Source organism: Empidonax traillii, unplaced genomic scaffold (genome assembly GCF_003031625.1).
Source record: "Empidonax traillii isolate 1590-97213 ecotype Southwest subspecies unplaced genomic scaffold, ASM303162v1 scaffold959:size240107, whole genome shotgun sequence".
Taxonomy (NCBI): Eukaryota; Metazoa; Chordata; class Aves; order Passeriformes; family Tyrannidae; genus Empidonax; species Empidonax traillii.
In genome coordinates this window covers 47,885-190,534 of record NW_020956152.1, presented here as the reverse complement: position 1 = coordinate 190,534, position 142,650 = coordinate 47,885, and the positions used below count along the sequence as shown (strand labels likewise).

Sequence of the window (142,650 nt, the reverse complement as noted above, 5' to 3'; positions counted from 1 at the left end):
GGCCCATATGGTGCTATAGTTTAGATTGGGGATCAAAACAGTGTTGATAACAAACCAGTGTTTTAGCTATTGCTCAGCAGTGCTTGCACAGGGTCAAGTCAAGATAGTATTTTTTGCCTGAAAAGTCTAAAAAACTTGGGCATGGAGGGCTGGCAAGTATTCAATTCTCCATCAGTAATAAACAAGAAAATTCTCCAGTACTTTTGATTACCCTATATCCTATAAGCATTTGATTGGTTAGGTTTGGGTGTTCCTGATTAAAATTTCAAAGAAGAGAAAATAGTAATGTAAGTCTTATAAATATATGCTTTCTAAAAGTAATCTTTTTGGTAGAGTTGTGCATCAAGAAAAGGAAAGAGAAAACTCCAAGAGAAACAAAACGGTGAAAACAGGGAAGGCCAAACAACCTATTAAAAAGCTCAGTTTTAATAAATACAGGTGTTCACTATATTTAATATGTTTTAAGCATCCTTTCATTTGTTTTAAACGTCCCTTTCAACATGTATCCTTAAACTGTTTCAGAGGCACGAAGGAAATAGAAAGAACACAGCAGAGCAGTGCCATGCCGACTTTTAATTTAGTCTCCTCACTCTTAAGATTGTTTACAAGAATAATAAAATTCCCATTTCTTGGCAAAGGGCAGCATTCTACTGGCTGCTTGATCTCAAGTTTTCATCATTTTTGTTTCCTTTGAACTACTTTCCTTAGTATTCTGAAATGAACTCCTGGAAAATTATGAAACAATGCAGATTTATATCTGGCCAAGTAGGCTGTTTTTCCATGTGCTGGATTACTAGCCACTAACAGTAGCAGGAGAACACAGGGAACAAAATGTATTCACCAGGTTATTTGCTAACCAAATTAAGAACTCTTTTACCTTCACATCTGTACCTAAAGGGAGGTTATAAGAAAGCTGGAGAAAGACTTTTCACAAGGGCATGTAGTGATAGGACAAGGAGGAACGGCCTTAGGCAGAAGGAAGGCAAGTTTAGATATTAGACAGAAATTCTTCACTGTGAAGGTGGTGAGACACTGGAACAGGTTGCTCAGAGAAGCTGTGGGTGCCCCTTCCTTGGAAGTGTTCAAGGCCAGTGGGGCTTTCATCAGCCTGGTCTAGTGGAAGGTGTCCCTGCCCATGGCGGGAGCATTGGAACTAGGTGATCTTTAAGGTCCCTTCCAACACAAACCTTTCAATGATTCAATGATTATGGGACAAAGATTTGTTCATTCCCTAGCTATCATTCACCGATTGCATCAACAAAATAATCAGAGCTTATCCAGTAAGTCATAAAACTCCAGACTGTGCACCTACCAGCACTAACAGACTCACCTACTTTATAGGCATTACATGCATCTGTACGCACATGATACTGTGTCACCTGAGGTCCTTGTATAGACTAACGACTTCAGTATTTCTTTCAATGCAACATCTCTTAGCTCAGGGGAAAACGATTTAAATTTACATCACGAACCACAAAAATAACAGGGAGACTTGATTTGTCATGCAGTTTTAAAACACTATTCACTTCCAGACACAGCAACAGAAAAACTCCCGATGCCCAGAAGGGCACACACAGGTATTTGTACAGCTAGAAAGACAGCTCCATTCAGGAAACAAAATTATCCTTTCACACATAACTGCTGTAGGATGATTTCTGTTAAAATCTAAGGGGAAGGGTTTTCCTTCTTGAGAGATGAAAACTAAACTAAACTTTTCTGTATTGTTTAGCACAAGGGTCCTCAAGTAAAATTCCTCACCTACATTATTCTGAATCTAGAAGTGAATGGACTTAATAGTTCACTGCTGTAATTAAGGTTTTATGTTTTTAGCTACAAGTGCTGTTGCTTTCAGCAAAGAGCAAGACAGCTGAAAAAATCTCAGTGTGCCTAAATAAAGGAGATTTTTTTACTTTTTTCCAGTCATATCAGCCAGTCTAATCAAATATCTTTCTAATCACTGCTTCATGACAGCCTTGATAGTTATGAATGTAATAGTTGTTAAGAGTAGGCATCATGAGGCTTTGGTGTCCCTTGTTTCCTGTCCTTTCTCCCAGCGTACAAACATAGGATCTGCCTTGGTTTCTCCTGCTTATTCTCTTTTTTCTTGCTCAATGTATCCATTCCACACAGAGAAACCATGACAAAAACAAAAATGTCACCTCAACACATTCACCCTCACATACTAATTTCTTTACTCTCTTCAAATAGGAATGACTTAGAAAGAAAAGTTTTTCTGGAACATATTCCATCTGTTCTGCTTATACTGCCAATAGTGATTATGAGAGTGATTTCTATCAACAGTCTGTAACTTAAATAATGTCTGAAACGATACAATATCCTATTGCCTCTAATTTTATTTGATTTTCATAAGGACTTCTTATATTAACTTATTTCTCCTTAATATCACTTATTTAATGTCACTTGCACAGTTATTGAGAAAAAGGAAAAAGAAGTGAGTGTCATACATAATTTACAATTTCTTTTGATTAATCGTCTTCTGTTGGCAGAATTGTTCATCTTTCATGTAAAAAACTTGGGAACTTTGGGTAGTTCTACTGGACTAACACCATATAAAAGCTACTGATCAATTATTCATACACAGATTAAAGTAAATTAAAACTGTAGTCTTCAAACATCGGGAAGAGAATAAATGATCAAGAATTACTAATATAGAAACTTTCAAAGAAGTTATAAAAGTCAAATTCTCAGCTACAAGCCTACTGTTATCTTTTTGGTTCAAAAATCAAAGGAAAACTTCTTTTTTTAATATATGATCATTCATTCTTTCACAATTTCAATTAGTTCTGCCAAAGATTTCAGAGAATCTCGTTCTCACCAAAGGAGACCATTTCAAGGGATCAATTACAGAAGCAGTTCACAGGATTGATACAGTTTTATGCTGACCTCAAGCCCCGTGCAGTCCTCTCATGACTAAAAAGGCAATGTGGAGCTAAACACTTTCCAGCTCATGATGTCTAGAAGCTGTAACATTTATGTCTTCAGTTCTATCACCAACAGGGGGGAAAAAAAAAGGGAAATAATTAATCTAGGATTGTGGAGAAACATAGACCTGTAATGAGAGTTCCAAAGAGTTGTCAAAGAGTCGAGTTATGCCTTTCTCAAGAAGTTTTGGCGTTCATTTGGTAAGGCCAAGGATATCATATCATTCAGAAAATAAAGATAATGTACAGCCAGTCTCTCGCCTGACACCTTGTTTTGCAAGAGTTGCTGATCTGTTATGATCCCAGGAAAAAAGCACTTGGACTCTCTAAGGCATCATTTAAAATTCTACTTATTAGGGATAACACTATAATGAGGGAAAATAAAGGTAATTTTATGTCCTGTTATCTGATGAGAACTCTGAATGGTGCAGCATCGAATGAGCCCTCTGATGCACATCATGCAGACAACATCCATAGCATTTTGGTAATTTGAGCTATTATAGGGTTTTATACAAGAAAACAACTCTATTCATCATTTCTACTATCAAAGAGAGAGTATATTCACATGAGAACTTCTTGGTGTGCTTTTAGATAAAGGCAAGGACACACAGGCGGCATAATCACTGGTACTCGGTGGTAGTTGCCTGCAGGCTCTTCTTGCACAGGTAGCAAGGCTGAGGCTGTCCAGAGGCGGCACAGCACCAGCCTGAAGGCAAAGCTGGATATGCACAGCTCAGCCCTGAGCCTACTCAGGTTGGCTATTTTGTGCGTCACTGAGTCCTCAATGTAATACGGCCTTCTGGACAGGATCACTACACACATCCTTCAGCCTGTTTCCCCTAGAACATTTGTGTGGCTGATGCTGTATTTTTTACAGAGAGACAAGGCAAGGCCTTTACCTTTCTCCCCAAAAGTTTAATATAACCATCCTGAAAACTCCCTCTCTCATAGCTGCTGTCCTACTGCAGAGAGGGCACAGGTCTCCTTATGGAGCTCACTTGCAACTACCAAAAATTCTGCTTCCACCATCCCTTCTTCTTTTCTGTAACTGCGTACCATTAAATACATCATGCAGAAAATAGCATTAAGTCAATTTAATTGCACAAGCACACAGCTAATTTTTTCCCTGAATACTTGTTCAGTTGCACTCAATGCTTACACTTCCTTTTTACCATTTTTTAACCTTTCTCAAACAAACGTGCTCTTTTTTTTTACCAGTCAGTTCTACTTGCATTTACTTCTGTTCTTCTCAGCTATATAGAAACAGGGGTTTTCATGCATGCACACTTCACAGGCTCACAGCCCCCCATCTGAATACCAATCCTTCTTCCTTTCTCTATGCAAGACAAAATAGAGAGAGGGAATATGAAATTGTATGAATATGTGTATATATATCTCTCTGTCTATGCTTTGGTGTGTATTTATCCACAAGCACACACATATAACACACAGGCACTTGGCTGGGTGCTGGAGCAGAAGAGGATACAAGCAAGCTCAGTGGGACACAAACCCACATCCCCGCAGGAAGTGAAAGAAACAGTTGTTTCTCCATCTGCAAGCTGCAACATGTAGGATCTTTATTACTGCTTCTCTCAGGGCTGAACAGAGATCAAATCCAAAAACAAAATATACCTTCTAACAGCATAATTGAACTCTGAAAATAAGGAAGATTAAGATCCTGCACCCAGAACTCCCTGTACCCGACTCTCAGAGAAGATGAATTTGGTATTCACTCCTTTCTCTACTAATATTCATACTGTGGTGCATCGGAAGTAGATGTAGAGAATAAACACTGCTCCCCTTTGTGCAGAGCACATATAAACAACTGGGCCCACACTGCAGCTTGTTCTACACTGGGCAGGTAATACAGTCGTTGTGTCTACTGTAGCATTTGCAGACAGGAGTCTGGCACACAGGTTAAACTGGCCACTACACAAGGCAGCCAGATCTTTGTCAGTGCACAGACAGGAGTTGTTGGAAATGCTAAGGTTAGGAACCTCTGGTAGGAATCTAAAGAAATGTTTCCATACCTGTTCTCACTGAAGGCAACCTAATGTGTGACAAATGAGGGGTGGCATCTTCTACAATGGGAAAGAAAAGTGAGGGGGTCACACAAAAATACCTGCTATGGCTGTGAAATGCCTAAAGGACTTTGTCTTAAATCTTTAGTTCCATTAGTTCACTAGATAAGTGATAATCTTAGCATCAACTTCTCTTAGGAAAGAAAAATTTCATTCCAATAATACTCAGAATTAAAATAATCCAATCACAAAGATATGCTGAATTTTTATTGTATACCAAGTACATCCTTTTCATCATCACCACATTGCACAGCCAATGTACTATTGTCACAAGCACAGGTGATTTAATCACTAATTAGTAAATGCTACAATCAGAAACAGCACAGCAAGTCTTTGGGTATAAATGAGAAGTTTTAATCAGATTTACATAGTTCAGTAGTTCCAGTTACTGCAACAATCTTTGAATTCATGTTTTTTTTAATAGGATGAGACAATCTGACTGTGTCAAAAAAAGCTGTTGCCCAAGGACAAAACTGTACCTATAGTAGACACTTAACAGATGCCTAATTCTATCTCAAGCCTTGAAACAGCTCTTGGGTTTGTTGTGATAATTTGCTAACACTAAATTTCACAGTTTTAAATTCACTATATTCATTTGGGGGTTATTTCGTTATGGCCACCACACCTTTAGTAGTATCAGGATTACTTTCTAAATCCAGTTTACTTCCACTTTTCAATAATTATACAGAACTTATAGCTGTGAAACCAGAAACCAAGTATAACAACAGATTCCAAAGTCGGAAGACAAAGTTCACCTAAAATAATGAAATATAATAATTTTGCAGACTTGACTCCAGATTTTTTTTAATACTGTTAGTGAACGATGCTGGGGACCAATCTCCTTATTCTAATTGTTTGGGTGGTGTTTGCAGAAAGCTGCAGCAAAATTTTTCTGCATTACTCTTGCTGTGTACTGCCCTCTCGTGGATTCGTTGGAAAAGAAATCCAAAAAGGAATCAAATAGAACATACATACCCCAGGAGAGTGTTTCCACAAGCCGTGTAAAGTGAGTCCACAGGAATTCACACACAGGCATATACATAAGCATTTACAGATCTGATCTGTAATTAATCAGGGACAGATATATTAACAACCCTTTGCATTCAAATTACAGCTCTTCATGTCTTCAGGGAATAACTATTGACATTTTTTACATCTGAATATCTCATAGATTTGAAATTGATAATTTTAGCTACAAAACTTTCTCTTTGTATCCATTATAATTGAAAAAACACTGTAATTAATGAAAGCCTTAAGCTACTTTAGAATCAAGGCAAGTATTTCAAAATAAAACCATAGTCTACAGCATTTTTAATAGGCATTTACAAGTAATGTAAATAATTTAAAACTCATGTAAATTTATGATATACCTATTTTTAGGCCAAGACTGGTAAAACATCAAAATTTTGACTACCAGAAGGAACATTTTATGCAAGCTGCAGACAAGAGAGACACTTCAATACAGCTGGCACATTGAGCAAGACAGATATCCAAGTATTCTCAAAAAAATCCTTTGAGCATCAACACTGTTGTTTGCTCCATGTGAAAATATGAGTTTCTCTGCAGTTCAGCTGCTCCCGAAATTCACAAATTCTTGGATTTTTTTTTTTTTTTAAATCTTTAAAGCTGGGTAAATAGTTTATCTCTGAATATAGTATAGTTTGCTGTATTTTTAAAAGGCAAAATTGGACTTACGCCAAGGCCTGCCACAGGAAGGATGCTTTGGTCTGTACAGTGTATATCTAAAAGTCTGCATCAATAACCTCATATGGACCTCGGTCCAAAAAAACCCTCATTTCCTTCCACCTCCTTCCCCAGTTATTGATTTGAAAGTAATTTTAAGAGTTATAAGTAAAAAAGATCAGAAACTCTCTATAAGCATGGTTTACTAAAGTGTGGTGAACTGCCACTGATCAGGGAACATAATACATGTATTGTTTCCATCGTATTTTAAATTGAGACTTCAGAACAGAGTAAATTATTCTTTATTTCTTTCCTATCAAAGAAGTGTGCATCTCACAATGCTTTCACAAAAAGCAGATGGACATTGGAAAGGATCTGGATATATCGTCTAGGATTTTAATCCATGTAGTCACCTCTGTTATCACTCGAATCAAGGGATCTTGGCCAATAACTTTGAAGGGAAACAGAAGTATTGGAGATGAACATTTACAGTGCATGACTGCCTCCAGACATAATGAGGAATAACACAGTTCAGAGCTCAGTGCTGTAGTGAAACTAAAGATTCAGCCCACAATCTGAATTCATTGCCAATATCTAGGGGCAGATCAAGGATATAGATTTCCCCATGCCAGCAACATATCTTTCCTACAGTGCTGGAGAATTCTTCACCAGAGCCCTTCTGCTACTCAGCTGAGTCTGTGCTCATTTCTTCTGACTCCCAGGCACCAGAATATGCAGTGCTTTTCCATTGCTTCATTCAGAATTTAGCTTTTGTGGCATCGCCCATTTTTAAATACACATTGGGGAGCAGATGGATAGGATGACAAATTTTGCATGTCCGTGCAATGTAATTCTATCCAGAGCAAGCTGTCAGATTTTAGTATTTCTAATTTACAAGAGTGTTTTTATACATTTTATCAGCATCAGATAGTGGAGCTTACTTTCAGAAGCAGCTAGAAGTAAATAGCTATAGATTTCAGAATGGATAGAAGAGACTGCACTTCAGGGAATTTCAAATTCAATAGAAGTCTGTTTGAGCTTTCGGTTCTTTTATCTGGGCATCTTTTAGAGCCAACTAGGAAGGCTACAGAATGAGCACAGGGAAGTTTTCTCTCTCTGTTCATCCAATCAAATTGAGTAGGTCAGCTTTAGAATGGAAAGTGTTCTTCTATTTCCCTTTGAGACTCTTACTCGTGCATTGATGTGATGTTCTGGTTTGTGCCTGTTTTCTACTATTCTGTTAACACAAGAGGTCCCAGGCTCAAGAATACTGGTGGTTTTGTTTGATCTCTCTAGCAGTAGGGAAATCAGAGCAAGAGCAAGATTCAGCAGAAGAAAGGGTCCTTAAAGAGCCTGAGAGACTTGTGGATTCCAGTGATTTCCATGGCAGTAGCAGAAAACAAGATCGGCCTTATTCAATTTCCTTTTGTAGTGCTTTGCGTAATTCCTATGGTAGATGGCACTAGCAGCACCTATTATCAAGTTTACCACTTTTCACCTAAAATGCTGAGTTTAGTTGTTTATAGCTCTGCCAAGTAGTTTGTCCTTAGAATTTGTTTCCGGGCCACGTATCGTGTCAGCTTGAAATCTGAGGAGGGACAAGAGAAGGAAAGAAACAGATTTCAATAAAAGTAATTCAGCTCTGTAGTCAGAATTGGTTGAGACTGAGTTAGCCTGTGTTAAAAAAAAATAAATATAATCTAGGTTTGTTAAAAGTTCTAGCAATTTTTTCTTTCAAGTAGGGATTTGAATTTCAGGTGGGCAAGGACAGAAAAGGGGGAGTGCCAGCCACTGTATCGAAAATGTGGCTTTTTCATCCTTTTGAAAAATCCACAAAAATTTTTGTAAGTTCTAAGTTCATGAAGAGCTGCAGTATGATGATTCTGATGAGGCTGAGACCCTGCAGTATATTTTCCTATTCTGTCTGTATGTACACAAACGTGTTTTAACCCCTTTTAGGCAAAAGCATTTTTGGAATGGCAGTGGCTGGCTGCTGAGTGCTGTGTTTGGTCTCAGTTCAGGTGCATGCAGAGAGGCTGAGATGCCTATTGCCTGTGTGCTTTCAAGAGTACCCATCCTGGAATCATTTTCTGCAGATGGGAACACACACACACAGCTGGAATAGCATCCACATAAACTCTCAGTGAAGGCTTGAAGGAGGTATCTGAGAATGGGAGGAAACCCAGAGGCAAGGGGAACTGCAAAAAGAATATGAGAGTATGGGGTGACATATCTGTAGGCAAGAAAAGAAACTTGAATTCTGAGACCCAAAGGGGTCTGAAAGTGGGATTTGAACAAGCACAGGTGCTAGGTAGAGCAGTACATACCCAAATCTCAGAGAATTCAGACAGCTGCCACTCAGCATTAGAGGGACAGAAAATACTGTTTAGTCATCAAATTGTTTGCTGTTCTAGTAGAACATTGAATAAATAATAGTCTTTTAACCCTGTCTTGATACATGGACAATGTAATCTTCATCCTTTCTGCAGCAGTATCCTGTCACTGATTAGCTAACACCTTCTTCAGAGTCAGGAAACTTTTCCTCTGAAGGAAAGCAAGGTGCACCCACCTCAAGCCTGTAGGCAAACATCAGAAGATAGCACATTAAGAACAAAACCAGAATCTGCCATACTGTTTGAGATGTGTGAGCTTTCAAAGAACAAGTTAGTAACTTCTGGTAAATTTAACATGGCATCAAGATGAGGTGTCATGGTTGGAAGCAGTAACTCTTTTCATTTCAGTCACACAGCTGAAAAACTTCAGCCCCTCTTTCCAAGTACATGCTACTTATCAGTGCTGCTCACACCAATTTTAAGAAATTTCTCCTGTTTGGAAGCTGCTTTTCAAAGACTATAGTCACTGGCACTAGTGAACTAATACTTAATTTTTGACAAGAAAATTAGGAATATCTTCAGGGGAGGTGAAATTAGTCACAGTAATCACATAAATCTAACACCTTCTTTATTTCATTAAAAATGTATATAATTTTAAGTCCTGATGGCATATAAAAATTAACAGATGTCCCCTTTTTAAAGAGCTCTTAATCCTTGGTTGTAAACATAAGCAAGCCCTATCAGTTTGTCTGGCAGTACTGCTCAGAGCAATGAGATCAGCAGAGTTACAAGGAAACATTAAGTCCTACTGAGGTGAAAATATGGCATAGTAAAAATAACTGCACAAGTGCTGGCAAATCAGCACCTATAAATTATAATCTGAGAAGTGAGGAGTATTTAAAGTGGGTATTTGACAAAAGTGATGGAAGAGTGATTAGAATGGCTTATGATGTTCCCAGGAGTTTTGAGAAAAGCAGTCTGTGACAAAAATTTTGAGAGGCTTTGTACAGATGAGAGCTCCAAGCAATTTGGAAAGTGACAACCGAAATGCAGGAAAGAGTGACTAAGCTATTTTCTAGGAAGAGAAACAAAGAAAATGCCTAAGAGAAATGAGATCTACAGATTTAGTGAGGCCCTCTGCGTTGCTGATCCTCTGTTTTTTGTAACAGACTCTCTAACAGACTCATCTCTGCTCCACAATGCTAATTGGAAAGTTCTTTAGCAGCATTGTTAAATCAGCAGATCATACTGATGGTTTTTGGAAGTCAGTATGTCATATAAGTAAACTTCTGACAGGTTCACAGAATCACAGGATGGCCAAGGTTGGGAGGACCTCTGGAGGGCATCACATCCAATGCTCCCTGCTCAAGCAGGGTCACTTAGAGCCCAGGACCATGTCCAGGCAGCTTTTGAATATGTCCAAGGATAGGGACCCGCAACCTCCCTGGGCAACTTGTGCCAGTGCTTGGCCCCCTGTCATGGTTTTGATGCTTCTTAGAAACTAAACAGGATTTTTTCCCTTCTCCTCGCCCACTGTGTGAAGGGGATGTTGAATGGGCAGATTGACTGTGGCTTAGGCAATTGAGTAACACAAAAGAAATGGTTGATAGAACCACATTCCTAGCTGATGGCCCTCAGAATCTTGTCTCTGGGGATGGGTAAGAAGTTCTTTTTTTACTTTTTTTCCTCTCATCTCCTGGGAAATGGGAAGGAGGAGTTCAGGTGGCTGCTAGAGCTGGAACAAGGTTAGAGTAGCAGCTCAGAGGTGGCCTTGTTCTCAGTCTGGCTGCCAGCAGAGAATTCTGCTTGGATTTTCATCGGAGAGGAACTGTTTTGGGAGGTTTTTCGCCTCCTCCATTCCCTTTTTTCTTTCTTGGCAGCAGTTCTTGTGCACATCAAAAGGAGAGCAAAAATTATACCGCATGATTCAGCCAACAAGACAGAGTGAGTTCCTGTAGGGAAGGACCTTTTTTTTTTTCTCTCCCTCCTCTTTCTCCCCTTTCCCAGTGAGAGGGGAGGGAAGACCTCCATTTTTGGTTTCTCCAGCACACCAGGGAGGGTGTCCCCCCATGCGGCAACAACCAGTGATCCAACAGCGCCCCCTTCTGAGCAGCACAAAGCACTGCAGGCTCTGCATCTCCAGTGATCCAACAGCGCCCCCTGCTGACTGTGGTTAGAATTGCACTAAAGGGCACAAACTGAACTGGTTTTTTGTTTGTTTATTTGTTTGTTTTGAAGGGGATTATTTTTGGGTATAGGAGTATTGTTTCTGCCAATACACATATATCTTTTAATAAAAGGCTGTTATTCTTCCTTTTTTCCACAATCTTTTTTCCTCAATTGGAGCCTCTTAATTTCTGATTTACAATTGCTTAGAAGGAGGAGTTTAGGTCTTCCTCATAACTCATCCTCAGCAAAACACTTGTGTCTCATTTAAACTGAGACACACCCCGAGAGTGAAAAAGTGTTTCACAGGCTTCAGAGGGAACATTCAGTGCTTCAGTTTGTGCCCATTACCTCTGGTCCTGTTACTGGGCCCAACTGAACTCTGGGTTCTGCACTCATTACGCCCTCCCTTCAGGTATTTTAATACATTGTTGAGTTTTCCCCTGAGCCTGCTCTTCTCCAGGCTAAATGTTCTCAGCTTTCTCAACCTCTCCTCAAAGGAGATGCTGCATTCCCTTCATCATCTTTGCAGTCTTTTGCTGTACTCTCTCCGATACATCCATGTCTGTATTTCTCTGGAGTCCAGAACTGGAACCAGACCCCACCAGTCACAGGTCAGCTCCTCCATTATCTATTGTCCCAAGAGAGCCCCATATCTCCCTGACTGCTGCTATAGTTTTGTTGGGAAGCAGCTTTCATCTGCATCTTTTTTTCAGCCACATGTTATTCATCCAAACCTAATTCAGTAATGCTGGTCTGCACCCCACAAGGGCTAATGCAAATGACAGCTACCCCATATGAATATCACAAAATCACAGAGACGAGACTATGAGACAGCTAATACTTTTTCATTTATGAATCTTGGCAAAATTATGGTGGGGAACAGCAAAGAACAATGTAAAATTGTAATGTTTTAGTTATGTTTCAGTTGAGAGAGAGAAAAATGTAATAGCTACTATTTATGTTCTTTTAACATTTGGAACAGGGTGCACAAGTAAAACCTGAGATGGAGAAATTCAAATTAAAAACCAGCCCAGTGTACATTTTACACATATTCTATGGGGATTTAGGTCCTATACAACCAGAGATATCAGTGATTCAGCACGCAGTGTGAAAAAAAAGAGGACTTTTTGCCCAAAATAAATATTTCTTACAAGGGTCACTGCAGTTTAATACATACCCCAGCATTTATTGTATACTCCAGGCACTTAGTGATTTGGTTGCACCGCCAGAAGCCTCCCTTGTGACAATTCACCTTGTTCCCAGATGGTTATGAAACACGATCATTGACACTCTGTCAGAAATCTGTTAGATTTTTTTTTCCTCTGTCTTCATCTTTAGTCAAGTTAGAGCTACCGAAAAGTGTGTGAATGACAGCCCTGGTGACTGTATTCTTTTGTAAAATCACAAAAAGGTTCAGCTTGAGCAGAACTGGCACCAGCCTCTGAGGAATATCTTAGCAAGTTCCATCAGCCCTGGCCCCCAGTGACCTCTTCCAGCAGTGAGTTTTGTTTAAATCCAGTTTAAGCAGAGGCTTCTGTAGTGGCCAAGGCTTGCAATGCTGGCAGCTCTGTTGATGTGGCCAACTGAACCAAGATCGCAACCGCATTCCACATAGTTCTCCAAACAGTTGGAGAGCTGTTGGTAATTGTTGGTCACTATCTGCCCAGACTGGAATGTGTTTTTAACTGATTTTTATATCCATAGAGACTGTTATTTGCATCTATATTAGTATCTTTTTAGACAGCTCAGGGAACTATTCCTAGCAAGATATCAGTAGGCAAATTATTCCTGAAAGTAATTAAAACTCTGCAAACGGCAGGAAGAAGTCCAAAGGGATTGCTGAAAACCTAAAATTATCCTGTGAAGATTATTGTCTCCAAGTTCCCTCGTTTTCCAGTAGTGAAAGAGAAGTTTTCTTGGGCACAGTTCAACCAATGTCAGTCATCCTGCATCTCCTTCTAGAGGAGTCCCAGTGGAAGCCTAGGGTTATTAGTTTTGTAAGGCTTAAGTTTATAGGATGTAAAAGACCCTTTTGTGAAGCACTTTATGTAGTGAGAACAACAACAGGAGCTTTGTGGTTGTCTTTATTTGGTTTTTTACATTATTTTTGACTGCTCAAAAATAATTCTACAGATCCATAAAATTTTAATTCTTAATGAATAACAATGTCAATTTTCTTATAGGAGAAATTTGTAAGGAAAGCTGATACTTTTTATTGGTTGTACCTGATGGTATGATGTCTTTGTTACTTCCTCTGTGTTTTTGTTATTTCCCCAAGCCTACCTGACAACAGCTGCCTTATCAACCTGACAGCCCAACACATCTGCAGAGAAACACAAGAGTTAGCAAAAAAGATAACACCTATTTTTACATGATTACCATATTAAAAAAAAATTATAAGGTCAGATGTCTAGTTCTGTGCATATGAGCTATGTAACTAGATAAATTTAAGTCTTGGGTGGGGAATAAAGGAAAGGAGGAAGGAGAAGCATTGCCTGTATGTGCTCACTAATCTCACAGCCATACTGTGGGCACTGCTGGGAATCCCCTGTTGCACAGACCCACACCCAGCTATCTTTGCTTTGTAGGAACGAATCTTACTTGTTTATGCTATTCCACTCTGTCACTTAGTCACAATAAACCTCCTATTAAGTTGCACAGCTTATTACATTACAATATTTTTACTCAAATAGTATAACAAAATGCTACCAGTACAACTAACATTCTTAGACTTACTCTTATTCGTGATTATAGCATGGAAACTCTCATATATTTTGAGAAGGAAAATAATTTAGAAATTAGCAGTTTGAGATCATGCATGTAAAATACCTTTATGGTCTATAAAAAGCTTGCTAATAAAAAGCTGTACACTACTAAAATGAAATATTTTCATTAAATATCTCAGTGGCCATTTCACAGTTAGATGCCTACTTTAGTCATAGAGTTGTAATTGTGGTAAATACCTGAGATACATTCCTCAAACCTTACAATATTTTTTTTAATATTATGAAACTTTATTTTTCTGGTGGAAGTCCTTATAGGTAAAAAAATTAAAGCAGCTTATAGAACACAAAATGGATATACTGATTTTGAAACACAAGCACTTCTCATGGATAAGTGACAAAGCTGGATGGAAATACTTACAATAATGTGGTTAATCATTAATGAAAAGATAGTAGACCAGATCCTGATCCCACATGTATTATCCACAGGAGTTGAATATACAAGCCTGACTGCCATGCTAGCACACTGTGATGCTCCAAACAACATACACTCATCCTAAGGCACCTTAAATGCTTCCCATGGAGAAACTTGATGTGATGGAGAATCAAAATAGTTCTTACTGTGAAGTAAGCAGTAAAATATATGTAGGTATGCATCATGTGTTAGTTCTCCATGGAACATAAGAATTTTTAGATGTGATCTAACTGATTTTATGATAATGGCAGAGGTATTTATAAGCACAGTTACATTCAGGGGATGGTCTCAAAATATTTCCAATATGCACAGAGTTTTTTATTTTTCTCATATATATCAGAGTTAAGATATACTGCAGCTGTTGAACATCTGGAATGACAGTCCATTATACATTACAGAGTGAGAAACAAGTTTAGTTGGTTCCTTTAATTTAAGGTTTTATTTAAGAGGTGATTTTAGCTTTCATATAAAGTTTGGGTTATAATTCATTGCAAGCAACCTAATAGATTTTTTTTCTGTTATTTTAATCACCTCAAGTTCATTGAAAGCCTTCTTTAAAATCAAATTAATAATCCTGTCTGGTAATATTCCATGCAGTCCATCTAAGCTTCCTAGACAACTGGCTAGCTACAGGGGAACAGAAATTTGTAATGCCATTGCAGTGTTCTTTACAGACATAACAATGTAAAGCAAATGTCACACCTTTGATAACTTTTTCTCATTTGAGTTCCCCCTTGTTTTATTCAGGCAATAAGTGTATTCCTAGGGTCTTTTCATTGCTTAATTTTTTCTTTCTGACATCCTTTCAGCATGTGATAAATCTGCCTGTTTGCTAGCTTGTTCTCTTTATCGGATCCTTTGAACTGATTAGGCAGCTTAGCAAACTGATTTTTCATCATGTTCAAAGATGAAACCTATTCCATCACTTTCCATCAAAGAAGATAAGATTACAAAGGTGCCAGCACATTAGTGACTCCTGAAGAATCTCTACCATTTCCACTTTCTCTGCAAACTCTTAACTTCAGTGGTAGTGCCATTTCTTCTGAAAAAAAAACCCAAACAAAATAAAAAACCAATTATACGGATTAAAGTGGTGCTGAGAAACACTGCAGTGTTTAAAACAACTGGTAGGTCCTGTTCAAATATCACTGATATTTCTTAGATTAGAATTTCAAGGCCCACAGTTCCTGTAGGAGTCCTACTCAAGTAACCCAAATAGCCTGTTTAGGTCACTGTGAGTTTTAGTTTAAGTAAACAAGTTAGGCAGAACATGCAAATAGTATTGGCCTGTCTGCTGCTAGACTGAGGGAATGTACCAAGGGAGAACTTATCTGACTTCCATTTTCAATGGACTTTGTGATTTTGAAGTTGAACACGTGTTTACTCATTTGCAGCTCAGTTCAAAGAATAGTTATGTGACAAGAAGAGAATAAAGAACGGTTAAAAAAGTCACAGGTTAGAAATACCACTCGGCAGTGATCTTGGTTTTCCTACAGTGCTGCTCCCAGGCAGTCTTCAGACAGTCTTGAGAAATGAAATGAGATGAACATGAAACATGTTGTTCAACTGCACTCTGGAAAAGACTCTGTTGCTTAGTCTAGACACAAACCTCTTGTTTCTTCTTGTTAAGGGGAAAGAAATAATTTGTGGGTAATCTTTGCCTATTATACTTGCCTTACATCACAAGTCTTGGGAAAGATTCATGGCTCTATTAATTCTTTAATTTCTTTCCCACAAAGCTTTCTTAACACAAGAGCACACTGATACCTGACTCATCAGAAAATTCTTACTAACTGCTAAAATGTAGTCTTAATATAGATATATGTTAGTTTGTATGTATGTGAAGTTCAAAAGAAGATAAATTTTAAATTGTATGGTATTTGCCACATATCATGAGTTAGAGGAGCTCATCAGTGCAATAATATTGTGCTTATGGGAGTCTGTCAAAACTTTCTGGGAGTTTGTCTCACCAACTATGCCCTGTCACCTTGCACCAAAATTAAAATATGTCATTCAGGTCAATGTTATATCATCTTTTGACCTTTTACTCTCTGACCTCAAATAAGAGTGAAACAGTGGCAGCAAACTTGAAAGGACTGTCAATCCAAAGCCTGGCAAGTGCACAAGGAATGAGCATCCTGGACTGTTAATAGCCATGTAGCCAGTAGATTGAGGGAGGTGATTATTCCCCTTGGCACTTGCTATATTACATCTGGAGTACTGCGTCCAGTTTTAGGGCTCTGATGCAGAAAATATTATAGTTAAACCAAAGCACATCCAGCCACCACAATGCTGAGGGGCTGGAGCACTCCTGTGAGAAGAGGCTGAGAAATCTGTATCTTCAGGAAAGTTCATCACAGACTAATACAGCTGCAAAGGAACCACTCGCTGCAAAGAGGAAGAAAGAAAAAAGGAAGTAGTCATAGATTATTAGAAGACCTGAAAACTAATCAACAAGTAGAGTGAAGGAACAGACTGAGGGATGGGAAAGTCTCACAGTATTCACTTCTCATTGAAAGGAGCATTGGCCATACCGAAATGCCTCAAGAAATTCCTACCTGCCTCCCTTCCTTTTTGGCAGTCCAGTCTTCAAGTGAGGGAGATTGTCTGCTAGGAGCTGATGTGTAAGCCTTCCAAAACCTTTACCCAGGCTGCTGCAACAATGCAGTCTCAAGACACCACAAAGTCAGTGAAGAAGTTAGCAAAATATGTTTTACTGAGCACTGGTTAATATATTTCATATTATCCCCAAAAATATACAAAAAATATGCAGGCTTACTTGATTGACCCTATAGAGTTTTCTTAAACTTTGCTTTGCTGAAACACAAACACCTTGTTTCAACACCAAACAAATCACAAAGACTGAAAACATGGGTTTAGTGCATACATCGGAATCAAAAAATATAGAAAATATCTTTTGTTATATATACAAATATATAAATACACACACATATTTTTGTCATTCTAGTGTGCTAAACATGACAAAAATTAACTCCAGGATATTTTATAGCTTTTGCAATCTATAGTTTAAACTTGCCAGAGCTCAGGTCAGCTGTAGGAAGTGCAAGTGTATTATTTCTGACACTAGATGGCAGGAGATTGAAGTAAATTATTTCAGTGGGTCAGAATACCCTTCTTGGTAAATGAGTTTAAAAAACAAATGCCTGACAATTTGTAAATCTGGTGATAAAATCAAATCCAGAGAGAGAGTGAAGATTCTGAAATAAAGCAGAACAGAAATTTATGTTTCTAAAGCTAAAATGTTTCTCGAAGAATTACTTCAAATACAAGTGTAATCTCAGTAAGTAGATGGAGTTCACAATGGGATAAAAAATTGGTGGAACTGATTCTACAGATTTCTAACTACAGTGAAGTTCTTCCAAACGTGATTAGAAGCTGGTTGTGTACTTAGAAACCAAATTACATGTAAGAAAATCATGAAGCCTCAAACCTCAGAGTCCATGTTTGTTAGAGATCAGATAAAACCCAATGGAAGAGATTATTCCACACCAGGTAAAGGCTTCTTGTATCTTTTACTTCAGTGCTACTTGGCAAAGCTAAAGAGAATAAACTGGACTGGGGGACTGAGGTTCTGATTGTTACTTTAAATAGATTCATACACACCCTTTGCTCCCTTCTAAAAGTTTATTTGTCAAGTCTTAAACTTCCATTAGTTTTCCACAGGAGTTTTTGGTATTATCAGTGCAAATGGGCCTCTTAATGCAATTTCTACAAGTATCTCTTGTGATTTATCCTACAGCATCATGTTGTCTGAGAGAGACAGAGGTACTACAATAGCCTTCCTAAGGAGCTGATTGATTATTTGAGCTATGGGGATCCACTCACCCCTTACAGCAGCTCTTTTTTAGTGCTGGACTTGCAAATAGGCAGTGCCTCCTCCAGCTCTTCAAGTCCTTGAGTCTGATGTGCTGCAGGAAAACTGGCAAGTGAGGAATATCAGCTATGCCTTATGAGTAGGGTGTCTTTTCATAGGTTTATTTAAAAAAAAAAAAATTTTTTTTACAGGATTGGTTTTGTTAACTTTCATGATTTTCTGGAGGTGTTGCTGTCACCTACAAGCAAACCTCAGGACAAGCAGGAGAGGTGAACATACACATACGTTTAGTATGAAAGAAATTATAAAGAAGGGAATATGGCATTTTTACTGAGATGTTTCAGGGGTCAAATTAAGTAGTTCCTGATCAACTGCCAAAAGAAGATCCTGAAACTTTGTCTTCAATACTTATATCACAAGTGATCTGCGCTAACTGAAAAGACAGAGTTTGTCTCTACAGGTACATGGAGCTACTCTGCAAAAAAACAGCTCAGTGAGCTGTGGTCACATATTGTCCTTACGATTCATTGAATTTTGAATGTCATTGAATGCTGGGATGTATACAAGACTCCACAAGACAGCCTCACTTTTAGATTCATTAAGTGATTTGTCAGTCTTTTTCTATATCAGAAGTGTGTTTTAGAGCAGTTCCTAGCTACATCCATCACACAGGGCTGTAGTTAATATAATACAGAGCCAGTAAGACTAGCTGGCACTTTTCACTGTTCCTTAAGTGCTCTTTGAAAATAGTGAGTATCATTATACCTCTTTTTAAACAGGGAAACTTAAGCTGAGGGAGATGATACAATTTGTGCAGGATCATCATCAGGATAGCACCAAGGTAAGCCCAGAAGTTAAAACCCTCAGTTTTTTGCACTGGTTCAATTAAGTTTGTGTAAATGCTTTCTAGCAGGGATTTTTACATTTACTTCCAAATGTAAGTGAAAGTCCTAGACCAGACTTAATACATATATCTATGGAGCCTTGCTTTGATGTTTCCTGTTAATTACAATTTCCTAATAATGACCACTTCCTTTGTTTACCTATTAGTTAGTTTCTTAAACTGTGGATTTGCACTTTATTGATATTGCACACAGATATTCTTGGTGCTATTCAGAACATTGACCAATACGAAATCATGTATTCTACTTCTAAAAAGTTGGAATACGTTGCAACTATATGGCAATCAACCCGGTTCCCAGAGGGGCAGCTTATACTTTGTGAAAAATGTCAAGTACACTTGATTTAAATCTTTTGGCGTATCTTTTTTCACCATTCATACTGACTAGCATTACTTCTACTTCAATCCTCAGATTTTATTTCTAATTGCACTCTGCATAAACCACTCTTCTTCTGTCTTCCCTAGGACTTGTGTCAGACCAACAGCCTTACCTGCATCAGCCACTCTACCTTTGTAATACATGATATGGAACAGTATTTCAATTTTCCAGGAAGTTTTTTGAAATCCATGATTTATCTAAAATCATGAAAGTTCACAATACTGCCTCTATGGCCATAGTGATTATAATTTTCTTTATTCCTTCTTAGATATGGTTCGTGTTCCTCCTTGACTACTGCTGAAATGATTCCTGATTCTCCTGTGGTATGAGATTATAGTGTTGATTCTTGCTTCTTTCCAAATACAGAACAGATTTTATTATTGAATCCTTCTGATAATTCTGCATTATTGTTAACAATTTACCCATCAGGCAGTGCCTCTTTGCCACAGCTAGGATTTACACTGTACTCAATGTATTTAAACCCTTTTGTTCTTAGCCTTGCCAGTCATGAATTTCTTCCTGATGGTTTTAGATGCTCTTATAACTCAGAATTTATGAAGTTTAGAATATGTATATCTACTGCTATATATTTCTCAGTTTTTTCTTGTTACATATTGCTTTTTTCCCTTTTAATTGCAGAATCTATTTCACTACTGAACCAGGATGAACTTTTAGACAGTGCTGTCCTATTTCCTGGGAAATCGAAATCACTGAACTGTGTCTTCAGGCCATAAAATAAATTCTTCTCAAAGGTCATTAAATTCAGTATAGTTTTTATTTCCTTTTATTAGAGAGGTGTTTGGGAAATACCAAGTATTTTTCAGTTAGCCTTTAACAAATCCCAATCAGTGCTCTTCCTGGGCTTTATTAATGTGTTGATCTACAAGTATTCAAGACCCTGTGATTCTTTCTTAATCAGCTTTCAAACAGGTAATGGTGTGTCTATCGTGAAAGACCTTATTGTTCCATGCTTTTTACTCTCTCCACCCTCACTACATGGGTTAAAAGTAGTTTCTCTACAATATAGTAACTGGTCTTTTTGAGGTGTTACTGAGGAAGACTATTATGACATTGATCATCTGTATTTCTGGCAGATAACTTAGAATACTGACAGAATGTGCAACTGCCACCAAACCACCTAATGGCATTCTGAACACCAAAGATGTGTGGAATGGAAGGAAACATCATGGCACTTCTCTTGCTCTGGCGGGTAAGAATATATTCCATCTCTGGGATGTTACAACCTTCAGATAGCCGTGTGGCAACTTCCTTGTAAGTATTGACCTTTCTAGCTGTTAGAAAAAGCTCTAGATTATCAGTCTGAATCCTTGGATTTAATCCAGGAGAACTGTTTCTGAGCTAAGAGATTTTTTGCCATGGAAACTGTTTCCATGGTGCCTGGATACTCTAATTGTGATGATCAGATATATCAACCAATTTGACAAAGTTTCACCAGAGCACATACAGACTTATTTTATATTTTCTTGGAAACAACAATATTCTCAGATTTTCAGACACTTGTTTATACCCAGTGATAGCTGCGTCACAAAAAGCAGAATGGTATTCCACCAGAAAACTTCCATATTAATGAAGAATTACTAAGATAAACTATCCTAGACAGTTCATATCTATCTTCACAAGTAAGACTTATGCTAATAGAGGGCACCAAACTGTAATTCATTTTCAGGGTAAAGGTCCCAAAGCTCTTATTTAGTGTCTTAGAATAAGAAGAGTTTTCACTCTATAGAGCCTGGATTCAAAAAGTTCATTGCTTGTCTGGCATGTCAGGAGCATGTTGAGGGCAGGAAGGTAGGACACTAACTGGGCTGGATAAACAAACAAACAAACTCTTGAAGTTTAGCAAGATCGTTGAACTGATGATTGAGTAATTGAACAGATAATGACTAGGAATTGAGTTTTTTTACCTGGAGAACTTTATCTGCTATATTTAAGCTTCACATATATGCGGGTTAAATGTTATGAGTAAGGTATTATCTCACTTCTACAGTCACATCTGCATGATGAGATGTGAAACACTTTTAACACTGTGTTAAGAAACAGCAGAGAAAGTCGTCACTTACACAGTTAACAAATTGATATCCAGTGACTAACTACTCAGGGAAGTGAAAGATAGTTTAAGAGGCTCCTAAGGGGTAAAGTTATCTTCTACTCTGCTTGGCTGCTGCTGTTCTATGTTTTCATGTGCTTGCTTCTGTGGACAGTAACATAGAAGCTAAAAAAAAATGAAGTGAAAAAAAATTGCACTACTGTCATGTGAAATCACAGTGTTTAAGAGAGCAATGACTGATGAAGACTACATGCAACCCAGCTTATCAGCTACTAGGTACGTTTTCCAATGAAGGGAAAGAGATACTGCATTCAGATCATGTACTATAAGGTCTAGCTCAGATGCCTCATTCAGATAACTCCCTGTTTTTGCTGTTGATGGCAAAACCAAAAAGCTAAATTGTAATCTGAAATGTTCTTTAACTATATCTCATGTATCTCCTGCACTGTAACAGTGTGGGAAACAGGATTACCAACACAGATGTCAGGTGAAAACAACACTTGGTCTACCCTGGACGAAACCATTAAGGAACATCTTCAGCAATTTTTTCTTTCCTTAAACAAACTAGTTTCTACACTTTCTCTTAGTACAGAGTTAAAAACAGTACTACAGGTTGTCTTTAGAATTTTTGAACTAAAAGAATAAGTTTAGAGGATCACATTTAAAAGGAAGAGTCCTGCAACAGAAGACGGCAACACATGACTTTTCGGTGCAAATATCTGGATCCCACAACTTCCAGCAGATGACAAAATGATGACATTCTCATTATGAACTTCTTTTCTGAACCAAAATTTTGTAAAGTCAACTCTTGTTAAGTCAGTGGAGTATTGGCCAAAATAACCCAATGGCTGTAAATTCATGTAGAGTGTTAATCAGAAATATAGGGGGTTGAGTTCAGATTGCTTTTTGACATTGTATTTCCATATTTACGGCTACAATGCAACTTCTGGTACTCACAAGCTCCTGCCACCCTGCCTCCTCTGGTTTTCTATCTGCTTGTTAGGCCTGACATGGGCCCTGGGCTGCAGGCAGGGCAGGGGCAGGCAGGGACAGCGGTGCCCTCAGAATCCTGGCAGTGCTCTATATCCCAACTGAAACAATTCCCTCTCATAGCCAAGCTCACATGCATACATTTTTTTTTTTTGAGTTGCTGACAGACAGGTGGTATGATCTCTCTGTAGTGCTGCCTGCTTGTAAGACAAAAGGAGATTTGCACTAAATATGATTTTACAGTTCCTCTTGTTTTCCTCCTCTGACATATTTCACCAGATCTAGACTTTATTCCTTGGCTTTTTAATGTTTCAGAATGACAGAATCCTGTAATACCAGCATTTTTCACCATTCATATTTTGCAGTCTTTTCCACGTTCAAGTTGCATAAAGCTCTGAAGTACCTACTACCTAATTATATACAGTTTCAACCTATTGAGGCATCCAAATTTGAAGGAGGACAATCAAAATATCATTCCAGGCACAGATGGTAAAATGACCTGATAATTATCAGGCAATGTTCAGGGTGAGAAAGAGAGGAGGAGGAAAGACACTTTTCATGCCAGTGCAGCTGACAGATAAATTAACAACTCACTAGTTTCTGCTTCAGCTACCTCCAGCACGCTATTCTACATAATGTTCCCTTTCCCCCTAGAAGATATAATGATAGTTCTTTGCAGAATGTCTGAAGCCAGGAGTTGTCTGGGGAGTCACATGGCACATTATTGTATTGAACTTACTCCTTCAAGAGCACCTTTTCCTTCTCAATATTTTCACTTGTGCATATATGGTAAATGCCAGTCTATATAAATAAAAACTGGGGACCTGCCATCTTTTGTGGGCAGTAGCTGTTATAGAGCAGTGCTAGTTTGGAAGATTTCTCACAGTGTTTCAAAATAAATATTGTTATGATTTTTCTTTCTTCTCACCATTGTAAAAAGTAATTACTGGGTATCCAGTGATTTCAAATAATGTGTATATTAAAACTAGATACTGAACATACAGTGGATTTGGCAGTGGTCAGTTAATGGTTGGACCCCATGATCTTAGAGGTCTTTTCCAACCCTAACGTTTCTATGATTCTATGACTTAATTCTTTCACTGGGAATATGAAACTCCTCTTGGAGCAAAAGAAGTGAAACTGTATCTAAGCCTGAGAATGCTCAAAAAAGTTTGAGACTGTGGAAAATAATATGTTTGCCTTTTAGATTAGAAATACAATCTAATACAAATTCACTAATGCCATATGTTCAAGTGGTCCAAATACTAGACTTACAGTTGCCAAAGGCTTGCTCTTACCCTTGGGACAAATTATCCAGCCTCCACATATTTTAGCATCCCCACCTGCAAAACAGCTCCAAAATACTGCTTAAATTAAGTTAGAGGAATCTCTTGCCTAATAAAAGGCTGTATCTTCACTCAAATAAAAATCCTGTAAGTTCACATACAGGGAATTGTTTTTGATATTGTTTCTCTATTAGTGCTAGGATAGGTAGAGAGATCTGAGACAAAATCTACATACAGTCACACAGCAATTTATTTATCACGGAATCACAGAACGTGTCAAGTTGGAAGGGACCCACAAGGATCTTCAAGTCCAACTCCTGCCTCTGCACAAGACCACCCCAAGAATACACCATGTGCCTGAGAGTATCATCCGAATTCCTCTTCAGCTCTGTCAGGCTTGGTGCTGTGACCACTTCCCTGGGTAGTCCCTGGGTAGTTCCAGCACCCAACCACCCTCTGACTGTAGAACCTCTTTCTCATATCTATCTGAATCTTCCCTGACACATCTTCAGGACATTTCCTCAGGTCCTGTCACTGGTCACCACAGAGAAGAGATCAGTATTGCCTCTCCTCTTCCTCTCACCAGGAGGTTGTATTCAGTTATATACACATCTCTCACTTGTCACGAGCAAGGCCTTTTTTAAGAACTCTTGGTCAAAAGTTTAAAACACAGTTGCCAGATTTGTCTTAAGGTTGAATTTGAAGACAGAACAAGCTTTTCTTCACAATGTTGCCTGATGCAGGTCCTTCAAAGATTTTTTTTTTTCCTATGCACAGTTTTAAGAAGGAATTCCATACATGTAAAGAAAGCTATGAACAAAAGTATAGCAGTCTTTCCAAGACTAAAACTATGCTAAGGAAGAATTTGTCAGGTTTGTAATACTCTTCTCTGATGTGATTTATGAGTATGATTTCTAGAGGCTCCTATGGGGGCTTGATCAATTGATGTTTTGTCAGTTAATGCATCTATTTTCCTTTAGCAGTTTCTAAAACATATCCATATTTAATTGTCTCTTGATTCTACAAAACATAAAAGAATATTTAGGCTGTATTCCCATCCTCCTGCAGAATAATAGAATAGCAGAAGACAGAAATTCCATAGGTGTAAGAGTTCCATTATTTCCATTAATTGAACCATTTTATAACAGTTCAGTGCCATTGACAAAATCCAAATAAAATTACTCAGTAACAGTAATGCACCATCCCCAAGTAAGTTGAAGACAGAATGTCAAGATTCTCAATTGCAAAACTCATCCTTTCTGAAGACACAGTTCATTGTAGTAAGCTAATTACATCTGAATACCCTTCAAGGCAATGCTCAGCACTGGCTCATTTTAACCAAACTAGATGACCATTTATTCTTTCCAGTTCTACTACATCCTAGGCCACAGCAAGGGCATCTTCCAAAGTACTGGTTGTCAGCAGACCCAGGAAGAAGGACCACAGATAGCAGGCAGAGCAGGAGGTTGAAGGAACTTAAAAGAGATCATAGTGGGGATGTGGAAGGATGCATAGAAAAGGTAGCAAACATACGTAGAGAAGCACAGACACCCTCCATGTCCTGCCTCGGCAGCAGCCTGGTACTCCAAGTTTAGACTAGCTCAGGTACCAATAGCAGCCTATCACAGATAGATAGTGTGAAGCCCAGCACAACCTGAATAACCAACCCCTAGGGGTGGGAAGTCCTTAGTTTATCAGCTCTTTGTTGCCACAGTAACACTCCTGACTACAGAGGGTGGTTAGTTACAGCTAACTGGCCGTGGCACTCATGCGTGAATTATATCGCTTTCATGTTATTTTAGACCCCAAACCTAATCTAGCACAGAATCAACAGGGCCACTTTCACTGTCCTTCATCTGTCAAGGTCTCTGTGTGAGTTAAAAGAAATGGAGACCAGATCTTGAAAAGGACATTGCACTCAATCGATTTCAATCTTTTTTAATGAGTTATAGCAGTGCAAATCCCAGCATGAACACACTTAGTCTAATTTATTATTAATGGGTATGATTTAAACTAGAACAGCGTAAACTTTGTTTAAATTCCTGTTTCTGAATCATTATGAATCTAACAAATGTACAGCAAGGATTTTTTATTTGAGCCAATGCAACCTTCTCATGAAGGTGAGATTTGGCACAGCTCAGAGTATAAAACATGTTTATAAGAGGCTATTGCCCTTTTTCTCTTTTCTCAATAAATGGCATATTCTCAAGTCCAGGTACCAAATGTAGGTTGCCTGCCCTCTCATTTTACATGAGGCCTTTCTTGTTTCCATGTCATGTAGAATTGCCTCTGTTTTGGCAATTGCCTGCATTCCTTGTAAAGTGATAAATCCCCTATCTTGAGGAGGCAAACCATAGGCAGCATTTTGCTGTTTCATCCTGGAGCTTCCCTGGCTCAGCATGTCCTGGACAGTCGCTCTGCTCTTGTAGGAGCACTCCTGAAAGCAGGACAAGCCAGCCAAAGGCAGCATCCCCATCCTGCACCTCCAAGGTGAAAATTTAAGGCCAAATCTTGCTTATATTAACCATTTTGATAGCGATTGTGGCAGGGCTTGGTAGCAGCAAATTTGCTGATGTTTAATTGCTTTGGTCCATAGCAGGGTTTTCCAGCTGACGTAAGAACCAAATCACCACTTCCCTTAAGTGGGAACAGATTTGCTGCCCCACAAACAGTAGTGGAGATCCTGCCAACACAGAAAGAAAAATTGGAGCCAAGAGCCAGGGGAGGGCACAGGAGGGACAAGGCTGCCCTTCCTGCCAGGAGCGGAATTGCAATGGAAGAGCAGAGAGTGCAAATCAAGCTGCTACAACTACAGAAGGGGTAGGACCTGATCTCTTCTCTCTGGGGACCAGTAACCCAAGGGAACAACATGAAGCTGTGTCAGGGGAGGTTTAGGGTGGATGTTAGGGAAAGGTTCTTCTCCCTGAGGATGGTGAGGCGCTGTGACAGACTCCCCAGGGCAGTGGTCACAGTCCCAAGCCTGACAGAGCCCAAGAAGTGTTTGGACAAGGCTTTCAGGCACATGGTGGGATTGTTGGAGTACACTGTGCAGGACCAGCAGTTGGACTTAATGATCCTTGTGGGTCCCTTCCAACTCAGGACACTCTATGATCTTATTCTATATCTCAGTTTGCTCTCTCCTGTTCCCTCACAGGCTCTCATCACCTCCAAGCTGTACATCAGAACTCTTGGTGCTGGCAATTCCTCCTTTCAGTTCAAAGAAATGAAGGAAAAGAAACTCTGGTTTTCTTTGTCTCAAATCCTTTGCTTCGCTGGGTGCAAGTTTTATGGCCCCATCTTGTCAGGAAAGTAGACTTACCACATGTGTAACTTCCAGGCTCGACTACAGTCTTTTAATCCTTTCCTAGCTGCCAGCATGTCAGAGTTCCAGCCCTCCCTCCAGTCTGCCCTGTCACCTAGTACAATTTAAACTGGTGGATCAAAGAGAGACCGATGGATCTGTATAACCCTCATTATCCCTACCCCGTTAAAGTCTTTTTTGGTGCTTTGGAGGTATTTCTCTCTCCAGCTTCTCCATAGCTCTAAAAGTGTGCTTTTAAATTATTTTAAAAATTTATTTTAAACTGGCAGAAGTAATACATGTTAAGAAAGGTAGCGATACCTTTTTTTGTGTATTTATTCCCCATTGTGTTACTTTCCTTCACTATTTGGTTCTGAATTCCCTTTCTTTCTCACACCTTCTTGCATTTTACTTGCAGGGAATGTTGCAGAAAAGGAGGATTTAAGACTGAAAACTAGAGCCACAGAAGCCCATAATTACAGTCTCCCTAATTTAAATGGAGCCAAGTTTTCCTCTTGAAAGCAAAATTTTTAGAATAATAGCCAAACTATTCTGCAGACAGAAGCCAAAGTAAAACTGTTACTAACTCCAATAGAGCCAGGTTTTTATTCCAAAAGCATATATCTTAAGATAATAGAAAAACTTACATTTTTCAAACATTTAAATAATTTGGTGTATTATCGGATACACTTCAGGTGTAGCAAGGATACAACGTAAGAAAAGTAAATGTATGAAAAAAAGCAGTGGGGTGTGCTTCAAAAGTCAGTTACTTGACTTCATGACAGCAGACTTTCCCTTTGAAGTCACCTCTGAACTAGAATAGAACGTCTATTAAATAGGTGTTTGTAAAGCTAAAGCTACATTTATTACAAGACCGAAGACTCACTGAAAAGGTTTGGGGAGTTGTCTGTAGTAAATGGGAAGTGTTTTCCACAAGAGATATAAGCACACAAATTCCCCTCTACATATCTCACCAGAAATTAATTGGAGATTTTAAACAGGGTGTGTTGTGGGGGACGGGAAGCTCAAGGGAGAGAACACCAGTAACCAAACAGAAGGGAATAATCCTGCCCTGGACAAAGTCTTTTCCACCTCTAGACTCTATGACACAACTGGTGTCAGATGTGGTGCCAATATGAAAAAGAGACAAAGGAAAATGCTTGTTTGCCTTACAGCCAGAGAATATGAAGTGTGTGTGGTTTAATACAGTCCTTTTTTAAAAGGCTCCCTGTGTCTCCGAAACATTAACAGGGATTTACAGTAGTTCTCACACATGTTCAAATGTCAGCCAGTTTTATTTGTCTACAGCCCACTCATTCATTTTGCTTTCAGAGAGGCTGAGAACCAGTTGAGTTTGAAACACTTTTTGCTTCTTTTTAGAAAATTCAGGTATCAGAAAAGTATCAAAGGGGCCATCAATTTATTCCATATCGGCATCATATTTTTACCCACATTTTCTTTAACATGTCCTCCATGTGTTTTCTATAAACTACAATTATTTGCAGCAAAATTCTTCCCATTTTTATTGTTATTCCCAGTGCTCCATTGACTTGTTCTTTTGTGGATCTTTCACCCTCACCAGCGTGGAAAGGGGGCTGTAAACCCACAATTTTAAAAAGATGCTGTGATTTTATTTCGTCCTATTGTATCAGCCTCTCTTCCCTTCCCACTACCCAGATCCAAGATTTTTGGCCACACTGGTAACATGGAATCCCACTTTCTCCTCGCTTCGTGGCTCCCAATAGACTCTCCACCGCTTTTTGTTTTGTGGAAGTGTATCTCTGCCCTCTCATCAGCCTGAGCTCTTTTGCCCAGCCGGGGAAATCTCGCCGATAATCCCCCGATGCCACTGACCGCGCGTTAAGCGGCCCTTGGCCGGCTGCCTCGCCGCAGCACCTGCAGCCCGAGCCCTCCCCGCCGCGCCCCTCGTCCCTCCAGCGCCGAGGGAGCCGCCGTGCCCGCGGGGGGCTGCTCACCGCCGCCCGGCCCCTGCCAGCCCCCGGCTCCCCGCGGGGCAGGGTGGCGGCGGGGCCGCGCACCCCCCGCACCCCCAGCCCTCCCAGCCGGGCCCCTCCCCGCCCAGTCCCGTCCCCGTCCCGTCCCCGTGCCCAGGCGCGGCGGGGCTGCGGGCGACGCCCGTCCTCCCACGACTTTTCCCCCTCGCCGCCGGCGACCAGCAACATCTCCGAGAGCTCCGCTCCTCCGGCCCCGGCCCGGGCTTTGTGTGCGCGGCAGCAGCCGCCACCTGGGGCGGGCGCGGCGGCGGCGGCGGCGGTGGCCGTGCCTGTACCCGTGCCTGTACCCGTGCCTGTACCCGTGCCTGTACCCGTGCCTGTACCCCTGCCCGCGGTGGCGGTGCCGGCGCGGCCCCGCACGATGTCGCTCCGCGGGCTCCTGCCCCTTTGTCTGCTCTGCCTCCAGGCTGCGCTGCCGCTCCGCGGCCACCGCGGCCGCTACGCCGGGTAAGTCGCTCAGCCCGCTCCGCCCGCGGGGCAGCACCGCTTCTGGCCACGCACCCTCCGCGCCGCCCGCCAGAAGCGACCGGTGTGTCTGCGAGTTCGGGAGCCCCTTCCCGCTGCCGACCTGGCCGTGTGCTTTGCTGGCACTTGTAGCGTGTAGCTCTTGCTAGAGATCCTAGAGTGTCTGCTGGCAATAGGAAGGATGCTAACTAGGGGGAAAGGGAAAATGTTTTGGTGTCCTCGTGGAAAAAGAAATTGTGCTTATACGTTGCGGGGGGGGGGGGGGGGGGGAGAGTGGAAAAAGTTTTAGAGGCTCCACCGTGCTCTGCAGTGAATGAAGGTTTATATTTTCCTTCGGGGGACAATTTTACTGGAACTTGAATTTTTTTTTAAAAAAAGTTGAACAATGTACAGGCATATTATGGAATGCATAAAAAGCTCAAGCACTAAGGGAACTCGATTTACTGTAAGCAAGTGAAGACTGAGACTTTTAGATGTATTTCAAACTAGACTTTTTTCCGTATTTTGTTTTGATTTGAAGTCAAATTTTGTGTTAGAAAGGCAAAGTTTGAACTAAGCAGTAGTAAAAAGGTGAATTGTGGTATCATTGCTAGACTTTGCCTCCAAAGTGTATGGTTTTTGACCGGTTTAAAGACTTTGTTTTTAGAAAGTATTTAACATAAGAAGTTTACCATTAAAATGAAAATGCAGTCAAATTTAGGAGCATTAGAAGCCAGTGGCATCTGTTCACGTAGGGTATAAAATTCTTTCCAACTGACCAGTAAATTCCTCAGAATAAGCCTACTTCTCTGTGGTAGTAGGATGATGTATTATTCTTCTTGTTTTATTAGCCAAGCCAGGCATAGAAATTCCCCTACTAAAATGAAGTTTAAAAAAAACAAACATGCCCTAAGCTTCAAGGATTTGGTAATGTGATATGAAGTCATTCACCCCTAGGTCACTGTTAGTGATAGAAAGTAGTTAAAAAATTGACAACTGTGTTGCCATCTCTCTTCAGTTCCTCAGTTTCCAGTATCTGCCTGCACTGGGAAATCAAACAGGCCACCATGGTCGGGAGCCCTCCTGACAGTGCTGGAAAGGAGCAGGACAGAAAACTAAGCTGTTCTTTAAAGCCAGGGTGCTGCTCTAAGTTTTTTGCAGCAGCACTTCTCTCTCTGTGTGGATCCCGTAGCACTTGGCTGGGCTCATATAAATTTTTTTTAAATTCCAGGTTGTATTCAATTCATTTCCAGGTGGCATTGAGATGAGTAACACATTGTCAGTGCTGGTACTTAACTTTTTCTGAATGATAATTATATGAATTATCTACTAATTTATGGATGAGATGTCAAAACACACATTTTAATATCCTTTAGGTTTGGGCGAAATTGCCAACGATAATCAAGTTTGTTCAAATAGTAAAAGAGGCATGAAGATTCGGATATTGTACCTGTGCTCGTCTATGTGACTCACTGATTTTGTTTAAAGTTTTAGAAATTATTTTCTTGTTTAAGCGTTTCATGTTCCTGAGTTTGAATTCTCCCTTGTTGATTTCTGTTTTAAAGCTTCCACATAGACTCTAGTTAAAAAAAAAGAGGTTTCTCATCAGCTTCCAGAATTTGGGCAAGCATAACAAAAATCACCACTCCAAAAAAAAAGAAAAAAAAAAAAGGCTAGAGTTCATTATAAAAATCTCTTGGTCAACAGGCAATTGTACTAGGGGGGCAAAATACATTTACAAGTCTCGCTGAAAATGTGGGCAATATTTGAAACGGAAACCAGAATGTGTACTACATCTGTAGCACAAACTGGAAAAACAAGATAATATTTTTCCCACTCTACTAATATTTTCCATTTTCCGTTCTACTATCCTGGCATTATTCATGTCAATAAAAGATGATGGAAAATTAGTTAGAAATGGGATGAAGGTTTCTTCAGAATTATGAATATATCTTGTCCATCTGTCATCAACCCAGTGTCCTGAGCAGGGTCTTCTAATTTCTTCTGTGTGTGCCAGTGATTAGAAACAGTTGAGCAAGGATTGCCATTACTACTGAACCTGGCCGTCACTTAGGGGAAAAAAATGTTGGTAGGGTTTTTTTTGAGAAAGCCAGTGGGGAGGTGAATAGTTTTGTAATGTTCACCATTAAAAAGGGTGTCCCAACAAACTGACTTCATTGTGTGCTAAGAAATAGCTGTGAATCCTAATAATTTCTATCATGCCAGAAGCCGTACCATATAGGGGAAAGGCATAAAAAGGCAAAGGGATGAGAGAAAGAAAGAACAACCAAAAGAAAAAGCAATGGAAAGCATTTCTCATAAACTCAAGCCAGCACTATGAGGCACAGTGCAATTGTAGCTCTTTAGCTGAGTACTCAGGCTTTAATTAATTGGTATTGCACATATGTCTCCAAACTGTGTTCAGAGCAGGCCAGGTATGCCATATGGACATATCTTTATGTGTTCCAGATACCTTTGGGAAGTCAGCAAATAGTTGGGGAGCCTCAACAAAGATGAAGCAGCTCTCATGCCTGCTGAGGTCTTGCAAAGACTGGGGGACATACAGTTGTATTTGCCCTCTTCTGCCTCACAAAGCACGCAGTTCAACCTGCCTCTGTGCTCTTGTGCCTGAAGGAACTTAAGAGGAGCTGTCTAAAAGACACTGCTAATCAGCTACTCAACAGCAAGCTGAAAACTATACTCATACACACATTTTTTTCTTCTTGCATTTGCATGCTCTGTTCAAAGGTTCCAGGCAGATGGGCAAGAGGAAGACACACACGTCAAGGTTTGGACAGAGTAGATGAGGTATATTCAAGAGGATTTTTCAGGAGGCCTTTACCAGAAGTTCAAATAGAGGAAACAGGGATAACCAAATGTATGGGAACAGTTTAAGTGCCTGAAATAACCGAGAAAGCGAGGACTCTTTGGTCTCCAGTAGAAACAATTTAAGGCCTGACAGGTGTCTACAAACTTTGATTAACATGGACCTAATGGATAGACATCAGTTGTTCACTGTTTTTTCCAGTTACAAGAAGCAGGAGACATAAAAGGAATCTAGTAGGAACCAGGTTGAGACCTGTGGAAATCCTTGCTGAAGGATTTGAAATGTTTACAAGGACTCAAGGGGGCTTGACAGATCCATAAAAGGACAAGTTGCTGGATAAGATACTGAAATACATTTAGCCCAGATCACTGCTTTGGTATGTTGGGAGAGTAGTTTTGCCTCACCCTTTTGCTTCATTATTACTCTTCCTTTGGTTCTTGTCTGTTTACAGTTTGTTTACAGAGTAAGGTCCTGCTGCAGCAGATGTAGTTTGGGGATTTTTTTTTACCAAATGCAGCAATCTTCCTACTCTTAGGAATCCTATGAAGAAGGAGATGGCTTCCTATTAGCAGGTTAAGATTCTTTGCAAGTCACCGCTTTGACCTTTTTACTTCAGCTCATCTACCTCCACCTGTACACGGTGGTTTGGCATGTTCCTTCCAATTTCTCCTGCACTTTTTGTCCTTCCAAAGCCTTTTCAGAAGTGTGCCTCATCTCACCTCTTCTCTCACCTGCAAATAACCAAGAGCAGGCAAAGGCTGAAAAAACTTGGCCAGTCCTTCACTAAGGTTTTTGATGCAGGATTTGGAGTCTTTTTAAATATTGGATCATGATGATAACTCCCCCTAAATGTTATGCTTTTGTGGGTTGCAGTACTGCAGATAATTATCATTTCTCTTGGTCAGATGAAGGCTATACTACATGCTTACATTATTGTGTAACAACTACATAAAATAATCTGGTAGTGATATAGATAGCAAGGAAACAGTAAAGAAATGTTCTGTAATCCAAGATATAATGTGCTGTAGCTACTTTGACATTACATCCTGAAAACTGCATAAACCATCTGTTCATGTAGATAAGGACAGATATCAAATCTGAGAGCATTCAGCAAATTTCAGGTATTTTAATGCCCATTAATACCCCTACATACCATAACTGATCCCACAATACCTTACACACAATGGCTGGCAATTGTTCTGTCTCATGGAAAAAACACATAGGAGTGTGACGAAAATGAGTTGAGGGAATTGAGAAGTGGAAAGGAACTCCTCTTATGATATTCCCTCTCAGATTTTTTCCAAATGTTTTAATCAGGGACTAAAAGCTCTGCTGTGTAAAAAAAGTTCTTTTTCCCTGCTTCTCAGCTCTCCTTCCCCACCCCCAAGTCAAAGCAAAATGTCATGCACAAACTAGCAAAAAAGCATTTGGAATTACCACCACCAGAATGAGACGGAAGGCAATCATATTCATTCAGACGAAAACCACACTTAGTGCATCCATGAATGGTGTCAAGGAGCTTCTCAAATGTGAAAAGCTGTGAGCTCTCTAGCACAAGCGGTATTAAGCATCCTTTTATTTAAATAACCAATAATTCTATAATCAAAGCACCACTGCTTCCTAAAAGAGCACAGATCAGTGAAATCCACAACAGCTCTGGGACCCCTATACCTGTTCTTGAACCAGCACTGTAGCTCTACTTCTGTGCTTTCTCATCACCTGATATTCCCCCTGCACAGTAACGTTTATGTTCTACAGGAAAAAAAAATACTGCCAAGTTTTGATTCTTTTTCTCCTCTATGCCAAGCATGATAAATTTACCTTTTAAAGCTTGTCTGCCCTCTCGTTATAAATGAGAAATATGAAGTGCTCTTTCTTTCCTTCTTTTATTGTTTTTTTGGGGGAGTTTTTTGTGTTGTTTTTGGGGGGTTTTTTTTGAGGGGGCAGGGTTTTTTTTGTTTGGTTGGTTTTTGGTTTTGGGGGGTTTTTGTTTGGTTGTTTTTTGTTTGGTTGGGGTTTTTTTGTTGTTTTGGTAATAATTGGAACAACGGTGCACATCCACATTACCCAGGTGAAGCGCATGCCAGGCAAGGAGGCTCCTAATTTATTATGGCTGTGTCTAAACTGACCTGCACCTTCGTGTTACCATGTGAGCCTGGTTCCTGTACTTGTTCAAATTGGGACTCCATTGACTGGTGTTGTGGTTTCTGGCCTCTGGAGGTGGAAGAGATGGGCAAAAAATCACTGGGAGTAAAGGAAGACGTAAAAAATCAGGGCATGGGCAAAGCTTGCATCCATACTTAGGAGCCCTGAACCTTTCCTAGGTTTCCTACATTATGTGCAACCTATGGTCTGCCAGTAAAAATGATTCTTTTGGAAGTGTAAAACCAGTTCCAGTAAACACTTACTCTTTCCTCATTTTTAAAAGTATATATGTTACAAATGGGAATGTAGTGTAGTGTGAAAGAAAATTCATTTTCAGGCTTGATTTTGAATCCAACAGTTATGTTCTGCAAAAAACAGGATACGTCTAAAATGTACTTAGAAAAAGATACTTCTAAAAATAAAGAACTCACATATGAAATCTGTCTAGACCCTCAGTCTAAAGCATCCACTTTGAATAAACCAGTTTCACTGTCTCATGAAAATAATCAGGCGAAGAAATACAGCTTTTCTCAGAGCTTCTGGTACTAGTTGCAGGGAACTCCAAAGCTCCTATTTCTATACTATATTCACTTCCAGATGCTGCTGCTGTGGATTCACTCTCCCAGAGTCACTTCTAGACTTCTTAAAGTGAAGTTCTCAACTATGAATGTTTTGTACAGGACTTAACAAGCACTTAACAGGGGACAGACACTGTATAAATTGCACACATACTGATTTTTTTTATTTTATTTTAAAAAACAGAATCTAAAATATGTGAGCAATTCACGCAAAAGACAGTGGAACCTACTTGTAGGTTCCTTCCAGAAGGAAAATCACGGTTCTGGAAGGAGCCAATTTGAAAAAAGGAGGGTAAAAATCTGCTTTTCTTGAATACATTGCTAACAATTTGTAAGGAACCCTTAGTTTCATACACTGCTTACAGCTGTATCACACAGTGCACAGGATAGTAATAAACAGGATGCCACGTCTCATCGCCTGAAACTCTAGTATCTATAAAATGTCATCTCTGTGTCTGAAATGGCCTTACATGGTCAAAATGCTATAGGAAACATGTACTGCTCTATCCAGTTAAAGGTGAGTGGCCACCATTAATCATTTCTCACTATCTCCAGAAGGTAAACTCTGTCAACTCTCTTTTGCAGAACTGCCCTTCACTTACATTTTCTCAATTTTACTTCTGAATACATAACAGAAAATGTACTCCCTCTTCTGCAGTAGAAAGTAGTATTTAAGAGGGCATTGTGGGCATAATATTCAGGCAAAATTCAATAAATAAACAGTTCTATTGGTCATATATTGGGCATCTCTTCAGTTCCATAAGCAAAACCTGCTCTGTGAGCATGCATATAGCAGTAAAAACTGAAAACACCAGTGTGGATCAACAGTCAGTATTTTTAATGCTCAGGAAATATGATTTGTTTTGCTCTCAGGCTGTAGATAAAGATAATTTTTTTCTGTTATTTGACCTCTACACAAAAATAAAATTAAAAAATCCCATTAAAATAAACAGTATCGTTACTGTCCCTTGCCCACCTACCTTACCTGTTTATGTTATTGGTATTACGTTTCATGCAGAAAACAACGTTCACTGAAAACTGTACTCTCTGTTCTGTTTGCAAAAATAAGCAGGTTTAGTTGCAAAATTAGAACCAATAATTACATTTATACATTAGACCCTCTCTGAAAACCCTGCTGCAGGCAAAACTCCTTGCAGAACTCAACAGGATTTTTGCAGGTCTCAAATTTGCAGGAACAAATCCACAGTCAGCAAACTTCTGGACACAATTAAACCCAATCCCAATTCTGACTTAAAGGCTTTGGTCACAGGACTGAACACAGAATACAAAGTTGTGGTTCTGGTTTGATGTCGGTGTTACAGCAAAACATGCATGAATTTCAAGGGGGCTACTAGTTTGCACCTCAGTATATCAGATTAGAATCGGACCTTAAACTGATAGTAAGAAAAGCCTCTGTGAAGAAAACTCTAAAACTGCATTTTGTGCAAGGCATCTGAGGGTAGGTGAGCCAGAGTACTCAGACATGAATGGGAATAACATATTCCATTTTTTCTAATATTCTGCACCTTGAACTTGCAAATGAGAAGGAAGGGATGGGGACTGGAATCCAGCAATGGACAGGCAGCACAAACCCTTTCTTTCTCATTGTGTCTGCTCTGTGCAGGCTGAATGCTCTGGAGTACAAGGTTCTGCTGACCCTTTTCTTCCTCTGGGGAACAATGGGACTTAAAGTTTATGTTTATTTAAAGAGAAGCCACACCATAAATTTACCAGACAAAGCAATACAAAGAAAAGCATTTGCTAAGGGGGAGATGTTCTAGATTGCTTCAATACAGCCATGGATAAAACAGATGTATCTTACCAAATCAAAACAGTTCTTCTTTTCTTTATATTCTGCAGCTCAGTTAAGGCCACTATACAGGGGAGACTACCAAAGCTGGGCTTTGAAAGTCAGTTCATAGGGGGTTTATTACAGTAAAGTTATTCTAAGAAAAACTTATTGTTTCTTACATCATACTGTATTTCAAATATCTTCAGAAGAAAAACAATACAGTTAGCAGCACCTCATGGTTGACTCAGAAAATAAAAAGAAGCTCTTTTTAATTTATATTAAAAATAAATTCTGGGTGTTCACAGACCAGAAAGCCAGGCATATCCTGGGCCGCATCAAGTGTGGCCAGCAGGTCTAGGGGGGTGATTCTACCTATCTACTCTGCTCTTGTGAGACCCCACCTGGAGTGCTCCAGTACATCCGTCTCAGGGTCCCCAGCACAGGAAAGACATAGACCTGCTGGAGTGACTATGTGAAGGGCCACAAAAATGGTCAGAGGGCTGGAATATCTCTTCTCTTTTGAAAGGCTGTGAGAGTTGCGATTGTTCAGCCTGAAGAAGACTGAAGTGAGACCTCATTGCTGCCTTTCAACACATTAAGGGGGCTTTTAAGACAAATGAGGACAAACTTTTTAGCAGGGCCTGTAACAATTGGATAAGAGGTAATGGTTTTATACTAAAAGAGGGGATATTTAGACTAGATGTATGAAATAAACCTTTTACGATGTAGTGAAATATTGGAACAGCTCTTGTTGGCCAGGGCTGTGTTCAACCTGACCTTAAAGGTTTCCAGGTCAAGTGGTTAAGGCGCGGCGCTGTCAATGCCGAGACCCGGGTTCGATTCCCGGTCAGGACACTCCCCGGGCAGATGGAGCTCGCTAGCCCTGTAAGGCAATCCATCTACGTCCTGAGGACCTCGCTGCCACCGTCCAAGCGTGCTTGGCCCCGGCAGATGAACCTCAGGATTAAAGGGTGGGCTCAGTTCCACACACACTGTGTCTCACCTAAAAAATCCAGTGCTCAGGCTGGAAGGTGTAAAGACCTTCCCCGGTTCTTTGTTCACGAAGACTGGCCATTATTAAAGGTTTCCAGGGATGGATCACCTACCACATCTCTGGGCAACCTAAACTAGTGAAAGATGTCCCTGCAGAGGGGTTGGACTAGATGGCCTTTAAAGGTCCCTTCCAACCCAAACTATTCTAAATTACTTTAGCAGGCTTGATGGAAAATTGGTGCACTCTTTGATTTACTTCACCTTACTCCTAGCAAGGTTACCACCAGATGCTACTCTAAGGCTGCAGTGCACTCACACAGCCAAACCCCACTAACCCCACTAATAGCCACCTGCTGCCAGGGCAGTCGGTCGTGCTCCTGCTGTTCCAAATGTGCACCCTCTGCTCGGTGAGTGGCACTCCTACACCTACAGCAAGCTAATTGCAGGAGCAAGAGAGCAAAAAAACCACTTCTTCCTCTTCCCCCCCCCCCTCCCACCCCCGGACAAACTGACAGCTTGTCAGGCTGTGATCTGGCTGCTGCAGAGCTTCTGGGGTGTTTCTGTTGGCACAGGGAAGGGGCAGGACTGGCTGTTTTTTTGGTACCTGCCTGTGTACCTCAAGCCTGTCAGTCTCCCTGTGCAGATATGAACTGGAGACAGCTGCCTGAAACCAGTTAATTTCAGGTGTGTATTCCAAGGAGCACACCGTGCATTTATCTTGGCAGAATTTGGCTTCTTGATCAGTCCCAGCTCCCAGATTCCCCTCCAGACCTATGTCTGAGGAACAATCACTAATGAATGTTTCAGGCTCACAGAGGGAATAATAGCATGCAGGCTATTTTCATTTTCAAATAAGCACCTTCCTGAAAGTGCAAAACCAAAGAAGAATTTAACTGTGGTACTAGCCATCATCCCCTGTGTTTTTTTTTGAAGCAAAGGGATTTCACCATTCCTAATGTCTGAAGAAGCTATAAGTCCTTCTTTATATAACAATCAAGACTGATGTGATAGTGTGTAAAGAAAAATAACATCTTCAATAAATTTGTTAAATAGGTTGGTGTTAGGCAAATAATATCTATGCATGTCAAGGAAACAGTGAAGACATTTAATTGTGTGTTTTATTAAGAGCTCTGCCTTTTTCATCTTGATGCAGTTTCAACAGGGAAATAAACCTTGGGCTCACTTGAACTGTATAACAGAGGCAGCCAAGAACATGCTCTGCCCAAAATTTATACCAAATAACAAGAGTCACCATGTAAGCACGGTGCCAAGTCTGGGCTGCTAAGTCAAGTGTCTCGGCAGAATGAGCTCTTGTCCTTGCCGGCAGTACACAGTGTAAACACACCCGGTGGCACAAAGACAGCACAGCATGTCCTTATCCTACTTGGTTATCAACAGGCTGGATCCCTGATCCATCTGGCTATGGCAGTGACAATGCTAAAAAATGTATATGGAGATCATTAATAGAACATAAAGTCTGAGTAATTTGCTTTCTTTGTGAAAAATTAAATAGTTTCACCTGCAGTTTGTTCAGTTGAGGTTCTTTTGTTTTGCTTTTAGCCAGAGCAGCTTACTTTTGATATAGTCAAACATAATCATGTTTTGATATAGCCAGAAAAAAGGCTTCAGAGGAAATCAAAGCATTTGAGTATAAAGGGTAAAAGCTTTTATATTCACTATCCAGCAGCTTTTAAATAATTTCTCATGTATTTTGGGGGGCCTAGCCTAGAATGTTAACTGCAGTGTAATATGTAATTATGCAGGTTTTGATCCCTACTGCAAAAATTGTCCCTGTTCAACACTAAGTTGTCCTGAGAGAGAGTGGCTCTCCCTCCAAAGTGTCTGCAAGGAGTGAGAAACTCAGGAACTAAAGGCTTCTCTGCTCAGACCACATCTTGTGAGGAACCCTGTCTGCTTGGCATAGGCTGTCCAGTTTCTGAGCACATTTGGTGTATCATATCTCTCAGAGGCCCCAGACAAAGGAACATTAACTGGTCATAGAATCATAGAACCATAGAATTAAGTTGGAAAAGACCCTTAAGATCATTGATTCCAACTGTTAACTGAACACTGCAAAGTCCACCACTAAACCATGTTCCTAAGCACCACACCTACGTGTCTTTTAAACACCTCCAGGGATGGTGACTCATCCAGTTCCCTGAGCAGCCTATTCCAGTGCTTGACCTTTCAGTGAAGAAATTTTTCCTTCATCCTCTCTCAGACAGATACATGACAAAGACACTGATCTAGTCTTGTCAGACAGGTCTGGGCCAACATGGAGACAGAAATGTGGATATTTCAAGCTCAAATAGGGTGAGGGAGGACTCAGGGGCTTCAGCCTTTCCTCCTGTCTACAGCATATGTTTGTCACATGAAATAGTTATATCTCTCAAGGCCTTGCATCTAGCTTCACCTGCAAAAAATCTATATCAAATTAGGAAATAGATGTCCAGAAGCAAGTTAGCAGGTGTCACAGACCCGGGGGCTACAGAACCATCAATGCACCCCCATTAGCATCTGCTCCCTCTATGTATGCTTAGTCCTTAGCTAGTGGCTGGTGTGCAACCCACCAGTGTGTTATTTTTCCTACGTCCATCCCTCTTTCCTTGGACCTATCATCTCTTCTCCATAGTATAACTGATGGTTTTTTGACTATATGGTGAGTGATGGACAAAGAGGCACCCCAGAAGACTGATTGTCAGCACAGGCTGCCCCTGCTGACCAAGATGAAGAACAATATGTAACCATTAGCATGTATCACCCATAAACAAATGGGAACACAATTAAAAACCATAGAAAGATTAAATAGCTTAAGCCTCTGGGAGATCACGGAAAAGTGAAGTCAAGTCAGTTTCCTACGAGACAAGCAGTCACTGTAAACTAGCGCTCAAGATGAGTTAAACCTTATGTCTGTTTTTTATGATGGGCAACCTCTCCGAATCCTATAAAAGCCCCATGGAGCAATGGTGGGTGAAGGGCTCCATGGAGCAGGAAAACATAACCTTTTGCTTCTGCTGAATGAAACTGCAAGTGTGAGGGGAAAACCCACAGATTTTACCTTGTCAGATGAGATCAGTCCTACTAATTTGCAGACAGCGAGACATTTCCATGAAACAGTTTGGGGTGCAGAATTGTAGAGAACGAGGCATCCGCACTGTGCTCTGTGAAATCTGATCTTTCTACATTGTTTGTCTTTAATCCAGTGACCATTATCTCTGTTGAAAAAAATACATGTAAGCTTTTATGTATAGCAGCTACACTGGGGGTGGTCTTTGAATTAGAAGGCATGTGGTTGCAGAGCCTGAAGCAAGTCACGCTACTGTAGCCTGCACTGTTATACTGGGAAAAAAGAGGCAAAAAAACCCAAAAAGCATTCTTCTGGATGCTTGAAGAAGACAGGACTCTGAGAACTAGGAGGTCTGAGGAAAGAGGTTTCTAATATTCAGGTGTATTTACTGTGAAGTGGCATTAGCTGAGGGAAGAGATGTACATTTTAAACATTTAAATGTTTAATTCTACAAGTAATGGATCTACCTGATTTCAGTTATCTTGTTGGAGCTAATGAAATACAGTATTAATAGAGTAGCTAATAGCTGACCAATAAAAATGTAAAATAATAATTCTGTTAAAATATAAAATAAATAAAACAACAAAAAAAATATTTTATGCAGGGATCTAACTGGGAGGACCAGTTTCAGAGCAGGCAATGGAAAAAGTAATTCTTAGGGTGTATTTAGCAACCCAAGTCCCTCTGCTCCTCTGGAAAACATTACTTTTTGCTTGAGGAAAAAATAAGACAAACTTCAAGCAAACAAATGAGGAATTTTTAAATTAGTTGTTGTATAAAGAACTTTGCTTCTTACAAGAATGAATAAATAAATGGGTGAATTTGAGGGGAGTTTTTTTAAGTTATAAAATTGCATACAGAGTATTTATTTTTAAACTAGATGGCTATAAAACTCCAGATGTTGTACAGTGAAGTAATCTCAGAACAAAACTGGAATCTGATGTCTGTGAGGAACATGCAGATGCTCGCTTTTAGCAGTGACGTCTTGCTCATAAAACAAGGACAACCAAACACCCTTCACCGCATTCAAGACTTGTGTCCCCACTGCTTGTAGGGTTTTGTTGTTTGAAGGTTAATTATTACTCATGGGAAACAAGGAAGAGAGGGTTTTAAATTACAGTTTATGAAGAAAGAAGTAAGAGTTGTCTTATGGCGGGGATTATCTGAAGCAAATGTTGCCTCTTGGTGTGGCAGCAAAAGTCAAAGAGGCCTTTGCTGTTTTGGCAACACGTCATCCTCATATATGGCTTAGGTCGCTCCCCTCTATTTTACAAAAGCAAAAATGGAAGTACAACAAAAAGATATATTTTTCGTTTCATATGGAAAAAACAAAATTCTGATATAAAAGCAAAGTATCACCTCATACCTTGTGCTGCTTCTTGCATAATATAAGTTTTTTGGCAGCTTGTTCTTAGCCATGGAGCATGCCAACTCCATTTTCCATGAAACTTTATGTAATGATGGCTGATCACAAAAAGAGTATAATGAGAAAGAAGATGCAGAAATATGGAGCCAACAATTTAATGGTTTTGTAAAGCTCTAAATTTGTGTGATATTAATTCACACGGCATGTCAAGTGTAGCTCAGAGTGAACGTATTTTGCCCATCCCAGCTTTATAGACTGAAATAATTGCAAATGGAAGTTAATTCACCTTATTATTTTTCCAGTATACAATGTAATAAAGAAAATTTAAATTGTAAGTGTATAAAAACAGAGAATGTATTTTCATCTGGTTTTTTAAAAATAATGTAACATCAAAAATAAACACAACTCTGTATTTGGCTTTTGATTATAGCATTTAGTGGACATGTCCTGTTGTTGCTAATTTCCAGAAAAAAATCTTCCTTTTATAATTTTGGTAAATCCCATTCCTTCAGGCATATCGAAGCAGCTGTCCTCTTCTAGGACAAAATGTAATGCAAGGCTGAGGTTCAATATTGTTCACAGGTTTCAAAATTTGTGCACTCGAGACAGCATAAGATAATACAAACATTATGTATTTCTTCATCTGAAATTTCATCTCCCTTTTCTAGGTCATTTCGATCAAATTGAGTTACATCCTACTTACCCGCCAAAAGCTCAGCACAATTAAATAGACCAACCAAATCTTTACCTTCCCTAGTACAGCATTTTTCCTTTAGATGGGGAGCAAGTACATTGGAGGCTCTGTCTCATAAAATCACTGGGTGCTACGGCAGCAGAAGCAGATTTCTAGCAAAAATGCTGCCTGGGGGACATTTCTTAGCAAGCAACAGCTCCCTGGTGGAAATAGCATTTGGCATCAAAAGTTGTTTCACAGAAGGCCTGCGTACACAGTTTCTCAGTTGTCTTTTTCAAAGGACCTTTCCTTTTGCTGGCTCTGCAGGTGCTGAGCTGAGATTACAGCCTGCTGTGTAAAATCCTGCCCCTTTTCCTCATACCTGCCTCTCCGTTCTCACACCCTTTCTACTTCGTTGTCCTCATGTCTCATCGTAAACAGCCTGCAGAGCTGTTCTGGGTAGGGACTGAGGCATTTTATTACCTGCTGGATCAGCAGATAATTTCTTTGTTGTTGTGTGACTGCATTTTAATCAGGTAAGAGCAGTTTCAGCTCTAAAATGGGTCTTTTGGACAGTTTTGCCCTACACAGGTGAAAATAAGCTTAAATTTTTTTTATTATTATTAATGTTTTCATTCTAGGGGATTTGTTTTCAGTTGGGCAGAGGGCAAGAAATGCTGATGAGATGATTTGTTTAAGGAGTTAGCAGTTCTCTTCAGCATTTCAATAATTTTTGTGAATTACTGTAGCAGGAAAAAAAAATCACACTTGGGAAATTTCTGTGAAGTATCAACAGAAAAAGCTCCATTTCATAACATGTTGAGTTCATATGAGCAAGGCTGAGAAATATCTTATACCTGAGTACAAAGCCCTACTGACACCCTCTGAACTTGGTATCTTGCTCTCCTATTCTCCTGGATCCCTCTGGATTTTCCTGGTTTATTTGCTTGGTTTTGGTAGTTCTTGGGGTGTGAGAGTTAGAGATAGGGATCAATAAAGAGGGGAGTAAGCAGGCGGCCATAAACAATAGCTCTAAGATATTATCTATGCTGTTTGTTTCAATCCAATGTAGCTCACATCCTGGATGAAGTGGTAGCAATGTCCTTTTTCACTAAAAATTACAACTATTTTTCATGCATTCACACAAATATGTACATCAACATTTCTGAAATGGGGAAGTCGTCCATAACCCTTGAAACCTGGTAAGTCAAAGCAACACACAGAAAGGTAACTGTCTTTCACACAGAAAGCATGAGCAGCATGATGTCATTCAGTTAGGTAGACTAAACATTCTGTCTTTTCTAGATAAAAACTATAAAACCTTTAGAAACATTTACTGTATCAGGTATCCAATGAAAATTACAGTAATAAATCTGAGATGTATAAGAAACCATATTCCCAGGACAATTACAGAACGCCCTAGGCATTTACTGTCTGCCTGCTCTTAGGCAGAACATGTTTATACCATGTTTCATAAATCCAACTTCTGCAGCATGGAGTGGTTTATTCTAAGAGCACAGCAGTGAATTGTCTAAACAAAATGAATGACATTAAACCTCAAATGGCAAGTTTGGTATTTTGGTGACAAAGGCGCAATACTTTGAGGAGATCTCTGCATTTGTGGTTTGTCTTAGTTTAGCAAACTATATTCCAGATTGATGTTTGACAAATAATCAGTGTGGTAATGCTTTTTAACAATCAAGTAATAAACAAATGTAATGTCATGTCTCAAGAAATCAGCTGTAAGTTGTTTTAACAGTGCATAAAACATCTGTTTATTACCACAGATGCCACATGGCTCCAGCTGGCACTAATGGGATTTGCCGTGTGTTGTCAGTGTACTGCGTCTTTCCAAGTAGCCCCTTCACCATCTTCAGTGGCTTCTCCCAGTAGAAGAGCCAAAATCATTATGTCACATTCAGCATGACTAGTCCAAGCCATAACTCAGTTGTAACCACACCTCGAACTTTGAAAACACAGAGTTGCTGCTTTTCCAGTTGGGAGTTTTGGGAAGGCAGCCAAGGTACTGCAGGGAGGTTTTGATAGAATTGCAACAATAAAATCAGAATTCAGCCAAAAAATGAATGCTCCTTAATTTGAGGGAAAAGTGATTACCGGGCAAATAGGACAGATTTTCCCAAGTTCCAGTTCAGAGCGTTAAGCCTTTTTTTTACGTGCGTGGAAGTAAAAACTAATAACAGCTATGGCTTTTTGGTTTAGCAGAGTTCCTAAAAAGTAGATTATGTTTCTTTTTTGGGTAACATAAGGAACTCCCAAACCATAGTGCATTATTTCTCTGTTTGAAGAATATTTTCAAGTCAGACTTTTACTTCAAGCTTACAGCTTTGTTGTTCCTTTAGATAAAATGAATAACACTGCCACATGATTTTCTGAATTTTTACTTATCTGTTGAATTGCTGGGGAAGAACACAGACATTGATTCAGAAACCTGAATAATAAAACAAGCTGTTTTCTCCAAAAGTTAATCAATTCTCCAAAGTGAATGGAACTGTAATTCATGTTGTGACTAGAATTTCCCACCCTCAACCCACATTAAATACCTCGCATGAAAATACCTCACATTAAATTGGGAATGATTTATGGTGTCCTTTTGGCATATCAATCACAGGACCCATAAGCAAAGAGTCAGTAAAGGCAAGAGAATCTTCCAGGCATGAGACATCTTGTTCTTTGGCAGCCTAAACAGATTTTATATTGCCAGTTTTAAACTGGGCTTTGAGTTTGCCATATGCTTTAACTAACAATGGGCTGTCTGGACTGCCATGTGTTCCTGGTTGTGGTAGCTTTAACATTTAATATTTAGGTTTATTCCCCGCCCTTCTCTCTCTTCAGAGGATCCCCACACAGGCAAACCTTCACACTCAGCCCTAGTATTTAGGGCTTACAGCCTTGCTCTTCTAAGCCTCTAAGTGTGTATTTCTAATTGGGACTGGGACAAATTTACAGTACTACAAGAATTATGATCCCTCATCATCCAAAGTTTTACACTTGTAGACAGTCAAAGGAAACAATTAAAAGATTTTCCATCTGCGCAAAACCATTAATGCACCCATCGACTGGTTGGAAACTTCTCAGTCACTTTCTTTACTAAACTGAGTCTGACACCTAGTTTGGTGTCTGGCTCTGTTATCAGAAATCTTTTACTAGAGGAAGTCAGCTGTGAACTGTGTTTTTTCAGTTATGAAAATGTGTCTAGAATTAACTGGTTATGTCATCTGAAACAGAGACAGCACATACTCCCATTTGTGTATATCTTGATTTAAGGTGTTCTGCAAAGAAGCACCATACTGCTTTTAGAAGTAGATGGGAGCTGCTGTTAGGCAGAAAAAGAATCTTGATTATCTCCTGGATGTTAAGCTCTAATAAAACATAAAATTGCTTAAAATCAGTAGTCTCCAAGTTACATGAGATAGAAAACAGAGGAACTGAAATAGTTCATTCTTAGTCAGTGTAGGTTACAGCATCCTAGCACTCTTACCCCTACATCTGACACTGTCTGTATCTGACATACCTGCTCTGCTGAATAGTCTAGGCTTTTTGTACCATCAGGCCTTCTGGAGCAGTTATAGTCATGCTGATGTTAATAATATTTTTTTTTTCCTCTGCTCAGATCAGGCAGTCAAAAATATCTGAAATATCATGGAAAATGAGTCTCCACTGCAAACCTCTATACTCAAACTCAGCAGATATATAGCCTAATGCTTTTGTTCTCTTGTACTCAATATTTCTTAGACTTCTCTTAGAGTCTGTACAAACTATTTGAATACTCTAAGTCAACAATGACCAGGAAAGCAGAGAAGCATCAGACCAGAGGATCACAGTTTTCACTCCTCTCTGGATCCGTGTGCTTTTTATCAGAGGTGCCACTGACTTCTCCCGCACCCCAGACAATTATTATGTTACTCTAAGTGACAGTCAAGTGTTTTCATGCAAATGCCTTCTAACCAACCTTTCCCCTCACTGCCTACACCTTCTTCAATGACACCCTTGTTCTTGTGATAATGGTGCCCCCACTTCTCTTCCAATTTAGTGCTCAATAGGAATTGATACAGCCATCAGACCTCAGACCAGCAATGGGGCACAGAACAGTCTTTTGTGATCTGATATAGAAAAACATTGTAATGTGGTATTACTAAGTACGCTATTAAACTAATTTGAAAATCAATAAAATAGTTTCACTTAGGACACTGATATCAAAGAGAGCGTAAATAAAAGGGCTTCTGTTTCTTCCCTTGTTTTCACTGGGGATAGGAACAGGACAAGGGAATTCAGCAGCTATGCTGCTCTTTAGAGGATTCCCAGAGTCAAGTTTTAGGTGTTACTCATAAAGTATGAGCATTAAGGAGACTTACAGCATCAGGAATCTCTTCACTTGCACGTCCAAAGTGACAGCAAATGGCAAGCTAGCAGCCACCCTGCTCTGCTCTCTAAACTAGCCATGGGGTCTGCTGTATTTCTGTATTATATAATGGCCAGTCTTCGCGAACGAAGAACCGGGGAAGGTCTTTCCACCTTCCAGCCTGCGCATTGGATTTTTTAGGTGAGACACAGTGTGCGCGGAACTGAGCCCACCCTTTAATCCTGAGGTTCATCTGCCAGGGCCAAGCGAGCTTGGACGGTGGCAGCGAGGTCCTCAGGACGTAGATGGATTGCCTTACAGGGCTAACGAGCTCCATCTGCCCTGGGGAGTGGCCCTGACCAGGAATCGAACCCGGGCCTTAGCGGTGACAGCGCTGCGTCCTTAACCTCTAGACCACCAGGGGCTCCCATTTCTGTATTACACTGTATTTATCTGGTCATGTGTGATAACTTGGTCATTTACAAGAGCAGCAACACAGTACTGGGATGCCACTTACTGCTGCAGCAATGTGTACTGAGCTCTAGCAAATTACCAGGCTTCCTGTGAGCAAATAGCACCCAAAAGACTCATCCACCTGGGTAATTAAGTTCACTTTATCTACAGAACTGATAGCCTCTTTCTCTTTGGCAGTTGACCTTCAGAATAAATGTGAAATGCAAACCTCAGAGCATATAAAGAGCCCTTAAAATCTACCAATTCACTTAGTAAAATCCATCACTACGGATGGCTTAGACAAAATACTTCCTAATTTAAGGCTGAAATTTATATGTTACTCAAAAATAATAATATGAATACCGAAAAGAGAAAAGAAGCTAAAAACATCAGAATTAGTATTTAGTCTTTTACAGCACTTAATTTTAAAAGTTGGACTAATGGCATGAGATTCTAAAATGTGTGAGAACAGGGAATTTATGGGTTTGCAAAAGACCTTTAGAAAGCTATGTACATGCATAACCAGATCATTAAATTATTTTATGGAGAAATTTTGAAGAAGAGTGTGTTGGTTTCACTGGCACTTGCTTAAAACTGTAACATTTCATGTAAGAATCTAGTGTGGTGCTGAGAAAGCTAATTTTACACATTTAAGTATGCACTGACTTTGATAGCATTCAAAAAAAAAAAAAGCAGCAGAGGTATTTAAAATACATTTTAATAAAAATTTTCTGGAAACTAAATAAATTACCTTCCTTATTATTATTTCTCTGGAAATAAATAAATTTCCTGAGTAGTTGTTGACAAATTAGGGTTTACCTCAGTTACTACAAAAGTCTCAGGCTGAAATTTCTCTCACCAAAAGCCTTATGTGTTAATGATATGGATTTGAGTGGGGAAAAAATAACCATCCCTTCAGGTTATGCCTATGCTAGCAGTTAGTGCTGTGTAGACAGACAGACAATCTGGTTGGGTTTTGCTTTGGACTGTTTGACTGAAAGCTGGCTTGAGGTTGGGGCACATTACATGTACTCCAAGAGCATCTCTCAGTTTGTGCTCAGGTCAGTTCATGCACCCTCAGACTGGTCCTGTCTGTCACGAAGAAGCCAGAGGCTGTGTCATAGTGCAAACCACATGTTTGTAAGAAGGAACACTCAGGGTTGCATCAGAAGTGCATTTCTGATTTGAATTAAAATGTTTATGTAGCATCTGTCCCTCTCCCAGCACCTAAAGAATAAGATGTCTGAAACACTGCAGTTGTTAAATGGTGTGCCTTCTGCAAAGGTTTTTTCCTAATCTCCATCGTTTATCATTGATAAAGATACTGAGATCTCTGAGGTGTCTTGGAGGGGAATATGAAACTGTTGCATTTGTGATCACTTGTTTTTGTAATTTGTGGGTGTAATAGGGGGTAGCTTCCATCCAGAGTGATCCACAATTCCTTTCTCTGTACATTTTTAAAAGCTTTACTCAGCCATTGGCTCCTTTTTCACAAGAATACTTTCACATTGTAATTAGATTTGTATTGCCTAAAAATGAAGTAATTGGCTGCTCTATACTGGGAATGTATTTAAACTAGCAAAATTTTTTCTCTCCTTTGCTTTGTGGCCCAGAAAATATAACTATAGAAACAAATGTAGTTACTATAAAGCATTCCCATATACAGTCTGTATGCTGGGACCTCTGTGCTAAAGGTTGTCATGCCCGTAAATATGCAGATCACTTCAAATCACTGTCCTCAGAGATTAGAAATCAGCTGACTGACTAACTACTGAAGCAGTTCAGGATCATTGATACCATTTCTTTTGTTAGCTGAGGACTGAAGTGACTCATATTTAGTGATCATTATTTGTCCTTCAGTAAAAAATTTTATTGGGGGAAACAAAACCTTTACCTGTGTGACCTGAGACACCCATCTGAGTGGACTTAGGGGAATTGTCCCATCAGCCTTGGCTTGGGTGGCAAGACTTCTGTGTCTGGGAAGGGCCATGTAGTCCACTTGAACGCACGGTTGTGACTGCGCTGTGGTGCCCACCTGGCACCGTCTTGCTGGGTGCTTCTGCCTTCTCAGCTCCTGCTGTGAGACAGCTGTGCCTCACCAGGAACCAGCCCCACGTATGTTAGCTATGCATGCACCATACCCAGCATAAATATAGCAAAGCATGAACACTCAGTATCCATTTCTTCCTTCAATTCACTTGCAAAGGTGTCTTTTCAATCTTTCCTTTACGGAAACCAAGGCAATTCTCCAATAACAGAAGTGCTTTCATGTTTGAAGTTAGGAGTCATATTACCATGAGTGGGCTCAAGAAGTGTAGGGCAAGTCCCAGCAGTCCTGGAGAGGTTTTTGAGGCTGAGTTAAAGATTTAAGAGAAGACACCAACTTGTCTGCCCTTGGCAGCTTCCCTTGTAGTAAACTGAGCACAGCTGTCACAGCTTCTTGCTTGAGGGCAGAGAGGGAAAACTCCCCTTACACACCACACAGTGTTAATCTCCGCATTACTTCAGGTTTTTGGTTTACTGAAAAAAAGTGAGCAGATTCTGTAAGGGCAATTCAGTGTACTTCAACATCTCGCTGCTGTTCCTCACGCAGGTGATGAAGTACAACCAAGAATTCATTTGGCTGTCCCCTTCCGCAGGCACATCCAGCTGACTGGGCAAGGAGAATGGCCCAAAATAGAGATGCTTTGATAAAGATAACCACCTTTTGACCCATACTAACCTTCAGAGAATCTCAAACCAAGTTGACGTTGTGTATGCCTTCCAGAAGCGTACCAAGAGGTTTTTAAGGAAATTTAAGCGCTTGAGGCACAAAGGAAAGGGAAACAGAAGCATCTTGCTCTAGGTATCATGGCAGAAATAGTTGCTGGAGGTAGAAAACTGGCTCTGGTCAGGGCAAGTGGGATTACTGGGAATATCTGAGGCTCCTGCAATATGGCCCTTCAGCCAGCAGTGCTGGACAGTTTGCTACATCTGTAATGTGGTAGTTGTTCATCTAATACTCATTTGTACTATGGGTTCCTTAATGTTCAAGACTGTAGTCCTCGAGCTAAAATGCTACCTTAGAGCATTCTGTTTACAAAAACAAACAAAAAAATCACTGCTTTTCTCCTTTTTCTTTCACACTTTTCAGTGGCTCCTTGTTACTGTGCTGCAACTGCCTTAATGCAGCTTCTACTTGACATCACTTTAGTGTGGATATTTTAATCTGCTGCTTCCTTGCATTGTTCATTTTTACTGTTCAATTCCCCAATTGAGTAGTATGAAAAAGTTTGGAAATCTACTACTAAAAAATATTTAATTATTGCTTATTTTATATTTATATTGGCTATAATTACAGTATTAATAGGACTTAATAACATCAACTTTGCTACTCCTGTAAAAAAATTATTTAAAAGCAGATGATCTAGTTCCAACCCCAACCATCACAGTCAAGCTGTGTTTCAGGTGTAGACTCTTATTCCAAAGTGCTTCAGCTCAGTAAGCCTTCTGGTGTAATGGAGAGAACTTTGGTGTTGGTAGCTTTGTTGGGTATTACATCTAACTCACACTACAGTGAGGATATTTTTAAACAGAAAAAGAAGAAAAAGGAAAGCCACCAGGACTGAAAATGTTGCAGAGGTGGTTGTACTGCAGAAAGACTTGTTTGCCCATGCCAGGTAGGTATATTTTAAACGAATACCAATAATTTATTACCTTGTGGATTTCAGGGCAATAGACATCCTGCAACAAACATTTTGCCCCAACATCTGCAGATCACAGATGTCAGCAGATAGGAAAATTCACAAGCAGGTTCCCAGTTTATGCAAGCAGGCATAACTCCATTCACTTGAATAAAACAGTGTGTATTAACACCAGCAAAAAAGAAAAGAACACCAACTGCTTTTGAAAGACATTTTAAGAAAGCGGTTATTACTTAAATATGCAACATAAATCTTTGTCCTTGTGGTCATAAACACAGATTGCCATGAAGTTAAATATCCTCAGAGCAGAGTTATAATATATGGACTACATTTATTCCTTGGTGAAGTATTTTAACTCACTTTAGTTACATAAATAACCTCACCGAGACCTGTTAATTTATTCATTGCCTGTTAATCCTTGTTTGTCACCCTTATTTTAAAAATATATATTTATCTTCTGCTAATGAGGAAGAGGCATAAAAGTCATTCTCAGCTGGCTCGAGGAAGCATGTCAGAATGTGCACTAGGTTAGTGTACAAAGCTCAAAATAAAGTGCTCCAAGCAGTCATATCCCTGGAATCAGAGAACAGCAATTTTGTGAAGAAAAAAGGGATGAAAAAAGCAATAAAACAGATAGTCATAAAGTAATGCTACCAGACAAATATAATATAATATAAAATAGCTTAACTAAATTGTACTCTAAACTGTACTGGACCTCCAGAAGGTGATTCATATCTTTATCAGTCTGAATAGTCTTGAGATGTCCATCTCTCACTGTAGACTCTACCGAGTCAGGTGGAATGGATCTGGGCCTTTAACACAGGTGTTACAACCACCTGCAAGAAGACAGCTATCAAGAGGTGTTTTGCCAACATACCTGCCTAAGGTCATTCTTTTTACAAAGCACTGCTCCCTCTCAGCAGTTCAGAATTGCGGCTGGTCTATTAACAAAGTTGTGTTCATAGAAAGGTCAACATTTTCTTACCTGCCTACAAACATTATCTCCCATCTGTCTTCGTGATGCAACAAAATCAATCTGTCTATTCACAGCACCATGATAGAAGGTGTGGCAGGGTTACAACAGGAAAGTTCAGGGGAAACCTGTGCACTGGGCCTCATCTTCACTTGTATTGAAATTGCGACAAGCTCAATAGGTCCAGTTAAACTAACCATTATTATCTTAACCCCAAACAGACTCTACACTTTATTGCTTAGGGAAATCTTACTATGGCATCCTCTAAGGTCAGGCTATAAGCAAACCAAGAGGCACAAAAGTTTCTGCAGAACTCCAAGTTGTTCCACACAAACAAGTATTAACACAATCAAGATGTAAATATCTCCAGTATTCCCTTAAGTCAGAAGTGATTTTGTAGAGAACTGACACAGCTTTAATCTAGTAGCTGAGAAAAATTATTTCTCAAGCAGCTTATAAAAATGGCAAAATATAATTGCCTTAATGGTTGGTGCAGCTGCCTTACAGGAGCTGTCTTCATAGAATAAATAATTTCATTTCCACTAAAATATTTATATCCCTCCCCAAGCCTTCAGTTTGATTTTGTGTTTCTAATAGCAGTCTGCATTTGGTGTGCTTTTGTTTTCTTCAGCACTATAGGTACATTTTTCAGTGAAAGGATAGGAGGTCAGTTGTATATGATACTCGGGACTGGTTTGAGGAACAAGAAGAAAAGAATTTGTTTGAGAAAATCCAGATCAAAGGAGAGTCAGGATATGCATATCAAGAGCAAGTTCAAAGATACAGATCCATCAAATCATGCATAGCTATCTTGTTTATGCATGGCTGTGTTATACACTTCCTTCCCATCCACTACTTGCTGTTAAGTGAGACTGCAAACTTGCCATCTAGTATAAACATGTTTAAACAGAGCATCATGACATCTCTTTTTATCAAGACACAGAGTTGAGTATGTGTAAGAAGTGTGATGTATGTATTAGAACATCATTAGGGATTAAGACAATGTTATGTGCCTTCACAATGCCTCTCTCATAAGAAAAGACTAAGAAATGCACTGCCCTGAGAAGCAGCTGCAGTCACATCATGATAAGAGAGCTCTCTTGGGTCACCTTTCATTTTTTAGGCAGCCTGGCCTAAATTCTTTCCCACCACATTCTCTACATTATTGATCAGTTTTGTGTGTTGGTTTGGGGATTTTTTTTAAGCTTTCACTATTGACACTGAAAAATAAAACAGTGTGTATCCAGCTGAATGCACAGTGAAATGTATGGCAGCCTATCTTAACAAGTAATTGGCCTGCACAAATGTCAGTCCTGCCGATAGCAGTGTTGCTTGGGTAATCTGCCCCTGAGAAACCTTGTACCAGGTTGGAACCTAAATTTATTACTATAAAAGTGCAGAAGGATAAAATGGAGTGTCCTGATGGCATAGACAAATGCAAAGGCATTGAAAGTCTTGCACAGCCTTTATAAAGTGAGTTCCACGTCCGGCAAAGTGAATCTGGTTGGCTTTCACACCCCAACTCCTAAATACAGCTGACCTCAGGCTTTCCACTGGTGCATCTGAAAGTCCCTTGCTGATACATAAATTACTTTATTTTTTAAATAATAAATAGATTAAAAAAACCCCACCAACAAAACCCCCATTCTCTCCCTTCCCTAAAAAGTAATGTAACAAAATCCAGTATGTTGGAGACAATCGAAGCAAAGGCACTTCTATGTGGCTATTGTGCTGATTTTCAGAGCCTATAAAATAAGTAAGGAAGATATTTATGATGATCACGTTAAACACACTTTTTGGCTGTTGTTTTTTTAATCTACTGTTATATTCAAATGCCTCCTGATGTTCAGATCCTGCAAGCAATTAGGGGCACTGTTAATTTTACTGACGTATGTGGTGACATGTATATTTACATGCAGGTCCTAGGGTTGGTTCCCCATATATTTTCTGTGTTTATTCTTATCTATCTTATTTATGCTTTTGACAAAATATTGATAGAAGTGCTGCAAGCAGTCATCTGAAGAGCTGCTGCCCTGTGAGCAGAGAATATGATAGGGAGGGCCACACACCCGAGCTGGCAGCATGGGATCTCCAGAGGGGCTTTGGGCAGATTATCGAGTAACTCATATGGTATGAGAAACTAACGAATGTAAACCCTGTGTTTCTAAAAAAATGCTTGGAAAAAAGTTACAGAGCTTGAAAACAGCTTAAATGCCTGTATAAGCAAAAAGACTACGTGCATTCATAAAGCTACATGGAGCAGCTGGATAAGTGTTTCTCTCTTCGTATGCTAAAATTGTCCCACCATGGAAGGCTTTTAAACCTTTTCTATAAATTAATCACCGTGGAAAAGTGGTCCTTAAGACAGAACATTCTGTGAATCATAAAGTTGCTCTTCGTAGTACTACAGCTAGTTCCAAAGGGTTGTTTTGAACTCCAATATTAAAAAATAAATCTGGCTTTTATATGAAAATTAAAAAATGTAAACATTTAAAATCTGTAACAGTTAGTAAAATAACACCTCCTATTGCAGGCACATGCATACATAATTTGCTTATACTTAACGGGAAATTGGATTGGTTTTGGTAAGGAAAGATGGGTCAGTAAATACATTGCAATTTGAAGGATACTTGCTGCAGAATTGCAGCTGCACTTTTCAGCGCACGATTCTTTAAAGCAAAATGAAAACATTTTCCTGAAAATTGCTTCTTTATCCTGCTTCATGTTTGGTTTTCACGTTCACTGAAAATTTAATTGAACATTTTCATTTTCAGATTTAATTTTTTTTAAAGCTGATTTAAAGAGAACCTGTTGCATAATGCAACATCCAGAAACACCACTGAGTTTTTCAAAACATTTTACTGCACGAAACCTGACGGCGTTGAATGAAAAGTGCATTTGTGTAAACTGATTACCCAACAATGTAGGTTGCTTCCAGGGTGTACACAGACTCTCATCAGTGACATGCGCCTTGCATCTTTTTGCAGGGAAATGATGGTTGAATGCAGTGCATTGCAGGGATTCTGCTTGAGGCCGAGATACATCCAGGTAGTGTGTTAAACTGGGGAATACTCCCAGGTATAACTGTGAGTTTTGCAGGCAGCTCGACTTACTGCTAGGTTTGTCTCACTGGTCCCTTTATTCAAGGCAGTTGGTAGAAAGCAAAAATGACACAATGTACCAGCAATCATTGGAGACCAACTGTCTGGCATTTTCAATTCAAAGACTCTACCTTACATCTCTGCTTTATGTATATTTAATTTGCTCCTGTCTTGCAGTATCATTTTCAGCTCATGGGAAGATATTCTGCAGTACAGACTGAAGAGAAATTTGCAAATACCGTTTGACTTCAGTCTAGGTGTGCAAGGTGTCTCTTTGCTGAGGGACTCTCCTCATCCTCAGGCAGAGACACTCTACCTGTACACAGAGTGTTGCATCTCAGGTCAACACTGTCACCTTGTTCATGTCCTTTTGGAGAAAATAAGAGGGCTCTCTGTGAGACTCTCAGTCATCTGCTGTGGTAGGATTTAGCAGTTAATGTCACATGTAATTGTTTCCAGGCTTAACACTTGCAGACTTCCAGTTTCTTCTTCAAAATAGCATCTCAAGCTGATGAACAATTCACCACCCAGGTCTCTATTACCTTTATCTGAAACACAGGAATAGCTGATTGTGCTGTAATAAACAAAAAAGTCTGCTGCTTTTTTCTTGCTTAACCTAGCAATACTCTCGGAAATCAATGGAATTACACCAGACTACTGCAGTAACACCGACAAAAAGAGAAATAGACCCGGGATTCAGACATTGGAGTGGGCTGCCCAGGGAGGTGGTGGATTCACCATCCCTGGGAGTTTTTAAGATGAGACTGAATGTGACACTTAGTGCCATGGTCTAGTAACCACGGCAATGTTGGACCAAGGGTTGGACTTGATGATCTCAGAGGTCTTTTGCAACCTGGTTGATTCTATGAATCTCCCTATGATTTTCCCTACTATATTCAAGAAATTTGGTGTATTCCCCAGCTTTGAAATCTATGGATCCTGTCCTGCAAAACTCTGGAGAGACATGTCCTGTCTGTCCTTTATTTGAACATTAATATTAAAGGTGTACTTTCTCTGAATTAAAATATAAAATCACTGTGTGGAAGCAAACTAGGTAATAAGTCATGATAAAATAGTTTGGGGAAGCTTAACATGCTACAGACATCTCCTTGCAGCAGTATTTCACATCATAACATTTTTTTACTCCATAAATATTTTCATCTTTCTTGCTGTAACTTGCATAAATGAATAAATGCATAGAAAACACTAATGATAAGTCCTAAATTAAATACAGGCTCATCATCTTGACATTTACTATTTAAAATATGTATGAGACAATTCTTCTGATCTCTTTTTTTTATACACTTACAGACACATGCTCACAAGTTACTTGTGTTTCAGGGCCAAGTACAATAATAAATACAGGCTTCCTCCTCCTAAGGCTTAAAGCCTTTGTACATTCATGAGAGCTTGAGGATCAGGGCCTTAAGATGAGCTAAAGGGATCGCCTGTCAGGAATAATCTAATATTTTCAGACTTGGTCTCATTCAGCAACAGGAATTGCTCCCTGCTTTGAACCCTCATTCTCTACGCCTTGAATTAACATTGCCTACAAAACCCCAAAACAAACAAATGAACAAAAAGACTTTTTAGTTCCAGTTGTTTTCTGAAGTTATTTATTCCAGAAGCGTTCTAGAAATGTGTTAAAAAAAACTTGATGGACTTAATGACTGAATTAAAAGAACGAGGGTGAAATGCAACAGTTCAAATTTGAGATCGTACATTTGAGATCATTCATTCAATAATTTCTCCCTATTACTGCAAATCCTTGGGTTGGATCAAGAAGAAAAAAAATAGCAATGTAATATTCAGTCACAGGATGACTGTGAGCTCCAGTGTGTTAGGATCATAATATGGAGTTTGTAGAAGACTTTTCAAAGGAGTAACAAAGTTTACACAGTGCTTTTGGTCCATATTCAAAAGCAAAAACACATGAACAAATGCAGAGAAGAGCTACAAAGACATCTGATTGAAATGATCTCCAGACATCCCATCAACCAAAATTATTCTCTTACTCTATGAAATTATTTCTACAAAGATGGAAATAATTTTGGATTGAATGCATTGCAAACAATGAGAGGAACAGTGTACTATTAGAAAAGATCTGATGATAATAAGATCTTCCTCTTTGCTGTTAGAGGAAACTATATAATAAATTTGGCAAGTTATTTTCTGGTCTGCCTATAGAGATTAAATTATGGGCAGGGGGAAGGGAGGGAAGAAAAATAAATACAAATTTGAGTGAAGGGCTTGTCTTAAGAAAATGAAAGTTAAAATGTCTTCTTTTCTGTTTTTTAAAGATTGAAGGATTGTCTGGTCCTTGAGAAGAAGTCATTAAGGCAGATAAATTGTATACCCTATTCAGTGGTGGTCACAGTGTTGTAAATGTGCAGGTATTTGCTGTGGCAAGCACAGGTTAAATAAAGGTCATGGTCAAGTAAAAACCACAGCTCATAAAAAGTGAAGTCCACATAGTTTCTGTTCTATAATTTAAATGTTTTCTACAAACTTCAAATATTCTAAAGGAAGGGTTTAGACCTTACACTAGTGTGTAGTAAGCTCTTTATTAGTTTAAAAAAATAGGTTTTTTACTTACTTCTAGGTTATATAGTAAATCAATTTTACCGTGTTTTGTTCATGGTAAAATATTAAGGTTTAGGATGCAGTGGTGATAATTTAAGCAATGTATTCAGAATACAGCCAGTTTAAAATTTTCATTAAAGACTGTAGAAAACTGCTTTCATCGAAAACATAGTAGTTCATATTTCCAGGTTTGTAGCTTGACTGAACAACTGCAAGATGAGGTTTAGTTCCAATGTTTGAGCATATTTTACAACTTCATAGCTGTCTCCAAAGCAAGAGAGCATGGACATCTCATATTTGGACTCTGCTGTTCATGATTTTACAAATGCGAATTCATTGTGTGTGAAAAAGCATGAAAGGATAGAAGTGCTGTACCTACTAATTTTTCACTGGACCTTGAAAAGTAAGGATCCTCTGCACACCTTCTTTGCATACAGACAAGACTTTGCCAAATTAACCATGTTATCATGTATAGAAAAAGTTGAAGATGTGGAAAATACTAAATTTTGGGGTTAAAAAAGCTTTTTTTCTTTCAGCACTGTTGAAGTCTATGGAGTAAATGCACAATGCTTCAAGACTTTAAATAAGAGTTGCAGAATTTTGTTCTTCTGTGGAGGCTGTATTTAGTGCTTTCCATCTATGGTCCCTTCCTTGCTCCCATTACCAAAGACATCGGGAGGCTTAAAAGTCATGAGTTTATTTATTCTCCCAATATCCCCACAAGTTTAAGGGATGATGTCATATCCCTGTTTATTGGGGCAGGGAGCTGAACCGTGTGTACACCATCAGCTAAACACAGCTCTAAGGCCCAGCTGGTCCATCATGCTTTACAGGCAGGTGTGTGCTCAGCCTCAGAGTCAGGCTGAATGCCAGGCTTTGGCAGCTACCCGTGCTTTAAGCACACCTACCAGGACAGAGCCCAGACTCTTTCACGGGCCATTGAAACAGATGGGGAAGAGAGGGACCAGACAAACCAATGCACCAGCAAATATCTCTAACCAAATACACAGTGTGCGGTTTTTACACGTGAATGGCAGCCAACAATGTGGATATAAAGCATATGGAGCTCAGTACAGGAAACCTTCTGCCAAGCCTGCACTTAAACTCGTTGGTAGATGGTCTGTGATTGTTTGTTCAAGGTCTTAAAGGAAGCTGGAGCACAAGAAGTCTTATGTGGGCCTCTAACACTGAACCATTCCCCCGCTCAGCTTTCTACTCTTGTTATCTAAATTCTGTAACAAAGCTCTTTCAAACGTGGCATTCCTTCTTTGATTTCACTGAGGTCAAGAGCAGATCTGCTGCCCAGAGTCCTGAGATACTTAATTTGGAAATAGTTGCTGCAGTTGCCTGAGAACATGCATGCAGCTTAGAATGAACTGAAGTGGCTTTAAAGTTCAGAAAAGCGTATGAGCTTCTGTGTGGAGTTTCAGCATGATGGGAGCTGCAAGCACGTGCAGCTTGTGGCCTAAACTAGATGTGGCCTAGCAAGGATGTGGACTAGACTCTGGCCTGAGGTTAAGCTAAGTGATCAGGATGTGGATAAACTATGGGATATGACATGAGAAATTACTGGATATGACAATGTGAGAAGCTGACAAGGAATTCAGATAGCACTGTGAAGGACAACTGAATCTTGCAGGAGGTAAAGGAGGGGGTATTTGAGAAATGGTTGAATTCCACAGGTAGTTGAAAAGGGAATACTGAGGACATTTTGTGGGCAACAATATCTAGGCAACCCTGTCAGTAATACCATATGAACTTGAGATTACCTAGAAATACCCATTCTGGGTACAGATGCGACAAAGCTGAGACCAATTGAGGAAAAGTAATTAGGGCTGAGTTGTTTATTTGAGAGATGGAGGAACCAAGGTGCAAGTGTGGGGAACAAGAAAAGGGGTAAGGTATTTGGAGCAAATGTAATCAGGTCTGTTCAGGGACACTGGCTGAGGAGTGATTGTTTGCTACTTCCTAATCAGGACATTAAACCAAGCTTGTCTGGCCACACCATACAAGTTCAACATGCCTCTGCAATCTAGATGAAGAGGGAGGATAGGGGGAAGCTTTATTGTTTGGGTGGAGGAGCACCCAGATAGACAGATGAACATCCTGGTACTGTCAGGCCCATGCCAAGCCTGACAACATCACCGTCTACTCATTTCTTCCTTACAAAGCACAGACCAGCTCACTGGAGAAATACATGAGCCATGGGAATAAAGAAGTAGATGGGCCTATAGCAGGAGCTCCTTTAAATAATTAGTTACCAGAATGATGATGATTCTTTCTGTAAAAGTAGCAGTGCTTCATATAATATGTCATTGGAAGGATTGTGTCCAAGCTAAAGGATCATCAGCTGCTTCATGTAAACATGTAATTACAATACGTTTCTTAGTTAGGGAATTTGAACAAGTATGCATGATGTTTCACTTAAGCAGATTACTGCAGCCTCTCCCTGGGTATTGAGTTAGCTCAGTATCTCCTTGTCATCCATTTTCCTAATTTGGTCTGTTTGTTTGTCTTAAGTGTGTATTGGTCTTGCTCTTTATTTTCTTTTTTTTTTTTTTTGCCCTGAATCACTGCCTCCTTACTCTCTTTTATTTGCACACAAAGGATGACACTTTGTGAGGCAATGACATTACCATACACGGCTGGGATTTTTTTTCTGAGACAGAAGCATGCACTGAAGCAAGTGATTCCCACTTGCTGTGTTTAAGCTAGATGGCCCTATAGCCAAAGCTTCTGAGAAACTGGAGGCCAACTTTGCTTGGAAAAGCATTATTCCTTAGTTGGAATGAAAACTGGAATATTTGCAGACATTCGCCTTTCTGTATCATCTGTTTCTGGGAAGAAGCTGTTTAAAGGAAGAGTGCTAGTAATGCAGCATTGCTTAAGTCCATAAGGTTTCCTACTCGGGTAAAGAAACTCTTTTGCACCTGAGAAAATCTATGAAAATCAGATATCCCATGCCTGGGAATTAGCAGGCAACTTGCATAAAAGTTCAGCTTTCCAAGAAATCATCTGTGCTATACTGATAAATATAATGCAGTAACATATTTTGCCTCCTCAGCATTTCTGCCTAAATTACCCAAGCATATCTTTTTCATTAGAAATTATAGATTGGCTAGCTCTTCCTAATACTGGGAATGGCATCAGTTTTCCAGCCTTAATAACTAAAAGGCAGAAAATATAAGCATTGCTATCTAGACAATACAAATGGTGTTCTCTTCTGGTTGGATCAGCATCTGCTGTAATACAGAAAACCATAATGAAGGGCTCAGGAAGTTCTGTAAAGTTCTCTTTCCAGATGTCCCCATCAGGTCTTTGGAAGAAGCCCAGCCATATTTAAGTAACTTGATTTTGTAACAGGACTGAGTCCCTGTTAAAACTCTTCATCCCAGTAATGAAGAGAGGGAAAAACATTAACATTTTAATATTTTGACTAGCAGAATTTAGTGGAGAAAAAGTAATGAAGCTATTGATCTTTCATTGCAAGTGATATCTTATGGCATATTGGGAGCTGACAAGAGGCTCTCATACTGTAGCCCTTTTCAGATGTGTTGTTCAGCCTTACTGAACCACTTAAGTGCAGCAACTAAGGCATCTTGTTCTCAAGAACTATAATCCCTCCTCTACCATTAGGAGTGAATGCCTATAAGTGGGGATTTATTTTCTTTACTAGTTTTTCTATAGGTATTTGATTTATAGCATATCATTCCTTAAACTGTGTTTAAAATACTTGTAAAGCCTTTGTAAACATAATTTTATTGAATTCCATGGGAGAGCAGAGATCTGATTAAGGTTCCCATTAGTCAGGAAAATAAAACAATAAGAAGGATTTTCCTGAAGGAAATGAGGAATTTACATAAATGCAGTTCATGCCATGTGACTTAGCAGGGAAGTTTCATGAGAGCTACTAATTCCGTCAGTAAAGAAGTTATAGATGTGCTGCAGAATGATTTCATTGAATCCATCTGGTCTGTTCATAGATGAGTAAAACTGTGAAGTAAATGGAAAAGAAGTAAAGGAAAAAGCCAAAGGAATAAACCAATGAGTTTTAGTCCCCATTGGCACCGGGGAGTATCACCCTTCCTAAAGCCATGTAACATATTCTGTGTTTCAAAAGCAGCTGTGTCATTTTTCATGCTGTTCCTGAAAATATAAGAGGGTAATGAAGGGGAAAAAAATGACATTGCATGTCAGTGCTGGTCAACAGCTGGTCACCCATATTGCTCAGACATAAGGCTGTCCCTGGGGACACCAGCCGTCTGGCTTCTACTCTTTGCTCACTACTCTCAGTTAGTCAGTTCATTTACTAAAGCTTGTGTTTTGCTCTTGGCAAAGGCTTCAACTGTGTTTACACAAAATTCTAAAGATCTCACTAAATCCTAGCTTTAAATTCTATTAGCCTAGTTGCTAGGAGTAGATTGAAAGTTTGTCATGGTGGATGTAAATTTCTATATTAATTTCTACAAAATATATCCCATCTTGCTGTTTGTTTAGAAATTTTTAAAAACAGCCTTTAAAAAAAAAAAAAAGATTTAGAGACATTATGGTTAGGAAAATAACCTTAGCTGCATAAATCAGCAGATTGCTGACATATGTCTGCAGGCAACACAACTTTCCCTAGATGTATATGTGCTCAATTGCTTCTTTTTCCTCAACATCTCAACATGAAGGATGGCGGGGGACCTCACCAGGGGGTAGTCCTTATTGTTTGGGGTACAGCTGCCATGTATCAGCCACATTAGTCCATGATCTGGTAGATTTTGTTGTTGGCTTTTAAATAGTTCTTGCATTTCTACCCTAAGTTCAATGGGTATTGCACAGAGTTTAAGATAATTATTTTATTTCTTTAATGTAAAATGTAACTAGGAAGGCTGTAAGGCCAAAAAATAACCCTAGGACTATGTTCTTTGATTGATAGATATCAGTAGTAAAATCAGATTTGATACCTGCTTTTTTGAAGAATGTGCAATGCTTATCCACTGTTGAGCCAGCCTACAGAAGTGGATGTTAGCAGAGAGTTCTCAGGAATTCGGTTTACTCCTGCAACTTGCCTGCACAGAAATTGGAAGTGCCTTGTAATGGTTTAACCATCTTTTAATAAAATACTAACACTCCCAGGTATGCTAAACTGCTTGCTTGAGCTCTTTAGCAGCAGACCCAGACACATCTTGAGGCATTTCCCAACAATGTGTCAAGTGATCAGCGTGTCACAACACCAGTATTTTCCTCTTTTTTCAGGCAGGTTTTTCATCACATTGGAAATGATAGAGTTGCTGAGCTAATCCAAGACAGTTTAGAGTGATGTGTACCTAAGTGATATCCATTCCTTTGAAATTCCATTACAGCTGCATAACACATGCTTAGCTACTCATTTCATTAAAATCTGGTTTTTATATGTTGATTGCACCAATCCTTCCAGAAATGTTCAATGAATCTTTATTAGTTACTTTGACTTCACATGTCCTGGGCAATCATTATTTCTTTTTGCTCATTTCCTTCTTAACAGCAATTTAATACTCTGGAAGAAGTGAGTAATGGGAAAGAATATTACTGTTGTATGTATGATAAATTAAAAGCATCTATTTTCCTTGGAAAGATGTAGCAGTTATAGTATTCTAAAAGGCTTATGCCTTTGTGTGTAAGTTCCTATACAGGAGGTTAAACTTGTCTCAGAAGCACAGTAATATCCCCTGAATTTTTATAGCTGCCAAATTATAATAAGAGTGCTTTCAGAAATCTTTCTTAGGCATAAACCATTTGTCAGGTAAGGTCAACAGCAGCCAAGGAGAATGGACTGAGGTCTACATCCCTGGGTACATCAGTGTTATTGCAACAATAACCTGGAGTCTAACTGGTCCAAAAACTTCAAGGCCATGAAGGAGATGGGAGGCTTGGGACTTGTCTGCAGGGAAAACTCAGAAGGGATGAGAACCAAAACTGGAGAGCTGAGACAAAAAGGAGGATCAGAAGCTAACAAAGGGGAGCAGATGTTGGCTGTAGAGAAAAGACTAAAGATGAATGGGGTTGAGGAGAAATGATTTCCAGATAGTGCAGAAACTGCAGTACACCAAAGACAAGACCTGGTACCTGCTTGCTGAGAACAGCAGCATCTTGGGACCCTCCCTAATACAGTGAGGCCAGCAGCAGTAAACTCACCAGTGGTCTTTCTAGTTGGCCAGATATCTTCTCAGCAGACTCAGAAGCTTCAGTGAAATAGGAGAGCTCATGTTTAAGGGACCATGTCTCAATGTCGAGGGAAACTCTACTGTATAAAATTCCCAGATAATGCAGAAGCTGTACATAATTTATTTTAAAGGTATTCTGGCTAGTGGATAGAACTGTAGAAATAAAGATATGCATGACCTCCGAGGTCTCTTGAAAGAGGATTATCAAAAGTACAAATTAAAATCTTCAAAATGTAGGAAAGTTCCAGAATTAGTGTTGGCCAGGTCAGCCTTCTTGTGTATGGCTGATGTCTTAGTTACAGGATCAACTGCTATATTTTCTGTGGTCTCCAGCCTCCCATAGTTCATGGCATAGATGATGGTCATTGAATGGTCATTCACTTTCCTGTTTCCTCTTTGCCAAAGATCATAGAACCACTGAATGGTTTGGGTGGGAAGTGGCCTTAAAAGTCATCTATTTCCAGTGCCCCTGCCACAGGCAGGAACACCCTCCACTAGAACAGGTTGCTCAGAGCCTCATCCAACCTGGCCTCAAACACTTCCAGGAATAGGGCATCCTCAGATGCTCTGGGCAACCAGTTCTAGTGCTCCTCACAGTAAAGAATTTCCTCCTAATATCTTATCTAAACCTACCCTATTTCAGTTTCTGCTAAAGAAACTGAACAAAACCAGCTGCTATTACCTGGAATCTTCTAAGCATGTATGAGCAGCTATTTACTTCACAAAATTTGTGCAAGCTTTAATGGATAAAGCAAAAGGCATGCTGCGATATGAAGATCGACTCTTTTCTAAAATTGTCCCCTCTTCAATGCATAAGAACACTGGACTTTTCACAGCCCATTAAAGATTTACACGTGAAAAAGCAATGTATCTTACCTAATCTCTTCCTCAGAAACAGATTAATTGCTTTGAAAAAAAAAAAATAGTAGTTTTGATCTGAGGCAGATACTCAGTATGGAAGATGTCAGCTTAAATGGTTTAGCCTAGAAGGAAGGAACAAAGCATTTACATAGAAATGGAGGGTCAAGCTGACACTTATCTATGAAGAGCAAATCATGTCTATGGAAGTGCATAATCCAAGGTGCCAAGTTTAGAAGCAGAGTTCCAATTCACCTGACATTTTGCAGATGCTGAAAAAGAGCACAATTATTGTAGCTATCTGATCCTATTTACCATCACACTGTGCTGCTGCTAAGAGCCTTAAAGTATCAATTCCATGTTCTGTTATTGGCAGTGATAAAGTCATACGAGTTGTTCCTGAGAGCGAGAGGGAAACGCAGATCCTGAGGGCTGCATTCAACAGGCTTAAGGTGAGTGTGATTATTTTCATCCTCTTTTTCTGATCTTCTTGAAGACTGAGTCTTCAACTGACTTGCCTTTCACTTGGCACTTCAAGTTGTTTTATAATCTGGAAAGCAGCCTTTGCCCATTAAATTCCTAATTTCCCAATAAAATAGCATAAGAATTAGATTCATCATGCCTGACAATTTAAACAAGAAACACTTATTGCCCTAAAGTAATATATAATATAGGAGCCACACTCCAAATTTGCTTTCTTCTCTCTTCCATTTCTTTCTAGCATACATAGTTGCATGCTTCATTATCTGCCTGATGGTGTTATTTAAAACACTGAGTTAATTCAAGTTGTGAACACACACAGGAATATGGAAGAGGAAGTGGCTTCAATTTGGGAATCTCTCTGGCAGAATAATTTTCTATAGGCAGTGGAGAGAGTGTCTACAAGACTCACTAACAAACCAAAATCTTTCTTCCCTGGCCTTTTCCTGCAGATACAAATGTAAAGTAATGGTCCCACTGTAGCAGTGCAGCATAGGAGCACTCTGCAGCATGCTGCTTTGCTGGCACAGCTAGAGAAGGCAGAGGCAGTCCTTCCACAGCAGCATGGCTCACTATCTTAGAGAATGGGGGAGCACCTGCAAGCCAGGTCTGTGGCCCCTAAGGCAATGTGGAAAGGACTGCACCATGCACATGCGCTGCCCCCAGGCACGGGGAAAAGGGCTGAGCCTTGTTAATAGTTGCCAAAACACAGCCTAACCAGAGCAGAACAAGGGAAGTAACAACTTGATCACTATGTTGAGTTTGTTCCAGGAGTTGCACGTGTCCCAGGCTCTGTCTCTTCCCCTGTGTTAGCTCATGCTTTGCTTGACCCCAGCAGGCAACAGCTGGCTTCTCCCTGTACCTGTGAAGATAAAGGAGTTTGATGGGCAACCTTATAGGCACCACAGGCACAAGTAAAGTCATTTGGCACAGAAACTCAAGCCTTCTTTTGCGTCTGGCTGGCATAGACAAAGGAACATATTGGTAACTTTGTCGGTCCTGTGACGTACAGTTTTGGGTCACAGCAGAACACCAGTTGTACCAAAGTGTTTGGAGCATGTGCAAAACCTTTGGGCTGCTCACTGCCTTCAGTTCCAGCAAACTGTTAGGCAGTCTGTGGTGTATCTCTGTCTCTGTTGCTGAAATCTCACGTAAATGGTTATGTTCTCAATGAGGAAAAAAAGAAGGTGCACATAATTTCCTAGTCCAGTAGCTAACATCTGGGATACACATAAATCAAATCTCTGTCCACATACCAAATAAACCAAAATGAAGATGTTATAAGAGCTCTTACACCCTCCTGAAAAGCATTCCGTCTTTCAGTTATGACAAAGCTTTCTTGCTACCTTTTTTTTAAGAGGGAGGGTAGAGCTACCTTAGGTATCTCAGCCCAGGAGAAGGTTTACTGCTGCAAATACTCCTGCAGTCAAGACACTGACACCTTACTAGCTGTAAGTAGGAAAACTGAGGCTGTCTTCTTCACATCTGCATTTCTTAACACTATGTTCAATTCGTTCCCCACTCAAGATGCTATCTTTTGTAAATCCCATTCTCAAGACCCCAAACTGTGCACATGTTGCGTGAAAACTTTCAATGTTCAGCAGAGGTAGTGTCGTGATACCTTGTATTACTGCACTTGGCACTGTAATGTCCACCTTTTCTAAAGAATATTGTCTTATATTTGTTTCTACACTTATTAAGGGCCTGACCCTTACCTGTAAATGTTATTGTAACACCCCAAAAAGGATAATTGTTTTACTCCCAATTAGGAAAAAAAAAATCTAACCATAAACCCAAGAAATACATGTGGAAGCTGGTTTTTGCAGTAATTTCTTCCCCCTAAATGCCGGAACATAAAGAGGGAGCACATGTGTTTTTTCCTTTTTCCTCATATTGCAAACCCTGCGAAGCAAAAGGGTTACTCACCTTCCTGCAACTGTTTCTCATTACAGAGCTCCCTTAGGCTCCCAGAAAGAGATTCCTTCACCCAATTCCATCAAAGTGGGAGCAGTAGGAACTTGAATAAATAATTACATGCTATAACTCCGACGGCAGGATAGTAAAATTTTGGCAAACTGCATTGGAATCTGACTAGTTAATTAGAAAGTGATTGATTCTGTTGAGGCACTAAGATGAGGAGGTAGAAGGGAAGACTCAGTAAAAGAGAGAACATAGTGACACCTGGTTGCATAAACATAGGCTGAGTTTGGCTGCATGTCAGATCTTAGGGCTCTTCCATCTGCAGCTGCTTCACTGCCCATCTGCATGGAGTCAGACAGAAAGGGACACCTGAGTGGCTAACAAGTAATGGATATGTTTAATAGGACTTATCATCTTCCCCCCCCAAAAAAAAAATCTCAGGTTATTCCTTCATGAAGTGGATCAACAATGACATTCCTCAGAGGTGCCAAGTCCTTACAATAGTAGCAGAAGTCCATAGTGGCTGCAAGTCATCAGCTCCTCAGAAGAACCATGTATTTAGAGTTGTGCAATTTTTAACTCTCCAAGTCAAGTCTCCTCTGTCCTTCTCCTGCCCCTAGACTTCCAGAGCTGAAAATTCAAAAGTAAGACAGTAAGACTACGAGTCTTTAAACACAATGCTAATTATGTGCTCAGGAGAAAATAGAAGATAGTGCACCAAAAAAAAGCCCAATAGTGCAAAATAAGCTACAAGCAAAACTCAGATAGAGTCCTGTTGCTGTCTTAGCACAGTACGCCTGACAGACAATAGGGATATGAACAGGAGTGTCATCAGAGATATATAAATTGCTATAATTGCAAGGACTGCCCCTCAGATCTTTTCATTTTTGAGCCAGAAAATCAGCATTGGTTTAAGGCACATCTCCTTTGAATCCATTCTGGTTTGAGCAAGTAAATTAATATCAACCTATTATATTACTCACATGTTCTACTCCTCAAGGGAAAAATAAAGATGGAACCAGGATCCTTTCAAGACATGGGATCCTTCTGTTGTGTTACTCAGTGTTGAGCAAATTTCAGTTTTCAGTCTGAGTTGTGATATAGCCTGATAGCATTCTCCATTGACAGTATTATAAGAACAAGAAAAGTCAGTGAAAATAAAAGAAACATTACTTTTGTTCATGAAATGAGAAGGGCACCTGCACTTGGGTTTCAATTCAGGCCTGTTTCTCTACTCAGGCAAGTTTGTCTACTAGGGCTGAGGTATATTTCAAAAGTACCAAAAGTTACACTCTCTAGTGAAGTCAGAATTAGTCCTCATTAGCCAACCCAAAAAAACCTTAGGAATTTGGGGAGCCCAGTTCACCCCCAGAGTGAACCATGCACAACTTAAATATTCAGAATAAATTCCCAGGATGGTGCAAACACTGAGTAGATTCTGTACAGATGGATTGTATTCTTGTTGCAGGATTTCCTTGTATACAACAAAACATCTGTTCTGATGAGGGAAAGGGCTTTCCAGGTTTTGTCCTCACTGTGTCTGGCGGAGGGAGCTTTACTATGATGTTCTGTGTTCATTTCAGCCATTTTCTTCTGCCTTTAAATTTACATTTGCAAGGCAGAGTGACTTAGCCTTTCCCTTTGGCCTACCTTTCATAATCCAAAGAATTAAATGGAAATCTCCTCTCCCCTCAGTTCAAATGAGCATATCCTTCTGAAGGGCTTTATCACAAAGAAGTTTGAGAAAATTATCCTGGTCATCCTATTACAAAGCAATGAATTTTGGTGTCAGGCAGAAAATAAAGCAAATGTAAAGATACCCTTTCTTATTGCCCGCTGATTTGGACAAAGGGAAACCAATCATGAGGAAAATAAACAGGCACTGGAAAGAACAACAGTGTATCTTTTCCCTCGTTTTATCTGCCAGTTTATTAATGACTGCCCTTACTAATGATTTTTCCTAAGTAGATTTTGTCATTTACAGTCTGCTCTAGCTGTTTGCTTTCGGAAAGAAACACCAAACCAGTGGGGAAAGAAGTGGTGAGAGGTCTGCCTTTTGCCACACTGAAGCCAATGCTGTAGAGGTCAGCAAGCTGCAAGGTCCGTCCCTTTTGGGAAGGGTATCCAACCTAAAGGGAATGCTTTCCTGAATGTGCATTTACAGAAACTTACACTGAGACATCCTTGAAGGATCACCTTCTGTATGTCTTGATGTATAAGAAGTATCTTAGAATATGCCCACAGTGATCAGCTTTGGCAGCAGTGGCAGTCTAGATAGAGTATAAGCAAGAAAATTCATCTAAGAGGTTGAGTGACTACTCAGGGGTGTTTTATTTCTGAGGAAACCTCTTCATCTCAAACAAGACTGCTCTTCTACCAATACTTAAGCTGCAAGGTTAACTCACACACTTTTACATGAGGTGTAATCCCTCGGGACTTTTTAAACTTAGCATCTGGAGCTCCTTAGGAGGGATATTTGCCCCTTCTTTTTTTCAAGGAAAGAAAAAAGAATCCATATAATTCTTAGTGCAGTATACCCCTGAAATCTGCTTGAAGTGTACAGGCTCTGCTACAGTATGAATGCCATTGCCTGTACTGAGGGAATAATGGATAATGAATGTTTCATTCCACACATTTAACTTTTTTTTTTTATGAATTGCCCAAAGGCAAATCACATTAGTCATAATCACTTGCTGAGTAATTTCCACAAATTAGTTTTAGTCTGTAGCTCCATTGCCTACAGTGCTTTGTTATTAATCATTATTATAAATTGATTCCTTCATTGGCTGGTTCTGTTAACTTTTAGGTGACTGAATATTGGTTTTTTTCCCTGGTGGGGTAAACATAGCATGTAGACTTTTACTACCAGTAAAAATAGCCAGCTCTACAGATTAAAATTTGTCAGCTGTTAGTTCTGTGAAATAACTTGAACTTGCATGTGTTCAACCAATAAACTCATCCACAGTAAAGAAGCTATAAAGAAGCCTAAATACGCTGAGTCTGATCAGCTGTATCCCAGCCCCAAAGCAGCAGGAGGTGGCTCTGGCCCTGATCCCTCATGTCTCAGCCAGGCCAAGCAGAGTCCCCTGCACTGCCACCACCAGCCTCACACTCTAGGACCACAGTGCCACCACCTCTCCAGAGCAAGTTCTCAGAAAGCTCCTGTGCATCATGCACTGCTTGTATGCAACTCTTCCTTAGGGCAACATGTGGCTGATGTTGTAAAAAATGTGGCAGGTGGGGAACAGAGTCACATTCTCTTTCAAGGCAGGAGATGGCAGTTTCTACTTTTCACTGACAGAGGTAGTAGCAGCTGGGAGATGCCATCAGTAGGCATACATACTCTTGTCTCCAGCATGTTCCTACATCATTCCTTTCCGTTTCTCTGGGGAGGAAAAACGAGACCCTGGTTCCTGCTTCCCACCAGCAGCATCACCCCACATCCTTGAACACCTTTAGTACAGTCCCTGTGCCAAAGGCTGCTGAGGTAAATATGATGGTGAGTATGACAGGGATAAATGACTGTGGAGCTCCTCCACTGACATTCATGTAAGATGATGAGTATATTGCATAGCAGTCTTGAGGAACATTTTTGTATTATTGTAATGAATTAAATGCAGCAAATTCTTTTGTAATTCACTTGCAAACTCATGGATTTATTTATTTTTCTAGCTATAGAGCACTGCCCCAATTTTTTGATTGGCTGCTGCTGTAATGCCATCACAGGCATCAATCTCAAATTGTAGATTTTCTCTTGCAGTCCTTTGCTCTCATAAATACTTTATCTTTTTATGGATATGCGAGAAATCTTTGATCCTGACCAGAAATATCTTTTTGTTTAAGACCAGAAATATCTTTTTGCAGGTTCACAGTTCCACACTAATAATTTTCAAATTATTACAGTAATCAACAAATGAAAGAGAAATATTTGGGATGGTAATACCACAGTGACCTGAGTATTCCTACCTGCTCTCTGTCTCCCAGGACTCCTTTTGTCCATCTGTTGTCACTCTGCCTTGTACGCCTCTCCAATGACTGGCTATTTCCCCCTGCTCTTTCTTGTTTAGAAGACAATTTGAGGAGCCTGTTGCTGATTTATGCACCCTTTCATGGGTTTAATTCTGTTGGACCTGACTGACAGAAACAAATGTCACATTCCCAAGCGCTTTGCAAAAAACAGCAATTTACTTGAGTCCTCAGACCCAGCAGATTCTGATTATCTGCCCTGGAATTTTCCTTTGTAAGCATTATTTTTGAAGCAGCACTTCATTTGAGCCTTGACTGATAACTTCTACTCCATCCATGATCTACAAGCACTTTTTATCACTTAACGCCTGACTGGGATCGGGACTGTTTGTATAGGTAGCAAAGAACCTACTGCTCTGTGAACATTCCTGGCATAATAGAGTTAGACCACTCATTCTTCAGTAGTTTTAACAAAAGAAATTCCTGAGCACAGCCAGGCACTTCTTCAGCTCTGGGAGGAGCCAGCCTAGCAGGCCTTGAAGCCTTGTTTGTTTTCTAGTCCTTACAGCAGCTGCTTATCCATTGTAATCCCTGAATTGATCCTGTCATTGCAGTTCAGAGAATCAGAAAAAATGTCTCATGGGGGAAAAGGATCACTTGGCTATAAATCTGATAGCTTACACCTCCATAGGAAAATGCTTAAAAAGAATTCAGAGGACAAAAGCCCATCTGAAAATGCAGAAAGAAAGCCTGTCCACCCAAGTGGAGCTAATCTTACTTTGCAGAAGGAAAGAACTAGTTCAGTGGCCGAGGATGTGCATTTTACTTTGCACATATACCAAATACACCTATATAGAAAGGTGCTTTAGTTTTCAGTCCAGATTTTACCCTAATTCATAGTTAGGGTTCCAGTCAGATATGAATAGACTATTTCAGATACAGAAAGAACATCAAGTGACAGCAAAAAATATTCATCAGTATATCAGAATGTATGTTTGGAAACCACTTGCCAGGCTCAGAAGGAAAATGTTGTTCCAGAAAAACTTCAGTAGGAAGGTGCAAGATAGAACAGAGCCCAGGTAGTGAGTGTATTGTTCTCACAAGATATAGAAAACATGGGCTTTCTGAGATGGGAGGAATCTGCTTCCTCTGAGGAAGCCTGAGCCCACGCTCAGCAAAGTCATCAGCACAGCCTTGGTGGGAGCAGGATCAAACCCAGGGCTTACTATTCCACATTCTTCTTGAGCTCTGTCAGACTTGGTGCTGTGACCACTTCCCTGGGGACCCTGCACCAGTGCCCAATTACCCTCTGGGTGAGGAAACTTTTTCTAATATCCAACCTAAACCTCCCCTGACACAGCTTCAGGTCATTCCCTCAGGTCCTGTCACTGGTCACCACAGAGAAGAGATCAGTGTCTGCCCCTCCTCTTCCCCTCACAAGGAAGCTGTAGACTGCGATGAGGTCTCCCCTGAGTCTCCTCTTCTCCAGGCTGAACAGACCGAGTGACCTCAGCCAGTCCTCATATGGCTTCCCCTCAGAGCCCCTCACCATCTTCATTGCCTTCCTTTGGATGATCTCTAATAGCTTACCGTCTTTCTTATATTGCAGTGCCCAAAACTGCACACAATATTCAAGGTGAGGCTGCCCCAGTGCAGAGCAAAGCAGGGCAATCATCTCCCTTGACCATCTGGTGATGCTTTGCCTCATGCCTCCCTGATGCCTGATGCCAGGGCACTGCTGACTCATATTCAGCTTGCCCTCGACCAGGACCCCCAGGTCCCTTTCCATGGCACTTCTTTCCACCATCTCATCCAGTCTGTACGAATGAACGTCCAGTGTTGTCCCATCCCAGCTGCAGAATCTGGCACTTTCCCTTGTTGAATTCCATATGGCTGGGGACTTCCCAGTCCTCTAATCTGTTGAGGTTTCTCTGCAGGGCCCTCCTGCCTTCAAGGGAGTCAACAGTTCCTCCCAGTTTTGTATCATCTTCAGACTTGCTGAGTATCCCTTCCAGTCCCGCATCCAAGTCACTTATAAAGATGTTGAAGAGCACAGGGCCTAAGATGGAGCCCTATGGAATCTCATTAGTGACAAGTCACCAGTCTGATGTTACCCCATTCACTATTATCCTTCTATTTCTCATGCAGTGCCGAAACAATTACAAAATGAACGAAGCTATAAATAGTTTATTAAGAAACAAGATGTGGATTTGGCTGCATGTTTTTTAAGGAGTCTGTTAAACACTCTTTCCCATCTTTCAAATACACTTAACCCAGTGGCATCTGTACTTGTAAGAATGGACATTCAGTTACCTTATAACTGAATATGGTTTTTATCTCAGTCAGTCTCTTGAGGAATAGCCTACAGGTTCTTTTCAGTGTACAGCCCTGTGTAAAATTATACCAGTGTAAGTAGAGGGCAAGACCATTATTTTGTTATAGTTCCACAAAGATCTACAAAACTCAGAACTTCAAGCTGTTCACTGTTCGTGTTCTGTCCCTGCCAGTGTTATGTTTGCTGCAATTCCATGAATCAGTCCTGATTTATTGGCACAATTACCCTTACCAGACTCACTGAAGAGCAAATAAATATGGAAAAGTTAGAGCCAGTTAAATGTCTACTGTGCTCAGTCAGAAACCTAAATTACTTTGCAGTAGGACTGCCTTTTAAGTCCTTTTAGAAAGCACAGGGAGTCCCACACTGAATTGCCTCTGGACCACTTTGCAGCACATAAAGGGCAGCTGAAGGAGATTTGCAATCAGGACTATCAATTAAGTTCCTTAATTGGCAGGAGCAAGTGAGGATGAAATCAGTCCTGATCCTGAAAACATTTTTAAGGTTGAAGGCATTGGAGAGAAGCAGTTCTGCTCTTTCCATGTGAACTACAGCACAGCTATAATTACCCACCAATGTCAAAGTGAACAGGAGTCATTCTTCCTTGCTACATACAACTCAGTAAAAGTAAAAACTGGAATTTCTAGGTAATAAAGCATAGCAAAATTACCGTTTTCATGGGGTATAACACAGATAAATCATACGAACAATTTTCTCCAGATATTAAATATAAGTTATGGCAAAGTTATTCTAGTTATTTTCATGACAAGCATCAGTCATCTCTTTTGATTGATACACAATTGCAGACCTGGTGAGAGCACTAAGCATCTTCCTTTCAGGATAAATGGATGAAGAAATTAAACATCTGCTTATGAAAGGGTAGTGAGGGACAACTGGAGGCTACTGCCCAAGAAAATGCCTTTAATTACAAAGGCTGGACTAAGCCCCGTGGTCTAAAGAAGCTGGGGATTTATTTCAGTGACTTGAATAAAAAAAAAAAAAAAGACTGTGGGATTTAGGCAGCCATGAGAGGGTTTATGGGGAAAAGCAGGGAGACTCTTTTCTTCTTAGACTCTCTTTACACAGGCATGGAATAAGCAGGAGGAAAACCTGAACTAGTGAAGAAAAACCTCCCTGTTCTGGTTTCTGTCTTGGCAGGGCAACAGAGTTTTCTGTACACCATTTGTAACATGCAGCATTATACCAACAAAGTGTTTGTATTCTTGGAAAATTATTTGCATAATTTTAAACTTTGGAATAAAATTCTGAATTCTATTAGTTCAGCACCCAAATCTGTTTAAAATATTTGTCCCTTTGCCTTGTGCTGACTTTTCAACACTGTACTGGCCAAAACTTAGAGACATGACTAATGAGAGAGTCGCTGTACCTTGGAAGGTGTCCAGGTAAAATGTGATGCATTTATATTTTTGAACTGTCTTTAACACCTTGGTTTAAAGAGAAACTGTCTAAAAAGAAACTTGGCTTTCCTAAGCCCAAGTTGAACCACAGGGTCTTCAATGGGACGAGTGAGGTTGAAAAAAGAATGGGGAAGATAAAAAGGAATACTTACTTATGTAGTCACAATTAATAATCTCTTATACTTTCTTGGTTTAATAAAGCAATAATATGCTTAAATCCCTTGAGAAAAGAGAGCAAACTGTAGTCTTTTATATTCCATTTCTTCTCATAGAAAGCTAGTGAAGATGCTCGTGCCTCCAGTGAGATTCTTGGAAAGAGCATTCACTGGGTGCCAGTGCACTGCTGTTCCTGAGAACAGCTACCCATAGTCACACTTGCACTTGTATGCAGTGGCAGGTGCTGAGTAATTGGTCTCCTGGTCCCAACTCTGGACATGCTGAAAAATCTTGAATGGGCTCTGCTTATTATTTAAGGCATAAAACATCCCAAGACCTTTTAAAGGCAACCTGCTTCCTGAAAGACAGGATAAGACGTGTAAAGGAGATGAGAGTATTTAGGTTTGCAGACATGGTCTTAAGCATATAGCTTTTCCCCTAGCCTCAAGATACCAGATGGATTTTGAGGGTCAAATTTTTTGCTGTATGTTCAGGGAGTTTTGTAGGATTTCTGCATGTCTTTGTTTTGTAGCTGGAGAATCTTTCTCCTTCCTAGCAAATCCTACCACCCACACAGCAAACAGATATCTTTTGGCACTGACTGGTACACCATTCATAATACTGTATAACAGCTAATGTATAATATATGGGGAAATCAACACCACATCACAGATAGTAAAGAGGATAGGATAGCAGTTAGTATCACTACCACTCACTAGCCAGCAGAGCCCAGAGTGGAAATCCAAGGCATAATTGTGAGCAGAATGATGCTCAAAGAAGAGGAATGACTCCTATGAGACCCTCGGTATCCATGGGAGATGCAATGATGAAGTCTCCTGAAGATGACAGTGAGTAAAGGATAGCTGGACTTGCTCAGTCCAAGCATGTCTGCCCTGAAATCCATCTTCTGTTTGTTAGTTTTCATGCGCTATCTCTATGTCACACCAAGGACAAGCTGAAGGCTGCAATATAAATAAGATGTCTGTTGGAGAAATGTATTTCTTGTTATATGCTTTATAAGGCAAAATTAAGTCAGCAATTGAAGTACTCTAAACAGGACAGGTAACATCTCCCAGAGGAGCACTGAATGCTTCGTTTACATTGCAAAGAACGAAAAGTGGGAATCAAATGAAGCCAAATAGGGAAATGAGATGGAGTGGAATCATTTGCATTCTAAATATGGGATTTTTCTGTCTCACTTCCAGGACACTGCCAGGAGTGAAATACTTCATTTTCACCAAAAGAGAATACTGGTGTGCAGTATGCCACTGATTTCATGAAGATTGCTTCTGCTTCTCATATTCACTTGTAGCCAGTAATGTGAGGAATAATTAGAATGCCTCATAAATTAAAAAGCTTGGTGATGTTATAACTAAAAGTGTGACTATTGGTTGGTTTATCCCCTCCACAACGATGGAGAATTTCTCTAAAATAAATCCTGAGTAACTGCCAAGAACAAAGATGAGTTTCAGGTGTATCTGAAGTATGAATTTTTTTTTTTCATTTTTCTATTGCAGTTTTATGTGCTTGGGTACTGCCTTTTGGTTGCTGTTAGCTTGTGCTGTTAGCTCAAGCTGATTGATACACTGTTGCTCCAAGAGAAACAAATTTACCCTTTCTGATGTGCATTTCTAGGGATAAATCTTAAAAGTCTAATACACATTTCTAATTACCATGTGGGAAATTAACCGTGTTGAATTTCACTGGGTGCCTCTAATGTATCAAAATATGAAAGATCGATAAACTAACAAACATAAGGTGTTAGCACAGTGAGAAGATATTTATTTATAAGCAGCATTTAGCACCATTTAATTCATGAGTTTGGTTTCTACTGACCATCTGTCATAGCTGCTGTCAGCCTCACAAGCCCTGTGAACTTTGCCAGTCCTGGTGTTAGACTTGAAAAGATGCTGCGCCCACCCACCACTATCACTTGGATCCGTGGACCATATTGTGGCAGCGTGAAACAAAGAGTGGTTTTGTCAAGGAAATAGAAGAGGCTGCTCCTGTGTTTCAGTTTGGCTGCTTCCAAAGTATTTAACTGGATTTAATTGGATTAACTGGACTGAGGTCATTATTGCTGTATGCGTTACCATCAGGTTCAGTGTCAGACGACCCCTTGGTAATCAGAATATTCTTAATCACAGCCACTTGAGAAATGGTGAGAACTAAACCCTTTTTTCAAGATTGTACTCCCCTCACAAATGAGGTTATAGCAAGACCAGGTGAAATGCATTTGATATTTCAAAAATAGCTTGTATAGCATAGAAGTAGTCAGGAGCTTTTAAAATGCAGATTATAAAAACCTTCTTAGAAACCTGGAAAGCAGTGGACACTCACGAGCTGTATTAATGACTTCCATCAGTTCAGCCTGGCACAGCTGAATGCAATAAACTTCAGAAGACTTTTATCAAATATTATTTTAAAATTCTCTTTAAGACGTGTGGACGTGGTAGTCCATTCCTTGTATTCAGCTCACAAACATATATTTTTTAAGCCTGTGGATCCTGACATGCTTGTTTGTCACGCTGATACAGAGACAGTTGCTGAAACTCCCATTTATAGTCTCCTGGGACTATCCAACAGCTCTGGGAAGAGATTTGTTAACTTTTGTTCTCGCCGCTGTCCTCACACTGCCTGAGAAGGAACTGTTTTCACCTCTGTTGCAGAGTATGTGCATCTACACTATTTTACTACAGGGTACAGAATACCGATTTTCAAAACCCTGTTTGCAAACTTTCTTGCTTTTTCGAAAATTCATGCATGCCTTAGGCTAGAATTTCCGAGTGTATTTCAGATTTGGAAACAAAAGGAAGTAAAAATGGACAAGAAACATCCTTCAGATGTGGGCAGATAGAGGTAGTACACCAATAGTAGCGGTATCGTTCAGTAGCTATCATTTTTTATAAGATTGTAATGATTTGATTATCTTAATGCTGTTACTTTGACTTCTCATGTAAAATTTGAGTATTCATGGTATTGGTGCCCTGTTACTGACCTCTGATCTGCTTATTATCAAGAATGAAGCTTGGGTACGCCTTGTAAACAACAGTGGCATCTGCTATGCCTTCTATATGTCTTTAGCATTCTTTTACTGTCCCAGTGAACACAGAAAATGCTTAATAAAATAAAAGAGACTCATGGACTCCATAGGACATAGGGAATGTATAGTAGTCTGAGGAAGTGCACGAAGCTGGAAGTAGCTTTTATTCCAAACTATTTGAGGAGGCACATTCTGGAAACTGTTTTCTCTTCCCATTGGCAAATCTCCCATGAGAGTTGTGGTAAACTGGACGCAATCATTCCTAAAAATCTGCTCCATTAGTATAGATGTCAAGCTGGACCAGCCAGTGCAGGTTTATTGTCTGTATCATGCCTACGGTGTTTGCCTACATACCTTCAAGCGTGCCATCTCCTGGATTTCCCCACCTACACTGAATGCGTATGAATTACAGGTTGGTTCCTGCACTACAGGTGGACTTGTGGCAGCCCAGCAGCCCCTTCCACATCGTCGAGGGCACGGTCACTGACGTGCGAGTACCGCGGAACACGACCCGAAGCCTGCTGCCCTACCTCCAGCAAGCAAACATCCACTACACGTAAGCCCGTGCTTCGCTTTCTGTGCCTTGCTCCAGAGATCTGGCCTTTGGGGCAGGTCTGCCTCTACCATGCCAAGTGCGCTTGGGAATACATTCCACACCACAGCAATTAGACTGGCAGACAACTAGGCACTGCCAAGAAAACAACCGTTTTAGTGGGAGAACAGAAAATCTCCCACAGGCAGGCAGCTTTAATTAAATGTCCTCCTTTGGAGTCAAGCTGAAGTGTTTTCAATGTATGTGAAATCACATCTGTTAAGAGAGGGATGGTAATTACTAATTCTACAGCCTGCTTTGCCTCTCTCTGTACTTAGCAGGAGCAAGGTTTATTTACGAGTGTGCTGCAAACACAGAGGCAAGCCTTCTTCATCAACTGTACGAGAACACACTAGTTCTATTACTCTCCAATCCTAGTGGCCCAACACAAGTCATATGGCATAAATACATACACGCTAAGGATCACGTATTGTTTATAGTGTTCCTTAAAAAAATTCAAGACAGTTTTGAAGTGTACTTATCCTTTCATATTAATCATTATGATATACTGGACAAGAGTAATGATCCTGTCATCAAAGAATTTTCAGTGAGATGCCTAAGCATCTGAATGATCAAGTGATGAGTTATTTGAATTCTCAAATATTTACTGAATAAAGAGCTACATGAGAGTATTTTTGTTTATTTCTCAGTGAGAAAAGGATGGTGCAAATCATACTGTATATGTATGTATGTATGTATGTAGTACTGATCAGAATTCCATTTCTATTATAACAATGGTCTCTTATAAATTTGTTGTTCTAAAAACACAGAAACAAATACAGGAAAATTAATTGCACAACCTCAATAGCTGAAGTTCGGAGTGACTTTCATGTGTCTTCAACACCCCTTCAGTTTTGTTTATGTTTAAAAGTGAGATGGGGATTTCTGTAATTGTTTTCCTGTGCTTATAAAAAAAAGTCCCCTAATTAGAGTGCCCCAACAGTTGTATTCACGTCTGCTGCTGTTCCTGGTCACAGTAATCACCTTTAATGAAACGACAGAAGGCCATTTTATATGTGTTATAAACACTCTCTGTACTTGAAGACCTCTACTTGGGTTGCAGAGCAGAGTGTGCAAGGGAAAGAAGTGACAGGGCAAAGGGTCTCTTCAGCTTACCTGAAACAAGATGGTACAAACACTATGACAATACTGCATTAATCTTCCACAGGGAAAAATCTCCCCTCTGACTTTTGGTGCACAAGTTGTGTGCACTTGGAAGGAAGCTGGGCAGCATTTTGTCAGATCCAGATTTTTCCTTTGCTCTCCCTCTTCATCCCCCTGCTGCCCATCTCAGATGGTCCCAGCCATCAGAAGCAAAACCCTTCAAAGTCTCTACAAGCATGTGCTATTCCCGATAAACCTCCTGAGATCTGTAACTCCACAAGAGCCAGGAGGATTTGCCGTGAAACCAACAACAGCCACAGTCAGGGAGAGCAGGGTGACCAGGCACAGCCACTGAGCTGAAGTGCTGCTCCACAGGCAAGACTTTGTACAGCTCCTTTTCACGTGGTTGGTTTTCATAATGTTTTTTTTTATTATATAATTTCTACACACTCTGCAAAGGAGTTAAAATCGCTACATCCCTTTTGGAACTGAAAAATCTGAGGTAAACACCAGCTAAAATTCCAGCCTGATGCTTGCTTAAATTATGACAAATTTCTAAAGTTAGGAAGCATTAAGCATTCCTAATAATGAACTAGGTGACCAGTACTTGTCTGTAAAACAGGCTTGTCTGACTCAAGGCTTGACTTCTTGACAAGATGATCATGAAAACAAGCCAGACATCAGATAAATTCACTCTGCACCAAATTGCTTTGGTTGTAAGTTTTCTGTTAAAGAAGCCACTTAGGTTGCCCTAAAACCTGAGAGACTTAAAAGCCTTTCTGTTATTTGCACACAAAATACACAGTCACTTAAGAGTAAAGAAATATTATCAAATCTCATGTAGAGTACAGATGCATAAACAATCAGGAGTTATGAAATTAAATGCATTATTGTAAAAGTGAACAAACAGAGCTTGATTCTGGTAGGTGCTAACACTAATCAGAATTCTACAAAGCAGTCAAGTATTTTTTTTAAATATTAAATGTCTTAAAAACTTGAATAAAAGCGCTCCTTTAATCTAATTACAGGCATTACAGTACTGGTCTTATAGTATATATAGTACTTTGCAAGTCAAGATCATAATTCTTTAGTTTGCTTAATGAATATTGCTGATGTAGAACAATGTAATTCCAAATTATACAACTACTTCACTAATGCATTTGAAGACAAGAATAACCTTTACTTTGATACTACATTTAGATAGAGCTATTGTGTTTGCGGTACCTGCTGCACACTTGAGTTAGGAGCAGAGTAAGTGCCATTTATTTCCATCTTTTTCCTATCATTGCGGCTGATGCCTATGAAAATTTAAAAAGTTGAATGCCACTATCATTTTACAGGAATGATGAATTAGTGTTATGGTGATTACACACTGCAATGCTTTAGGAGAAGTTGGCATACAAGAATGGACTCAGTTTTACAGTCATGTTGTTACTGATGTTGGTGACAATATTCCCAGATCCTGCTACTGCCTCATGGAATGGACAGATGCTCCAACTTCTTTATAATTATTTTTAGATGTTTGCTATATTTCTATGTTTGTCTCATTATTTATTTTTGCCATAAACCAGGAAATATTTCCACTTACACAACTCTTTCTGCATTTTACTCTTAATGCAAAGAACCTATCACATTTTATGGAAGTATATTTAATTTCCATTTGGTATAGTTTCATGGTTTTCCTGAGTTATTTTAACACAACTGGCAAACAACTGTTGCAGCATCGATAATGTGAACAACAAAGCACACTTTAGAATTTTTCTTTGCTGTTTTTTGTGTTTTAGACAGAATGATAATGCTGCCATGTTCTTCTTTTTGTTTTGCCTCTACAGCTTGTAACTATATTTAATGTTCCATGCCAGTAAAATAGTATGTGAATGTCTTTCTAGGCCTAAAAAGATTTTTAAGTGGTTTGAAATCAGTTTTTGAAGATCCATGATCACGTAATATAACTGGATTACAACAGAAGACAGCAAATGCTGCTCCATAAACAAATGAAAGTGGTTGCTTCTTCACATTGGCTACATTATTTACATCATCCTGTTTTAGGTGTTAGCAAGCTCATTGTGTTTTTGAAGGCACTGTTACATTTTAAAGCAGCTGGACTATTTATTTGGTAGCTTATATTCAAACGAGCCTGAAGCACTCTATTGTCAAAGTATAATCGATGAAGTAAAGTCAGGATGGTTTAACTCCTGCTATATTTCTTCTAAATGTGATTGTTGTTCTGATTTAGCTTGTGTGTTCTACTACATTTTCAGTATTACTGCTCTCTTTTTTGCTTAGGATTCTCATATCAGACCTACAGAAAGCAGTAGAAAACCAAACTGGACCAAGGTCGTATAGGAATCGAAGGTCCCTCTCTGGGTATAACTATGAAGTGTATCACTCCTTGGAAGAAGTACGTGAAAATTCATATTGTTCCTCTTATCTACTACATTCTCTCTACAAGTTCTGGTTACCTGATCATCTTCAGAAGTGTTCTAAGTGTTTCTTCTTCGAAAATAGGTACCTTCTTGAAAATATGTATGTTTTAGTATATGTATTCAAGGCTTATCTTTACATGTAACTATCTTTGACAGCTTATGACTTCTTTTTTTTAGGAAGGTCTTTTACTCCAGTGGAATAAGAGATTTCAGTGAGTGATAAGTCACACTTAGTCTTTTAAGTGATGTGAACAAATACTTAAGTATTTGCACAAGAGGCACAAATACTTAAAAATACATAGATACAAATTCATGTTAAATTACCCCAGATGGTGGTTGGGTAAATAATTTCTGTTGATTTCTGTCTGCTCACAGACACAGTTTCAGTCTGCACCAAAGCAAAGTCACTAGACTGGGCATGGAGAGTGCTGCACCTCAGGAAGGTCTGGTGCCTCTGAAACAAATATTGCAGGTACCATTGAATCCTGCAAGTCAATCTGTTTGCCATTCTGTGTTCTGGCAGGCAGAATCAGGGAACTTCTTTCTTTGTTCCATTAGTATTTAGTGAGAATGGTGCACTAGCCCCATCCCCAGATTTTTGATGGACAGCTAATGCATTCCAGTAATATCCAACACTCAAATGAGAAAAAAAATACCATGTGATTGAAGGCTGCATCCAGACTCTGGCAATAGAGCTATGAGAGCCAAATAATAGTTAGTGTCCAAAAAAACAAATAAACAAACTAACAGGCAAAGCCAACAAACAAAAAAGACAAAAATAAAAACTACAGGAAAATCCAAAAACATACAGAGGACTGAGAGCTGAGATTAATAAATGTATTACAGTTGCTTCCCATGAAATGCAGAGATTGAAGCAACGATTCATTTCTGTATTTGCAGATCCAGGACTGGATGCATCATCTGAATAGAACTCATTCAGATCTTGTTCACATGTTCTCTGTTGGAAAATCCTATGAAGGGAGACCACTGTATGTACTCAAGGTAAAGATTAAATAGTCATTAATCAGACTAAAGTCTGGAATCAGGGACAGACACTTTGTTATTTGTGTTAAAGCCTATACACCAGAGATGCAGCTTAACAGCATTTCCTAAGGATAAGTTGCTAAGATCTAAGTGCCTCTCTGAATGTCATCTTCAATGAAGAAAGAAAAAAAAAGATGGAAAACTAAAAGCCAAATCCTATTTATTTGGACTGGATATACATGAAGATAGATTACAGGACAAGTTCAATTAGCAGGATTTGGATTTAAGGGGATTGGAAAGCTTTGTGTTTATAGACAACTAGGAGAGCAGTTATGCTGGAGAGGGACCCCAGAGGACTCTGGAGCCTTTTTCAGCCTGTGCCACATACACTTCCCCTTTAGCTGCTGACAAAATTTAAGGGCTGTGTGCTTCCAACTCACATGATTAGGACCACAAATTAGAGTGTGTCAGCAAGACACAAAAAAATTTTAGTTTCAATGTATTTCCTTTTCCTCTGCTGTTGAAGAGTTCTGAAAATTTCATTCTTCATCAGGCTATTCCTGTAGTGTTATTATTCCTCACCCTACTCCATGTGATTTTTAAGGATATCATTCCTCATAAAAGAGGAATTGAGAGATCTCACTTCTCCTTTCTTTTTTTTTTCCCCATAGATCAGCCTCATTGTCTTGGCATACATGCCTAACATTATCTTGGCCATACCTTTGAAAACAATAAATTTATGTTCATTTATATGAGTAAATTCAAAATGGTTTAGTGTTTCTCATATTCTGTTATTTTCTCATTATTGTGTTTCACTGATGTTTTGAGATCTATTGATATTTTGTGAATATTCACACTTCAAGTTAGGTAAAAGATCACGGCCCTACAAGAAAGCTGTTTGGATAGACTGTGGGATTCATGCAAGAGAGTGGATTGGCCCTGCCTTTTGCCAGTGGTTCGTGAAAGAAGTAAGTGTTTAAAGATTTGCAGTCATAAAGTCCCTTTGGTTCAATAAACTTTGCATTTTTCCTATGAAAGATCTAACATATTAATAATAAGAAAAAGAACTAGCTCTGTTATTCCTCTTCTTTTATTATTTGTAGAATACTTAAGTGCTTAATAAACAAAGCGGACAGCAACAGCCAGACCCAGCTAGGCACAGGGCAAAAATATGCCAGACACAAATTGGCAGAGATACGAAGCAGGATTTTATTCCAAGACCTAAAAGTGTGAAGATTGTGATTCTGGTAATACTCCAGGTAAATCAGTGCCAGTGTGCACTGCTTCAGATCAGTTCAGAAGTATCTTTGCTTTAACAACTTAGTTTAAGAAAGACATTTCTCTTTTGTGTAATTCCACAGGAATAGGAAGATAAAATCACAGAATCATTAAATAGAATCATGGAATTTTTTAGGTTTGAAAAGACCTATAAGATCATCAAGTCCAACTCTTAACCTAACACTGCAGAGTCCACCACTAAACCATCTTTCTAAGTGCCACATCTACACGTCTTTTAAATACCTCCAAGGATGGTAAATTAACCACTGCCCTGGGCAGCCTGTTCCAATGTTTGACAACCCCTTCAGTGAAGAAACTTTTCCCAGCATCCAATCAAAACCTTCCCTGGCTCAACCTGAGGCCATTTCCTCTTGTCCTATAACTTGTTACTTGGGAGAAGAAATCGAACCCCACCTCACTACAACCTCCTCTCAGGTAGTTGAAGAGAGCAATAAGGCCTCCCCAAGCCGCCTTCTCTCCAGACTGAACAACCCCAGCTCGCTCAGCCACTTCTCCCAAGACTTGTGCTCCAGCCCCTTCACCTGCTCTGTTGCCCTTCTCTGGACACACTCCAGCACCTCAGTGTCCTTCTTGTAGTGAGGGGCCCAGAACTGAACACAGGATTTGAGGTGCAGCTTCACTAGTGCCGAGTATAGAGGGACAATCACTGCCCTGGTCCTGCTGGCCACACTATTCCTGATACAGGCCATGATGCCATTGGCCTTCTTGGCCACCTGGGCACTCTGCTGGCTCATGTTCAGTTGGCTGTTGACCAGCATCCCCAGGTTCTTTTCTCAATGGGCATCGTTCCAGCCACTCTTCCCCAAGCCTGCATGGGGTTGTTATGACCCAAGTGCTGCATCTGGCACTTGGCCTTGTTGAACAGTTGGCCTCAACCTGTCGAGAATTCATCCACCATGTTTCCATGATGGCAACTATCATAGTTTTCCTGCTGTGCAATGGCTTCCAGCCCCTGTTGTTTGTTGTCCACCCTGTGTGCATCATTGGTGTAGATGTACTTCAGCTGGGCTACTGATCCTGCCACTTTTTGCAGGGGAGAAGCCCTAATTCCTACATAACCGTTCTCAGGCACTTCTGTGCTTTTTATCATGTCATTAACCCTTGCATCTTTCCTTCCACATGGATCTCCATCCACTACCTCCACTGAGATAGCAGATCAAAGACGCTCACTAGAACACGGTCCCTCAAACATGGGTGTGGTGCCCCTTGGCTTATCTCTATCAAGCCTGGTTTTATCCCCTCTTCCCTTAAATCTAGTTTAAAAGTCTTTCAATGAGACCTGCTAACTCCTTGAGCAAAGATCCTTTTCTCCCTTTGAGACAGGTGTACCCTACATCACCTGGAAGCCTGCTGTTGTTTAAACCAACCTGTGATCAAAACCCCCAGAATTCTGCCAGTAACACCAGTCTCAAAGCCAGATATTTATCTGCTGGTTCTTCTTCAGAGATGGATTTCGTCTAAAAATATATGTTTCTTATTACCTGAATATCACACTATTCCAATGTTTTTTTGATCCTATCTTATTGCATTTATTTCCCTTTACCTTTGATGTCTAGGATTTAGCCTTCATATCCATCCATTTGCCATTTTCCAAAGGAGTGGTGAAATCAAATGGATTTTGAACTTTGCTTTCCTAGTTGTCTGAGGGGAGGGCAGTTTGGTGGTGGTTTTTTTTTTAATATCAGCACTTAATCTCTTCTAATTTGGGATTCATTACAGATGCATGACATGTTTACGGGATTTTGCCATTTCCCTTTAGCCAACAAACTTTTGTTCAACATGGGATATTAGCTGCACAATGAAGACTACCTTGCAATGTAACTCACAGAAGTCAAAGGTGGCTTAAAAAAACCCCACAGGTGTGATTTGAGTATTTTTGCATACCTTCCCCACACACACACATACACAAAATGCATGGATAGGCTAAACCAGATCCATAGTTGGGCATGCAGTGATGGTGTGTCTTCTAATTAGGTCTTCTGTCAAAGATGAACTAACTTGCAACTATTTCTGAGCAGCTTTTCTACCCAGGAGAACAGGCTGCACTAAGGAGGGAAGATATTTGGGACAGACAGACACTGGTGGGAAAGCCTGTTGCCCAAGTACCTCTTCCTTACCAAGGTTTTCCCATAAAGCACTACAATGTGGCAGCCAGGTAAAAGTCACAAGGTTTCTCCATGGACTTTATGGTGGAATATAGGCTCTAAGCGTGTATATAAAAATCTTCTGGTTGTTATCTGAGATCTTCAGAGAGTGGCTTGCTAGTAAGGCTTCTTCACTAACTATGTAAAAGCACTTTCCTAGATTAAAAAAAGTCTCTACAGAGTTCTTCAAGACTGCAAGAATGTACCACCTTTGTCTCTCTATCCCTTCTTAGAGCAATATTTCAATCCAGCATTAAAGCAAAAAGCATCAGGAAAAGAACATATTATACTCATAATCTCCATCATTATATTAAAAATTACTGGGAAAGGAGAGACAAGATGTTTAGAACACTTGGTTTAGGATATTGCTTTTCTCATTATATGAATTAGACATATTTAACAAGAACTCTGGCAAAACTGAAGGTCTCTCTGTACTTCAAACTCTGCAATTCTCTTTTGCTGGCCAACTCCTCCCTTAAGCACCTCTGCAGCCCAGCAGCTCACTTTTCCATCCTCCCTGGCACTTATGGGCAGTTCTGAGAAAGGGTAGTCAGCTTGGAGACAGATTTTTCCTGGCGTGTTTGGTGACTCTAAGGAATAGCACCTCAAGCCCCTTGATTTAAGGCAAGGAAAAGGAAATGTTGGATATACATGATGTTGGCTTTTTTTCTAGCAGGAACAGTATATGTGTATTCCTTTACTACACAGGCAGCATGAAATGTTTTATTGAGCTTCCTCTTCACCATGTGATCTTTGTCATTTGGTTTTATTGAAGTATATCCATGTTGCTGTGTACAACTAGGCTTTTCAAGTGTTTTAACTTAGGAAAAAAACAAACTTATGCATGACTGTCACTTAACATTCAAGCTCAAGACTGGGTGCTACAAACTTCACTATATACTCCTACTCAGCTTGGGAACCCTCAGTTATCATGCCTACACCTCTGGCAGCTTCTGAGTGCCAGTGGATTTGCTGCAAACAACGGGAGACACCACCTCCACAGGGTGGAGGTGCCATTGAGCAGCTGCTAGTGTGGCTCGCCAGGGTATGGGCAGCAGCTCCTCACTTTCTACAAAGTGTCTGGAGTTGTTTAGCTGAGAAGGACCCAGGTCCCACCCATTCAGAAATGCAAAACAGACTAAAGCAGATCAGATTTAGGGAATCGAGGACGTAAGGCTGGAGCATGGGAAGGCAAAGGGCTGCCTGCTACACAGGCTTGTTCTGTGTGTGGGCAAATACAATAGTTAGAGAAAAAGAACAGATGGACTAGAGAAAAGCGGAAAAAGATATAGAAGCTAAAGATTTAAAAGAGAAAGAGAATGCACAGGAAGGAGTTTTGCATTATGTGATAATATAATTCAAAGTAAGAAACCACCCTATTCACATTTTGAAACAAACAAAAAGAAAGCAAAGACCATGGCTAGGGGAGTTGGGGTTTTTTATTTTGTTTTCTGTGTATTGGGTTGGGTTTTTTGCTAAAATCTACTCTGGAATGAGCTCTAGCCTTGACTCTGTGTTCCACAGGTCTGGTGTTAATAACAACATCACTGTTTGTTTCTGTAGAAGGCGCCTCTGAATGTCTGTAGTCTCTCAGCTAAAGATAATCAGATGTTCTCTCAGGAGTAACAGTCTGACAAATCCTACCTCATTGTCATTGAATTTCAAATCAAGAAAGGTAGCAGCCAATGAATTACAGAGAAGTGTCTACACCTGTATTGTGGTAAAATAGCACTCACATTACATACAGTGCAGTCCCACACAATTTCAAGCCTTACTCAGCTGGAAAGGAGTGGAAAAAGGGCTCTGATAGTGGAAATATTAAGAGACCTGTGGTGGAGTAGGGGAGCAAGATGAACTGTGAAAGGGAACAGATCTGATTACATGTGGGCTAATGTGAAGGCAACCTGCAAAGATAAATGAAGACAGAACTCATGTTCACAACAAGATTTAAAAAAAAAAGAAAAAAGAAAAAAAAAAGAAAAAAGGGTTGTTAGTCTAGGATTTTAAAAAGGCTAAATGGGATCTAAGACATTAAAAAGTTAGTAAATATTACGAAAGGTACTCCATTATGTGTATACTTTGTAGAAAGCATTAGACTGTAGAAACAAAATTCAGACATAGCATATATTTGTCTAAAATAACCCTCATGGAAACAAAGACACAGAACTTATAGTCTTTTTGCAAAAATATAATTACCTTTGTATATATGTTAAGTAAGAACATTTAACTCCTTTTCACTGGGTGTGAACTTAGGAGAGGAGTAGAATTCATATATCAAATTATCCAGACCTCAAATTTAGAATTTTACCATTTTTAAAAAAATATGAAATATGGTTCACAGACTCCTATTCAAATTAACATCAAAACTAGATTCTGTTTCAGCTTTAGTGAAAGCAGATGAGGATTCCCATTACATCTGGTTTGACTTTCTTCCCTCTAATAAATGCTGCCATTTGATCCATTTCAGTGATGTATAACCTTGAAATGTCTGTCATTCACATAACATTTTCAGAAAATAACATGAAGAGATGGGACTTTGAGATGCATTATTCTTTGTTTCTGATGCTGGAGTTTGTATTTCAAGATTAGGAAATACAAGAAACGTAATTAAAAACCTTCAAGAAAGAAGCGTTGTTTGTTGTCCTGGACAAAATATTCTAAGAATCCAATGAAAACTGTAAGGGAAATGTCCATTAAGATCAAGTGCATCCTCCTAAGAGGCCCCTCATCAGGGCCTAAATGAAGGTGAAAATAGCCTCACACTTGGAAAATGCAGTAACCTCCACCATCACCTTCTTTTCCCATCCTCAGTAGGGATCCCAATTATTTGACTTACCAATTATTTAAGATGATGGTTTGGACTTCATAATGCAGCCATGGAGCAAACATGTAACTGCAGACAAAGAAGTTAAATTCTGAGAGCAAAGCTCAATTTTTTTTTATTTTTTTTTTTTTTTTTTTTTTTTTTTTTTTTTTTTTTTTTTTTTTTTTTTTTTTTTTTTTTTTTTTTTTTTTTTTTTTTTTTTTTTTTTTTTTTTTTTTTTTTTTTTTTTTTTTTTTTTTTTTTAAATACTGACATTGGTATTGGTTTCTTCTAAAACCGGACCAGAATCCCGTCTTTTCACTCCATAATAATGAGGCAAGAGAGACACACAGTAAATCCAAGAAGCAAAATTGCAACATCTGCTCCCACTATTCTCAGATTGAGACTGATTTATGACTCACCTTGTGGGATGCATATGGGATGCATACTGCCAATTAACCAGCCATTAGGCTTGTGGACCAGGCCCCAGAGACCAGTCTTTACCAGGAATTTTGTGGCATTCAAGACCTGAGATTCTTCCTCAAGAATGTTTATGAAGTGCTTGCCTGTAGACAGAATAGCTAAAGTAGCAGCACATACACAGAGCCAAATAAGGACAGCAGTGGGATCAGACACAGGTCCTAGCAGGAGACTCAGACAGTGTAAAAAAGAGTTGGCTCTTTTTCTGCACCATGCAGGCCATACCATCAGAAGGCAATAAAGCTATAAGTATTCCTACTTTAAGATCTGCTGAAAGCCAGTGTAGCACTTATTCCACAAAATTCCACAGTACGTGTTCTGATGGACAAAACATCTGCAATATGCTGCCTCAACAGTCAAGGCAACACTCAGTCATTCATTCCAGCGCTGAAGTCCACACTGTCAGGAAAATAGCTTCACATTCGGGATCATTTCTGGGTCTTGCTGAGCTCCATCAAAACCAGCAGTCCTTAAGGAGTCAGAAAATTTCTTTCCCCTTGCTATCCATAGCTACCAGCTTGAAATACTAGCTAATTAATAAATTCAGATACCAGTTTTTTCACACACTTAAGAAATAGACTGATCCTGAGGGGGGGGAAGATAGTTATGCAAAGAAACACAGTGATGTTTGTTAAAGATTATACACTTGACCTATCACTTGTCAACAAACTTAAGTCTTTTGAATAGGTACAGTTCCCACAGTCCAGGATTTCAGACTAAGATTAGTTCAAAGGATGCTCATTACCCCTATATTTAGTTATTCTTTGAGACAATGTATTTCACATATCCCCGTGATAGGCTTTCCGTCTGTTTTTTTGGGTTTTTTGAGTTCTCTAAGCAGAAGTTTAGAGGAAGGAAAGCAAGGGCCCAACTGCCTCTCCATATAAGCCATACGTTTATGCCAGTCCTCTTCCTTAGGAACAGGAATGCCACTGTTCCTAATGTATCTTTGATTGTTGGCCTTCAGAAATCTGAAGAGCTTTTGAAACAATTTGAAATATTCCAAAGTGAATAAGAGGTGTGCAAGGTCAAAACTAAGACTGTAGTTGTAGCTTTTTCTCTTCACCCTTTAGCTTGGTATGTTCCTTCTTTCCAAGGTCTGTTCCCTTCAGCTAAAGCTCTTCAGATGATGTTGGCTTGACATGAAATCTTTGTTTCTCTTTAAATTGTTGCATCTTCTTACTCTATGAAATCTCCCTATCTGGGTTTTCCTCCTGATCATCAATTTTTAGTTTACCCTTGGTTTAGGAAGGTCAGAAGCTCCCAAGGGGCTTGATCCCCTGCATCATCCTTCACAGGTGCTGGTGGTCGTGGCACCACAAACACTGGGCTTTTTTAATCCTAGAAGGACCAGTCAGCTGGTTACAATCTCTCCACAAATGCTCTGCAGCTCTTTCAGTAAATACAATACAATCATTGAAGCTTAATTTTCATTGTTTGCCGGATTCTAATCTCCCCAGCTGTCTTTTTTGCTGCCTAACCTCAGAAAAAAAATTGACTTCTCTGAGTGCTCCCTATTTGTACATTATGTGGAGGAAAAATCCATCTGCAGTATCTATATTTGAAACACTCAGCCTTACTTGTCTTTAGCTAACTCATTCTTCTCTGTCAGGAGCTTCTGCCTGAAACACTATTTGTGTTTTCTCCATCAGAGAGATCACCACTTGCAGCCTCTTCACTCAGCACTTCATTCTTCAGCCTTTCAGCAGCAAGAGGCACTGGTACTAATGCAAAATTTGTTTTATCCTCATGATATTTTTTCTTCCTCCAAATGCTGTTCCCGACATTTTAAGTTTCCGTGCAGTAATCATACCTATGTGTAGTAGTTTCTGCTTCTACTCGACATGTCCCCTCCATTCCACAGCTGTTTCAGTTCTGAATGTGTTCAGTTATTTTGGCAGCCACCCTATATACCACTTCACATACCTACAACCCTCTAGCACATCCTTGCTACTGAAAACAGAGGTTACTAATGTGCACCACTTCTGAGGGGAAGGAAAATAAAGTGGCAGTGAACACTGTCAACGAGAGTTTCCCAGACTGGCCCTCAGTTGTGATGCTTTGTTTTTGGGTTTTTGTTTCTTTGTTTGCTTGTTGTTTGTTTTTTTTTATAAAATCTGAGCTAAGACCAGAAAGATAGAGTGCAGTACTATGTTGTCACCACAACGAGGCATATGATGCATTGTTTTAAAGGCAGCTGTGGCAAACTCTTTTTATCCTGCGCAGGGTTTTTTTTCTTTTTTGATGCTTGGTGGAACTTCCCAGGTTTTATTCAACGAGAAGACAGTTTAGGAAAGGTGCTTTCCTTTGCTGTGACATCTTCACGATGGCAAAAAACCAGTTAAAATTGTTTCCAGTTTTCCTTTTCCAAAAGGATATAAGTACTGCATTATTTTTCTTGTGCACTTTCAACTACTCAGCTGCATCTTCCTGCCTACCCATAATTTTAAGAAGGTAAAAAGTACTTTCATTTTGCTTGCAGCTATTAATTTTTCATGATGTGAGTACATCTTGATAAAATAACACTGCAGCTGTGTTGTGCCTGTAGTAGGAATTCTTCAATGACACTTGCTTGTGTAAACTCCTATGTAAGTATTCATCACTAGGACATTCAGACTCTACCTCGTGAAGGCTTTTAAGCTGTTGGGTATGTTCTTCTTCAAGTCATGAAAAAAATTTGTGTTGTTGTTCCAACACATTACTTGCCCTAGGGAGGAAATTCTGATCTATATTTTAGCAGTCCACTCCTGTGCGATGGTGCCGAGTAATTACGGTCTCAGTAAAACTACTGATAGGCAGAAACAATACGGAGCATGAGAAAGGACTGTGAAAGAAAATTCCATGCACTGGACAATTTAGTGGTTCCAGAAATGGAATTACAAGCAGTAATTTGTAACTTAATTATTTGGACAATACTCTCAGGCACATAGTGTTACTCTAGGGGACAGTCCTGTGCAGGGTTAAGGGCTGGACTCGATGGTCACTGCGGGTCCCTTCCAACTCAGCATATTCTGTGATTCTATTTAATTGTGTCTCCACAATTTAATTAAACCTTGTATTTGAGTGAATCCTATTGGGTTGCCCTCAATATATACTACGCTAGACCAGCATAACTAGGATGTAAAATTCAGTAATTACATTTTTCAGAGGCGTATCTCCACCAAGTAGGTGGGCATTAGTTTCATACAATTGCTAGTAGACAAGTTTGTATTGCCCCTTTCAGAGCACTCACAGTGCTTCAGAATAACACTGGCCTTTCCTTTCCCTGCTAGGCAGTCCTTGACTTGTTTGGGACCTAAGAGATTTTTTAAGTGCTGCTTCACAGAGTGGAACCAAGAGGTTATGTCTCCTATTTCTACTAAGATCTGTGTAGTTATGCAGCTTCTTCCCTACAAGATCATGCCTTTGCTTGAGTAGTCCCAGCCTTGCACAAGCTTCCTGGAATGGCTGTTTGCTTCTCTAACATCACATCATCATCCCTCTACCTCTTTTCTGCTTCAGTATTTTCTCCATTTACACTCATTTACATCGGGATTCTGCAGATCCTTCTTGTCAGACTCTTTTTATGGGCTCTCCCCTGAGTGTTAAAGAGCAGTTGCAGCACAGTCATCTCCCTCACTTTTTTATGGGTTTCTCCTGCTCCCAAAGAGGAAGGAAGGAAGATACATCAGACACAGTTCAGGCTTGAGCCTTGAATACTTGACCCTTTGTTTTAAGCCATATGTTTTCAGATACTCGGTTGTATCTTAGCCTTAATAACAGGCTTACTACTCTGCTTGTGATTTGAATACTAAAGCAGTATACTAGCAGTAAAAGGAAAAATGGAGATAAAAAGGTGTGCTGCTTCCAAGTACAAAGACACAGCTAATTACTAACTTGTCAAACTGATAAAGTGTCAATGAAGGCCTGAGTGGCAGATCATAGTGTCACCCTGCTAAAGTGTAAGATGTACAGATAATAGTAAAATATTGTGTGTTACTTTCAGAAAGGATGTTTTAAATCATATCTTAATAATGGCATGGAAGAGTTAATCCTGTTTTATAAGAAGCAGTTTTATGTGATTTCTGGTACAACAGTAAAGAGAGTAAATTCCATGTGCTAAAATAGTAACTGTTTAATTCAGTGTGATTGTTTAATTCAAAACCAGAAACAGCAAAAGCTGACTGTCACCTTAAATTTAATAACAATTAATTGTGGGATAGCAAATTGTTATTAAGCTCAATTGCAATTTCAGAGTTTCTCTCAACCCTGTCTCCTTGCTTTGTCTTTCTCAGTCAATCCCCTTATTTTATAAAAAGCCTAACTGCGTCCTAAATCCATTTTACACCCTTGCCTTTTATTGCCTTGGCAGTTTACAATATAGCTCTTTTGTTTACTTCATCCCCTAAATTAAATTTCCTATGGACCTGATCCTCAGCCAGCCTAAGCCGGTGTAGCTCTGTCAACAACCACCACTCAGCTGATCCAGATGAACGAGCCCCCTCCTATTAATCACCTGTCCTTTCCCCCATCCCCCAGGCAGATTGCTTGCACGGTATTGGCAGGGTTCCTGTGTCATCTGTTCACTCACTAATAACACTATTCAGCATTTATTGGGCCGGTTTGGCTCTCTGCACGTTCAGCAGCAAAGCTGCTATTGATTGCATGATGGGGAAGCAGTACCAAGCCATACTCTGAGAGCTCTGTGCAAACTACAAGGTGGTTACTTCACTAATGGTTTATATTTGCCTTGCTTGTGTCACACACGGAGAAAATGTTTCAACACCGCCAGAGGGGGGTGGGGGAGGTGGTTCACATGATCGTTTTTGGGAGGATTTGGGAGTTGTGTCACTAAAGGCAGGTTGCGGGATTTGCTCCTGCAAGGACACACCTTGGTAACTCTGAGGCACATTGCCAGAGATTGTACAGTCCGTGTTGCCTGATTACATACACCAAATAAAATTGCCAGAATAAAGCAGTAGGAAAAACAAAACGTATTCAGCAGAAGGAGTGAATATGATCTCACTTTACACCATCCACCCGCTTGCTTTCCATGAAGAAGATAGCTGCACCAGTTCCACTACATTTTTAATGAAATGCTAGTCTAAAAGGGTAATCAAGTTATTAAGCAAACCCATATATTCTTTAAAGAACAGCACCGAATGATTGACATATTTGGCTTTAAATCAACTTTAAGACTTCAAATTTTGAATGTTATTACGGGAGACTATAATGCTTCCTAAAGTGTCTCCTGATATTTTGCCAGTGACAGCAGGCATTAAAATAACACAGAGTAACCTCAAAAAAAATGAAGGGGTGCTTGGCATTTTGTTGTTGGTGTTTTGTTTAGGTTTCTAAATGGTGGTGCTTTTATCTAGGAAGAAAAATATATTCTCCACAGGATTTAAAACCTGTATTAAAAAGCCTTAATTCAAGTATTTTAATTATGTCATTTTTTGCAAATTTGGAAAGGTTCTGAAAAATTTGCAAAGCTCATCCATGCAATTTTAAACAGTGTATTACCTTAAATTAATTAATTATCCGTAGTTATTTTAAGGAGATAAAAAGTGTTTTAAAGTGTTTAGTCTTACAGCATTGCAGTTTAAAATACAGTATATAACACTACAGTGTAGCAAAATGTGTAATTACAGATGCAGCTGACAGTGAAAGAATTGCATACATAAGTACAGATATAAGCACATTTGCCAATCTCATCATCATGCAAATATCCAACATAGGGACAAAACCTAAGCTTAATTTGCTGATACTGTCTAAGAAGAGAAAGCATAAAAAACTCAAAGAAATTGTGTATGTAGCCTCATTTTCTCCCCTGCTAAATTGCTTCTCCCTGAAATAAGCATGATAAAAATGTTCATTTCCCTTGACTTATGTTCTGGAGCATGCCTTGATTCTGTCTCCACTGTAAGAACAGTTTTAGTGATTTCACATCCACACTTAACTTAGAGGCTTTCAATCCCATGCAGATTTACATGCAGGGCTAGCCTAACACACGTAGTAGTCCTATCTACCTAGTTACATGTGTATTCTGCCTGTGGTAACCCCACTTTTGGCATCTCATCCCACCCTGCAGTGCTCTACACCATGATGTTCCAGCTGCTGCCTAAATCGCATTTCACTCTGTGCTGTGCCCCTTTGCCCTCTGCTGGTCACCTTCCCCTCCTCTTGCCTGTCTGAAGCCCTGTGGAGCAGCTCTGAGTGACTTGGCTTTGCATAGGGATGATGCACTGCTTTGGATCTGCAAGTGAGGCTGAAGGACTTGTATGTGCACTGCTTGGAGGGCAAACTGAGCCTGGGTGAGGCAAAAACACCACACAACAGAGAGGTGATTAATGAACCCCTTAGAAAAAATATTTAGAAGTCTCACTAATCCCCTCAGTGAAGAAAAAAATGTCAGACCTCTCCATGAGTAAATTTCAGACCCAGACACATCCAGGTGTATGGCTATTTCTTGCCAGTATTCCACTAAAAACATCCCTCAGCTCCCATGGCAGCTTCAGTAATTCAAACAGCTGCATGGTTAGGAGCCCAGAAGTACTAAATTCCTGTACTTCACCCTGTTCCCTGGCATTTGCCAATTGAAAAGCATTTAGCTTAGTTTATTTCAGAGCAAACATTTTCCTTTGTGTCCCGTCCCCCCCCACCTCTCGACACATGCTACTCTTTGGATCTAAAGGGCCAGAAATACGGCAGAGCAGAAGGCTGTAATCACAGCACCAGGAAGAGAGGAGCCAGGCTCAGGCATCCCTCTGAACCCAGCATCAGTGTGAAACACTTTCTGCCTGCCACATGAAGCACTCGATTCCTCACCTTACAGAATCAACGCTTAAGCTTTGAAGGGCGCAAATTTGGTGCCCAGCTATGACAAGGGATGCTATTTGCTACAGCATGAGGGGTCCAAGCTTCGTGGAACGGGTAAAAGAGCATCTCTGGCACTAGCAAACAGAACTGCTGAGGAGCCTCTGATTTTTGCTGTGTTTTTCTAAGATGCAGAGCAGAAAATAAAAATACTTTCTCTCCCTAGCCTTCCTCTACCAGCCTTTATACTTAAGATTCTCCAAAATAAAGGGGTTTCTAAGTTATAAAGGAATAAGCTCCCTATACTAATAATTGTGCATGTATTATGCATACAACAAAAGCTTATGTAATGGGAGCCTTAAATGCTTTAAGACCTTATCAAATTGTCATCTGGTGGAAGCAACAGGACTCCATTGTCTTATGGGAGCAAAACTCATTTCCTCAACTAAGACTCTATTCCACTGACTTTCAGCTCCTATATCAAGAAATACTTTGTATGCATTTGCTTCTCTGTAATATCAGTTATGTCTTCTTGACTTGAAAGTAGCTGAGAGGCAGAGAGAATAGGGTCTTTTAAACATGTTTTTCATGTGTTCCCATGCTGTCTGAATCACATCTGTAGGAAGACGTCAGCCTTTCAAGCAGAGCTCAGAGGATGTCTGTGGTGCCATGAGATCAGATATCTGTACTGCTGAAGGCCTCATGACTATCTTAGCCTGTCACAACACTTAATTGGAAAATTATTTTTATTATGGAAACTGTTTTCTTTGGCTTTTCTGCTTTAGGCTCTTCAGACATACCAGACTGATCCTGCCATGAGAAAGATGTTAACTCAACTGTATTTCTATATCATGCCTGTATTTAATGTGGATGGATATCATTTTAGCTGGACAAATGTAAGTAATTTCGGTAGTATTACTCAAAGAGTTTTTGAGATGGGAAAGAGCAAATGGTTGTACATTATTCAAAGGTGACTTCCTATATAATCTGGTCCATCACTTTTTGCCTTGCAAAATGGAAGTAAATTACTTCAGTTAAAGTAGAATACCGAGTGGGTTTACTAGGGTTGATTTGTTATGTGTACAAATAGATATTTGCCAAAATATAGTACTGTTGCTGTTTAAATACTTTGTAACTTCTATTAGGATCGATTTTGGAGAAAAACGAGATCAAAGAACACAAGGTTTCACTGTCATGGTGTTGATGCTAATCGCAACTGGAAAGTGAAATGGTGTGGTAAGTACAGAGATGCTTTGGTTCCCCAGTTCAGATTACTCTGTATTTAATTATCCAACAGGGGTAATTATCCAAGTAGGTTAGATCACATCTGTTGTGAAGTGTTCTCTTTTCCACAGTTAAACTTGAAGATACTTTCTCATAAAGCCACAAGTCAAGGCTCAAATATGCCTTTTATCTTCTAAATAAATAAATAAATAAATAAATAAATAAAGTCCTGGACTTTGGAAAAACATAAGTAAAAAGTTTTCATGGAATATGTGGCAAAAGTAAAAAAAAGTCGCATATACAGCTATTCTGTATTTTGGCAATCATATAAATAATTTGAAGCCCAGTATTGAGACTCATCACTTTTCAGGATTTACCTGACTACAGCTTTAGGAAACATTTCAAACTTCATTTTATTCAATTCTTTATTTCTCTGAAATTATTTTAGTTTTGGAAATGTCAAACTTGCTTTGTTGGCCTCAGTGGTCTTAAGGCCTTTATTATTAGTGATTTAATAGAGAAAGAAGATGCTTCTAAATGCATGGAGATACAATTTGAATCTCCCAGCACTTCTGTAAATACTTCCATAAAAAATTGGCCTCAATTTTGCATTGAGAATGAAGCAGTAATCAAATAACTAGCAGAAGATTTGAAGTGGGTCCGTCGAAGAAACAGTATTTTATGAAATCTTACATAAAACAGTGCAAATCACACAGGTGTAAGCAGCCCTACAAGTTCTGGTGTAAGAAAGTAAGAACACTTTGTTATGAAGCATGGCAATTTGTACCTGCTTACCTGCTCTCCCATCTTGAGCAACTCCCTTCACTTCTGTGCAGCTCTTTTCTCCTCCAGCATTAATCCACCTTCCTTATTTATACTACAAGCTTGTAAAGACAAGACATTGTGTTTGCATAATGCTAGTGCAAGGGCCCTCCCTTCAGCCCATCCCGCTTCCTCTGGAAGTCTCTAGATGTTTCCACAATACTCTGATTACTTGCACCATACAGTCTGGCTTGCAACGACTGGATTGTTCAAGTAGAATTTTGAGAATTGTGAGGATAAAAGTGAGTGTGAATAATCTGCCTGGGAAGTTTACAAATGCAGTGAGTGTGAACAGAAGCATACTTTCAATACAGTATGGACCTGTGAAATATGCTTCCAAATTTTTTCAACTCTACTTGCTGCAAAGAGAGGACTGACATAGAAGTAGTTACAGAAAGCCTATGTTAGTTGAGTCCCAGGGCTATCACAATCTTTAAAGTAACTTTATGCTGAAAAAATAATGTAAAGATGAAGCAGTCCTGCATCACTGCTATCATCATTTATTCAGGTGCATAAGTCACAACTGCAGGTATTTTGGGAACATACATTTACTGTTCAGGAGATAGCCACCAGAATAGTTGGAATGATCAGTTCTTTTATGAAGTCTTTGGAGACATATTTTAGGTATCTATCACTGCAACATTAATACTCAGTGCATTTTCTTTCTAGTGCTAATCAATCTTTCTTGGATTCACATCTCTTTGCTCCTCCCTTTTCCTGCTCCCTAGCCACTGTATTAGAGCACATTTTTACTCAGTCCTAAAAATGTTTACATAGTTTTCATTTAAAAACCTATTTTTTCTAGGCTGAGTGAAACCATAATAATACCCACATGCACTGTGTGTTGTAATCCCCTACTTGTTGCATTTCTCCCCTGCACTGAAGATGAAAGACAGGTCCTCACCCTGAATTTAAAAAATAAAAAATTCCTTCAAGATTGCTCATCATCCCACCAAGCTCATGTTCTGCTCCCCTCACTGCAACCCAAACTCTGTCTGATTCTCTGTTTTGATGGAGAATAAAGAGCTCTTTCATGAACTGGGCTGACTGGTGCTCAGAAGATCCTGGACACTAAATGAGTCAGCGAAGAATCTAGATCATATCACACTCTGAGGCTTGCATAACCACGGTGTGCTCAACATTTAAAACTGCATGTGCTTGTAAAAACCCTTTCATTTAGTTCAGTCACACTTCAGTTTGCAGACAGGCTTGAGCTTCACTGTGGGGCTTCCAGGCAGGTGTGTTGTGTGAGAATCCAGCCCCAGCAAAGCCGCTGCAAGCTAGCAGCAGGGAGCTAGTCAGTACAGATATCACAGCATCCTGTCTGCTTTCCTCTTCTCTGCTAGTGTAGGACTTTGATGTAAACTTTGTCATACCGCTTCTGTATTCTCTAGGGACCAAGAAAAAGGCCAAATCTAGCCCTGATTGTGCTAGATTTCACATTGCAGCACCCTTGTACCCAAAATAGCGCACAGAAATTGCACACGGATCCACGTGAATACTGACAGCAAAAACTCTGGGAATGCTCCTTGCAATCTGTATATATGTGCAGTAACCAGCACAGTGTTTAATGATAATGAAATAAATAACAACTTTAAAGCAAATAACGAGGTACTTAGAATTAAATTGTGTCATAGGGCAAATCCAGTTAAAGAGGTTGCATCCAAATCCCTGTGAGAGCAGCAATGGGAGTTAGAATTTCCAGCGCATCCTAATTTCCAGTACACCCCAGTACTCATTGAGAACAGTGTCCCATACTGGCAGAATTGGCTGCAAGGAAGTCTGAGAATCATGCTCCAGCTCATCCATCCTCTCAGTATTCTTTCTGTATCAAAGCATTGGTTTTATCAGTCTCGGCACACATTTCCTTTTTTCACTTGATCTCGTGATGGATGTTGCAGAACACATACTCCCCTGGTATGCTATCAGGTACAAAAATAAGGCAGCATAGTAACATTGGACACAATTCCATTTGCTTCTCATGACTGTAACTCAGAAATTTCACAGGAGCTGATATATACTGTATCAATTTTTTTTCCTTCTTGAGTTTCTTTGAAAGAACTTTCAGTATGAAAATTGAGTATATCCTTACATTATCCAAGGCCACCATGGAAACCCTCTCTTTTTACTACAGCCAGCTTCTCTTTAGGTAAAGCATTAACTACAGCTGGGATTACAAATTGCTCAAAATAATGGGTTGGACAGTTCAGAAAGTTTTTTTTTCTTCGCTGAAAGTCACTAAAGTGAGTCATATTTTTCCATTGGGTCATTTTACCTTTAGCTTGTAGGATTCCACTGTTTATTAACAGTGATATCCATTTCCATGATTCGGTATACAACACTGTTACAGGAGATGAAGTATCCATAAAAAAAAGCAAAGGCTCTGGAGGCTCTGTTAAATAGCTCTCCTTTAGCTATATTATCTGACAAGACATCGAGGCAGAGTGCTCTTGAGATTTGGATGGCTTGGTGGCCATCTGTTTGGCATGGAAGAGACCATCTGCCCTCTATATAACCCTTCCACATCCACTGCAATCCAAGCACTAATACCTTTTGAAATCCCCACCTGTGGCCACTGAATGGTAGCCTCAGTTTTCATCTTACAAATGAAACTGCAGCATGAAATTCCTCCACTTTTTAATTTTGGCATTGTGTTGATTGCATAACCCTGGTTTAGTTGATATCTTTATGCCTTCTCACACACTGCTTTTTTCTTATTAATTGAAGATGGCAGTACTAACTGTACAAAGGAAAGCTAATAAAACACTGCTTTTGTAAGTCTCTAATGGCACCAGGGAAGTTCTCAAACAAATTATTATTATTCTGCAGGTTAGTGTAAAGCACAGTATTTTGAAACCACAGCAGAAAAGATTGGAGTGGATTTGCATAAATATTGTTCTTTTAGGCCCAGGCCTTAAGCTGTAAATGAGATGATGGCTTAGATCTAGAATTGCTAAATGATAAAGGAGCCACCACCACATCCCCTTTTCTAGGTTTCATCTTTCAGTACCTCATGGGATATTACAGGCAGGCTACTCTTGTGCAGTTTGCTGCCACCTGAGCAGGCTGATGAAGTGAAAGATATCCTCAAAACTGAACTCCTGCCCCAGACTTGAAGGAAATTTAGGCCCTGTACAAACTGAGATGATTTCTATTTTAACTAACTGAGCAATCATACCATGTGGCTTGTCATTTTTTTCTCTCAAGGTTTGCAAGGGTGAAAATAGTCTAGTCAGGAACTATTCTCATGTTTTAAACCAGTCTCTAAGGTAATGCCTGTTGAGGTTACCTACCTACCATTGTAACAACCACCGTAGTAGACAGTACATTAAAATGGTCCTAAGGGCTAGATTTGTCTTGGCAGTGACTAATAAAGAGGTATAGCTCTCAGATTTCAAACAGACCAACTGAGACCCATCAATAGTTTTAATAAGGAAATCCTGTCATAAAAAGTGCTACTGATACGGAAAGCCAGGGAAGAAAGGACAGTGAAGTCAGGCTCTCCTCTTTCTGTTGGGTTAGGAGTATGTCCTCTAGGGAGAACTGCCTGTAGTTGGCCAACTGGAAACTCAGTGTGTCTACTAGATGAACAAGCAGATTGCTGTACTGAGGTCCCACTGACTCATGTTCATCAGTCACAAGAAAGCAATGTGTTTATTGCTTTTCATGCTTTTTCATGGGGGCCAAAAAAGGTTGAGCCAGAAGCTGACCCTTGGAAATTCTCTGTGATCATTCACCATCAACTTTTTCTTTCAATCTCTAGATGAAGGTGCTTCATTTCACCCATGTGATGACACATACTGTGGTCCCTTTCCTGAGTCTGAGCCTGAAGTAAAGGCTGTTGCTCATTTCCTCCGCAAACATCGGAAACAAATAAAAGCCTATTTGTCCTTCCATGCGTATGCACAGATGCTGCTGTACCCTTACTCTTACAAATATGAAACTATTCCAAACTTCAGCTGTGTGGTAAGTACACTAAAACTTGGTAGAATATGCTCCTTTATATAATATTTTTTGTATATTTTGTTTTGAGAGGAGACTTGTTTCTTCAACATTTTGCATATATTTAACATTGAGAGGTATTTATTTTGGATTTGCCTGCAATCACATTTCTTGTTATATAACCTTCACTCACCATGAGTCAGTGGTAATTTGATTAAAATGGTATAGTGCTTTCCATCCATCAACCCCTTTAAATTACTTTATAGGATAAATCCCTAGGTTTTAATTATAATTATTATCATTTTATTTAATTAACTGTAATGGGAATTATGTAGTCAAGTCCTTGGGCATCTAGCTGAAATTCTGTCTCTTCATGATCAGAACTTAAACATTAGGAGCATACAGAAGATCATCTTCAATGCTAGGAACAAAAAAAATTGAAATTGTTTACATTTATCAGTTCAAGGAGAAATCTTTCGATTCCACCAAAAGTAAAGCTTCAATTGCATTATGTATCATTCTTCTTACACACAGTGCTTTTAACTGTTTAGGACAAGCAGTTAATTAACATCAGAGGCTTCTGTATATTAGAATAAATTAATAAGAATACGTTTTCTGATGGAAGCTTACTGATTTACAGATTAGATACATTTCGTGTATTTTATGCTTATCCAAATGCAGAACTATTCCTTCAGCTTGCAGTCTGAAGTCTGTTTTAGCCATCCTCGTGTTCATAAAACCCTCCTTATGGCTTATTCTCTCAGAGAAATATGGCTAAGCTTTGCTTTCTCTTTGCTCCTGCTCACAGACCCACACTGCATCAACCAATTGCAAGTCTCTTTCTGTCCCCAATGAAATTACATTTTCCATAAGTCTTCAACTTTTACCTTGAAACTTGCAAGTTGCAGTGACTTTTAACTTGCTAGTTTAAGCTAGTTTTCTCCAAAGGAGCTTAACTGCACCTTAGATTTATCCTCTTCAGAATAAATGATACTGTCAATCCCTGGAGCTTTGCTGAAGTTCCGCTAGGCTGTTCTCTCGAGAGGCTGAGTAGCCAGCACTCCACAAGCTAAACTCTCCTTGTAGGTTTATTTCTGTTGAGACACTTAATTTCAGCAGGTACTAGACATTCTTCTGTCTGACATCATTCCTGTGGAACCGAGCAAATTAGAAGTTAACTAAGCAGCCAAAGGAGCTAAAAATATGAGATTTGTGAGGACTGACCACACAGCCCTGTATTGACTGTGAATCATGAATCTTCTTTTTGTTCTACCTTCTCCACCCTCTTTTGGGGAGTAACGTGGAGAAAGAAGTTCCTCAAGTGAATTGATGACTATTACATATCAAAAAACCATAGACTGGCAATTTAAAACAACAGAATCTAATTCCTTTGAAGACCAGCAGATGCAAGAATATTTTTTTCAGAACAGGCAACAGAGAAGGTGGTAAAGACATGGAGTTAGGAAGAATCAGAATCAGCATCTCCTCTGCAAGTATATAATTATTGGGTATCTTATGAAGTTATCCAGAGTAATGTAAGGCAATGGCAGACACTACAGACAGGAGAAAGATTGTCTAAGAGAGAACACATACCAGTGTATCTTCAGCACAGTTTTTGTTGCTCAAGGGATATTTCCATTCTGAGACAGGGAGTAACTGCCCCATAGTGCACACACACTCTATCTTTCCATCTGTAGCTTTTAGACTAAAGGATCCCAGTTTTTGATGTTTAGTAGGTGTTCCTAAAGTTTGTCAGGCCTTGGATCAGGCTCCTCACTGGAGGGAGTGAAACAGATCTAAGGGAGCAAAGAGAGACATTTGTTTTAAACAGCCCTGGACAAATGGAAGCCAAATCCCAATTCTAAATATTTTACCAGTATTTGGACCTTATACTTCTTTTTATTGAGGTGGGTCAAAAAGAACAAGGAGGTTGGAAAAAGAAACTGAAGTAATTTCCTGTCATTTATAATGCTCGTTATGGGGATCACAGTGAAAATGAATGAAATACTGTTGCTTAATTATTTGTTCGGTTTAATATTTGCCTACAGCCAAAGGCTTCATCACCTGGTAGTTCCAAACTGAATAGTTTTTAGTATTCGAAGTCTCTGAAACGGTGACTTAGGGTGAGGTTTCACATTCTCCATTTCTCTTGGAAATTTCACTGAGTCGGAAAGCAATGGATCTCTGTTTCCTGAAGTTGATGGAACAAAGGTTGTTTGCCTACAGGGACTGTGTAGAGCGGACAACTGTGGGACCCCACATGCATAGAAGATAAATAACATTTGGTGCCAGCAGGGGGACACAATTAATTCTGAGCAGTAGAAAGGATGTTTCTGTCTGGGTCGGATCATGTTAGTGAGCTGTCAGTTACCATTTCGATTAAAGTGATCAATTATTCAGAGCTGCTTTGAAACTGGAGAGCTGTGTACTGATCACAACATGCATATTCTGCTCTAATTTAGGCACAGCTCTCTTATTAACACTCTCCTGAAATCTGTTTTTTTTTAAATAAAAGTACTCTTTCAGATTGCATAAACCCAGCAAAAACATACATCTACGCAAGATTTTTAAATTTCACCTCTTTTCATCCCTTTTCTTCCTGTACAGTCCTTTGCCTTAGTGTTTGTAGTGAACTTACATGGCATGACTGAGTTTGTGTATGTCTTTGTAAAAATCTGGTAATTTTATGTGGCATTTTCTCCTTGAGGGTGTTCAAATACTGGTTGCCTGGATTTATTCAGGATCCAGCCTGCACAGTGTGATGCAGAAGAGAACTATCTCTTTGGGCACATAGCTCCAACAGTGGAAGCAAGCTGCACCCCTCAAAGCTAAGAGTTTCAGCTTCACAGAGCCCAGGGACACCTGCCTAAGTGGTAGACTTGGACTTGGGACACTCCCGGCCTGACCTCCAGACTGCCTCTGCACAGAACCCAGTATACCACTGTGCTGATTTTAAACAGGCATTGCCAAACTATTTCTTTGAAAGATTTCAATAGGATTTGCTTCTGTTGTCTCCTTGCTGTACAGTGTGTAACTTGTGCCCAAGGCATCTTCTTGTCTGTGGCTCTGTTCTCCTTGCCATGGCGTATTTACCAGGACTTTGCTCTCCACCTCTCTCAGCTCCCTCAGCTGAGCCCTGTCTCCCACTCCCTTGGCATCAGGCCTGTGTCAGCCCGACCACACCATGACCCCGGCATGGCAAGCATGCTGCTCACAAATTTCGGTTGAGCAACTGAGCCTGGGACTTGGGACTTCTGTGCAGGCCCCAGACAACAGCCCCAGGCTGCCTCTGGAGCTCCCCACTGCCAGGGCCCTGCGCAGCCCCACGGCCACTGCCGTGACCTCGCACTGCCACCTCCCTGCCCTCACAGGTCCCAGCACCTCCAGCCCCGTCATGGGTCTTGCATGTCACCACTCAGAAGTCGAGACATCTGGAGGAAGAGTGCCAAGTGACAGCACTTACCCATTCTGCCACAGGACAGGGCCCCTTCCCAGCTCCTCATCTTTGGTGTTAGGGTGAGTCAGAGGTTACCCCTCACACCAGCTGGCGACCACATCCTGTCGCCAGTCCTGCCGAGTCCCCAGAAGCATTGAGTTCAGTGGTCCTTACCTCCATATACTCTCTCGTGAAGGTGGCAAGAGGCCAAGCTGAAAACGTCAGAGTCTCCAGCACCGTCATCTCTCTGCTGAGAAACAAACAAACAAAAAATCTGGTTGTGCTTAACAAATTTTTGTAATGGATAAAAAAAGTGCTCTTCCATTTGCTAAGAGTGTAAAATAAACTCTCCAAAGCCCCACCTGCAGATCAGTAAGTGAAAATTAACTTATTTTTGTTTCTGGAATGAAATTTTAAAGCAGTTTTCCCCGGCTTTTCTACTCAGACAAAGACCCACAGCAGGAATGCCTGCATGGGTCAGAGCAAGGATTAAGTCAGAATCTCAACTCCTGACAAGGGCAACCAAGTGGAAGGTTAGGGAAAATGTATACAGAAAGGCAAATATAGAGTAATGTGCATTCATCTAGAGCCTGATGAATAACAAGGTAAGGACTGAGCTCATGAAGATTTGCATAAATCCAGACTTGTAGCCCTTTAGTTCACGGAAGTAAAACAACTAATATAACCATTGTAGCTTTACCTAGTGGCTCAAAGTCCAGCAGTTTCTAGCTCCCAAGGTGATAATTTCCTGCTCTCTGTAGGGAGATGCCTTTGTGTTTGTCCAGCCTCTGTTGTACATTCTCCAGCATACTTTTCTTTGGAATCATAATATTCTTTTTTTCTTTTGTGCATCCCTTCTCTGTGTGTGAGCCTCTGAATTTGCCACGGGCCAGGCCTTCTGCACCCATTTTCACAGGATGCTGTGAACCTCCTAAACAGACTGCACCTACATGTTGAAATGTAGGTGCTGATTTTCCCTGTACAGTACTGAAATCACATCTATGCAACAGTGCATAAATGCAAGACTGCATTATGCAAGACTGCATCATGAGGCCCCAGAGAAAGTTAGACCAGCACTGAACATTCACCTGGAATTTGCCTCCTTCCTTCTTCCCACTCTGCTCACTGAACCACTGTGGAGTGTCAACAAGACATCATTTCTCCTTCACAAGCTCAGCAGTGACAAGGTTTAGTGGACTGGGAAATGCAGCCACAGAAGATGCATGCATGGCTTTTAAACTGCATAAAAAAGAGAGTATTTCATCTCATAGTGTCACATGTTGCCTAAATTCATTGTATCACTAAATTGATATATACAAATTATAATGACAGATATTTAATGTCTGGTCATGCACAGTGCAGTGAGCTTCTATATGCCATGAAAATATCAAACCAGGATTTTCAGGGAACTGCTATCAATAGGAAAAAAAAAAGAAAGGATTTATCTTTTGCAGTAATTTTAAGTTAGCCACAGTCTCATTGAACACAGCATTGCACCGGAAGACAGTCATCCACTGAACTCAGATTCCAATTCCATTACATTATTTAATTTAAAGTCTAATTTATGTATTTATTTTTTCTCCTTCTCCCCAGGAATCAGCAGCCTATAATGCTGTTAACGCTCTTCAGTCAGCCTATGGTGTAAGATACAGATACGGTCCTGCTTCGAGCACTTTGTGTAAGTTTTCCTCTGGCAGATTTTGTGACTTTGACCTTCCTATAGCAAGAAGGAGAATACCCTTACTATAACAAAAAAAAGTAAACACTGTTTAAAGTGAACTTTGACCCAGTTTTGGGTTGTGAGGAAGGCGGAAGATGCAGTTTTGCAACTGATTCAGTCAGTTGATTGCAGTAAGATTAAGTCAACTGATGCAATGAAAGAGATTAAAATGCAAAGCATATGAGAGGCAAAAGCCAGCAAATAACATATCCATAAAATATAAAACCATATTTTTCAAAAAAGAAGGATAAATTAAGATCTTAGAAAGCATATCATTGTCTGCAAATGCACTACTAACAGCATTTGTCAGGCAAGCTCTCTGCTGACAGGTAAGAAGTTCAACAGGTTTCAGCAAGACACTTTTTGTTTCTTTACTGAAACTATGAGGCCTGCATGCTGTGGATAACGATAACAGATACTGAAAAAGTGAAAAGCTTAAGATTTTTCACAGGCAATCTCCTGCATCTCTGCTGTTTCTGTGTTTTGGCTACAGCTCCACTTACTGTGGGCCTCAGTCTCACAGCATGGTCATCATCTTGTGCTCATTACAGTGCAGTCAGTCCTATGTCAAAGGAAAAGCAGTATGAATTAATCCCAGAATTGCACAGACTACAGCAGGCCACGTGAGAGATGGATCTTTATATAAACATGTGTCTTGGGTAATCAAGTTAGGGAGATAATGAAAGCATAAGCAGCACACTTCCTCGGGAAGGTTTGTTAATATTAGACACCACCTATGCAAATGCTCTCATGCTGTGAGGAAATGGTGAGAATATAAGACAAATGAAAAGAATTTTAAAAGCACTTTAAAAAGGAGAAGCTAGATTACTTTATCAACTGTTCCTCTTCTTCCTGAAAAGGAGTTGCCTAAAAAACCCAGGTTAAACCTAGGAGCATACAGAGTTCCAGTTCAGCTTGGAGATCATTGTAGAAGGAAAGATTTAGACTGCACTCAGATGAGGACAAGAAAGTTTGAGGCTTTATTCTAAATGTTCTCTTTTATTAAAATTTTGCTTTACACAAAACAGTCAGTTATTTTTCCTATGAAATTCAAGGGTCTATTCCATATCATGCTGAGCACTTTCACCAGGGTGCCCATACCCTTCTCGAAAGGGTGCTCAGGATCAGAGCAAGTAACAGTTTGAGTTGCAGGTATATTCACTGAGTCCCAGAGATAAAATGCCACACAAACCCTTTGGTGCTTTCAACATGACCTGCATTTAACTTTTTAAAATTTTTTTTCTGAATTTCCTCTTTCAGATGTGAGTTCTGGCAGCTCTATGGACTGGGCCTACAAAAATGGCATCCCCTACGCATTTGCATTTGAGCTGCGTGACACTGGCCATTTTGGATTTTTACTTCCTGAGATGCTGATCAAACCAACCTGCACAGAAACCATGCTTGCAGTTAAAAATATAACTCTTCACTTGCTGAAGAAATGTCATTGAGAGGGAGCTCGAAGTGAACATTTTATTCACAGTGCTGATGCCTTTCAGTACATTCAGTTGCCATTCTAAGCTTGGCCACTTCAAAATCATCAAGCTAGCGGGAAACATGGTATTGTTTCTACCAGATTTACTTGGTGAGAAATGGAAAAAAATCATTTAATATCTGCTCTACAGAAATCCATAAAGCTGATATACTAACTTAGCTACCAGTGTGGTGTAAATAGTTTCTTCTTTTTGCAATAAAGCTTTAATTTTGCAGCTTCAGTGGGGCAAGTCCTGCTCCACATACAGATGCCTGAAATAAAGTTCCACTTCCAGGCAGGCCCTGTCCTTACTCCTTTCTCTAATAGGAAAACATCTCATAGTGGGATCCCTCGAACCAAGGGCTAAAGTTTACATTCATGTAAATGTACTCTGTGACCCCAGACAGGCCTGTGTCCACAGCAGTAAATGCCATATAGTGGTAGGTGCAAGTGGCAATGCAGCTTTTTCTGCATGTGTACATACATACATACATATACGCACTTTTGTGATTTTTTTTTTTTCATATTATGCAATAATTTGGCCCGGGGTTTCCTCTACCTGTTCAGAGAAACCTCTTTTCAAATGTATATATTGGGGTGGACTCAGAATCAATATACTGCCTTTGAAAATGTAACTTTGCTAGCGATGTGTAAGATTTATAATGGAATATTATTCAGATAAACAATACTCTGTTTTATGGAGAGACAAAGCACCTTGCCATGACTTGGAACTTGGAAGCTGGCAGTCAGCTGGTGCATATAGGCTTTGCTGTAGTCAGTGACTGCCCATTTCCACCAACCAAGGATTTAGGCTTAAACTGTAATTAACTGATGATAACTGATGTTTTATTTATCAGTATTCTTGCAGTAAGTTCTGCAGCTCTATGGCTATGTGGCTTTTCCTCTTGGAAGTTTTTTTTTTTTTTTTTTGGCATGTTTTAAAGGAATTAATAAATTCTTAATAGATTTTTAAGTGAGCCAGAGATGAAGGCAAAAGCCTTACAGATGAAATACAGTGAATAAGCACCATGTTTGAAAGAACAATAATGAAAACACAGAGAAAATAACAACACATTGAGGGGATTTTGGTACTTTTAAAATACTATTTTTTTAATCTTATTATATCTGGAAAAGCATATATTTTACTTTATTAATTTTGAGTTTAATCTTATGACATTACATGTTAAATAAAACATATTTGTTAACAAAATCATCAGACTTTTGAAGTATTCTTCATATTTCATGTAAGTTTTAAAGCTTTAGTTCAAGGATGGAACAAGTTAACTATCTGTGAAACATTCCTGACACTAAGGATATGGTATTTAAAAAAACCTACATCCTCTCTAAATAAATACTTGATCTTAGCAAATGGGCAATCTTTATAAGTTTAGGGAGCACTGTGTTTTATTAAGCATAACATTGTTTTCACATACTCTTGTTTTCAGGACTGCAAAAGGCAATCAGCGAGCAACAATGACAGAATTTAATTCTATTTGTCTAACATTTTGTTAATCGATGCATTTATTTTAAACAGGCCTTCTTAAAGCTAGTTCAGATTTTTTTAGTTCTTTCTAGTTTGACTAATGCAAGTTTCTGTTACGGTTCATTAAAAATCCAGGGGATAGTAGCTCTCAAAATATCTATCCATTAGTAATTTCCAATTGCTTATGACCATAATCATTTAATATTTTGAAGACAGCAATAACTGTCTTTTGCTATGCACAGATTCTTGACCAATGGCCTTGATAGGGGTGTAAATTAATTATTAGCATGAATTGTTATGAGTTATTCTGAATTTAGGTGACAAGACTGAACTACTATAAGGACATAAGAGACTGAAATGAAGGACAGAATGCATGATGAATGCGTAATCAGCACGAGGCAAATCTACCTTTGAATTGCTAAAGTACAACGATTGACTAGGAGAAACCAGATTCTGATGAGGTGGTTTGATTCCCGCTTGCAGTTCAATAGTTCACCAAGATGAAACATTTCAGTTTCATCTTTATTTACCATTTATTTACCATATTTACCATTGCAACTCCACTGGTAATGAAAAGTAATTGAACTCTTGGACCAAGAAACAACAAAAAAAAAACAACAAACAAACATATCTTTTAGTTACCAAAAGAACTTTAGATCTAGTTGACCTTCTTGGAGAGGAATAATTGCAAATATTCTTAGATTTATGTATGAAGCTTTGATGTTTAGAAGTACTTGATACCAAAATCAGTCCTCAAATAAAGCTAAATGCTAGTATCTGGGTGGACTCCACCTGAATACTATGTATGATGTGCTACTGAGAAATCTGACTTGAGTTTTGAAGACCTTTGCAGGGTAATTCAATGCCCTACAGCTGAATACAAGTGTAAACAGTCTCTGAGCCCTTTAATTTCAGGGTCATTAAAGCTGATGGAAAGGCAGTCACTAAGAAAGAACAAACTCTATTTCCTGAATTAAAAATCTGTAAGACAGTTTATCAGCAACAGTGATTCCAAATGGAGTAGTTTACCCTAAGGAAAAAAAAATATTGGAAATCAGCTATTTGGATATGAAATCGCAGCCTTTGTGACTTCTCTGAACAGCTCTTTTTAATCTCCATAATTGTTTAGTTCTCTTCCCTTTGTACTTCTCTTTAGCAGTCTTTATTGACTACAGGATAACAGAAGTGATAGCTGGTTTTTAGAAAAGTGATTTTATGATCATACGTACAATTTGTCATTCAACGCAAGAAAAAGTACATGAATAGCAAAACACTGTTTATTAACCCAGCAGTCAAAATCACATATATAGTGATTATGTGAAATCCAGAAGTTACACTTCCATTGATTATTGATAGAATAATTACAACCACTTCTGTCATTTGGAAAAAGTGCTTAGACAAGCTTTTGTGAAGATCTGTTCTTTTTTTTTTTTTTTTTTTTTTTTTTTTTTTTTTTTTTTTTTTTTTTTTTTTGGCTAGCTTTTATTTTTATAAACAAACTTCTGAGATTAATCAATAGGAAGGAAACAGGTCCATGCCTCTTTGAGTCACTCTGCCCAAAACTAATTAGCACAAATTACATTATATCATCATTCACAAATTGCAAAAAAAATGGCCTTTATAGGTCAAAAAAGGTATTGAGTTTTGTTGCAAACCTTGAAGAAAGAGCACAGCTGATGGGTGAAGCTCCTTGTGTATTTTTCAGAAGGTGCTTGAAAAAGGTCAGTGTATTTGGTCACTCATAATATATAAGGCCTATGGAAAATGACAATTTCTTTTTGAATTTTCTGAAATTTGAATTGAAATAGTCTAAATGACCTTGAATGCCAATATCCATTGACATCCAGAGTCAGTCCACTAGTTTATAACAAACAGCAGTGTGCAGATTGCGCTGCCTGCTCCAGGGCTGCACAAAATCACCCTTGATTGACAAGACTGCATCTAATTCTTAAAGCTGGGAAGAAAGTATTGTATTTCCAAGTTACTATTCAACTGTTCCAGTTTACTCATGTTAAACAATCCCTTCCCTTTTTATGTTTACATTCAATTTAATGGTATCACTCAAACAATAAGATACTCGGTAGCACAGGTAGGGTAACAAGTACTTTTGTAAGCGCTTTGACCTTTCCTTTGGTTGTGTAAAACTACTATATAATTTCCATAGTTCACTGTTATGTAGCTGTCACATTCAGTCTCTCGCACAATGAGTTCATGTTTTTGAATTCTCTGTCTAAAAGCCAGATAATACCATTTTGATGCAGTTCTTAAGTGATGGTAAAACACCTGAACAACATCTCAAATGCATAGGGATACAACTACCCCTCCGCTGTAGAAAACAGGACAAGAGAACAGAAATTTAAATAAATTACAGAAAGACTTTCTAAATATTAGTATACCTGGGACATTAGGTATACTTAAAAAACATTTGTAAATGCTTACCACACAAGATACCTTTTCTGGATTTTTAAGTCTTTTGTTCACAGAAAATATAGATCATTTGGAATATTCCTGACTCTCATAATCATTCAGAATAAAAAAAATTAGGTTCAAACAGCTATGATTGCTTCCTCCTTCACTGTGTGGGAGGGAAGCTGGGTGTGGAGAGAGCTACCTTCTGGCTGACTGCATTGACAGACTTTCCAGCCCCATCAGCACCACCAAGTCAGGAGTACTGATGCTGTTGGTGGGTCTGACTTGGAGGAAGGGGAAAGATTCCAGAAAGGTTTTCACAGTTCTCATCTGAATGTGCCTGTCACCCCAAGCATGATGTGCTGGTTGAGCAGCTTGTCAGAAATTCACAGCCTTAGGCTGCATGGGGTGTCAAAAGGTCCTGCCTTAACAACAAGGTCTTCTGTTAACATCTGCAAATTTGGGAACTGACAGAGAGCTAACATATGGCTGTCCTTAGCATACGATGTTTGGGTCAAGGACATTGAGAACTGGGAAATCTTTATCCCCTGAATATTTGTCCTTGCCTGACAGGCTGGAGCAGTCAAGCAGAAAGACTCAGCTCTCTCCAGTTGCAGGTCCTTTTGAGCCCTCTCCAGAGAAACCGAGTCAAGCACAGCAGGGCTTGCCCTTGGATTCAGACATCAGGGAATGCACTCATAAATATTAAATTCAAATTTTAATTAAAAAAATCTGCCACTGTCCCCAGCCATGCAGAAAGCACACTTTGTCTGTGACAAGGAAAGTCCTTCCATTGCCATAAAGATGTGGAGTAACCTATTCCATCCTTCCCACCTGCTCTGGGAGTCCAGCTACCTTAGCACTGCTTGGTCTTATTGAAAAAGACATGGGGCAGAATAGTCATAACAATGAAATGTTTTAAAATATCCCTAGATCTGTAGGACCATATGCTTTATATCAAATAGTAGATAACAGCTTCTGAAATAAATATTGTGGTATGACTGTAAGCAAGTGTTGAAGTGTTTTGTGCTGACTACAATGTGCCAGGCTATTCCTCTGCATACCAGGATGGATCAGTGCTGGGAGGACTGTCTCTTTTTATAACCAAATAATGAAACGCTTTTCCAATTCTGAGTAGCATATCAAGTTAGGTCTGAAGATACATACACACAAAAAAGCCTGAGAAAATTTGATTTTATAATAAATTTTCAATTTTCTTAAAAATAATGTCTCTTTTAAAATCACAGCCATGGTTTTCAGTTTTCTTATTGTTTTTAGCCTGTCATAACTGAAAAAATCCAGTTATAGCAGCCTGAAAAGCTGAGCAGAGATGACTGATCTACTCACTGTTTAATTTCCCTTGTTTCATTTTGCTTTGTTTCTAGATTGAGAAAATCTGTGCTGATTGGGCTGAATCGATGGAGAGCAGTCAAAAAGCTGAGTGTAAAGGGGTTTTCTGTGCTTAATGGGCTAGAAATAGCTACTAAAAAAAAAAAAAAAAGGAACTTGGTCTATTATAAGTTCTTTATGCAGACTAATTGCTTTACGCTGTTTGAATTAAATTATCACATTTGCAGAGATAATTTCGAAAGATGTATTTTTATTTTGCTGTAAGCCAGCCAGTTTTTAAGGGTTAAATGTATGAAATGCCTACTAGTGTTGTAGGAGAATCAGAGCTGCTCTTTGGCCTTGATAGCACAGAATCTGTCAAAAAGACAAGACGTACTTGAGCCTTCTCTGACAGGATAAATTTGCTCTATCATGCTGCATGCACCTCCATTTCTCTTCCTCCGTTTCAAAAAGGAAGGGAATGCTGTCTGTTGGTACTAAATTTAAATCACGAACCTTAACAGGTTGAACTTCCCCACATACCTACGCAGAGCCACTCGCACACAAACAAGACGTCTGGCTGCACAGTGTGTACTGTGCGATGGTTTACGTAAGGGTGTAGCTGCACTTCTTGGCAACCGCAGGGCTGCTGATAGCAGGCAGCATGTGTTCAGCATCTCTCCTCTGCCTGCTGTAAGCACACGCACGTTCAGCTTGCTTGGCCAATTCTCTAAAAGCCTAAAAGATGCTATTTCACTGGTTCAACACAAGTTCTCCTCCTGGGGTTGCTGCAGCGTACTTCTGTGGGTTACCTGCCACTACTGTTGACACACCAACTACGACCTCCTCTCGTGGGACAAGCCCTTTCTGTACTGCGCCCTACAGAACTCAGAGGTTGGGTTTTGTTTTTTGCTGTTACGAGCACTTAGGGGAGAGGCTGTGAGGGGGTTTTACACCCCCAGCTCCCAATGTGGAATCCCAGAAAGCCTTCATTACCTCATTGGTTATGAAGAAGGTCCTATACCACAGCATAGTGACCAAAGGGATGTCTGAAACTGTGCTTGGAAAGTCTGGTAGCGCTAAGCAGAGCATTGGAGAGCCTACAGAACCATACCAGCTGCCACCATGATTTTTGAAACCACTTCAGCCTGTAAACAATTATTCTATATATTCACATTTGCAGAAATACATTTTTAAAACAGTAATTTTAGAAAAAAAAAAAAAACAACAACCTTCTCTTACACATGGTAAAGATTTTCTGTTGAAGCTGTTGTGTTTATTTTAATAAGGTTTCTTTTCCAAGAAATGACATCTCTTTTCCAAGAAGCTGAGGTAGAAATAACCTGAAGTTGCCATCACGCTGAAGGCTGTTTAGTGAGCCGGCAGATGCAGTTCACTACCTGTCAAACACAGATCTACAAACACTGCAGATAATAAGCGCAACCTTCAGGAGATGTCTCAGCAGAGACCTCACTGCAAACATGTCTGAAGACTGGGATACTCCTCAGAGATAAGTTTTGATGCAGACTGGCTAATGAATGTTGCGAAGCTCTTCTACAACTCTCTCTTCTTCAGCTGAGAGTAGGAACACCACATTTCCACAGCTGTCAGGACTGCACTTTTAAAAAAAACATTGGTCTGTGTCAGACTTTTGTAACAGAGAAAGGAAGGTCTCCATTCATTTCACACTCTTCTGCACGGCACCAGGGAAAGGCTCTTCCGCTGGTGTGCCTGGCTGCAGATCTGCTGGCACACAGCCCATTAGAAACAGCATTTGTTTAAAACTGATTGAAAAAATCTTGGGGGTTTTTGCCTCTATTGGAATTTTAAACAATCCACTGCTGCTAAAGCCTGAATACGTACAAGAACGACTCTCTGTTGAAGAGAACTGTCTGTTGAGGGTCCCACCAAAAGCTGATTTCTTAAAAATTCCATTTGGGAATCAGTGATTTCCATTCTGTTGAAAACTAACCATTTGTATGTCCAGGGGGGAAAAAATAATCCCAGAAGACAAATTATTAATGGAAGGTTTTCTCCAAAACCACACCAAGTACAGCATGTATCATCTCCATACTCTAATTCTGAATGCACAGACCAAAGGTGGAACATTCGGAGCACGTTTTCCATTTTCACTTGGTATCAGGACTCAGAAATAAATGCAAAGGTAACGTGGAGTAGAGGAAAAGTCCAAATTAAATAGCAAGACTCTACACCCCAAGAGAAACAGAGATTACTTTAACTAGTATAAAAAGGCATCTTTATTTTTAACCAGGAGTAAAATCACTGAAGCATCAATACTTAAGAAAGATAAAGAAAATAATGCTGAATAATGTTAGTGTTTGAAAAACTCAGAGGTGATGGGTCAGATGGCATACTGGGAGAGTGAACTGCTGTTGGTGACTAAACAAACAGGTGGAGGAACAAAACTTAGAAAAAAAATTGGCAAACAAGGAGGGACTAATAATTTTAGATTGGATGACACTCTGTGAGGAGTATAAAAATAACTTCATCCTGAGTAAGTAAAATAAATAGATACTGCTGAGATTATTCCTAAAAGTAACAAGCAAAGGAGACTAGATGGACATTAAAATGAAGAGAATCACTTATCTGTTTATCTGATGGTGTCAGAGTACATAATCAGGCTTCTCTTACCTTAAAAAAATTACCTGCCTTTGGAGTACACCCATGGGGACAATGTTAATTTTAATTATTATTCAGGGACCCTGTGACATAATTAATTTTTGGTGGATGTGGATATTAGAAAGAGGTAAAAGGTCTCTATCTAGTAATGCTTACTCACTCACCTTGCAATACCACTGTTTCCCACTCCATGCAATTTGGCACTTTATCTTCACCTCTCCAGCTGTATATGTGGATAAAGCCTAACAGAGCACAAACAGATTGGCAGCTGCTATGTGAAAAAGCAGAGCAGCGGATTTTATACAGAAATAGCAGAAGTTGTCTGCATTATATATGGGGAGTATTTCCACAAGGGAACATGCATAAGTGTAAAATGAACCATGTATCTCCTGTAAGATACCAAAAGGTGAGAAGGGTTAAGATTAGCTTCCTTTATGGGAAGTCTTGCTTGTCATAAAATTTATCAAAACATTGATCCCTCTGCATGGTAGAAGTGCATTTCTTCTTCCACTTTTCATTAGACATCCATAATGCCACACAATAATGATTTTTCCCAATTCTTCTGCATTTCAGTGCACTTCCATAAGTACACAGCTTCTCAAGAACAGATTGATACCATTGCTGAAAAGGATAAAGTTGCAGCACAACCAATATGTAGTATGAAATTAAAGATATGTAATAAATTCCAAGCAAAACGCAGCACTGGGACCCAAGAGATGAGACTTATACAGGAATGTTTCCAAGAAAGCCTTTCTTAGGCTTCCCTAAATCTTGATTATGTGTATCTATTTAAATCACACTTCATGCTCAGATTCACTGGAGTCAAGGCTGCAAGGAAATCGAAAATTCTTGGATATATATCATTTTACTTGCCATTCAGTGTGGGAAATTATTTTAACACAGCCACAGTCAATTTGCCTAGTATATACCTGCTTTTAAAAAGGAACAATAAATACATACTCTTCAAACTCTGCAAAGTTGTTATACTAAGATATTACTTACCAAGGCTCACATACCTCATTTATGAATCACTCTGCACTTTACCTTCGATGTTCCCTGACAATTATATACACCACTATGGAAAAGATCCAAACCTCTAACTGTCAAATCACTGTGTTTCAGCGTATTGACAATTGGTGATAATTCTACAGCCAAAAGTTTTACTTGAGATTTCTGAGATGTCCCTGTAAATCCTTCTGGTAAAAAAACAGGCACCCTTGTACCACCTGTTGGGGTACAGTAATGCAGGATACTAAGGAACAAGATGTTATAGACTTACCAATACCACCATTCACCTTCTGTTTTTCTGTGTTCATCTCCTGGGCTGGCAGGCCTCAATTCTCACTTGTCTGGGAGAAGAATTTCATGGTCTTTCTGCTCTGAAGGTGGTATTTAACTCATCTGACTTCAACTGTATCAAAGCTAAATTGATTTGGTTCCCTCTGAAGTTGATACAGAAAAATGATGTAGAGGATGACATGTTGTCAGAGACTGAAATGGTTAATAGCTTATTGTTAAGATCACCAAAGACTTTTGTCCATGGGTCACATCTATCTTGGACTTGATACCATTGGTAGTGGATGAGTTACTCATTAGATGTTAGTCCTTTTGTGTACCAAGAGTCCAAACGATGGTTTAGATTGGATGTCTAGTTTTTATAACTGTTAAAATTAATTAAGCAAATTTCCACCCTAGGATGAGACATATTCTTTAACTTCCAACACATGACTTTCTCAGCTACAAACAATTATAAACTGCACCTCAACAGTCCTACCAGTGGCACAGCAACATTTTCAGAGAGCCACTGTCCCTCCTCCTGTATGAGGGAATTTTAAATTATAAAACTTTTAGCAAGAAACAGCACATAATACAAACTTCCAGATAACAAAATTAAACACTCCAGGTCTACCTGGATCAGAACTCGGAGAGCAGCAGCTTTCAGTGTCATGAAAAACCACCCATCATACTTGCTGTGAGCCAGTCAGTCCAATTTTTCATGATTCAGATTGCATGTGATATGTGACACTTGACTTGAAACTAGAAACATCTTGGAAATCTAGTCAAAACTGTTGCAGGTATTTCAAAATGTCTTGTAAAAATATTTGAGTGAATACATATCTAGCAAATACTTAGCTAGCTAACCAGCATACTAGAGAGAATCACTACAGTGCTTCTTCAATGTCTTTCCTCAAGGCAGGAGTACCTATAACACCCATTCAATTTTATCTTCAGTTATTCATATTAAAAATCTTTCATTCCTGCCACGAAGCCCACAGTTTATAATGTATATGCTGAAATATCAGTTATTGCATTTTTGACAGAAAATAACCCACTGCAGTTGCTGGAGGAAACAATCAGGCAGATTCAAAGATCATTTCATGGCAGTTAAAAGTGGTTATTGCTTCGGTCTCATTGCTTCGCACCTTAATTCACATGACTTTTATGACCTCTTTCTCTACGCATTTCAACACGGATATTAAAGTATTTGGAAACCATCCTTATTATTCATTTGACTACACAGAGATTAAAGGGATATTTTTCTCCAGCAGAATCCCATTCAACTTTTCTCGGTTGCTTTTCATTTTCAACTGTTCTTTTGTTATTAGCAGCTTATTGAAAGAGATCTGCATAAACCTTTGAAAATGCACAAGTTCCACAGTGCTACACTGAATTCACCACAGATCAAGGGGAAAGGAGTCATTCCACATATAAAACTTAGGTTCAAACTAATGCTTCATGCACTCAATATCTAGGGTATTTAATTACTAATCTGTAGGACAATTCAGCATGGATTACACTGTTCATGTCACATCACTTACAAAGACCTGCAGGAGTCTGAAGTTGGGATATTAAGGTAGGACAGTAATAATTTTCACTAAATTTCTTACTTTTTTTATTTGTCACAAGTTAGAATATTCCCATTTTTTTTAAACTGACATTGGAGATTAAGAACGCAGGATAAGCATACACTGTGGTAGTTCTTCCTTACAGATGTTTGGGGAGATAACTAATTAACCAGGCTCACATCCACAGAGAAAACTAGGAAAGCCATAATGGTTGTCACAGCACTTCTGAGGAAAAAGGGCAATCATGTTGTGGCTTCCCCCCCTTCAGTAGTTTCTCCTTAAAATCTAATTATAGTTCCTTAGCAATTTTATCTGCTGCAGTTGGCTGGGAAAAGCAATAAATCAGTGGATCTTATTGCTAGCTTTGCCATACATTCTCCAAATGTCTTCTTTCGCAGTGCAAAGGCTCTCAGGAAATTGCCAGAGCTTTATGTTCTTGGCATTTAGAGATAGAAATATTTGCCATTATGAAGGAGTCACAATACTGGCTTGGATTTACCTTGGCATTTGCATAGCCTCACATACAACAATAACTGTATAGTAGATTCCTGATTCAGGGTGAAGAAGTGTTGTTCATTTCCCAAAAGAAACACTCTTCTTTATCAGAGGACCTCAGAAAATCACCTTTTTAGACAGTTATGGCTGATACATCCATAATCAGGCCCTCAAGTTAGAAAAATACTACAAAAACTTTTTTTAAAACCCTACATGACCAATTTTTAAAAATGTATTTTGTTCTGTCTTTAAGATAGATACTCATATTTCTTCTTCATTCACGGTATAAGGGAACAGTATGCTGAGGTGCCATGGAAGCTGGAAACTGAATTATTTATCTTTTAGCAGGAGCAAGATGCTGAAGAAAGAAGTTGTAAACTTCTGTAGGTAGGCTAGAAGGAAATGTATTCCCACAGAAAAAAATCCTAGCAAAGAGGAATCACATTTCAGAAAATGCAGCAGTATAACTTCCACTACCTACACGCAAGCTACAGCCTTTGATATCCTCCACAGTTTCCAGCCATGATTCAAAGCTTTATTCCATCAACCACAAGAGGTGGGATTTTTATCTTCACTGCTCTCTGACATTTCTCCTATATGTCACAGACTGACAAAAAGCATGCTTTGCTAGGAGTATGTGTCCTCACTTAACTGTAGTATCGGGAATGTATTTCAATACAGCAAGACTCTGTATTTTTTAGCTTTAAGGAATACATTTGTCACCTTGAAAGAACCCCCTTACAGTGATGGATGTTTATTTTGTTACAGGTCACTCCAGGGTGTCATATGCTTTCATACAAATGTTTGGGACCAACCTAGGAATTACTCATGCCTATTCCCTCTACTAATAGTAATTTGATTTTTTGTTCTTTCAGTGCAGCAGTGGATATACTGCAACCTCTCTCTATGAACAAATGGACTTCTTATATTCTGCTCCTGAATTTATGTAAAAAACACAAACAAACAAACAAACAAAAACACACAAAAACTGACTACAACAAAGAACCCCACTAAAAATATTAAAGTACTTTTACAGAGAGGGAATCTCTTGCAGTTTGGTTGACAGATTGTGTTCCTTTGCATAATGGATACAGTGAATATTCTGAATTATGGTTCACTTATTTTTACAAGGGTGACAAATCTAGGAGTTCACAAAGGGACAGAGAGAAATGCCTGGTTTGTACCTCAGTATTAAACGACCAAGCATCACCAGCAGACCTGTTAAATCTTATGTTTTCAGTAAGAGACTTAGAACCTTCTCCACCAAGGTGCCTGCAGTTGCAGAATATAATCACAGCTTCTCTCCTGTTCCAGGTTCCCATCTGTCAGATCCATCTGGACTCTGATCCATCACGCACTGATTATCTGCATCTGGTGCACGAAAACAGAACAGGAACAGATGCAAAGCACTATTCTGCAGCTAAAGAAGGTGACAACTGAGCCACCACAATTAAGGGTTCATATACACTGGCATGAATACACTGGTCCTATTGATCCATCCCACCTATATATGGGGTTACATACAGAGACAGGGCTGAGTGGTCTCTTGCACAATGGAAATACTCAAGAAAATTTATATTGAAAGTAGTAGTTAAACAATACTTAAGTTGACACAAACTAATACTGTTGCAAAAAAGAAAAGCTAGCCTGCCCTTGTCTTACCTGTTTTCTTGTTTCTGTTCTTGTGTTATCCTCGCACTTGAGCTAACACAAACATCTTTGAGGTTGCCTGATGAATCAGGATATGGAATATATCTGGATTAAAAAATACTCTGTTTCTTGTCAGGTTAATTTCAATGTAATTACATTCTGAATATAATTCATCATATAATTCACAACATGCAACGCGAACGCTGATGCTGACCAAGGAAGCAAGAAACAGGATTGCATGGAAGGATTGCATCCTTTAGTGGCAGTTCTGTCTTATTCTAGCTTAAAATGATCAATCTAACATTACTGTGCTGTTTCAAAGCTCATCAAGATGATTTAAGAAGGCAATACCACCATGAGCAGCAGACCAGCCTTCCTCATTACCTACATTCCCCACTCCCTTTCTTCTATACGATTTACTGAACATGCAGGTAAGTCTGATCAATTCACTAATCCCACTGAAAACTACCTTCCTTATAAGGCTGACTTTTGGCTGGACCACAGACTGCAAAGTTGCTCAGCTGGACCAACACAATAAAGGGGTTGAGAGCTCATATAGGTGAAAGAGTTCCCTTTGGGAGGCTGAACAGCTGAAAATCATCAGATTGTTTCAAGCATGAGACTGCACTTTTACTACACCCTTTTACTGCCCATGTGACTTTTAAGCAAAGGCTCTAAAGTCCTAGTTTTCAGCATTTTCAAACAAGCTCTACATACAATTGTGGTACATAAACCCATCAGAAGCAGGTGCTAATTGTTCCCTCTCACATGGAAAGTTCTCTACAGTTTTTTACTAAGCAAGTACCTAACACTCACTGAAAACAGTTTAAATATATGAAACAATATAAATGGCTTTTGGAATATTCCAATTAACTTGTAAATAAAAATGTACTAGATGATATTTTTTTGCAGTGTTTCTCAAATACATTTTTTCTCTTGTGCTGCTCTATGTTTAAATGTAAAGGCTCCAAAAAGCAGTAATGCTTTTGTGCTTTAGCACATACATACCAACATGTTTATTCTTGGTTGGCCACAAAACATTTCTCAGGTTTGATTGGACAATATAATATTTCATACATATTGCCAGCAACACTTAGTGGTTTGAGCAGAAAAAACAATTACCAGTTCTTTTCCACAGCTTCAGGACCTCACCAGCAACCAAAAAGGGATCTCTGCAGCTATGAGAATTACAGTCCTTGGGTCAGATGTTTACTGATGCCAATTACCAGTATTTATTTAAAAGCCACGTAGATGTGGCACTTAGGGACAGTTTAGTAATGGATTCAGCAGTGCTTGATTTACAGATGGACTCAATGCCCTTAAAGGTTGTTTCCAACCTGAATGATTCTGTAATTCTGTCTTTAGTTAGGAATCCATGTAAGATAAATATTCTAAATCTTCACCTTTGCTTTCTCCTGAGTTTTCTTATTCTCCTTGCACTAGAGATAAACCACTAGCTTTTAAAGTAATCAGCAAAGTATCACAAACGTTCCTTATGGCCTATAAGTCTCTGTAACAAAATCTGCCCTCAAAATGCTTCCTCAGTGACATATGATTGTTATAATTGACCAAACATTATTTTAATACCTGACTCACCTAGCACATAAAGCTGCGTAGCAACTGACTATTCAAAGCATTGGGACACAGCACTCAAGCTGATCACCATTCATAGTTTGGCCCTAAATGAGGACATGGGACTGTCTTTTTATCTCCAATGCTTATATCATAGTTGCCCTGTGATTTCCATCCTTATTGACGCAACTCTTGGAAGGAAATTAGATGTTGACCTACTGGACAGGGGATTTACAAGATCTTCCTGTGCAATTTCAGAGCAATCCTTCAGCACAAGCTTCACACTGTTGCGAGGTTTGGATAGTGATTACCTTATGATTAGCATGTAGATGTAGATATCCAGCTGTGCCGAGCTATAAACTGAGTCAACAGAGCAGCAGATGTTTGAACCTGACAACAGAAACTCAAAATTCAAACCACATTAAAAAATACCCCAACCAAAACAAGCGGTTTAGTCTATTCATATTAGAGCAGGAATAACAGACATGAAACTGAGTCTCTTTTTGACAGGTGTTTTTCTCCAGTAGTTTGATTCTTCAGCAGCAATTTTGTATGCTCAACTAAAACATATTTTACATGTAAAACTACCTTATGTACAGAACATGAAAAGAGACATTAATATGAACAAAACAGATAACTGCAGTGCTCAGTGCTCTTCATGTACAGATACCCATTGTCTTCATGATATTGCAAGTCTATTTCTGCTAAATGGACTGTGAAAATCAATAGCAAACTCCATTTACTAAATAACACTTGCAAGCTCTGACTTAGCTAAGGAAATTTGGACTAAAGTGGTTTGTGCAAAACTACCAGCAAGAATTCCATGATAATTCTTACGCTTGCCACATAGTCACTAGCGCGCAGCTTTGAAAGACCAGTTATTTTGACATCGGCATTTCTGAACTTGCATCTGTACTTAAAAAAAATTTTATACTTAACCAACAGGCAAAATGGTTTTGCTAAATAAATTACTAGAAATAATTCCAGTATGTTTAGCAATTGTGCTGCTGAAGACACAGTCTTTTGAATAAACCAACACAATCTGAATATGGTAATTTAAAACCTTGTGTATTTATTTCAAGAATCAATCAATGTGCTCGGTGATGTGACTTCTAACTCTCTCACAAAGCTGTTATAATGCTAAATTCACATAATTTCCTCCTAATATTTTCTGTATTGTTTATCATTTGGCAAGTAAAATAGCCTGAGGGTTCTGACAGTGACCAGAAAAAGCCACTGGTACAAATAAAGTAATTTCAGCAGAACACGCATTTTGCCCTAACATTCAGGCCTACCATTCAGCTATAGCTTTAGTGAACTCCCTGTGCCAGGGTATTCCTTAAAAAGTCCAAATATAGGTACTGATGAGGCAACAAGTAATTTTGACACAAGTAATTTTTCATTAGGGAAACCGGTTAAAGCCACACTGGGCAACATTAGCTGCCTCTTCATTAGGAGGCTGGGATTACTATACCTTTACGAATACAGCTACAACTGCTCCGATGTAGACAAAGAAACAGGTGTTCAAATGAACTGGCTGATTTGCTTACAAGGCCTTAGCATGGAGGCATGACAGGCTGGGCAATCTCTCTCAAATTCTCAATAAGGAAAGGATGGGGACTAACTTTGGAAGGCTGTGTTCCTGACTGATGGAGCAGGACCACAGGAATAGAGAACAGACTGGGAAAGTTAGTTGGGAATTATCTTTTACCTGTGTGCTGGCTCTATGTTCTCCAAAGTCAGAGATGGCCTCTGGTTTCCACAACCATCTCTGCTTTCTGCACACTGATGCTATAGCCTTGTCCTGCTCTGACTAAAAGGTATATGTAGAAATTCTGTCCTTCCATTTCCAGATTAATTTTTTTTTTTTTAAATCAGGTAAAAATTTTTCAAACCAGAGCTGGATTCAGTTCATGCCAAATTCTACTTTTAAATACTGGTGTACTACCTCTGAGTGCAAAAGCTGGCCCTTATGATGTTTTTGCAGTTAGCCAGCTTTGACCTGAGCTTTTCTTGGCTCCAAACCAAGCATGAGGAGATTATGCTTTTACAGTCTGGGAGGAAAAAGGGCCAAAGAATGCAAGCAAAAAAACCCCACCCAAACCAAAACATAACAACAACCCCCTCTCCCCATAATTTTATAAAAATTTCCGACAATTTATTGAAAGGCACTGTTTAGTTGTAAGCCAAGGGTTTGGTTGTTTGGTTGTTTGTTTTGTTTTCTTTTTTTGCTTTGTATTCCTAGTGCACATGCAATGGGAAGAAGCGTCGGATGACAGCATATTAAAGGCAGAGGATGCAGGTGATAGGAAAAGGGCACCATGTGAAACTGCAGGTGCAGCGCTCATCTCCGGCCGAGGAGAAGTGCGGGCAGGCGGCCACAGGACGAGGCGGAGACGAAGCCCAAACCCTGTGAGCGGGAGGAGGCTGAAGGAACGCCCCGGGAAGCCCGGACACGTCCCGCAACCCAAAGCGTTCCTCCCTCCCGGGGCGGCGGGGGCTGCTCCGCGCTGGCTGCCCCCGGGAGCCGGAGCCACGGGCGCTCCTCGTCACGGGAGGCGGCGGCCGGGGAAGGGCGGCAGCTCCGCTGCGAGGGAGCTCCCTTGATCCAGCCCCGGAGGAGTCCGCCCTTCAGGGGAAGGTGTCGCATCCCGGGAGAACCTTCTTCTTCTTCCTCCTCCTTCTCCTCCTCCTTCTCCCCCTCCTCCTAGAGCTGGTGGCCCGGAAGGGAAGTCCTGCCCCTCCTCCTCATCCAGCTCCCAGGTGGCAGCAGCCATCTCCGTGCCGCCCTCTCCCCTGCCTCCCGCGGACCCGCTCCACCTGTAGCGCGGCCGCGGGGCGGGCAGAAGGCGAGTGCCCCCCGCCTTCTCGCTTCCCTCTGCCCGCCCTCCCTCCCGGGACCCGGCCGCCGCTTCCTCCCGCTCCGGCTGCGGCCCTGACGTCGCTTCCTTCCAACATGGCGAGGGCAGGTTGTTGCTGCGGCCGCCGCCGCCGCTGCTGCTGCCGCCGGTGCTGATGGAGGCGGGCGCGGGCCGGGGGCGGCTCGGGGACTGACGGGCGCCGTCCGCGCACACACGCAGCAGGGGCGGGGGAGGAGAAGGGAGGAGAAGGCTTCGTCCTCCCTCAGCCGCGGGGGTTGGCTGTCGGCGCTGCCCGGGCCCACCCCAGCCTCCCCCCGGGGGAGCCGCCGAGCGGGTGTCGGGACGCCCTCCGAGGGAGCCCTTCCCCCGCGCCCGCCGCGGCCCCTGGCAGCGCTCCCGGCGGGAGCGGCCGGTGCCCTGCTCTCTCTTCCTCACCCCACCCTCCTCCTCCGCCTCCTCTTCTCACGGCTCGATCGCGCCCATGTATGAAGGGAAGAAGACGAAAAACATGTTTCTGACCCGGGCCCTGGAGAAGATCCTGGCCGACAAGGAGGTGAAGAAGGCGCATCACTCCCAGCTGCGCAAAGCCTGCGAAGTGGCCTTAGGTGAGGCGCAGCCCGGGCGGGAGGGAAGGGGCGGCCAGAGGTCGGGGTGCGCTCCGGGGCCCGCTTTGCCTGTGCGTGTTTGCCTTGCGGGGGGCTATGGATCCTCTGGGGGGACGAGGGAGAGGGGCTGCCCGGCGGGGAAGGGTCGGGGAAGGTGAGGCTGCGGGCTGAGCCGTGGCACAGGTCTGGGTCGTGCTGCAGAGCCCCAGAAGCGGTGTGTGTGTACCGTGGGCTGCGGGCGAGCATCGCCGGGAGCGGCCCCGCGCTGACAGCGGCGGCGAGGGCGCTGCGGCGCCCGGCGGGTCCTCCTCCTCCTTCTCCTCCTCCCCGCTCGCAGGATGAATAGGCAGAGACGGAGCTGAGCTGAGCAGAGCTGACCTGGAAGCAGACGGCCGGCGGGGAGGGAGCAGGTGACAGGCAGCGGTGAGGGAGGAGGGACGGGTGAGGAAGCGGGGGTGGCGGAGAGCAGAGACAATGACACCAAGCCACGTCTGGAGCTGGTGTCCCTTCGGAGCCGGAAGGAAAGCTAGAGAGGGGATGGTCCGGGAGATGTGTCAGGGAGAGCGTTCCTGGTGCAGAAATAGCTGATGGGGAAGGGGGCTTCCTTAGTGCATGTCAGAGCTGGAGCGGCCACTGAAGATCACACAATTGTTAGGGTTGGGACTCCTGGAGATTAAGTCCAGCCCCCCATGTTGTTGGGTTCCAAAGAAGTGGGAACGTTTGCCTGCTTCGGGCCGAAGGAGGTGTGTTTGGTTTTTAGTTCAGCTGTGTCAGCACCATCTCGTCAGGGAGCGTGAGGGAAGTACCAGTGCTGGATAGTACAAAGCACATGTACACATCCAATAACAGGCAGTGTAAAAGCACAGCTTGGGCTTCACAGTTCAGACATGATTACAGGCAGGGCTTGAACCTGTGTGGCAAAACATTGACATATTTACTGAAAGACTTCTGGAGAAAGACCTGTTTTATTTAAATAATACATAAATGGATTATATCTCTCCCTTTCTGATGTAATTGTTTCTGAATTTGGAGATAATTATCTTGACTTTGTACAGGAATAATATTCATTTAAATGGATTTGTTTCAAGAGATAACATGAAGCTGAAAGTCACTTGTTTGAAAAATTAATATAAGTAATTTCATGCTGGTTTTTTTTTTCATTCTATTTTGTCTTTTTTAGTACTTTAAAAAAAATAGCCAAAAAAGAACAATCATCATGTTTTCTTTGTCTGTGAAAGACCCTGACAGCTGGAGGGGTAGAAATAATCGTAGTTCGACTATTTATTTCTTAAAAATTAAAATTGATGAGAAAGAGTTTATGTCTTACATTTTTGACTTGTCACTAGAATGGTTAACAATAGTGTTATGATTTATGCAGATGGGATAAAACTGGTAACCCTTTGGCCCTTCCACTGGCATTAGACTGTGCATTCAAGTTAGAAGTACAACAGAGAAACATTTGGGTTTTTATTGTTAAACTGAATTTATATCCAGCCTGCATGTCATCCGTAGAATTAGACATTGATATTAATCTTGTGTTTCTGCTGTACTTTATTTCAGTAGCTTGATCTGTCTTGAGTATCATTCAGATCCCTCCAAGCATGGCTCCTGCGTTTTACACAGATTATAAAACAAGCCCTCTAGACTGTACAGCCTACATCTCATGTCTTGTAAACTGAGATCCCTCCAAGCCACACATCCCAGTGATTTCTATCCTACAGCTTCACTGAAACCTTTTCCTGTGGATCTGATTGTGTGATTGGGGCCTTAGTGGGAAAACAATACAATGTGGATTTAAAATCAATTGAAGCAGAAAAGAAGAAATACAAGATTGTGTGTATCACCTAAGTATATAGGAGGGCTTCATGAACTTGAAAAATATCAGACGTGGTCTTAATTAACAGAGTCCTACTGAAATAAAATTTTTCCAGTTGTGGCACAACAAAATGTAGTTGATGATTGTAAATGTAGTGTGGTCCATTGTCTGGTTTTGTGTCAGATGCCTAATTCAGAAGTGGCAATATGTATGTCTTGAGTAGAGAAGTGCTTATGTCTAGCTATAAAAAGCTTTTCAGAGAAAAGTAGTTATCATCCTTATTTCACATGTGGGGCAACTGGTTGTGAAAGCTGAGCTGAAATTTTCATAGCATTTCATAGTTTTGGAAGTAGGATGCATGTGTTGTGCTCTGTCCATCAAGCTCCTCATCTGTTGGGAGACTCCTCTTCAACTGGATGCTTCTTTGCCACCTTAAGCAAGGAGTACAGACTTTTTATTCCTAAGAAATTGCTTTATTTTGGATAGCAACAACATTAGTGATAAAACATTAATAAAATAGTAATTTAGAATTAAATTCAATTTATTGTTAACTCTGGCAAAGTCTGACTTTACGGTTTTTTTGGATTTTTTTTTAGTGGTTATTAAATACAAAGGTAGCTTTTAAAAATCATGACAGGATTTACACATCTTCAAATCAACACCTTTTTTTTCAGTCTGAATATTTAGTTGATTGGTCTTCACTGAAATTGTCTGATTAATACGAAACTCAACCATTAAAGTCTTTTTTTTTTTCACAGTTGCATGACTGTAGTAAAATGTTGCTTATTATTAGTATTTCAGATATTCTAACTAGGAGTTTTTACTAATCCAGGCTTTTTTTATTTCATTTTTTGATTTTTTTCCTCCCCTAAATCCACTATTTACATTGTCTGTATAAGATGCTATTGAAATATTTGAAAAACAAGCAAGTGCTGACCAGAAAGATGGTATTCCTGTACAACAGGCAAACAAATTTCAGCTCTGCTTTTTATACTGTGTTTAAGAATCTTTAATTTTAAGAATCTTTTATTTAAAGAGTCTTTAATAACATCCTTTTGTAATTTTTAATCTCCGTGTATTTTTTTATAAATCTGTGCTGTTGCACTTAATTCCGATTATACATCATTTATTTTTGGTTTGCAAATTCTTAGGAAAAAAGCCTGCAACATTCCTGGTGCATGTTACTGTGACAGGCTGACCTCTGAGCAGGTGTTAAGATGAGATCCTTCTAGTATGACCATTTTTGTGGTCTCTTAGAAGATAAGGAAGCAAAATATGAATCAAGTATTGCAATCTGAATTATAGATGCTGTTCAGCTTTTTAATAGGGATGAAATTAAGCCTGATACTTGTAGTATCCTGTGTTTGATGATTCACCAGGTTGTGTCTGGATTAATACAGAACAGTTGAGTCTAATGTGTTTTTTTTCATGTAACATTGTACTTTCTGAAAGATATTCTCTCTGTGTAGAAAACATAGCATTTCTTTAGTCACCTAATGTAATAGAGCTAATTTAGAACTTCATATTGTTTATTTGCATAGCAACAACTCTTAATCTGTGTAAGGAATGAGTTTATCCTTAAAATTGTCCGCTTGCAGAAAGCATTAGGCAGCAAGCTGTCAGAAGGATTAGATTCAGAAGCTGCTTTCCAGTGAGTTACCTCCACTGCTGTTTCTGTATTGGGTTTCAGTCATATTACAGTCTAGGAAACTTTACTGTAAACACACTGTGTTTGCATAATCCATGAAAGGTCTTGGGGGGCAAAAGATCCTCATCTGAACATAAAGTCTTCAGTAGACTGAACAAAACTTGCTAGTGCTTTGTGTCAGAATGTGGACTGTGGATTTGCCTGCCTGGAAAGGTGGTTTCATAGGACCAAGCTAGGCAAACCATAATTCCCTGCTGGTATAAAAGCTGCTAATTCAACTACAAATTTGGAGTCAAGCAACTCTTCTATAAAACTCCAGACTGCAAGTAATGTAATATGATGTGGGTGTGTACTAGTACGTGCTTCAAAGAAAAGTGTGCAAGTGGTGCTTGGAGTTCTGAAACTACCAACTGAAGGGGCCTGGAACTTAGTTTTAAAAGGTTCTTTAGTGCTCCTTGGGTTATTTTAGTCTGTCATGCAAGGAAGCTGCTGGATGATGTAGGTCTCATGTGAAAGTAACAATCCATTCAGTTTGTGCTGCCATTACGTGCATGTGTAGGATGATGAGGCAGCAGGATATAATTAAGCACTGAATCTCAGGTTTTCTGGAAACAGGTAGCATTTGGAGTAGAACTTACCCAGGGTTGGGAAGGTTCATCTACATCCTTACCTTCACAGATTTGTAAATGACCTGGGAAAGTCTCACCTGCATACATGTTTCTGTCTCTCTTTTTACCCTTTACTAGATTATAGTTTCATAGTCTTGTGTCCTTCACATATACATATGATCATGTATATTAGAGTAAGTTCAGTTAACAGTCAGTGCTGAAGTGTACATATGTGTTGGAAATGCTGGGTGCATTGTAAAATACCTTCCTAAACTATCATGGACAGTTAAAAATGCATTTTGAAGACCATTATCATGTTACTGCACTGAAATAAATTTTATTGGAGAAGTTGAAGATTAGCTAAATTTCTGTTTTTAATTTGGATAGTGCTCCTCTTGGTAGGCTGCCTTCCATCTTTCATGAGTACTAGTTGTTCTTTTTTAGAATCCAGAGGTCAGAATTTTTGATGTCTTTGCTGAATACAAAGAGATCTGTGACATTGTCTGTTGTCTGCACGTGCTAAGGGCATGTATTTCACAACAGATGTCACTATTGTCCATAGAAAATTTATTTTCTGTGTGTAATTGTTCTTCTGAAACACTTATCTTTAAGTAAGCAAGGAAGATAAATGGACACTTGCTAGTAAAACCCAAGATGAATATTTAAAAAAAACAAAAACAAACTCCTAAAAGTTGAAACTGCCATTCCCTCCTCTTGCTTGCTTTGCTAAGCTTGGGTTTAACTAGCAGGGTTTAACTTTCAGTCTCATCTACTTTTGCAAAGATTTAAAACTTGGCTTGGTGACAGTAAGTTTGGGTGGCCCCATAAACTGCTTTCCAGGTTGACTTTTGCATTTGTTGTGTAAGGTGCTGTTTATGTGTTTATGGGAATTTTTATTGTTTAAAATACAGTCAGATCTTGGCTATGCAGAATGGCAATGCTGATGAGCTTTTCTGAGAAAGGACATGGTTGGCAGGGTGCGTGTAAGAACGCATTTATAGAAAACAAGGTGGATTGTATCTGGGTTGGAAAAATTAATGGATAATGAATATCAAATACTTGGTTTTTGTCTTGGAAAGAAAAATTGGTATTTCTTTTAGGTATAACTTCGACTTCATCCTGAAATATGTGCTCTGTTAAAGCCTTTGATATTTTGAATTTTAACATTGATTTTCACTATCCTTTAAAATTTAATTTTGAAAGACTTCAACATATCTTTGGGACATAGGACAGCTTTTAAATACCTCTGTTCTGCTGCATATTTTAGAGCCCTAATTGGAATGTTGAAGCTTAAAATGAGAAGTTCTTGCCTTGTGACCAGAATGCATTTATTTCTTCTAAGAACTATCTTTGCTGTTTTGTGAGGTTTTGTTCTAGCTGATTTTTCTTTCTGGACACTTCCAGTGTATTACTGCTTTAATTTTCATCTTTTAATTTCTTCCCCTAGTTCTTATCTCCAGTTAACCACTGTGTCATTCATTCAGGATGACAACAGTGTCTATTCTTGTGCATCTTCTTCACATACAGTTGAAAAAAAAAAATTAGCTTGACTGTTGACATCAGATGTACATTCCAGACCTCTTCTGGAATCCTTCAGAGAACAATTTGGTGTTGAGATAGTATTTTGATACCTTGTTAAATATGTTCACTTGTGTAGTTTTCAGGAAGGATCGTCACATGGGTGCTCATAGAGACGGAGCTTCAGCCAGTGGGTATTCGAAGTCAGTCTCTCTTCCCTGTTCTTGGCAAACCTCCTAGCTGAAATCACAGACTCAAAAAGACCTAGATGAGGAAGGCTTGTCTTTTTTGGGGGGCACCCAGCTGTCAGTTTGGGTTTTTTATTGGTGTTGATACTTTTATCAGGTTGCTGATTGGTTTGCACTTTAAATAAACGCACCTAGGAGCCGGGAAGTGAGACCAGCAAATTTATACATGACCCTCATTCAATTCTGCGACAGCCAGCCCTAAATTGGTGAATTGAGTGGGCAGGGAAAAGGAGTTTTATGTTTTCTGCATCCAGACAGAAAGCTTTCCTGTGTGACATGTAAATTGGTGGTTTGCAGGCAGAAAATACTTTGGTCTGGAAAAGGCAGCTACTGGCAGTAGAGCATCATAGGCTGAAGGGACTTGGGAAACACAACTCTGCAGATTTCAAAAAAGGAGAGAAGGTACCAAGGAAACAGAGATGAGTAAGAAGTTTGATAGTTTGTATCTGTTAAAGAAGGCAGAACTCTGTTGTGTGTGTCTGAAAGACAAAAATAATGTGTTATAGCTGTGTTTAGTCGGGTGCATACAGACCAAGTATTCTGTGCGTAGCTTACAGTTCACCTGTAGTTCATTTCCATAAGTAAATAGTAGAAGAAACTCTAGGTTACTCTTAGGCAAACCAGACCTTTAAGAAAAATCACAAATGTACATACGAAAAGTCTCCAATCAATCAGGGAAAACATGAAATGCTTCTAGGGGACTTTATAGAAAGACAGTATTGTACAAGGATAATTGATCAGGTGGCAGTTGGTGTTTCTATGCATGTCAGAATCTAAAATTAAGAAAATAAAACCCCAAACCTAGCCTATATATTTTATAGATACCTTAATGGCATGCAGAGGAGTGTTAAAATAAAAATCTGTTTTGAGGAGTAAGGTGTAGATGATACTTGTTATATGATACTCTCCATTTTGAGCATAGATGTAAAGAGATGCTAAAAATAGGCCTGTGAAGACCTGAGAGTTTGAATAGATGGCACAATTCTCTTATTGATTTCTAATCAATCTTAGGACGCTAAGACAATTCCAGAGGACTGCAAGACATCTGCTACTGTGCCAGCATTGTTACAAGAATGAATAGAAATGACCTAGGTAATTACTAGTGTATTGGCCTAACTTTGATCCCAGGCAAAGTAGTGAAGTGACTGATACATGATATGAGTGAGAATAAAATTGACATTCAGCAAGGTATTGAGAAGGATTAAAAAAAAAAGGCAAGTCCTCTACAGTGTTAAGTTTTTCACCACATTTTAGTCTTCTGTAAATCCTGCATTCTTCAGTTCTTAATTTTATGTGATGAGTAAAAGTAAAAATTGCCAAACTGGTAAAAAAAGACTTGATAAAATTTCATTTGAATTGATAAATATTCACAAATTTGGTATGGGTTTTTTGGTTGTTTGGGTTTAGTTTTTTCCCTCTCCCTCTTTTTTCCATGTTGCTTCTTTCCAGTCTACCCTTGGTCTTAGCTTTTAGGCATTCTTCTTGATGTTGGAGATTTTGCATGGTTTCCTTCAGGAGTTTCTGGACTTGGTGGTGTTTGCTGTTTTTCTTTATTTTGAAGTTTTAAATTTTATTTTTAGTGTTGATGTATTGGTAGGTGATGAGATTGCAGTTGGGAAGCAGGAGCTCTTAAAAGAACTTGAAGTTTTGAGGAAGCTGAGCTCTTACTAGGATGCTGTAGTCAAGAGCAACGTGGAAGCTTGGATAGGGACTGTGGAGGTTATCCTAACTCCACCTAATACAGCTTATAGCTGTTTTGTCATGCATGGGTGGGGTTTTTTGTCTTTTATCTGAGCTTTTTATTTTAGAACTGTATGCATACTTTAATAGCAGAACTCAATTATTTCCAAAACCAAGAGTGTCTTTTAACAAGACATTTAGATCATGATTGGTCTGGACATTTTTTTTTCTCCTTTGAAATGATTTTAGTTCAGAATGTTTGATTTTTTCCCTCTCCCCCCATTCCTGTCTATCACGTATACTCATGTGGTACCAGATTGCACAGTTATTGATGTTATGCTATTTAATACTTGTTTTTATTCAAATGGGTCATGTCTGCTCTCCTGTGCTCTTCAGTCTTCTTCATTTCATGTTTTTCTTATGTCAGAAAAATTATATTTTAAAGATAAGTGAAAATACCCTTGAGATAAATGGGTTTATTCAAGCTCTCTTTTCTGTCTACTCAAACACAAAGGGAAATAGGTTTCAAAAAGATGATCCATTAATAAAATAAATTCTGCACGTTCTGTCTTTAGCACTTGCTGTTCTAATAATCTTAGCAGGTTTTGTAATGTTATTCCTTCTTTTCATTTAGAAATAAAAATGTAATTAGGTTTGTAAATATTTCATGTCAGGAGATTCTAGCCAGTGTTGGATACAGGAGTGTTTTACTGCCCCCCCCCCTTTTTTTTTTTTTAATTTTGAAGTACGTGTGTGACTCCTGCGTGTCAGTTTGCCTTGCAGTTAGTTGTTAGAAATGTTTGAATGACCAGGATGCTTCAGCATTGCACTGTGCAGCTTTGCAGTTTGAGAGATACTAGGGAGGAGATATTTTTAGACTTTGAGATAAAAATATGGAGGTTTGCTGAAGATGTTAAATAGCATTTTATACTACGGGACTAAGCTATCTACTTGAGTAGTATGAGGTACGCTCTCAGAGTTTCAAATCTGTAAATTGAAAATAAGTAGTGTGCCACTGGTGTGATTTCTTTGGTAGCTTCCCATCATGTTTTAATTTTAGTAATGTGCTAAAAATTAACACAGATATTTGCACAAAACAGTGTACTTTTGATGCAGGTTGTAAGCATAAACTAACAGGAGTGCTCTTTCATATGAAAATATTTTTTTTTCAAAAGTATGGTTCTGTTGCATTAAAACTGAACACCTCTGCGTGCCTGGCAAGTGACCTTGCAGGTGCTAACAGGGTATATAAAGGTCTGGGTGTTACTGTTGCATGGACTGAGCAGCTGGCATAAAATCACTGGGTTTTTTTCTGCAACTCAGGAAAGCTGGAAAATGCAGTCTTGGCTTGCTTCGTTTGGCTAATGACTGATGTTTGCAAGAATGCTGTACTGGATCCTGTGTGGTGTATGGGGACGTGGATAGGAATAAATTAAGCTCTGGTTTCATTATTTTGAAATGGAAACAGAGCTTTATAACCTTAAGTAAAATTGTTGGAATAGGACAGCTGCTGCATTTGCATGAAAGTTTGAAACACTGAGTAAAGACTGTCTAAGTGTCTGAGAAGTATGATTAAAATTTTCCTCACCTGCAGTGAAATGAGACACTTAGATGTTTTCCACTTGCAATTTAAGACATGACACTTTATTTTGTGTGATTATGTGTGCATAATTAGGCATATAAATAGATCTTGAATGCCTAGAAATTTTGCTGTAAAGAGAACTAGTTTTCTTCTTTAAAATTGTACCTAAAACTGTGGGGAAAACAGATTGTGGTGGTCAGCAATGTTTGGAGAAGCTTCAGATTTGTATCTTATGTGCAGGAAAGAAGACAAGAGAAGCGAAGTTTGACCTCCATCCCTGAGTCTTGCTCGAAACCAAATTTGCATTGGAATTATTAATGGTCTTTTACATTGAAGGAAAAGCAGTACTTGGACCATTCTCTCCTTGTTCATTGCCTTATCACATGAAAGCAGAAGCTGCTGTCTGCCTGGTTGCTGTTTGGGCTTTTAGTGATGAACCTGAGGCAGGTGACAGGTTCTTTGACTGACTGTTTATAACAGCTTTTATTTAACCAGGTGTCCTAAAATGCTCTTAAAAAACAAGTAGGAGAGGCACAATCTCAGCGCAGTAGAAAGTATTAAGTAATTACCGTTAAATAGAAATTATATTGTTAAATAGAACAATTTGTGTAGTCAATGCAAATACGTTTTTTTGCTGTAGTTTGTTATGAGCAGTGGATCCAGTAAATATGGAACTGAATGCCTTAAATTCTTCACACTTTGGTAAGCAGTGGTAAAAGAAGCACTTCTTAGTAGCACAGTTTGCAGCATGGGTGGAGCTAACAATACTGTGTAGTGGTGATCTTTTTAAGTAGCCTTCCACTTGTCTTATTGGCATATGAGAAAAAAAAGAAGAGTTGTCATATGAGTAGTTGTCTTAATTTATGTTGTCTAAACTTTTCTCAAAAAATTTCATAGATGTAAATAAAAGAACATGGAAAATTAAGGTTTCATTGTATTAATAATCTAATGCATATGTGCTGTACTGAAAGCAGCCACAGTGGAGGTTTCAAAGTCCTTCAGTACTCATAGTCTTATTTCTTTTGTTCTTTCAAGAATCTTAGTCTGAGCTGCTTCCTAAATCAGAATTTAATGGAGAAATCAGAACTTTAGCGATCACCTTGAAAGGTTCATTTGAAACATCTCACATCAAGACTTCAGATTTAAAGTTTGAGCTTTCCATTACAAATACAAACTTCTATGTGGGTGAAAATTATGAATTTGATATGGTTGTGACCTTTTTGAGGGGCATACCATAGATATGAAAATAAACTTAAGTCCGTACTTCTTCGTTATCCTTTTTGTTTGTTTGTTTCCACTGTCAGATAGAACTTGATGAATTTTATGGACATGCCTTAAATTGTAATCTGCCTGTCTTCTTGTAGCTGGAAAAGATAATGATTGTCTTACAATTCAGAGCTACAGCAGGAGGGAAGTTGGCTTAATGCTCTTTTAATTAGAAGGCTACCATTAGTATAATTCATGTATAGACTTACATGTGACCTTTAAAGTTTTAGCGAATGAAATGGGTAAGAGTCTTGCAGTGTCATGTGTTTTGTTGCTTTTGAAGTTACTGTATTGAGCAGGCTGCTTAATGGGAGTATGTTGGGAGGGGTTTTTTTGCCATTTCTCAAGGTATTATGGATTTAAAAGTGTCCTGTATTTAAGTCTGAAATAAAACTTAGTAATTTCCAACTTTTAAATTGTCTTTTAAACTACCCGTTTACAAACTGGAAAAAAAAAAAAAGTACTCATATCTATAGCAGGGATGGAGGTTAAAAATAAAGTGTAGATTTCCCCCCATATTACAAATGGATCTCTTAAATTGATTCTTGCTGTTCTTAGAACTTAATACCGCACAAGGTCTTACTGTCCTTGGTTGTATCTTGTCTTTGAGAAATCAGAGTTCTGATTGCTTGACAGAAAGGGAAATGAAACCTCCTCATAGATGTTGAAAATGTTATAGCAAGTGCTTGTCCCTTTCAGAAGGAGGATGATCAAAAAGCATAAATGTTCATGCTTTTTGCAGGATGTGGGGAGGGTTACTACCCATAGTTTGACCAGTTTTAACTCTGGATTTTATTAAAAAGTATTCTAGCAGCTAAAATAAATACCTGCTTTGAGATAAATATGCTCACTTGGCTGGCTTAGAGTAACCATATGCCAGGATTTCTTTTATTCCATAAGTCTGTTCTGTGTGTATACTGCACCTATTTAATATGTTGTATGCTTGTGTTTGTGGAGGGCACACCAGAGATGTAATTACTTTTCTTACCCTGAGTAAACTGTGAAGCTTGTATGTAATAGTAGTTTGTGGTTATACTTTAAAAATATATGGAATAAGGATGCATCATCACTGCTGTGCATGTGTGCTTACTCCTGAAAAATAATTTTTAAAGGAAAAAACAGGAACGTGTGAAGGATCCTCTTACATGACAAAGTATTACTGAAGAGGTGGGCTGTGTGAAAAGGGGACATGTAGCTTTTGTTCATACTGCCAAATGATCCAGAAACAAGACTGAAAAACATAATGCCAGTCTTGTTCTGCAGCAGCAGCCTGTCCTTGCCAGAATAAATACAAAGCATTACTAAAACATTTATTTTAGTCTTTGGTTGTCACCAACCAAGCAAATGGGCAAAATGGGCAAATAGACCACAGTAGAAAATAACAGAGAAGTGTCAAGAGATAGTTTCATCAATAGGTAACTATGTCAAAAAGAAATGCTTGCTAGTATATGAATGCCAGAAGTCTTTAAAAATGGTCAACTGAGAAAGTAACAATAGTTTTAAAATGTGGATACTGTCTTAACAGGCCAGGAATGAGAGGAATAATTTGTGGAAAAGTCTTAATTACATAGCATTAACTATGTAGGTATGAATGTTTAATTTGCTCTACTTGATAGAAAGCTTAGTCATGGTAGGTAAATAAATTCAACTGCATTGACAAGAAACATTCATTTAAGATGTATTGAACAGGTCTTGAGTCCTTCTTGGGAAGTACCCAGGAATCGGTTTAAGATGCAGCAATTAAAGAACTGAGAGCATTCTCTGTAATAGCATTCTGATCATTATATGCTCAAACATAGTCTCAAAAGGACCAAAATGCTTAGAGCTGATTTTTGTCATGTGTTTTGTTAACAGTTAGTGTATATCAGGTATCGGTAAAAGCTCGTGAAAAGTTTGTGATAAAGCCGATATGAACAAATAGTGAAGAAAACACACCCATATCTGTGCGTGTAAATGATAATAGTATCACAAAAGTATTTGGGGAATATGCTCAGTTGACAGTAAAGGAATGGGAGACTAGAGTCAGTGTTTGGGAGTTTTTTTCTTTAAAAAAAAAGTGCCAAGGGATGAAGAAATCTTGAGAACTTCAGCCTCCCAAGTCTGAATTGTAGCAAAGAATGAAGCTGATTGAGAACAGAATGGGTGTGTGTACTGTGGTGAGGCAGAATCGGTGCAAACTTTGCAGAGGGCAAACTTGCCATCCCAAATCTGCAAGACAGAGTTGATGTGTGTATAGGCAAGTGTAGGGTAAGCCAGTTTTACTGTAAACCTCAACCAGGTTGCTCACCCAGGGTTTCTGAAGGTATGGAGCTGTCAAGGATTACATGTGCTGCTTTTCCTGCAGAGAGGTATTTCAGTTCTCTAGAGGTTTGTGGTGGTTTGTGGTGGATGGTGAGGTGACAAAGGTTGACAAAATAAAATACTTAACAGAATGCAAATAACCTGCTAAAGCCAACACTGTGCTGTACTGACCACATGACATGGCTCTAGTGGAGTGTTGCTGAAGGCAGGCTGACCCCTATGAGTGCAGGAGGAAACTGGTCTGAATTGCGCAAGCATGGGCTCTTACAGACTTTGATCTGTGCTGGCGGGGTGTGTGGCATTTGAATTACTGTGAATGATTCAGTCAGAATATTGATTCCTTTGTCAAAAAGACAAATATGAAAACAATAGAGAAAATATTGAACTGTTACACCACTTTATGAAGATATCATGTGTTCCATGTGCAGTTTTGCTCTCTGCTGCTACTGAGAGACTGTGGTCTTAAAAATGATGCATTGGAAGTCAGCAAGGATGGAATATTTTTCAGAGGTGACCAAGCAGACTATGCTTCTTGCTCCCTGGAGGGGAAAACCGAGAAAGATGCATATAAAGGAAGTTTGTAAAATTGCAAGTGGTATAGACATGAAGAGAGAATAATTGATTGTAATTTCTCATAATGCAGATCCAGAGACCCTGTAAAGAACCCAACTTATTTAGGTAAAGCAAAAAAATGCTCTTTCCAGCAGCTTGTAATTATATTCATCCCAAAAGTTAAAATTGTTTGAAAAGTGATTAAATGAAAATTTAACAAGGGTTGTCAAACCTGCAGGAACAGTCTCTGTGCAGGAAGAGTATAAGCCACAGATGGCTAAATGCTGGTAGGAGGGAACTATTGCAGCATTCTTGCCCTGCTTTTATAATCTGCATTTACTTAAGCATATGCTGTTGGCCACTCATGAAAGCAAAATGCAGGCTAGATATCAAAGGTTTAAGAAAAATCTTCTGTTCTTGTACTTTTTCTCCAATACAGTCTGATATTTTGAGATTTTGTTTCTGTGTTTGCCCCCCAGTTCCTAAAGTTTCCACAAACTGTATTTAAAAATCTGGGATAGGGATGCTCCATTTCTGTTAGACTCTTTGGACGTGGATCTGCTTATGTGTTTCATGAAACATTAATTGTCTGTCAAGCTTTATTAGTTGCCTTCATTCCTCATTTGAAAGTTATTTTTCCGCTATGCTTGCACTTTGTGGTGAAATAGCTTTTGAGCTCGGTGGTACAAAAGTTCAAAACTATTTTTTTTCTTGCTTATTTATGTATTAAAATGTATGTTTAGCTGTAAAGGAAAAAGACATTTTTCTTCTTAACTAAGTAGACTAGAGCTGCTGCATACAAATCCCTGTCTTATGACATGAAATAGTGATTGAAAATACTGTTGTTCTGGGAATGGCATCATGAACTGAAGATACAGTGACTCTACAATTAAACTTTTCATGTAGGTGTAAAAAACTGTGTTGTATCTGAAGCAGGAAGAACAGAATGCTTGTATAACACAAGGAGAGCTCAACTGTTGCAAAATATACTGTGGATTGATTTTTCCAATTTATGCTTGGTTAGGCCTTAAAATTTTGATTCATAAAGTGCCCAAGTACATAAGTGAAAATAGTCTTTGTTTCTTTGAGCTTCTGTCATAATTTATGTAAATGCAGTGCTTTATGTATACAACTGTAATATTGTTGTTAAAATATGTGAGTATTGGTGCTGAGGAAAAATTGAGAAACTGGCTGTGTGACTTAAATTCATGTTATCTGTCACTTCTGTTAGTAGTTTGTTAATTATCTTATTAGAGCATAAACGCTTGAAACAGGATTCACTTAGAGTTAAGATACCTAAGGTTAGGGACCTTTATATGTATCTGATCTCTTGTATTCCATAATTATTGATCAGCTCTGTGCTGGCTTTGGAGAATGCTTGAGCAAGTCCTGAAGCACACCTCCTGGTCCGTCTGCTGCACAGCTTCCTCAGCTCCTAATTGCACCGACGACTTGCATTTGCAGGAGGTCGGGCAGATGGCGTGCGAGAAACACACAGAGAGAAACATCATATATATCAAGCTGAATCCTGGCTTGAATGTGACATTTTGTGTTTCTAAATTTAGGTTCTGTTGAATGTTTAGATACTTTTTCAGCTGTAAATGCAAACAATTAAAAATGGTAATTAAATTTTAAGAGTTACTCAGACACTTAAGAAACTTGTTTCTGTTAAGCCTTGTATTCATCACATTGTTTGACCTCAAGCGAGTGTGCAGA

General features: G+C 39.6%; 2 protein-coding genes across 2 annotated transcripts in view; both read left to right on the top strand.

Annotated features, from left to right (window-relative positions):
• Window positions 1-29,542: 29,542 nt before the first annotated feature.
• CPA6 (carboxypeptidase A6) lies at window positions 29,543-109,802 on the top strand. Its single transcript, XM_027903435.1, has 11 exons — window positions 29,543-29,628; window positions 65,642-65,717; window positions 79,015-79,139; window positions 82,566-82,680; window positions 83,606-83,707; window positions 84,553-84,657; window positions 97,996-98,106; window positions 98,356-98,446; window positions 103,020-103,222; window positions 108,228-108,312; window positions 109,615-109,802. The coding sequence occupies exons 1-11, from the start codon at window positions 29,543-29,545 to the stop codon at window positions 109,800-109,802; spliced, it is 1,287 nt and encodes a 428-aa protein (XP_027759236.1).
• A 17,789-nt stretch (window positions 109,803-127,591) lies between these two features.
• Window positions 127,592-142,650, top strand: part of LOC114067774 (brefeldin A-inhibited guanine nucleotide-exchange protein 1-like) — a gene marked incomplete at its 3' end in the record, with an annotated part of 60,349 nt that continues 45,290 nt past the window's right edge. Inside the window, exon 1 of the mRNA XM_027903434.1 lies at window positions 127,592-127,715. Coding sequence (XP_027759235.1) covers window positions 127,592-127,715 — 124 coding nt within the window. The remainder of the gene's footprint in view (window positions 127,716-142,650) is intronic.

What these genes read in the sequence shown, in the direction of transcription:
- CPA6 (XM_027903435.1), top strand. Translation starts at nt 29,543, where the DNA reads ATGTCGCTCCGCGGGCTCCTGCCCCTTTGTCTGCTCTGCCTCCAGGCT. An exon ending in CACCGCGGCCGCTACGCCGG is followed by an intron (nt 29,629 to 65,641) that starts GTAAGTCGCTCA and finishes TGTTATTGGCAG; the next exon opens with TGATAAAGTCATACGAGTTG. An exon ending in GACCACTGTATGTACTCAAG is followed by an intron (nt 83,708 to 84,552) that starts GTAAAGATTAAA and finishes TCACACTTCAAG; the next exon opens with TTAGGTAAAAGATCACGGCC.